The sequence below is a fragment of the Calonectris borealis genome, chromosome 3, assembly GCF_964195595.1.
Source record: "Calonectris borealis chromosome 3, bCalBor7.hap1.2, whole genome shotgun sequence".
Classification (NCBI taxonomy): Eukaryota; Metazoa; Chordata; class Aves; order Procellariiformes; family Procellariidae; genus Calonectris; species Calonectris borealis.
This window is the reverse complement of record NC_134314.1, coordinates 21,148,375-21,292,553: the sequence shown is the minus strand read 5'-3', so window position 1 is coordinate 21,292,553 and position 144,179 is coordinate 21,148,375. Positions and strand designations below refer to the sequence as shown.

Here is a 144,179-nt window from a genome sequence, read left to right as displayed (position 1 = left end):
CCAAGTCAAGAGGAGCAGGCAACTCAAGAAGAGTACAGGGATCTCGTTAGGTTGTGCAGAGAGGGAATTAGAAAGGCAAAAGCCCAGCTAGAACGCAATCTGTTCCAACTGTCATAAGAGACAACAAAAAATGTTTTTACAAATATATTAATGACAAAAAGAGAGCCAAGGAGAATCTCCATCCTATATTGGATGCGGGGGGGGAACATTGCCACCAAAGATGAGGAAAAGGCTGAGGTACTTAATGCCTTCTTTGCCTCAGTCTTAAATATTCAGACCAGTTATTCTCAGGGTATTCAGCCTCCTGAGCTGGAAGACAGGGACGGCGAGCAGGATAAACCCCCCATAATCCAAGAGGAAGCAGTTAACGACCTGCTATGCCACCTGGACGCTCACAAGTCTATGGGGCCGGATGGGATCCAACCAAGAGAACGAGGGAGCGGTTAACGACCTGCTATGCCACCTGGACGCTCACAAGTCTATGGGGCCGGATGGGATCCAACCAAGAGTACGAGGGAGCTGGTGGAGGAGCTTGCCAAGCCACTTTCCATCATTTACCAGCAGTCCTGGTTAACGGGGGAGGTCCCGGATGACTGGAGGCTTGCCAATGTGGCACCCATCTACAAGAAGGGCCAGAAGGAGGATCCAGGGAACTACAGGCCAGTCAGCCTGACCTCAGTGCCGGGGAAGATTATGGAATGGTTCGTCTTGAGGGCGCTCACGAGCCATGTCCGGGACAACCAGGGGATCAGGCTCAGCCAGCACGGGTTCATGGAAGGCAGGTCCTGCTTGACCAACCTGATCTCCTTCTATGACCAGGTGACCCGCCTAGTGGATGAGGGAAAGGCAGTGGATGTGGTCTACTTGGACTTCAGTAAAGCCTTTGACACTGTCTCCCACAGCATTCTCCTAGAGAAGCTGGTGGTTTACGGCCTAGACAGGTACACTCTTTGCTGGGTAAAAAACTGGCTGGACGGCCGAGCCCAGAGAGTTGTGGTCAACAGAGTTAAATCCAGTTGGTGGCCGGTCACGAGCGGTGTTCCCCAGGGCTCAGTGCTGGGGCCAGTCTTGTTCCATATCTTTATCAACGATCTGGGTGAGGGGATGGAGTGCTCCCTCAGTAAGTTTGCAGATGACACCAAGTTGGGAGGGATTGTTGACCTGCTCGAGGGTAGGAAGGCTCTGCAGAGGGACCTGGACAGGCTGGATCGATGGGCTGAGGCCAATTATATGAGATTCAACAAGGCCAAGTGCCGGGTCCTGCACTTCGGCCACAACAACCCCATGCAACGCTACAGGCTTGGGCAAGAGGGGCTGGGAAGCTGCCCAGAGGAAAAGGACCTGGGGGTGCTGATTGACAGCCGGCTGAACATGAGCCGGCAGTGTGCCAGGTGGCCAAGAAGGCCAATGGCATCCTGGCCTGTATCAGAAATAGTGTGGCCAGCAGGAGCAGGGAGGTGATCGTGCCCCTGTACTCGGCGCTGGTGAGGCCGCACCTCGACTCCTGTGTTCAGTTTTGGGCCCCTCACTACAAGAAGGACATGGAGGTGCTGGAGCGTGTCCAGAGGAGGGCAACGAAGCTGGTGAAGGGCCTGGAGCACAAGCCTTATGAGGAGCGGCTGAGGGAACTGGGGTTGTTTAGCCTGGAGAAGAGGAGGCTGAGGGGAGACCTCATCGCGCTCTACAACTACCTGAAAGGAGGTTGTAGCGAGGTGGGTGTTGGTCTCTTCTGCCAAGTAACTAGCGATAGGACAAGAGGAAATGGCCTCAAGTTGCGCCAAGGGAGGTTTAGATTGAACATTAGGAGAAATTTCTTTACTGAAAGAGTGGTCAGGCCTTGGAACAGGCTGCCCAGGGAAGTGGTGGAGTCACCATCCCTGGAAGTATTTAAAAGACGTGTAGATGAGGCCCTTGGGGACATGGTGTAGAGGGCATGGTGGTGTTGGGTTGACGGTTGGACTCGATGATCTTAGAGGTCTTTTCCAACCTGTATGATTCTATGATTCTATAAGAGTGGCTGGAAAGCTGCCTGTCGGATAAGGACCTGGGGGTGCTGGCTGACAGATGGCTGAACATGAGCCAGCAGTGTGCCCAGGTGGCCAAGAAGGCCAACGGCACCCTGGCCTGTATCAGAAATAGTGTGGCCAGCAGGAGTAAGGAAGGGATCGTCCCCCTGTACTCGGCACTGGTGTGGCACCCAGCTTTTGAGATCTAAATTCTGGGACTTACCTGAAAAGTCTCTCCATCAGGACTCAAGCTTTGCTTCAAATGAGGAGGCCAATGATGAAATGCACTTAATTAAGTATACTTAAATCTCTTGAGGAATACCGTGAAAGTTGGTGGGAAGAAGCTTTGAAAGATCATATCCAAATTCCTTACTGTTTTCTGTTTTATTTCTGTTAGTTGGGGTTTTTACGTGTTAGTAAACACAAAAAAAAGAATTTAACATGTACTGGAAAAATAGATAAATATTCAGGCACATTTTGGAGTAACAAATGTTTCCAGGGAAATTTGCAAGGCAGTATGGAAACAAAAATCCTACCTGGCAAGAAGCCAGCTAATAAAAGGACTTTTGCAATGGAAAAGCATGCTAACTCCAGAACATAAAATGACAAAAGCTCTGAAAACATCCTGACTGCTTCATCCCCAGAAAAATTCCCTTCTACATAATGACTACTGTTGCTGTGTGATGATCTTCTCTGCATGTCCCTGTGAAGAACTAGTACTCTAGGGGTTTTTTTTTGCTTTTGATGACTGATCTTCTGTCTCAGCAGCCAGTAGGAGTTTGCCCTTGACTTTTACAGAAGCTGCATCAAGATCCAGAACAAACAGTGACAGCAATTGCTATTTTGAGTTGTATGAATTGGGTGAAAAAAACAAGTATAACTATAAAAGAAGGAGACAATGAAATGAATTTAATGGTAGGGAAGATTCTTTACCTGGGGCACTAAACAATACATTTTGGATTGATACTATAGGTCCGCATTTCTCATATCAAAGCAGAAGCATAAAAATAAAGCTAGTTAGTCCAACTTGGCAAACTTATCTGTTGTTTTAGTGAACAGGCCAAGGATTGACTAGACACTAGATCAGAGCTGGCAAAAATCCTTGTGGTTGTACTGGATTGATTTATGCTCACTGAAGATCTAGTAATACATCATCCTCTAATAAAGTAAGGCATACAGGAGGCAATGTGCTAAAACTTTCGATGGCTTTCTATGTACTGAATCTATATTACTAACAGAAGACTTCAGAATCAATTCTGGCAATATTCAAAAACATCTACTTGCAAAACTTTTGGAGTCAAGCCATTCTGGCAGCAAATATTTGGAATAGATATGAAAGGTATTATCCATGGCAATCTTTTACTGAAGAAAAAAAGATTTCTTGCCAAAAAGTGTGCACAAAAATTTTACTCTGTAGACCAGCAGAAATGCAAGCTCTTTTCATTAGGTGTAAACTCGATTTTAGCAATTAGACATAAAAAGAGAAGAACTTCCAGACTAGCATTACAGTAAATTCAGGGGATTGCTACTGACTGCATCTATGTATAATTTCCGTGAGGTTATTTCTGAGTGAATTTAACATATCTAAAGTTGATCCTAGCATATTTTAGCTCTTCATCCATCATGAAAATATTGTATAATGCCAGAGGAAGTGCTTGCTTCACACAGACTTACTCTTCTGATATCTCTAAGATACTTGCCATTTTCCCATTTAAGCAGGAACATCTGTTATTGTAACTAACACTAGTGTAATTTTGTTAATGTAAATAATAACATGTCCCCTGTGGCTCTAGAATGTACTAATTTCAAAATCCCAGTTGCAGGGCTTCAACTAAAAGTTTCAAACCTGAAATCAAACAGGTAAGAAGAAAAATAGCAGATGGTCAACCATCTGGAAATATGCAGATATCTTTGTTCCACAGCTCTTTAAGCTGTTGCATTATCAGCAAATCTCTGCTGGTAGTTCATAGAATCATAGAATCATACAGGTTGGAAAAGACCTCTAAGATCATCGTGTCCAACCGTCAACCCAACACCACCATGCCCTCTACACCATGTCCCCAAGGGCCTCATCTACACGTCTTTTAAATACTTCCAGGGATGGTGACTCCACCACTTCCCTGGGCAGCCTGTTCCAAGGCCTGACCACTCTTTCAGTAAAGAAATTTCTCCTAATGTTCAATCTAAACCTCCCTTGGCGCAACTTGAGGCCATTTCCTCTTGTCCTATCGCTAGTTACTTGGCAGAAGAGACCAACACCCACCTCGCTACAACCTCCTTTCAGGTAGTTGTAGAGCGCGATGAGGTCTCCCCTCAGCCTCCTCTTCTCCAGGCTAAACAACCCCAGTTCCCTCAGCCGCTCCTCATAAGGCTTGTGCTCCAGGCCCTTCACCAGCTTCGTTGCCCTCCTCTGGACACGCTCCAGCACCTCCATGTCCTTCTTGTAGTGAGGGGCCCAAAACTGAACACAGGAGTCGAGGTGCGGCCTCACCAGCGCCGAGTACAGGGGCACGATCACCTCCCTGCTCCTGCTGGCCACACTATTTCTGATACAGGCCAGGATGCCGTTGGCCTTCTTGGCCACCTGGGCACACTGCCGGCTCATGTTCAGCCGGCTGTCAACCAGCACCCCCAGGTCCTTTTCCTCCGGGCAGCTTTCCAGCCACTCTACCCCAAGCCTGTACTGTTGCCTGGGGTTGTTGTGGCCGAAGTGCAGGACCCGGCACTTGGCCTTGTTGAACCTCATACAGTTGGCCTCGGCCCATCAATCCAGCCTGTCCAGGTCCCTCTGCAGAGCCTTCCTACCCTCGAGCAGATCAACACTCCTGCCCAACTTGGTGTCGTCTGCAAACTTACTGAAGGAGCACTTGATCCCCTCACCCAGATCGTTGATAAAGATATGGAACAAGACTGGCCCCAGCACTGAGCCCTGGGGAACACCGCTCGTGACCGGCCACCAACTGGATTTAACTCCGTTGACCACAACTCTCTGGGCTCGGCTGTCCAGCCAGTTTTTTACCCAGCAAAGAGTGTACCTGTCTAGGCCGTGAGCCGCCAGCTTCTCTAGGAGAATGCTGTGGGAGACAGTGTCAAAGGCCTTACTGAAGTCCAAGTAGACCACATCCACTGCCTTTCCCTCATCCACTAGGCGGGTCACCTGGTCATAGAAGGAGATCAGGTTGGTCAAGCAGGACCTGCCTTCCATGAACCCGTGCTGGCTGGGCCTGATCCCCTGGTTGTCCCGGACATGGCTCGTGAGCACCCTCAAAACCAACCGCTCCATGATCTTCCCCGGCACCGAGGTCAGGCTGACCGGCCTGTAGTTCCCCAGATCCTCCCTCCGGCCCTTCTTGTAGATGGGAGTCACATTGGCGAGCCTCCAGTCGTCTGGGACCTCCCCCGTTAACCAGGACTGCTTGTAAATGATGGAGAGCGGCTCGGCAAGCTCCTCTGCCAGCTCCCTCAGTACCCTTGGGTGGATCCCATCCGGCCCCATAGACTTGTGAACGTCCAGATGGCATAGCAGGTCATTAACTTCATCCTCTTGAATTATGGGGGGTTTATCCTGCTCGTCGTCCATGTCTTCCAGCTCGGGGGCTGACTACCCTGAGGATAACCACTCTGACTACTAACGACTGAGGCAAAGAAGGCGTTGAGTACCTCAGCCTTTTCCTCGTCCTTGGTGGCAACGTTCCCCCCCGCATCCAATAGAAGATGGAGATTCTCCTTGGCTCTCCTTTTGTCATTAACATACTTATAAAAGCATTTTTTGTTGTCTCTCACGACAGTGGCCAGGTTGAGTTCTAGCTGGGCTTTTGCCTTTCTAATTCCCTCTCTGCACGACCTAACGCGATCCCTGTACTCTTCCTGAGTTGCCTGCCCCTTTTTCCACAAGTGATAAACTTTCCTTTTTTCCCTGAGTCCCAGCCAGAGCTCCCCGTTCAGCCAGGCCGGTCGCCTTCCCCGCCCGTTCTTCTTGCGGCACATGGGGACAGCCCGCTCCTGCGCCTTTAAGACTTCCTTCTTGAAGAACGTCCAGCCTTCCTGGACCCCTCTGCCCTTCAGGACTGTCTCCCAAGGGACCCTCTCAACCAGTGTCCTGAGCAGGCCAAAGTCCGCCCGCCGGAAGTCCATGGTAGCGGTTTTGCTGGCCCCCCTCTTTACTTCACCAAGTATCGAGAATTCTACCATTTCATGGTCGCTAAGCCCAAGCCGGCCTCCGACCACCACATCTCCCACCAGTCCTTCTCTGTTCGTGAACAGCAGGTCAAGCGAGGCATCTCCCCTGGTGGGCTCGCTTACCAGCTGCGTCAGGAAGTTATCTTCCACACACTCCAGGAACCTCCTCGACTGTTTCCTCTCTGCCGTGTGGTATTTCCAGCAGACATCCGGAAAGTTGAAGTCCCCCACGAGAACAAGGGCTAGCGACTGGGAGACTCCTGCCAGCCTCTGGTAGAATATTTCATCTGCCTCCTCGTCCTGGCTAGGTGGTCTATAACAGACTCCCAGCAGGATATCTGCCTTGTTGGCCTTCCCCCTCATCCTTACCCACAAGCACTCGACCTCGTCATCACTACCATCGAGCTCTAGACAGTCGAAGCATTCCCTAACATACAGGGCTACTCCACCGCCTCTCCTTCCTCGCCTGTCCCTTCTGAAGAGCTTATAGCCATCCATTGCAGCACTCCAATCGTGCGACTCATCCCACCATGTTTCCGTGATGGCGACTAAGTCATAGCTACCCCGCTGCACAATGGCTTACAGCTCCTCCTGTTTGCCGCCCATGCTGCGTGCATTGGTATAGATGCACTTGAGCTGGGCTGCCGATTTCTCCCCCGACAATGGCGTGCGGTCCCTAGGCTCTTCTCTAGTGAGCCTGGTTTTATCCCCGTCCCCCTTCGAATCTAGTTTAAAGCCCTCTCGATGAGCCCGGCCAACTCACACGCGAGAATCCTTTTCCCCCTGCGAGACAGCTGAACTCCGTCCGTCGCCAGCAGGCCCGGTGCCGTGTAAACCTCCCCGTGGTCAAAGAAGCCAAAATTCTGTCGATGGCACCAGCCCCTGAGCCACGTGTTGATCCGATGAGTTTTCCTGTTCCTTTCGGTGTTCCGCCCTGCCACTAAAGGGATCGAGGAAAACACTACCTGTGCTCCCGATCCTCCCACCAGTCGCCCCAGCGCCCTGAAGTCCCTTTTGATCCCTTCAGGACTTCCCCCTGCAACCTCCTCACTGCCAGCCTGTATAACCAGTAGCGGGTAGTGATCGGAGGCCTGCACGAGACTAGGGAGCTTCCTAGTAATGTCCTTCACCCGGGCCCCAGGGAGGCAGCAGACTTCCCTGTGGGATGGGTCCGGCCGACAAATTGGGCCCTCGGTCCCCCTCAGAAGGGAATCACCAATGACAATTACCCTCCTTTTTTTCTTAGCGGAGGCAGTCGTAATGCGTGGGGCTGGCTGCCTCGCCTCGGGCAACCCCCTGGATGGGCCTTCATCTTCGTCCTCGTTCGTCTGGCCCTCAAGTTCCAGAGCCCCATATCTGTTGTGTAGGGGCAGCTGGGAAGGTTGAGGCGAGGAAGGCCGGCCGGGGGTTCGCCTGGCACCCCGAGCAGGGACCTGTGTCCATCCCCCTCCGTCGCCTGGGTCTCCTCCTTCTGCCTGGTGGCAAGAGGGCAGGGGTTCTTCCGCTTCTTGCGGAGCCTCCGTGTGCTGCCCTTGCCTCAAGGACGGCAGGGTGCGGCTCCACCAATCTATCTCCCTCTCGCACTCCCTGATGCTCCTTAGCCTCTCCACTTCCTCCTTCAGCTCTGCCACCAGGCTGAGCAGATCATCCACCTGGTTGCAGCGCACACAGGCGTTGTCCCTGCTGCCCTCCTGTACAAGGGACAGGCTCAGGCACTCCCTGCAGCCGAAGACCTGGACAGGTGTACGTTTGCGTAGGGGCTCCGTCTGGGTCGCCACGTTTCTCCTGGCGATGGCTTTCGGCCGAGTGGATACCATGGCCAGGTCCTCTTCTGGGAGGGCGACGACCACGAGCTGAGCTAGCCGCTGGAGCCTGGAGGGGGGCTGCGCCCTGCTCGCACGCCCTGCCCTGTGCCAACTGCCGCGCAAACTGCCGCGCCACGCCACGCCCTTCTGACGTGCCACGCCCTGTTTGCCCGCCCTGTTCGCCGCGCTCCGGGTCGCTCGCGCTCCCTGGGGGCTGCTCTTGTACCCGAGGGGGTTTGGCCGCTGTCCCTCCTGGCCCCGCCCACGCTGAGTCAGAGCTGCCGCTCGTCAGGAGCTCGCTCCTCCGGCTCGGGGGAGGGGGGCTGGGGCGCCCTCTCGCTCCCTGCGCTGTTGCCTTCGCGGTTTTTGCCGCGGTTTCGCCGCTTCAGGAAGGGTCCCCCGGCGCGATCCTCCGCTCCGGAGCCCTTCGCCTCGGTGGCTTCGTTGTTCAGTTTCACCAATTTTTCATTTGATTTCATACAATACCCCCACAAATGTTTTTTATATAGATTCTCCTCCCTGTTTTTATGGGACAACTGTTCTTAAATGCCATTTCTTCGATATGTGGAAAAAAAAGTTGAAACAATCTTTTTCACAGATCACAGGGGTTCTTTTCTAATTAACTATTTACTGTGTTCACGTGTTGATTTATACCTAAAGTAACAGAAATGCAACTATGCAAAAATCCTGAAGATAGGAGTAGTCAAAATTGGCCAGTTAGTATTGGCCCACCGTCAGGTTGATTTCTGCTTTACTCCTAAACCAAACCTGTGATTCTCTGCCAAGATTAGAAGTCCGTATGGGAAGTAATTCTTACAATTAATGTAGCCCCTTATCCTTCTGCTTTCCTTAATATCATGCTCTGCTAGACCTACACATATAGAATGCATTTTAAAGCCCAAAGTCACAAAAAGTAGCAGACATACAATATTTAAAATATATGGTCCAGATCTCCAGCTGGTACAAACTTTAACTCACTGCAAATATTGACATAAGAACCCATTTGCAATGTTAGTCGGTTCTACTGTTCTCGTGTCCAAGAACACAGAACTGGATTTTTCAGTTTATTCTCCTCTCACTGGATTGGATGCGTCACGGAGATGGGAAAGCCATTACTTCACACACGAGTGGGACATTCCTGAATGCAGCTGTTTGCACAAGCAAAACTATCTGATGCCCAGTGGGGGTTATGCTAAGGTTCACATTAGACAGAATTATGGAGCCTTACCTGGTGATTCTCCAAGTATATATTCCTACTTATGTTGCTACTATGCAGACAGCTGCTATTCTTGACAGAATAGCATTTTACCTATGCAAGGTGCAGAAAACTCTTCTTGACTTGAGATAGACTGTCTTGTGGAGAAATGTTTTCTAGGCCACAAACATTTGTGGATATAAGGACGTTGATGGCTGGACAGCATTATGATAACACCATAGTATGTTTGTCTGTAGAGGGTTCCTGAGCAAAGGATGGAAAAAAGCGCCTTATGAAATGACATTAAAAATCCTATTAAAAAAAAACTTTAAAAGTCATTGTCCATTGACTTCTGTGGAATTATCACTAGATGATTCTTACTACATCTTTATGTTATGAAAAAGCTTATTGCCACATAGTGTCATTTCCCAGCTTTGAGATTGGTTTTGTAGGTTTTTAAAAATTTCCAAACAGATTTCTTGAGAATGTTATATTTACCAGTATGTGCCTGATTCACAGCCTATTGAGGTGAATGGCAATACTCCCAGTAACATCAGTGTGCATCAGTTCGTAAATTTGTTGAGAATCATTAGAAATTATATCAGGAATCAAAAGGAAATCATACTATTACATTATATGACTTAGAATTTTGGGAAAAATAATGAATGGGAAAGACTGCCTGATTTATGTTAATATGTTATGTTAATAACATGTCAATGAATCCAAATGAGTACAATATATTTTTGACAACTAAAATAATGTGAAACATTCACAAGAATATCTAAACTCTCATACATATTCTCTCAGGCAGATACACTGGCAAATGCCCCTCAATATTCAGGCTCCTCTTTAGTTTAGACTGTTCACATGGACAATCAAAACTTCCATACTCTCAGCCTGAGGCCAAGCAAGGCTTTGCTGGAATCCTTTAGCTGCCAGATGAGCAGAGTCCCAGAACTTTCACAAATTTTTCTTGCATCCTCCTGCAATAAAATGACTGCCAAGGTTAACTGTCAGATACTTGTAAGGAGCAGTAAATCTCACAGTGAGAAAGGTGTTTCCCATTGTTTAGTAAAAAAAAAAATATATCTCATTGGAATATGTGTGAGAGGGAAAGACAAACTGTGCTTTGAAACCTGAGCCTTTTTCAAGACTGAACATCTTGAGTCTTTGCACCAAAAAACATTTGCAAAAAATTAATATGTGAATGGGAGCTAGCAATTCAGTAGCCATTATAGAGTGAATTACAGATCGCAGTCTGAGACTTTCCAGGGCACAGCCAGTTTCATATATTAAGAGAACTAATCTATTAGCTTTATTTCTCCTGGTCTGGCTATGAATATAGCTCACAATTAGTTTACAGTTCCTTTTGGGTGGTTGTTCTGATTTTTCTAAATATCTAAATAAAATTCCTTTCAGCAGTGTTTTCTGGCCAACACCACTCCTGTTCTTGTATATGGAGCACTTCCAAATTGGATTGTTTATGATATTTTCTTACTGCAAGCTAAAATCAGTCAGAAACACCTGTGATTTTTGCATTCTTTCAGCGTCTTGGTATTTATAGGGCAGGATCTGATATTTACACTGTAAAAGCAGTAATCCTACTGGTCCTCTAGGAAAAGAATAAAAAATGTAATCAAAACTGTGGGCAGTACCATTTTTAATCAAGACAAGAATGCAATTAAAATGTACAAAGTCTTGAGGATTGCTCCACAGAGCTAAAAGAAACAATGGAACCTATTGATATTTTCTACACAAGCCTTGTTTCCCCACCCAAGGAATGAGACTGAGTTTCCTGTTCTCTTCCAGTTCAAGTGATGGAGCTTTCAGAAAGTTCTTCTACTTGCCCTCATTTGGCAGAGAAGTGCCCCAGATGAGGCTTTACTTTCTTCCCTAGAAACAGTTTCATATTTCATATTGCCTGTGATCGCTACCCTAGATTAGAGAACATCCATGTTACCTGAACTTAGGTGATAACTATGGCAATGGACAGTGCATGTGTTTATACTCATCTTCCTATTACTTATTGCAACAAGTTGTCAAAAAAAGTAAATATCAAATTTTGCATGAGATTTCATTCAGATTCCTCTCTGTGTTGTCAAACCATCACTTATGGGTACAAAAATAGCTTCCTTCATCTCTGTTTTCACACAACTTTTAGAATATAGATGACAAAACAGAGAAAAAAATAGATATTATTATTTTGACTTAACAACAGCGCTCATAAATAAAAAATAAGGAAGTAGGAAAAATAAAATTGAAAAGCCAAATGAAAAATTATAGGTGCAATACAACTGCCATGAAATCAATAGACAGTTGACTTAATGGGAACACAGCTGAGCTCTAAACCATATAATAAGGAAGCCCAAATAATTAAACAGACTTACTCAGCTTCCCTAAATATGCAAACTGGAACTAGGAGAAATTCTCTTTCTAAACTCATTCTTATGGTAAATATCAGTAGAACATCAACTGTGATCTAGGTTCTGTTTTCTTCCCTACCTGGAGCCGGAAGAGATGTATTGGATATGAAAACAAATCATTCATTCAATGAAATGAATCTAATCAATGATTAGAATCTTAAAATCAGTAGTATATAATCTTTATGGGAATCATTATCTGGCAAAGTAACTCTTTTCACCAAAAATAATCTTAAAGGTTTAAGGATCAATGCTTTAGAAGGTAGAGTACAAGATGGAATATTACTTGCTGAGTTTTCAAAATCTCCAACTTGTTCTATAGAATAGGATGAGCAGCTCTGTGAACATCAGCCCAATGAATCAGGAAAAGAAATTTATTATATGGAGAAATCAATATGAATGAAATGCAAAAATGTGATGCTGAGAGTACTTAAACATCCTTGAAATTTCAGCATGTATTACACGGTAGTTCTCTCATTCAATGGGAGTGTATACCCAAGAAAGTGAAATCCCATTGTGAGAGATAAAGAGGAATTGGCTGTATAAGTAAAAATTAATGGTAGTGTAAGTACAAAAAATAAGTTTGATTACACTTGCTACATCAAGCACAATAATGTCCAAAGTAATAATATATGTAATTAGTGTTTTGAAAGGAGACATTTCCCAAAGCTGAAAAGAATTATGAGTCAAGTCAGCTGGCAGAAAGAATTTAAGCAGAAAAATCATATGGCAATTGGGAATCAATTATGGACATTTTGCTCCATGCCCAGAAAGTCATAATCCTATAAGCAAGAAAGAAATCTGACTAAAAAACCCCCCAACAAACAAAATGAGAAGACACCTATAAAACCAGAGCAATGTCTAGAAAATTGGGAAAAAACGATACTAACAAATATAAATTAGAAGTTGGAAAATGGAACGGAAAGAATACAAAAACTTAATCCCCAACAAGAATAAGGACAACGAGAAAGAACACTTTAGTACATAAGAATTAAAGTTGCACAGGTCTATTATTCTATAGAAATGGTACAGAAAATGCAAAAATGATACAGAAAATGCAAAAAAAGATGGTCAGCATTGTTTGAATGTGGAAGGAAGCACAGTAATGCTTCAGAATGGACAGGCATAATGCCATCAGAATGATAGTTCTAAAAACATAGTCCCATTCTTTGTCTCAGAATTTTAAAATCGAATGAGATTAATCAGTGTCTATTTTTTTCGGTGATTTATCCAACAAAAAATACATTTTTAACTGCAGCATTGATATTTCCCCTCATCCATCACCTTCTCCATCCCTTTGTGTTATTTTTCTCCTATGAATACTTTAATTTTCTACAGAGCTCATCCTTTGCTAGTTGTGTCTCAGGTGTCATCCTAAGTGTCTAAAGCAAAAGGCTTTTGGCTATTTCTGTATTAACAAAACAAGGGAACATTCCTGGGCACTGGAACTTGAACATGTTAAATTCTTAGAACATTCCCTGGCATTGTTTTTCCTGAGCCAACAATTGCTCTATCAAACAATTTCCAGGCATGGCCTGAGTGTTAGTGCAAGCCAGGGACTGATCTTGAGGAATGGCCACCCTGCTTTGGTGGCTAAGACGATAATGGATTCTCTTCCATGCCACTTGGCCTCAGTGCCAGAGGATAGTCCCAGGCACATAGTTTCCTAATTAATATGTAGCCTTTTGCGTCAGTTCAAATAAAGACAGATTCAGAATTAATGTCTCAGATCCTGAGCCAATGTCCTCTCACATTTTTGGCCATAAGTTTTAATTGTTCCCAGAGCAAAGTCACTTTATTTGACTATTCTCAAGCTGTGCTTTGGGTTTAATTATCTTGGTACTATAAAACCCGGTTTTCTGTCCACTTTTCATATTGAGATCCTGATAATATAAGCTTCCTTTAGACAGTTTCATTAGCCATAGCATGCCCCTTTCCTTTGTAAAAACTGGGTTTAGTTCAGAGTAGGCCTTGAATGTTTCTCAGTCATTTTAGTCTGTCTTCCTTTACCCCCCTCCCCAGCTTTGTTAGTTCCCAGCACTGCAAAAAAAATCTAGTAGCTTTCTAAAGGACAGTATGCAAAAACCTTGAAACCTGTAGTTTTCTATTTTGTCTTTCAAACTTAGAATGGTCTAGGCAGGGAGCTGCTGACTTTTTCCTGCTGATGGTTCCCATCTAATGACAGTAGTATAAGTATGAAATGAGCATTTCATGAAATCATGGCACAGTCTACCTGAATAACATTTAAAGTATAATATTAGTGAACCTGAAGTCTGCCTGTCCAAAATCAGTGCCTAAGTTCCCCATTTAGTGGATGGAGATACCTCCCTAAACCAGAAAATGGAGAGTATTTCTGCCCAGCAGACGCACCTTCTGCAGCTCCAGTGGCATTCACCAAACCCATCAGTATCCTAAGACTTTGAGTAATTTAGAAGTCTATGTCTGTCTTTAAAAGTACACAGAGCAAGGACGCAGCCTATCCTTGGCTTTTTCTTGATAGGGCCAAGTAACTGTATTCAGTGGACATCCTTGTCTTTGGTCTAACAAGTTAATGATAGCGAACTCAAGCATGAAAGAAGAAATTTGAGTTCTTGGCTCAATTTTGTTCAGAGAAACCTTTAAGCACACAAACATAGAGTAGCTGGGTGGAAGCTCCTTGCCTTCCATTCTTTTGAAGGCAAAATCCTGAGTGCTGAAGTAAGCCAAAGATTGTGCTGGGAGAGTAATCAAGAAGGCACCACTTTCCTGTGCTGTTGCTCAAGTAATCAGGTGAGACAAAGCAGAGACAGAGATCTGGTGCCTGCTTGCAGGAAAGTTTTATTTGTTTTGTTAATAGCCTAAAATAAAACATATGCACCTTCCAAGAAACAAGATCTGAAAACCTAACTGTCCTAGCACTAGGCACTCGACATTTAGGCATGTCTTCCCTACTCTTTTTTCACACAAAGCTGCTTGAAGACTGAACTGCACAGTGGGCTTGAGTTGAAGTGAATAATATTTTCCTTCACATTCATGACTTATGAATTAAGTAACCGTCTAGTAAAGGAAATTCAATATCTTCGCATTGAAACTGCCTCCTACTTTCTAAATTAGTGCTTTAAGCACCTGGGTATCTTACAAGAAATAAGTGCTATGGATGTCTGTTGAAACATGGACAAAAGCAAACCTCTCTGCAGAACAGCTCCTCTGCAGATGAATGTAAGATGCCTGAAAAGTGTCATGGGAACTTCCAAGCTAAATTAGGATGTGTCTAGTTAATATTGATGCACAGAATTTTAGGACATCTTGAAGTTAAGACTGATAAGATCCCTGTCTGAAACCTAGATGAGTTTTAGGAATTCATATTCTAACTTGGGAAGGAAGAGGGACCTTAGGACTACATCTGTGGTCCTAAGTTAAAAACGTCCAGGAGCTGCCTTTGGCACTGAGGCAACCTGGCATGAAACAGCCAGTGTCATTAATAATAAATGGTTTTACCCCTCCAAAGTGGAGTGGCTTCATCCAAACTGCTTTTCTGGAATGATTATAGCACTGTTTAATTTATTGCTGTTTTAGGTGGAATGGATCTCATCCAAAATTATCACAGTTCCATATCTGAAACGATCTTCAGCAAAGTATTGTATTTTACCAGCTGTTTTCCTCCACAAATGCGTACATTTCTGCTATGTTTCACTGATGGAGTCCATGCTCCTTAACTGGTTCTATGGTTATATGATCAATATTGTTAGAATGAAGAAAATTTACATTACCCGCAGTGCACATCTTTTCCAGTTTTCCAAGAAGCAGTCATCTTAGCACACCTACAACCTTCTATTGCCCTGGATCTTCATTTGCAGCTGTTATTGCTATAAGTGGGAGTTGGATACAGGGATTAAAAACAAGCTATTTCCTTTGGGGACTGATGTTAATACCTCTGTTTAACAACACTGAGTCATCACACTTGCTCCAATGCTGTTCACTTACTGTGTGCTAAACAGAGAAATCCAGATCTTCCTTTCATTCCAGCTCACAACTTTAGCAGAATTTCTTTCTGCCTTAAACACTGCATTTTATTTTGTTTCCAGTGCATGAATTTTGTTAACTTGAATTTACTCTGTGTCATGAGATATTCCCATATGTTTTATGGGCTGTGAAGAGTGACTACATTTTGACAAGATTCAGACATGACATTACTGAAGCCAAATAGCTTAGCTGTTTTCCAAAAAGTATCGGACCTCTGTATGAATAGCAAAATTATCCAGAGGATAGAAAAGATTCAGAGAACTTTTCCTTGATATATAAGTCTTCATGTTTTAAGGTATGAACCAGCTTCCAACTGCTGAAGGAGAAGGAACTTCCCCACAGGTAGTATCTGCCACAGCAGCTTGTTACACCAAGCTGAAACATCTGCTTCCAGCCACTGCTGGACTGAAACACACACACAGTTGTCTGACAATAATTAACATTTTCTGTTGCTTTCACCATTATTAGCATTCTTCACAAACATTTCCCACAATTATTCACAGTTTTAACATAGTGAATTTGCCAGTTTCATACCCATTGTTTATCATCATCTTTCATCCTGTATATTCATACAAATGAATGGATATAAAAAAAGGTGGAAAACAAATTGGTGTATGCATCCAAGTCAGAAAGACAATTATAAAAAATGCATTCAGCCAACAGGGGAAAAAAATAAATCCAGATAAGTTGTGCACACTTTGCAAGTCAAGCAACAGTGGCTGACTTTTGGGTTTCTCTGTTTGACTGCCAAATGAAAAAGTAGCGACTCAAATAGTAAGATATCCAGTCCTGTCAAAACTTGCTAAGAATCCCCTGAAGCTTGAACAGTAAGAATTTCCAGGAAAGATGGAATCCCACCGTATGTTTTCCTCAGAGAGGTCTTACAGCAAAGCAGATTGGATGCATGCATATGATTAATTAGAATGACCTGCCAGAAGTATCCACACCACGATCCAAAAATGAGAGCAGAAAAGATAGCAAAGCTACAAAACAGGCTGTGAAAAAAGTCTGAAGGAAGGCAGAAGTGAATAGGGAGCCAGCAAATTAGCTGTCAGGCCGGAGAATACAAGACAGGAAAAGGAGTAGCTCAACAGGAGACAGAACGTTCAAGGGCTCAAGCTGTCATAATAGAGCAGCTGGAACAGAAGAGCCTTTTCCTATGGTGGCTATTTCTTCACGTTTCTGTTTTATTCTGGGATCTTGGGAGAAAAAATAGACTCTATGTATGCCTTCCTTTTCCTTTGTCCAGAAATTCACTGGAATACGGGGACTCACATGACGTGAATGTCATTTAAGACAAATAAATCAGAAGTTACATCAGCAGAGACACTTGCCAGTGAAGTGCTTTTTAACATGACGTAGCAAGCTGACCATGTTTTGTCCAAGTGTGAACATGCACAGCATTCACCTCGTTTTGAATATCCATTAAAACTGACAGCAGTTAAAAAAAGAGCTCTCCAACAGGAAACAGGCAAAATCGTCCAAAGCTTTGAACACTGTACTGGGAGGAACGAATTTTGTTCCCAGTGAACTGCTGTTCTTTCTCTATCTGTCAAGTTTCTCAGGTCATGGTTGACAGTAATGAAGTGTCATATAAGAAATACACCATAAACTTGATAAAGAGGCTTGATAAAAAAATGCTATTAATTTTAATTAAGGGTGTTTGAATTAAGTAAATGTCAGTTGTTGCCATGGACTTTTGGGTTTTTTCTCAATTAAAAAAAGTAAATATCTTCAGTTACTGGTGCTTCCTACCCTTCTGTTTTCTCTTCTGTCCCTCCATCCCCTAATTAAAAGTGATGTGAAAGCAACATTAAAGAAATTAAAATCTAACATTGTTTTGTTTTGCATGTTGTTTAGAATAAAATAATTTTTGTTGGTAGGTATCTCTGGAGGCCATCTAGTCCAACCCCCTCCTCAAACCAGGGCCAGCTACCAAGCCAGGTCAGGTTGCTCAGAGCCTTGCCAAGTTGAGTTTTGACGGTCTCAAGGATGAAGGTTCCACGGCCTTCTGGGCAACTGCCTCCAGTGTTTAACCACTGTCACAATGAAAATTTTATACTCATATCCAGCCCCACAGGAACACAATTTGTATTCAGCCACAAGTTAGATTGTAAACTACTCACCATTGTCCTTTGAGACTAAAGAGGTCCATCAATTCAGTCCGTAGAACAACAAATCTATAGGAATAATATGTGAGATTGCTTTAAGGCCCTGCTAAAATCAAATGAAACAACATTGGCTGTAGCAAAGAGAGGTCATTTTAGTGCCAGATGAGCCTCAGCAATTTTTCTGCAACATTCTGGATCCAGACCCCTGGCAAGCAGTGAAACTCCCAAGACAGCAGGTCTGGTCAGCAGATAGGTGCTCCCTTTCCCCACAGAAGGCAGTCTCTGACCGCCGTCACCCATCACTTCCTCTTTGTGACACAGGTTCTACCCTCAGACTAGGCACGGCCAGCCACAACACTTCCCCCAAATAGCCTGGAACATTTCTTATGGGAGAGAAATTCTTACTGACCCAGAACAAAATTTTGTCTCTATGAACTCCATGCTTTGCCTTGGAAAAATGATTTTTTCCTTCAGTTTTAAGGAGTGTGACAAAAAGGTTTGAGGACAGGTGAAATTAATTTATTTTTGGACAGGGTGATACAAAAGAAAATACAGAGTGATCAGCTAAGCTTAAAGTTAATCTCTTTATATGACCTTTGCACATGCCAGACACCTAGATACTGCTGTCCCTTCCGGGGACATTTTGAAGTTGGTGATCAGGATTAAGATACTTTGATAATGAGACTGAAGAACTGGGTGAGCAAATAATTACGTGAAAGACACATCCTGAAAGCAATACCTAGAAAAGTATGGAGCTTATAGCCATCATTCCTGAAACTGAAATACAATAAGATTTTTTTTTTAATATATTAATGATCCAGAAATGGATTACAAACGTTTTTCTCATTTAGAAAGAAAAATAATCCCAAGGACTAAAATCTAAGAGTACAACAGTCCTACTCCCATATGTTGAAAGAAAATCTGATTTTTTGCTTCCTTTGCATAAAACATTTCTCTGGGGGAAAAAAGCATGAAAGAGATGTTAAAAGAGTTCAACAAATTCAGTTCAAAATTTGTTAAAATATTGAATGTTAGGGAACACTGGGCATTCCTGGAGTCCTCTACCAAGTGAAGACCTAGATTATAAGAGGTCATTGCACTTGAAGAAAAATTCCCAGTCATTATTTAGACTTTGGCAAGTAACTCAATTGAGCAAAGCTGAGATTGTGTATCCCTCACCAAATGTGTGCAATCATCTTGCACCTTTAAATGCTGCTCACAAGGAAATTCAAGTTACCATTCATTATGGATTTTACTTTCTCTCCATAACAAGGAGAAAGTCCATCACTTAAGACAGCATGTCCTAGGATTTTGGTGAAAATCCCTACCTTTCCCTTTGTAATCTCAGCATCCCATTTTCTCTTTTCAAAACGGGGGGAATTGTGAGAAAATCCTTTGCATTGCACTTATCTGAGGATGAAAACAAGCATTCCCCTCTCAGCAATAGAATTCCTCCTCCTGCTATATTAAGGTCTTAAATTTGCAATGAGGACACATAAGTATCTATCAGCATGACAGGCTAAGTTCCAATTACAGTGTATTCTAATGTGTGCCGTCAACGGAGCCTGAAGAACACTTCAGTTCCCCCTCTATTAAAGGCATAGGGGTTGATTCAGTTTATCAGAGGGATCCAATGCCATTTGAAAGGTCCTAGGATCTCCTGTTTGACACCTTGCTGTTATCTGGTAGGGCACAGGTATCCCCAAGTTCCTGTACACCCTCTGTCATTCTGCTGTGGATGTCTGGGTCAGCCTAGGGCATCTCAGATGGCACTCATGAACCACTGTGCTGATGGGCTGGTTAAGTAAATATTCCTAAAATACTCAGAAATCACACTGAACAATATTTTCTTTGCCTACAGAGGAAGTTTAAGCCCTTAAGATGCCTGTAGATATCTACACTGAAGCATCTAAACGGAGGTGTCTTTAGTACCATCAGTGTCTGGGCTACCGTAATGCAGAGTGACAGATGTGGCACTGCAAACATTACCTGTGGTAATGAGGCATCAGAGACAGTGGCTTTAGCTACCTTCCACTAACAAGAGTGGTTCTAAAAATAGGCTTACAGCAGAATCACTGAGCAATTTGAGAGAAATCATCTGGGGAAGAATACAATGCAATTCAGCAAGAATGAATGTCAAGTTCCGCACATAAGTAAGAGCAATCAGCTGTATAATGACAGGATGAATAATTACGATCTCTGGTGCTACAAAAAAGGGTCTCTGAACTACAGTGAGTCACAAGTTGAAAATGATTCAATGTTAAGCTGCTACAAAAAACAGAACATACCATACTGGGAAAGATAAACAATAGCTTTGTCTGCAAAACACATGAAGTAACTCTTTCGTTGTACTTGTCAGTGGTATGACTCAGGGGGAGTACTGTGTCCATTTTTGGGCAGCGCAGATCAAGAAGAATGTGGGTCAGTCCAGACAAGCAACGAGAACGACTGAAGGTCCTAAAAACATGTCCCATAAGGAAAGATTGAAGGAGTTAAGATTGGGTAATTAGTCCTATATAATAGGGCTGAGGGGACAAAACTTGGCATGACTTAATCTTTTCTGCCTTTAAGAGTAATGAAGAAAACAAGGAGGAGAGAAAGGCACAAGGTCATTTCTGGTGCTGAACCCTGCTAAAGACTTTTGGCCACTATGATTTATTTCTCCCATGCATGTGCATCAGGAGCAGGTTCCATGCAGCCAGTTCGTCCATCACTACTGCTTAGCTCACCCTCATGAGCTAGACTTTTGGCAGAAGGCTCTCTGGAAATGTGGAGCTACTGCCAAATACCAAGGACTGTCCAATCTTGTAACCTTTTTTCCCCTATACTGGGTATCAGCTTCCATTTGTACGAAGAGTGTTTACACAACATAAAGAGCTGCCTGAGTCAGAAACAAGGCAAGCTACACAAATCATTTAGTGAAGAAGCTTGACCATTTCTCTGTTTCTTTAAAGGCAGAATCAGACTGTTAACTACCAGCTGAGGTTTAAATGATGCTGCAGAGTTGTACACAAAATGTACTTCTATTCAAAAAAATAAAAAGAAAAAAGAAATCCATTGATCAAAACCTGATGTCAGGAAGCAGCAAGGGCCAGCTGGTGCTTAAGGGCATGGGAGTCGAAGGTGATCCAGCACAAGCCGTGTCCTTACCAAAGGCGCACAGTCCCACGGGGGCTAAGCATGGTGGGCAGAGCTGTGGGCTGGTAGCAGGGTCCATGAACAGCCCCAGACCCGGATCCACAGTCGATGCCAGGGATCCCATCAGAAGCAGAAGGAGATGGGGCCAGGGAAATGGCTGCAAAGAGACACAGTTGCAAAATAGTTTGGACAGGGATGGAGAGCCCCGGGCTGAGCTGAAATGGGGTCCTGGGCCTACAAGCAGGGATGGGGGAGGCCCAGTGGAGGCTGGGCAGGGCCGGTAAGGTCTGTTGGTGCTCTTAGGGCCCTGGAAAGTTTCAAAGGAACAAAAGATAACATACTTTTGATTTAACATACACCTAACTGATTTTAAGGATATCTGTATTTAAAAATAATTGATTCCACATAGCACTTTTAAGTCCTAAAGATGACAGATAAAATTCAATAAACGCAATGATTTGTTCACTACTATTGAATTCAAATATAGGCAATTCTACCAATAGCAAAACATCAGATATATTTGCTAGTAAATATGGGCTGAAGGAAAGTTTTTTGGTCTTGGCTTAAGCTTGAAGTTTTAAGCTTACCAGAATTACAGTTTGGGTTGGTGGCAGAACCAACCATGCCAAAATTTTTTTTAACAGTTATGTGGTTTTGGCAAAAATGTCATGAAATCTCCTGAGAATTGTTGTTTTTTTGAGAATCTGGCTGCATTTCAAATGGGAAACAGGCTCTTCCAGCTTTGGGATCTTACTGGAAACCATAAGCATAAGAGTGATGTTGAAGCTGGGAATTCAAATGTTTCCCCGCCCTTCTTGGCCACAGATAAGATGAGTTGGATGTGACAACCTAGTTTCAATCCATCTGTTCTTTCAGGCACTATCAGATGCATAGCTCATTTAACTGACAGCAAATTCTCAGAATAATTTGTATTACTTGCATTCTGCAATAGCCTCGGTGATCTCTTCTCCTTCCCCAATTCACCCACAAACACAGACACAGACTTAGCTATTCATCATGTATTCCTCACCTCATTGTACTATGAGACAGCTGTGCTCTCATGCATTGCTTTAGACTATTTGGCTGCAAAAGCTGGCTGGCAATCCTGTACAGCTGTAACCTTGGCCTGCTAACTTTCTAATGAAAGCCATGCCACTGTGGGTACCAAAGGGAAAACAAATACGCTTTTGTCCATGGAAAGTCTGGCAGGGAAGCAGATTCACTTTTGTTTCAGTAGCAAATTTCCTTTGACTGCAGCCCTCCCTCAGTCACTCCTTTGATTTTTTTCACAGTTAGTCAAGTTGACTGAATAGCCAAGGGCAGAAGATGATCTACAGTACTTTGGGCTACAGCTGCCGATTATTCGAAAACAAAGAATCTCTGAACAATTAGCAAAGAAACTCTGCTGAAAGAATTCTTAGAGTACTGCCTTACTGGGAGGTAGTTTCATTCCTCGAACTGGTTTCTTTTTTGTACGCACACACGTTCAATAGAAAAGCCTTGAGCAGTGAGGAATGTCTGGCATTTCTGCTGTCAGTGTGCATGTACATTGGAGTGCGATATTTTTAGAAGCCCATCACGTCCAAGTATGCATGAATACTCACGTAACCTCATCATGCGAACAGCTCACAGAGTCAGGGATGTGAGGGCTTATCAAATTAAGCAAACAACTTGGTTCCTGCTGAGCGTCCGGCAAATATTGAAGATGTGAAGTTTTCCACACAAACACTCACTGCATATTCCAATCCAGGGGCAAAATATGTTGTAAGACTCAAATGGAGAAGTAGGAAAGGTTATGGTAGCTTGGGTATAGCATAGCTCTGCCGTGCAGAACTAAAATTCATTAGCCTGGAGACTGCATGGGGAAAGCTGGACATTCAGTTCATGGTAGACAACCACATGTCTTTTGTAAGTGTATCTAAGTAGTTTCTTTCTTAGGGGAAATTTTTTGTAAATAGGAAATTTCTGCTGGGTCTACTGTAGTGTCCTGACCCATCCCCAGAAATGAAGCCTTATTTCTTCTCTCTTGGCCTGACCATCTGACAAACAGGCTTTAAGTGCCTTCACAGCAGAGGAAAACAGCATCAGCTTTACAAAGACGACCCAGGGAACGTCAGCTTCAGAGAATGTCTAGTTTGTGACATACAGTTATTCACATAAGAAGGTGGACTTCAGACAAAGGGGAAAGTTTGGACTAGAACCTTTCTGGAGCTTTTTAAATTTCCTTTTATTTCCAAAAGAATACCATTTATTACAATACCAAAACCTAGAAAATGTAAGGAAAACATTTAAGAAAATATCCCAATGCTAGGGATAGAGGTTTCACTGGTTGAGCCACAGAACAATTTTACAACAAGCTTCCACTTAAAGTGGGCACTCTTTTAAAGATAGGGTAAGAGTCTCTAAACTGCTGAGTGATTTTAGATCCCTGAAATTTTGTAGGCCAAGCAGAGGACAGTTTAAAGAGCCTTGCATCTTTGCCCTAGCACTGAAACATCCAAAATCACTTGACACGTAAATTATTAGGTGCGCTGAAAAATAAACAGGACCATATTTCACCAGGGTACTTTTGAAAAAAATAATTTTTTTTCAGTAAAATAGAGCAGAAATAAATGGGAACCACGGGTCAAGTATTTTAATTTTTTTTTTCATTAAAGTGCTTAATCAGACTTTAAGTAGCTAATTTAATCACCAAAGCTTGGGCCTAAAGCCATTTGCTGAGTGAAATCCAAGTTTAGAACATAAATACAACATTCCTGCATAATGCAGCTTTGATCTAATGACTAATAACAAGGAAGGATTCTTGTTCTGTTACTCCCAGAACACAAATGAAATGGCCTTTGTGTTAACTTTCTCTAATCTCGATTACATCTGTATGTCTTGTAGGTCTAAGAGGGCAAGACAAAAGTAATTATAATTCTGTTAGCTTAAGGGCAATCTCTGCTTTTGAATCCAGAGATTTTAAAATGGGTTGAAGTGACTTCTTTTCTTTTTTTTTTTTCTTTGTTTTTTTAAGTTTCTTTAAAAAGGGAGAATGAAGAAATGGGAAAAAAATGAGCTAATGAGATGGCCAATGCTAGTTGTTGCTTCCTGTGAACTTGTCTAGAATTCAGAATGCATTTTTCCTTAAGAGAGTAGATAAAGTCTTAAATAAATAAAGATAACATGGTGTCACGCTACTGGAATTGTGCAGGCTCATAGAGCAGCCTGCAAAAACACTGTGGAAGAATATGCTGAATGTCTTTCTAGTCCCTATGGTAACCACTGGAGCAATAAGTTGTTCTGAGGACAACTGGAAAAAAATGCTATGAGAAAAACAGACCCTTCCTGACTACAGCAAGGAAAAGGCATGATCTCTGCAGCCTCCTAGCAATAAAGTACACTGTGATTATAACTTTAAGTATGCAAACAGAGATCCAAGTGTCACAAAGGGGATGAAAAATAAAGAGCTGGCCCAAGGCTCTGTGGTTTTATGATGGGGCTTGAGGTACAGAGGTAATTTTCAGCCTGTAATTAATATTTCCCTGCTACTGCCAAGGCTTCCACAGACCAAACTCTCCTCTTTCAGGGTTCCTAATTGGATATCCTCTGAACAAAGTCCCACGGCTCTAAGTAATACAATGATCACAATAAAATTACCACATAGTAGCAGTTCTCCAAATACTTCCTAAGCACTGTAGGTGGCTCTGCTGCTGTTCCTTCATTTCCTAAATTCTCACTTTCTCCTATGACCATCTCATCTTTTTGCTCAGCATCCAACATCAATCATCTTCAGAGGTGCATCCAAGCCACTGCCAGACATGAGTGGGATTTCCTTACTCCAGGGTAGAAATACCTATTACCGTCATCATAATATATCTGCAGCATTCCCATGGGAGCTCACTAAGCCGAATTTCTTGTCACAGCAATATCTTATGTAAATTTTCACAAGTGAAAAATATGAATTGCTCACAATTGAATGTATAAAAGATCAGCTTGATATACTAAACGTAGCGTATCATGCTGTTTCTGCTGTAGAGATCTCAGAGAGCAGGAAGGAAATGTTCCCGAGGAACATGGGGGAAAGGAAGAGGATCTGGAGCACGAATTTTCAGCAGAGAATTGGAGGAACTAGCTGGGGAAGATGAACACCTGGCATAGTGATTGAAGTTCATAATATGATTTTACATTTGAACATCATATCTGTACCAAACATTTAAAACCATGTATGTTAAATAGAGTTTCTAAAAACATATATCTATACTCCAAAATATATCAAAATGTCACTAGCATACAACAATATATTAACAACTGTAATAATGAACAGTTCATAGCCAGATAAATAATATATCTGATTTTAATCATTGTCTAAATAACTAATTGAATATCCCACAATACTCAAACTAGCAAAATAGTCTTTTCTACCAAACACGATTGCTTAAAAGTATTTTTCTTGCATCTCACTCTAAAGGTCGAAGAGCTCTCTCCTGCAGCTCACCAGAGCAATGACTGCCACTGAAAGGGACCTTTCACGTTATGCCTCTGATCTAGGAAACACTTGCTCTAAATACAAATTTAGAAATTCTTCACCTCATCATTCTCAGCAGCCATTGCCCCTTGAAATATCTCTCTCCCATTACTTGAAAAGGAGGAAGAAAAAATCCAACACATTTAGTTTGTTAAATAGAGAAAATATATTCTTCCTTCCTGTATACTGCTTTCAGAATTTCAACAACAGATGTAACTGAACTACCAAAGCTTCTGAGACCAGAAGGGTTGCAAATTCCCTTCCTCCTGCCCTAGGTAAGGTAAACTGTTGTTTAGGCAGTTTTTGACTGATATCTCCTAGGCAGAAATACATGTACATGTGCTCCACAACACAAACAGAATGAGCTGGACACAGATCCAGGACACATGGAGCCCACTGCATATGTGATGCACAGATTGACCTCTCTGAGCAGAAGTGTACATTTGCAATAGGTCTGGTCCATCCAACACGTGAGCTATCAGTGAACCATATGCACAATACAGTTAATACAGCAGTCCCAATATACATAATGCCCTACTAGCCTCCATTGTAGTAGCTATAGTTAGTGGCTAACATGAGAAAAATTGTCCTCACAGATCCCCATAATCCTCAAATTCCATTCAGGTAAAATTTTCAGGTGAAAAAGAGGACATATCCAGGACATATCCATGTGTATCTGGTAAAGAACTCTACTGCTAGGGAATATTAACAGCATGTACCAATTTGCTCTCCAAATCCAGAAATTGTATTTTTCATCTCTTATATCATATGAGGCAGAAATTTTTAGTTGTTTTTGTAATTGTCACTCTTATCTTGAAGCAGGGAACCCAAACCCCCATATTTAATTTTGCTACATTTATTTACTTGCCAGCACCCCTTCTCTCATTGGAGAACACAAGTCTCAGAAAGGTCATGGCCAACAAACTGTTGGGAGAGCATGCCAGAAGAAGAGAAAGAGCAAGGTCTTTGGATTATGAGACCTCACTGCTAATCAATACAAGGACTGCAAATATTGATACCATCCTGGCCTGGGCACCTGTCGTGGTTTAACCCCAGCCAGCAAAAATAAACGCCACGCAGCCGCTCGATCACCCCCCCCCCGGTGGGATGGGGGAGAGAATTGGGAGGGCACAAGTAGGAAAGCTCCCGGGTTGAGATAAAAACAGTTTAATAATTGAAATAAAACTAAGTAGAACAGTAATAAATAACGATGAGAACAACAACAATAACAGAATACACAAAGCAGGCAATGCACAACACAACCCCTCACCGACCGCCGACCGCGTGTCACGAACAGGGGGCGAGCCCCCCCACACACCTGGTTTTTATACTGAGCATGATGTCCCATGGTATAGAATACCCCATTGGCCAGCTGGGTCCACCACCCCGGCTGTGCTCCCCCCTCCCGGTGCAAGCATCACCCAGCAACAACCAAAGCATCAATGGGCCATCAACGCTCCTTTCACACCGAACCCAAAACACAGCACACACCCCAGGCTACTGGGAAGAAAGTTAACCCTGTCCCAGCTGGAACCAGGACAGCACCCAACTCAGGTATCCAAGTGGAGGGCTGTTTTTCACTCCTGCATGTGCTGAGGGAAAGCCTGAAAGAAGTTGTACAAAGGCAGATTGAAGACCATTGCTCTCCCCCACCACACACTTCCTGGCCAAAAATAGGAGGGGAACTAATGAAGAATATAAATAAGGGAAAAGAAATACAAAAAGACTGAAAAGAGGTTACAATAAAACAGAAATTGGAAACAGGCATAAGTTAAAAACAAGAAACAGTGTAAATAGAGACAGGCTGGCATCAGTTCAAGCTGTGGGACTTAAAATAATTTAGACAGTCACTTTTAAAAAGAAGTAATAAAAATGCCTTGGCTGTATCAACAACTTAAGCCCTACTACACAGTAAAACCTCTGTTTCTCTTTCTTTCTTTTCCCTGTTTTCTTTGTTTTCTCATGCATCTTGTCATTTCCCTCAAGTTCTATCCCCCACAGATAATTTTCCTCACATTCAGAAAGGTATTATTTAGACTACTTAAAAATATATTTTTTAATTCTACTGATAAGCAATGGTATTGTCTGTATCTTTGACAAGGGGTGAAATTTTTAAATACTAAGTTAATACAACACAATTATTTGACATGATCATTTTTACTGTATTATGGCTTAAAATAATAACAAGGCAATTAAAAGTATAGACACTTCTGAATAGGTAAAAGTGCTTAAACATTGTCATCTGTAAAGATGAACAAATAAGAAAAACTAACATATGAAAATGAGGTTACCAAAATAAAATCTTTAAGGCGATTTTTGATGTTTAAATGGGAATAAAATGTTGCTAAAAATTCTTTTAAAAAAACATGAATGATGTTGGCTATGTCCCAGGTAGAAACAAGCTAAAATATCCACCATGAGGTCATAATGATTTCCCAGGACCTCCTTGAAAACGTGAAGTGTGTCACAAGGGGGATTTTCGTGATGAAATAATGTATAAATAGCTTCAATAAAGTAAGCAAGGGAGTTAATTCTGGCAGAAGGGATCTGCTCTGAGTTATTAAGAACTTGCTCTCTCCTCGTGTATCTTTCACTGACAATTTAAATCAATGGATACTACAACTCAAACCACTAGAGAAGAGTAAAACCTGGGACTTGTAACTTATTACCTCATTCCCAATCATAGATCTCGGGCTGCCAGGAACCTCCTCTGTCCCTTTTTGGCTCAGCACAGGACACTGTCCAACCCATCTGTCTACCCCGCTGCCTTCTTACCCCTTTGCACACACATATACACAGAGGAAAATCTAGCTACAGCCAGCTAGTTTAGAAAAGATAATTTGTTCCAAGCTGTTATGTTTCTTTCTCAAGTGAATATCAGATGAATTCATAATTGTGGGAACTCTTGAAACATTTCCAGCTTTACACAACATATTTGTTTTAGGGCTCCGGTGACGTCTGTAATGTGTGGGTCTGCTGAGATTTGGAACAGATGCATTATTTTCCTCAGCCACCTGGAAGAAAGTAAAATATTGAGAAAAGCTGATTTATAAGGACTCCCAGGTGTCCACAAACTGGTCTGGTTAATAAGAGAGAAAATATTTCTGATTTTTTTCAACTGCAAAACAAATGGCTAAACATATAATTGCTGCTTTCTTTCAAGGAAATAAAAATGTCAGGCGACTTGCAAGACTTAAAATTAACACATAGTAGCTTGTCTAGTGCCCTATTTTGGGGAGACATTAAGGATTTGGGAATGTATTTCTCAGACCTGTCCTGCAAACCTGAAACTGAAGAGAGCAAAACCTCAAACCTGTGTTCAATTCAGTGTAAACTAGACAGCTTTAGCAGGAGTTAGAGGAAATTCATGAGGTTGTTTCAAGTTCTTAAATTCTTCTACTGGGGAAAAGACACACTTGAAGTATACACTTGAGGTTGAGAGCAAAAGATCTCTGCAAAAAAAGTGCACAAGTTCAAATGGCAGCCCAGGGAATGGGTTTTTATCCAGACAGAGGGATGTTCAGCTTATTGCAAATGTCCTTGAAATTAACAGGCAAACTACTTCACACATACAAACATCACCAGCCCTATCATTTGCTGAAGTCCTCCTTTGCTTCCGCTCAATATAATGTAATGTTGCAAAATACTTAGTAATCCCTATTCCCTCCTTTGAAAGACAGGCATCTGTCTGTCTGTCTTTAAGCTGAAAAGAGGAACCCTGTGTCCTGCAGCCCTGAGCCTGCAAGCAGACTGAGTGGACTTCATCTACCAACGGCAACTTTGTAGTTGGAGCAGAGCCTCATCAGGGATCAGGAGCACCTGAGGAGATCCTGATAAGCTGCAGAGAGGGCTCACAGGGCTCAATTTGCTGCTCTGCTCACATATGGTCGCATGGCCTCAGAAGGTGGTGGCATGCATAACAAGAAATGCCAAAGTTGGCTCAAGATGGAGCTTCTTTTATTTAGCTGCCATTTCTTAATGACTGTGTATAATGAATCTTCCTATATGCAGAGGCCATGGGTTGCTACAGACCAATCTACAGAACCTGGATATTTAGTGCAAGCCTTTAAAGCACCCCTATAGTGCCTCTCAGTTTTGCCCATGCTATAGCACATATCAAATACCTGTCTCATTTCTTTGTCTCAGATTCCTCTTATTCCTCTGTCTTGGAGTAAATCTTCATGACTATGGTTAAAAGAAAGAGCTTTCAGCCACAAGGCCTCCCATGGACACTCCCCTGGAGGACTGAGGCTGGATGTGCACAGCCATAATGTTCTTCATCATCCAAGTAAACTATGCCAATCTATGGAATTGAGGACTGCAAGAGATGAGCCTGCTGGCTGACTTATCTTTGCCTTTTGCATTGATAAGCTATGAACAACCAAGTTACTGCATTATACTCACAGAATATCAGATTAGCAATTAGGTGAGAAGAGCTGTTTGAGCAATTGACTGATCTTTGCCTTCTCTTTTGTTGATGAAAATTGAAAACACAAATATTTTTGTCTAGCTGACCTTAGTATTTCTCAGGTTGTCAAGGAGAAACTTTTACTTTTAAAAAGTGTTTAAAAATGTCTTCACAGGCTGCCCAGCGCTTTCCCACATTAAGATATACAAGGTATTGCCTGAATTGTTTCCACAAATTGACCTGAAACGTCATCACTGTTAGGTAAATGTTTCTTTACTACTGCTGGGAAATAGGGAGGACATAGTATATACAGCAAAATACACTTGTCGGAGACAAGAGATTTTTGTCCAAGAAATACACATTTCAGCAGCAAATGTAAAAAACAGTTGCCTCACCAAACACCCTAAGCTGCTGGCCTAAAAATGATATATTTGGGTAGATAATGTTCTAAAAGAGGCAACTCTCTGACCAGCTGTGTTTGCAGGCTTTACAACCCTGAATCTACTTCTCCTTTACATGCTACAGCCAAGACATATACACTGGGATTTCCAAAGAACTAGGTTTTAGCTCTATATCTTCCACTGAAATTATTTTTTGCATTTCTTTGGAACTATGAAATTTCAAAGAAAACAATCTGCATCTATCATCAAAAGAATATCAAGTTTAGCTGACATTTTCTTTTGTCTCTGCATTTTAGAGATTGAATGGCAATGATTAAAATATGATTTTGTAACAAATTTTTATGCATCACTAACAAAATCCTTGCATTGTTCTTGTGTGCTGGCCATTGTCTAAGACCAACTCCTTACCACAATCAGTTCATCTCATCTTTGAAATATTGTGACAGGGCAAGTGCTCTGTAAAGGGATCAATATGACAGAATTAGTTGGCACTTCTTAAAAAAATAAACTGAATAAAATGTTCCTTTTTCAAGCCTGCCCTCTGCAAAGTGAGACAGAATATAAAGACATTTAGTTATAATACTAAGAAAATAAAATATGGAATACATGCCTCTCCCCTCACCCCCAAAAATGTAAATGTTCATTATCTAGCAATGTATAATTAGCTACATCTGCAAAACTGCATTGCCGCATTTGAAAATCCCAAAGGTCCTAGTGCAATTTCTAACAGATGTATCACTGCTCTTACACAAAGGGGAATAATGGTTCGATCAGTTCTTCAGCCCAGTAACCACAAGAAATACATCAAGTTATATATCCAACATCTGGTGATGATATCATGTCCCAGTTTGTTTTTCAGCATCTTACATGGACCTAGAACCAGGTCTGGCTGTGAAGCCCAGCAGAGAGTTGCACTACAGTTCACTTCCTATTGCCTTTTCAGAAATGCTATGAAACATTTCATTGAAATGATAACGTATTTATGAAGTCTATTATTTAGTGAACCATTTGTCATCCTTGTATCATGGAAATAATCCAAGTATCAGGTTTACAGGAAATGTCTGCTTATGTTAGACTCAAAATTGCTCTGCTGGGGCTTGTTGACATGCTTGATTCTTCCAACTAAGCCCAACTTGGAGCCAAAGTGGGAGTGAGATGAGCAGACTTGGATAAAAAACTAGTGGGAGTAGAAGGATTAAGATGAAGAGTTAAGGATGCAAGGAGGGGAAAAAGAACAAGTAATCAAGGTGGCAGTGCAGTAGAGAAGGCAAGCTGAAGGGTGCATCAGAGAAGTGACAGCAGGGTTAGATCCAAATAGGGATTGCCAGCTAACATAGGAATTACATCAAACTGTAGCCTTCAAGCAGCTCACATAATTGCCGGTTATCCCAGGCATCATCAGATCCACTGGTTTTTAGATGTCTAAAAATTGCCACCCTTTAAAACTGATTGGCCTAATTGTGCTAACTTTTTGGAAAGTGCTACTTGGAATGAACTGAAACTGTGCAGGTTCTTTCTAACAAAACACTCAAGTTTGCAGATGTGGAGCCTGGCATTGTTTTATTTATTGTCATACAAAGCTTCATCATCCTGATCCCTTGGAGTCAGCTGCATGTCAGCATCACTGCCCTGGCTTACAATCAGCTGTTCTTGCATTTAGCGCAGCCTGGTCTTGGGATAAAGTTGTTCTCAAGTCACTACAGTGACAGTACTACTGCTGCTGTGAATTTTTTCTGCCTTCATTCCATGAACATTTAATACTAGACAACACCTAGTTCTCAGCCTCTTGAGTACTCCTCTGCCACTTTACAAGTCATCAAATTACTGTAAAAGCACTAAAAAAATAAAGTCTCAGTAGAGTTTTAAATTAAGTGTTAGCAAGTAGCTGAAAATTAGCAGTAGCATGCCTATTCTCAGTTATACATGAAGGAAAATGTGAATTCACAGAAGTGATTGTTTTAAAAGGATGGCTAAAGTGTATGCTCAATGCTGTTCCTTGGAACAAGGAATGGTGCTTTGGAATATAAAGTCCAGACAGGGGTGATATTTAATACACAACCTTATTCTCAGGGTGTCCCTTCGGGTTAGTGTAGGTTGCTCACTGTTCAGCATATTCTTTCTCATACCCATTTTCAGTTTCTTAACTCTCATTATGCATTAATTAAGCTTAATATCCAATACTTAGATTTCCGATGTTTTTGCAGAACCTGAGTACCTTAAAGATAAATGTTTATTTAAGGAAGTTCTTCCATTTTAAGACAGCTACTTTTGAATATTTTCAAATTATTAGCCAGCTGGTGTGCTGACTTCTAGATTCCTAGAACCTTCACACTTGCAATTTGGACCTCTTATTTACCCACAGGCCAAAAAGTCACAGTGCCCTGTGACCAATCACTTTGGCCGTAAATAAACATAGATGGACCATAGATGGAGCCTGTTTAATGTCATTAATGATCTGGATGATGGGGCAGATGACACAAAAATGGGAAGAGTGGCTGATACACCAGAGGGTTATGCTGTCATCCAGAGGGACCTCGACAGGCTGGAGAAATGGGCCAACAGGAACCTCATGAAGTTCAACAAGGAGAATTGCAAAGTCCTGCACCTGGGAGGAACAATCCCATGCTGGGGGCCACCCAGCTGGAAAGCAGTGTTGCAGAAGAGGACCTGGGGCTCCTGGTAGACACAAGTTGACCATGAGCCAGGATGCACTGGAGCATCCCTCCTATGAGGAAAGGCTGAGAGAACCAGGACTGTTCAGCCTAGAGAAGAGAGGGCTCGGGGGGATCTTATCAACATCTATAAACACCTGAATGGAGGGTGCAAAGAGGACAGAGCCAGGCTCTTTCCAGTAGTGCCCAGTGACAGCACAAACTGAAACAAGGAGGTTCCCTCTGAACATCAGGAAACACTTTTTTACTGTGAGGGTGACCAAGCACTGGAAGAGGTTGCCCAGATAGGTTGTGGAGTCTCCATCTTTGGAGATATTCAAAAGCCATCTGGACATGGTCCTGAGCAACCGGCTCTAGGTGATCCTGCCTGAGCAGAGGTGGAGCAGAGGTCTCTTCCAATCTCAACAATTCTGTGATTCTGTGAGCAAACACATGATACAATGAGTATGGTTTATACACTAGCATCAGCAGCATATTTTCAGCTTTTCTTTTACTTTGGCAGAATGGAAAGCCGACCTAGGTTGAAGATTTCTGCAGATATGAGTAAATCAATTTTACATTTGTTTAGTCAGATTTGCCTGATCAACTCTCAGGAAAGGAAATTTCATTATTACCTTTAATCTGTAAAGATACTATTTGTATTATAGCATCTAGTGTTTGCAAGCACTACTCAGAGAGTTCAATGTCGAGTGATGTTAGAGACTTCCTCAAAGAGTGGATACTGGATATTCATACTATCGTATAAAATCAAATAATAGCATGATTTTTACATTTAGCAGCTAATGGAGTGATCAAAACCAGAAAAGTTGCTACATTTGAAAAGGCAGGAATACTTGTGATATCAGTCTAATTTGTATGCAAATATTCAAATTAGTTGCTTGAAAGAATACATCTCTTTATCTGACAACCCTCTTCCTCATGCTCCTCTTCCTCTTCCCTCTTCTCCTTAAACAGCAGGTTTAGACCAGCTATCTACATGCAAAGGTCTGTTAATTTTCAAAGACATCCTGTTCCTCAGTGAGAATTAGGGACACATATCTCTCTTGTAAGGTCTTACTGATCGTTTCAATACTTACCTACAGAAATTATTATCCTGTGTTAATAATAAAGTAAACCCTTATTTCTGTGAGGGTTTATATTTTTGCAAAACGACGACAGTATTGTAAAAAGAATTGCCAGTGCTGCACTTTGGGAAGGCCAGTGGGAACTACGACACAGCTAATGCAAATTAGGACACTAATGTTGGTTTTCATTTAGGGATGTCTTACAAAATGCTGTTCTGTAACATGGAAATGGGAACTGTGGAAACCCAGTCATGCAATGTGTGTCACCATTAGAAAAGCATGAGGCTACTAGAAACATGATCTTTCTGATCAAAATCCAAATCTGAAGCAAATTCTAAAAGAACAAGAGGGCAGTGCTTATCCCCTGTGTAACAACAAATTCCTGAGATGCCCAGAGTGATGTCATTGTAAGATTTTTGATGTTGCTATTTTTTGTATCAAAATATTAATGTTTTTACTGAACAGTAATAAAACATCTATGCTGACAATTTTAAAAATAAACAATAAACACACAGACACAAGAGTTACTAATCAGGAACAGTTGTCCTTCCCACAGAATTGGTCTTGCCCACTAAGGCAACTCTTTCTTGTGGACCCTGTAAACATCCCTGAAAAATAGAATACTTGGATTATTTTATGGAAATGTGGAAAAAGCAAACTGTGAAGGTCCAGAGGCGTAAATAAAGGAAAACCTATGTGGTATTTCACCTTTCATGCCAAGAGGGTTTTATCTCACATCTTTCTCTGACCATAATTTTAGTGGTATTTCTTATAAAGCAGACATGTTTAGACAGATTTCCACTCATTTGAAAAATACTGTATATTTTCTGTGTCTACTATTTTACACGGTATTTTCTGTTAACAGCATCTTGATGACTAGAAAGTTGTTCTTCCTAGTAGGGATATATATTAATATAAATTTACTTTTGATGTTACAACATCAAGCAATTAATCGTTGTTCAGAAAATTTCCCATAGTGTAACAAAATCACTGATGATTACCATACGAATGTTAGTAAAAACACCCAGGCAAACGAGGTAAGGAATTTGAAGACTGCCAGAGAGTAAAAGCATATCTAGGAAATGTTTAGTTTTACCTCTGCTCAACTTTTTATAGGGAAATCTCTAACTGAACCTCTTAAATGGAATTAAAGCTGTCAACCCCTTTTGGGGGATGGGAATGAAAATGTAATTCATGCCTATAAAGATATAGGTACCTTCAAGTCAGAAGAATTTGAACTCAGCAGCAGAATCCTACTCTTCATCAGGTGCATTTATGAAAGGGGGCATCTCTATACCTTATCAAAATGCCTGTGATGCAGAACTTGGAAGAAATAAACTCCCTACTGAGAAAGATTGGACATTGCATGGTTGCGGAAGCTCTAATATGTTGAGAAAGTGGAAGCATGTCTCATCTGATCCCATGTCTGCCTGGGAAAACCTAAGGAAGGGAATGATGACAACAGGCTGTGAATTCAATGTTCCAGACAAATTCAGGCCTAAGGTTGTCTGAAATAATAGAAATTCTGATGAAAGATGGGCTTGAAGATTCATCCAACATCTCAGAAAGTTAAACCAATGCAAACAATTCTATCTGCTAGCAGTGCCAACGTGCTTGTGTATGTCTTGTCTGACAACGATGATTTTGAGTTCACTGGGGTTCAGTGAAATTCTGGGATGTTCTATGAATAATTTCAAACTGTATTAACTGATGTTTTTCCTTCAGTTTAATTTTGGGTGAGTAATCTGAGGTTCAAGCGATTTGAGGATTTATTTTTAAGGGTAGAGGCTACCTGACAGGAATTAGATATGCGTAAATATGGTCTCGCTGTTACTAATTCTCCATATACCTAATTCCATGTACATGAAATGAAGGGAGAAAGGACAGAGAATGTCACTTCTAACCCTTAATCTCCCCTGCAAAGCAGCTGGTGGGAAATGACAGGCACCGCAATGGCATTATCAGTCACTCTCAGACCTGGAAAACTTCTATAATAATCAGATCATCTAAGACTCAGCTTCCCCTTCTGGTTAAAAGTTCACAGAGGTGTTGTAAATGGTAGATTTGTCTTCATTTGGTCAACCAAATTCCTATTCAAAATAAAGGCAAAGATAGTAAAAATGAAAAACAAACAGGAAAGGGAAATAACACAGAAGAAGGAACAACAGTAAGCTTTCTCTGAGACACAAAAGACCACCAGTGAGCTTCAGTAGATTTTAAAAGACTTTACAGGGGCCTGCATTATTATGTCTTTTTTACAGATGGGAGACTTAAAAATTGAGAGATTAAATGAATTGCCCAAGCACGCTGAAAGCTAAGAATAAAACCATCCTGTTTCTTATCTTCAAGGCCATCCTGCCTTCAATTAACTGTTCAAAATTCAGCCAGACCATGGCTAAGAGATGCTTTTCCCTCTTTCTGGCTTGGTCCAGAATATTTTTTTAGGATCAAGATGACAAATGGTATCAATGTAGAATCCAGCAACTTTGGAGACAGGAGGGCCACCAGCTCCGTTAGCCACGCATCCTTCCTAACCATCCAGCAGTCCAGATGGTTTCTTTAGACCACTTCTGATAAACAATCTTTACAAACATGTTGCAGCCAAACCCTTTTAAATTACTCATTCAAAACACAACCCATTTTGATGTGTTTAACAGCAAAACCTCCTCCTAAATTCCATTTAACTGCTTGGGCTAATTCACAGCTTGACTGGAAGAGTTGAAAACCATTTTCTCTCTTTCTTATTCTAGCTTGGACAATTAATTCTACCTCTGACATTTACTTAAAAAAAAAAAAGTTTGATTTTAGTTATATCATTTATATAAAACACATAAAATACAGGATATTGTATACAGACTGTAGAGTACTCCCAGACAGCACATTTCCACTTCTCAGTACACAGGTCTATGCTGCCTTCAGGTCAGGGAAACAGAATTGTAATGGAGAATAGAAAAGCCAGTTACTGAAAAGAAACTAAAAATATGGATCAATATGTAAAAAATACTCAAGTTAATATCAGATACTGGGAACAAACTCCTAATCAGGATAATACTGTCATGTTAATATCACTAGCAAAGGAGTATACAATTTAGTAACACATTAATAGCAACTTAGCACCTAAAAAAACCACATTTCAAATACTGCAGATAGTTCTTACACCACGGTATTCCTTTCACAAAGAATGGAACTTTCTAGATACTGATGAATAAATCAGCATAAAAATAAAAGCAGGTATGATGTGTTTAGATGTGCTGCAAGTCTTGCAAATAAGCATTTTATTCTTTATTTATTTTTGTGCACCCTGCACTTAATTTTGTGGAAATTTTACCATGAACTGAACAGATGAATCTCTTCAGTTTACTTCAGGGATTATTCCACACTTTGAAGAATTGAATAGAATTACTCAATGCTCAGTAACGCTTTTTTTCCTCCAAAACTGCATTCTATTTAAACCACCTCAAACAATCTCTTCCTTCCATTTTTCCAAATATTTTCTTCAAAATAACTGTGAATTGTTGTCTTATTTGGTCACTTCACGATGGTAGTTTTAACCTCCCTTATGAAACCAGTCCCTGTGGTACCATAAATGTTGTTTTTCTCTTAGATCCACTCCCTTTGACAGAATACTTTGGATAGAACTTTGGATCCTTTTTTTAGGTGCAGGGTCACCAGTGTCATGTAAGAGAGAGGCATGTGGACTATAGATGTCACTAGATAGGCATAAGAAATATCATATGCATCATAGAAATAAGTACATGTAATCACTACAGTCACAGAAGACTTTAACTCATAATAACATAAAATATTTCATAATTAAAAGAAAACACGTGTAATAAAGGAATACCATATTCAGTGGAAGTTTCCTTCCTGCCTACAGCTGGAAATTCATGTATTCCATAGAGATATTTTAACTAATTGGCTCTCAAGTTTACAAGACAAAAGGGAAGTATGGTTTTTCTGCCTGATTGCCAGAGATTTTATTCAGGGCCTGAGAGAGAAATGTCTTCATGTAAGTCATGATCCTGTGCGTGCTTCCTTGGTGTGCTGTGCCAAGACTGATGTAACAAGCTTTGGGAATCTTCACTGAAGACCAAAATGTGCTAACTGAGATCTGAGATAGCAGCCATCATCCTGACAGTCTGGCAAGCTGCCTAGGAGAATTCGCTATATCTGCTGGGAGAGTTACGGATATTCTCTAAAGAGCAAATGATTTCCTGAAATCTGGCCAAAAACACATAAGTTAGTTTTTACACAGATTTCAATTTTGTTTGTAGCTAGGCACTCACAAGGATGGACCTTGTGTAATAAAAACAACCTAGAAAAAAATTTAAAAATATTTTCTAGGATAACGTCACCAAGGCTTTTATTATAAAATGAGAAACCTGATGGTTTCCTATAAAAGGAATTCCTTTAGTTAAATCCTGTCCTTAAACTGTAGTCACATACTATCCCTAGCAATCTAATTAGCAAAGATTTGTAAGTAAATTGGTTATAAATGTTCCTTGGGATACTTCTGTTTTCAGGAACTGCAACAGTAACTTTTCTGTTTATTCACTTCTGTTGTACTGGGCACATGTGTAAACAAGCAAGAGTCCAGGACACGGGCCTGGGAGGATACAGAGGATAGGATTTCTTCCTGCTAAAAATACATTGTTCATTGCTGCTGTACAGACCTGTAGTAGACATTATTGAAACTGATCTCCTGATCTTGTATCTCAGACACCAAATCCCTTCTCCCTCTTAACGTAGAGAACCCAGAACTACAGGAATATTATTAGATTATTTGGAGTGAAATCCTGGCCCACAAGGGTCGTCCTTCCCAGGACTGACCACGCAGTGTCGATGACAACCACATCTGCTTAGCAGAGACAAGATTCCAGCCCTGTCTTTTATCTCCTGTTAATAGATTTCCATGGGATTTCAGAATGAAAAAAAGCCACCTGGCTGGATGAAGATAGAAACACAAAACAGAAAAATAATGGTCCATTTAGGGAAGCAGTTTCTGCAGCACTTTTGAAAGATCATACCTTATTAAAATCTTAAATCATATGTGCTTAAATTTTTCATAATCCCATAGGAAAATTAAAGAACATGATTTTAAAACAGCTGAAATAAGCTAGCACAGTCATTGCCGTCAACTTTCTTTAGACCAGTCTTAGTGCTATTGTCTTGTTTGCTTTGCAAAAATCTGTGAAAGTGACACTATATCATTTTCTGTAGAGTCTGGGATGAACACTCTAGTTTGTATTGTAGTAATAAGCAGTCAACCACTCAAAGTTTGGTTTACAAAATGAATGTCTAATCATTGTGGTATTTGCATTTTCTTTGTCTATTCCAAAATACCCCTTTTATTTTGACACTTAGAAGTAGTAATTAATAAAAAAAAAAGCATGCAAGCAACTTCTCTGTGTATAAATATTCCAATATTCCAGATAATAAACATTTTGGGTTTGAGGTGCCCATAGTCACATACTACTGCCAATCTGAATGCTTCTAGAAGACAGGTAAGAGGGCTTGCAGTGTTTCTAATGGAGAAGCAAAACCATTATCCGTAATTCTGCACAGAACAGAGAGCTACTCCTTTCTACCCCCTTGCAAACAAGTAATTATCACAAAACCCACCACGACTTGTACTTACCTGCAGTGTTAGTCTCAACAGAGACACCAAGGCTTGAATGAACTCAGGTTTTCATCTGTGTCTGAATAATTTTCCAGAGCTGTGGTGGAGTTCACTGGCACTGAGAAGTTCTCACATCTGCAATCCATGGCTGTTCAGTAGGCCAACAAGGCATTTTATTTTCCAGTGGTGCAAATCCAACACTAAAATATGCAAAATTCCTGACCACAGCTATAGCTTAATGTAGCCCAAACTCTTTAAACTTCTAATATAAACATTTTCCCCAACCATATTTTTCTGCTCTTTCGTAAGTGTGGGCTATTCTTGTTTTAATTTAATTTAAATTAAAGACAGAACTACAGGCTGCAATACAGACAAGCTTGTGGCCTGAAAGGGAAAGGAGAGACAAGATTACCACTAGGAACACACAACATACAAAGTTGGTTGTTACTACAGTGTAAATCCTGACATTCGTATCAAAGCCTCTCTCTCAAAGCTGTTGTACTTGTACATAGTGTATCAAGGGTGAAGCAAACAGTAGCAGATGGGGAAAAAACAACAGCGACTGTCACCAGCCTTTTTCCTTTTGTGAACAGCTTCTCACCACAGAAAAGAAGCAGCAGCTCAGCCTTTCTTTGTTTTTCCTTTACTTTCTTGCTCTCTCAAGTGTGATCAGTCATACTTGGCTGATTTTTGCTAGAAGGAATGTAAGAGAGGGATTCACCTGTAGCTGCATCAGAACTTCTACACCAGATGAAATAATCTGAAACCTTAAGTAAATTATTTTCTCTAATGAAAATTAAAATAATTACAGATAAATCTGGATTGCTTTCTAGACTGAGTTTATCCAATTAGCGTAACACAGTTAAATGCAAAATCATGCATGGGGGAACAAAGAATGTGACTCCTACTTACAAAATTGAGGGCTATAAAATAGTTAAAAGCAGCTTTAGGATCTGGCTAAATATGAATTCTTAGTGTGATTTGGTGAATAAGAGTCATCTTAAACTGTGAATGCGCACCCATAAAACCTTGTAGTTTTTAAAAAAAAAAGTAAGAAGAATGATCTATTTTGCAAATAAAAGTGAAACTAAGGAGCAGTGCAGTAGCTGAATACCTGCACATACACACATAAACTATTGTAGGCTGAAATTCTTTGTGAGAGCAAGTAACCTACTATTACAATTTACATTATGGTGATGCAGAAGTAACATTTTAGAATTTTCCATCAAGACTGCATGTCTTTTTAAGACACTATTCAAACACAAGACAGTGTCTTAATGTAAGAAACACTGGGTGAATTGAGTTTAACAGGTTGTGCAGTGACTTCTCTGGGCTTTAAAAGTCTATTAATCTAAAGCAATAGGTAGGAGCTATGCCCTTTTTTATCATCCCCAATGTGCAAAATCCTTGATCTTAAAAAAGTAAGGTGACATATTTCCTGAATACATCTGATGTTCAAATGGAAAATATTAGCTGCTTGTGAGGTGCGATGTGGGGTAACAATAACGTTCCACCGCAGAAAAGAAGAAAGAACATAAGATGAAGGTTTTAAAATCCACATTAACATTTGCCTGCATCAGAAACTAGCTGCCATTTTCTGACCTCAAGGCAGCTATTGTCTGTTACTGCCTGAATTGATTGTTGATATAAAAGAAAATCCAAATAATACCAAGGCAATCTTCAAATACTCTCAATATAAGAGAGCAGCCTGGCAACATGTAAGGCTGTATACAACCATGCCAAGCTAGTTCAGCTGAAAGAAAACATTTATTCCGCTCCTACAATGTCTCCAGTCTGCTGCATTGCATTCAAGAAGGCCCCTTCTACAAACCTTAATTAAAAAAAAAAGTCTATCTTTTCTGTGACAGCATTTGGGGTTTTAAATAAAAGCATAGGTTACAAAATAACTCAGTTTCACCCAGGAGAGAAAACCCTTGATTAAAGCAGCTGGAGTATTCCTTCAGCATCTGGGATTGTTCTCTATATATGAAAGCTGTCACACTTGCCTCTCCCGTGTAGCAAGAAGATAGCTTTCCACAGCAAGAGTGACTTAGGAAAGAGTGAACCCTCAGCTTGGTGTCTCCTCGCAGAGTTCCTTGGAACTGTGAAACCCATATTATGGAAATTTGTAACAGACAGTGCTGAATCTGGCACCTAAGCACCAGAAAAGGATAGGAACCCCAGTATGCCCCTTTGGCTAACGCTTCTAACTGGCTGACTCCGAACCCTCCTCTGAAGCATCCCATTCAAGCCTCTAACTAAGTCCTTGTTCACCAGCTAGGACCTGCCGTTCTGAGGGGTCAGGCTGATGATTTGCCCCAATAAACTTTTTGGCTTGTAGTCTTGAGTTCATATTTAAGTCCTTTAGCTGTGAAAGCACGGAGGAGGAAAAAAGAAAAGGTGATCTTCATTGAAAGAGAGCCAATGCCTCAGAGTGGAGGCAGGGGACTGCCTGCCTTACTACCGCTCTAGTAGCTGGGCAAATTGATTCCCAGTGCTGGGGACTCTCTATTGCAGTCTAGTATATATGTGTTGCTTTGGTATATTTAATCAGTTCCTATATTTCTAATGAACTGTTGGATTTTGCCTGAAAAAATTCAGAGTACTTGATGAAATCTTTCTCTTTTTTTGCCCCCACCAAAACAAAGCAATAGTTTCTTTTCCTGTCTCAGGACAATTCCTGATTACTTTTTTCCCTCTGGGTACTTTTTTCATGCTAATCTCTATGAAAAGAGACATGAAGCACTTTACTGCGCTGATCCTTGGAATGGCTGCGAGCCAGGTTACAGACAACATCTCATAAAGATGTAAGTAGGTAATGGGATTTATTTTGGCAACACAGCAACATTTTTAAAGCATGTGACTTGTGGGAATGTAAAGTTGTATCACCGAGGGAGGCATCAGACACAAACGTCTTTACTGAATGCAACAATTAGGTTTATTCCTTTATCACAGGAATTGCTGTTCTGTTCCATTTCTGAATCTAAACAGAGATATTCAATTCATAGCTTTTCAGCTAAACACAGCTGGCCAGATCTTCTTGTAACTTAGACATATGTGATCTGTACGCTGCTCCAGCTGTTACCAGGCTGGAATGCTAAAGCACAGCGAAAGGACCATTCATAACACTGCCAGCGGGCAGCAAAGATGTTGAGCAGAAAACAAAAGGAAAAGTATGTTGGAGGTGCAGAGGTTTCCTTGCCATGTCACAGCAGACTAAGTGTGAAAAAAGGAAAGGAAAGGAACAATTGCATGAAACTAAGCAGCCAGGATAATTGCAAAATAACAGTCTGATATTGCTAGGATATCTGCTTTAAAATACGGTATTAGCAGACAACACTGCCTTTTCACGATTCAGTACAATCTCCTGATTAGGTACATCATAATGCAAAGCTGATTAGGACAGTATTAGTATCTACTAATTTATTACATGTTTAGTAATTTATTGGTTCCCATTAGTTTTAATAAGAATAATGTTGTTTCCTTCCGCTGGGAGTCTGACAAACTTTCAGCATGAATGAGATATGTGCATATGGTCATATTGGCATTTTTTGTTGACATATTCTATCTAACAAGCTTTTTGTCACATATCAGTTCTCATTTTTTCTTGTACATAATAAAAATTAGTGTAGTGAATTCTGAAATATACTTCATTGAACCCCACGTTGTAGGTGCGAGAGACCATGAGAGGACAGTAAACAGTCTTTCTTTCTACTAGTAATTTTATAATTGTATTATCCTGTATATGCAAAACATTTAATCTATTTTAACAATATGACAACAGAATAATGCAGAAGTTTTGAGAAAATTAGTCAAACATACCAGCTTTTGATACCTTATTCTAGTTTCCAAACTAAAGCCATGGAAAAGTTCCAACATGTCAAAAAATCTCACTGCAAAGATTACTGATTTGGTAAATACTATAAGAAAAAAGCATGAAGCTAGTAGGGGATTAAAAAGAAAATATAAGGAAAAATATTTTAGATCATATAACAACATACTATGGCAGAAAAATATTATTTTACAAAACCAAGTTACTGTGTATGGGAGGTCATTCCTTATAAAGACAACTTTAATTATACTGCGGCCAAATGATTCTTAGCTGTAATCAACCAAAAGGAATAAAGTCAATTTACTTGGTTTATTTCAAATATAACTGAATCTTTCTCTAAAATATATCAGTATCAGCCAAAGAGTTTTATTCTAAATGTCTAAACTTTGTGGTTGTTTTTTTTTATAACAAATTTCTTGGCAATTAACTGTGTTGAGCTCTGGCTGTTTTTTTGTTTGGACTAACACAAAGTTATTTACTGAAACAAAACCTTTTCTTCAAGTCTCTGCCTGCTTTAGTCTCATGATTAAAAAAAAAAAAAAAGTTGTTGAAATGTAAATATTTGAGTATTATTAGATTAGGCTTAGGAACTTAGGAACTGACTATGTCTATTAAAAGAAGCATGCATTACCCATTTATGTTACTAGAAAAATGTATAACAGTACTTTGCCAAACTAATTTTATCTGAATTTGGAGAAAAAAATAATCTGATTGCCCTAAAATTTTTATAGGATAGTGACTGAATACTACTCATCAACATTTTGGAAGAGCAACAGGGTATTTCAGCAGCCTGCTGGAAAATACATAAATGAACCTGTTGCAGTTCTGCTTTTCTAGATTTGCCTTATGTAATACTCAAAGTCAAACTATAGTGAAGCACAGTCAACTGCAACCTGAAAACGATTCTTAACTCTGCGTCTTGGAGTCTGTCTTTAACTTCTCCCATTTCACTGTAGGGCAACTTAGAATTATATTAATTGCAATGATATTATATCACAAAATACTTTACTGTTGTGAAGTTGTGAAGAAACAGATGAATCTCAGGTGGATCCACCAAAGGAACCGACCCAGTGCCCTAGAGATCCTAACACCTCACCAAAGGATGAGTAAATCTCAGCAGTAATTCATATCCTATGATGGAGGAACGAGATGAGGTAAATAAGAGGATCTCTTTTGCACAGGAGATTCATTTTGAGCTGAGATTGCATGAACCTGGATATCCATTTGTGAAATGATGTGAATAAAGACTGAATGTAGAATCAAGTGCATTGGAAGGCAAGTCATGACAGGACCTATTTGAAGGCATAAGGAAGTGAAGAAACTGTGCAAGAACAGGCTGTATGTAAGTATTATGGAAAAAATGGAAAAAAAATGTTCAGCACTAAAAGTTTTCAAATACACATTTGTGCTAAGAAATAAATGTATTTTAAAATATCCTTTCTGAGTCTACATGTATTTTTTTCCCATCACCTAGAAGAAAACAGTGAATAGATACTTAAATTCTATGTGTCATAATATTAAAGAACCTACTGAATGTACACGATTTATTAGCTCATTATTTAGTTCTCGGAAATGGAGTCTTGATCATGACAATCCTGCATAACATAAGTAATATTGATCTTTGATAAAAGCCTACACACTGGAATCTTCAGCAAATAATCTAAACAATACATGTATCGAGAAGAAATCACTTGGAATTTACCTTGAAATGTGGCCCATTTTATTTTAACTGAAAAGCATTCATTATACAGTGCAAACAGTTCTTTGGTAAATTTACTGATTAAAATAAAAACAACAAAGACCTTGGTTTAGGTAACATTAAAAAAGAAAATAAATATGTAAAATTTGCAACATAGTACAGCAATATTCTCACAGTGGATACTGAGGAAATGGTCATCTAGCCATTGGCCACTGTTTCAGAAATGTTAAAATCAATGCTGATTCTGCAGACACTGCAATAAAACTGAATTAGTACAACCCATGACTGATTACGTTTTAAACTGTGGATAAAGACCTGTTTTTCCTGAATGGTTTATAATCAGATGGATGGCGGAAAATAACTCAATATTACACTTGTTTAAGCATATCCAGACTCCTAAGCCCATTTTATATACCATATGAATAAACAGTGAACAACGAAGAAAACCTCCCACTTTACTCTGGAGGCTGGAGAAAAGGAACAATCAGATATAAGGTACTATTTTATAATGTATAAATGGAAACTCTCTTCTCCTATAAGCGGAAATCTTGAGAAAGTTTATTTAATATAAAATTGGAATAAAAGAATGCAAGTAGTAACCAGTTGGATGTATTACTGCCTTAATTAACTGTTTAGACAGTTAAATTATATTTGGTTTAGCTCCGCAATCCTTCCTCTTTGAGGAATTCCTGCTATAGGTCAATGGAGTTCCATCTGAGTTGGAGTTACAGGACGAGACATGTGGTTTGGACTCTCAACAAAAGTCAACAAAATACCAGAGTATCAAAGAAATACAGGAATGACAACCTCTAGGAACCATATGATACTCAAACATGCTCGCCACACACAATTTCTAAAAGTATTAACATAGAAAATTACATAAGTCAAAACACTGTATATAAAATCAATTAAAATATTCTTAAAAATATAGATTGTAGTTCCATGTGTACCTCTACCACACACTTTTAACACACCACTCACATGTACATATTGCTCCTACCATAGTATGAAACAATTTTCTGTAGTAAGCTTTAACGATACACCGAAGTTTGAATGCGTGTCACGGTATCAGTTTATCAAATTAGATATTATTAATGTTAGTAATCAGAGAAATTATGTGCCAAAATATTATAGTGGAACTCATATTGCTGTGCTAGGTTAGTTATTAGGCAGGTATTTGATCTACCATGTAATAATTTTCAGTCTGTTTGCATAATCTGAAATGTTTAAGATGAGAATGTTTAATTTTGTGCAGATTTCTTTGATACCTAAATCTCTGTTTCCTAAATTTGAACAATAAACTCAGAAGTCAGTGAACTATATAACTAAAGAGCAGCTCTGGTTCCAGTTAGTCCTGACTTAGGACTTAAGGACAGAGCCATAAATTCTAACATGTTAAGTATTCAGGGAGAAAATCAATTCTGAATAAAGACAAAAAAGCTGTAAAATGAGGTATGATAGTTGTCCTTCACTGAATATAATATATCATTCCTGGTCAAAAATATGCAGTTTGTATTCTAAAAAATACACAACTTTGAAATGGTAGAGTAGACATATACTCTATAACGTTAAACATTTATTAAATGGGAAATAAAGTCCATTGGCAGACCATTTTTAACATGAATGATAAAAATATTGAGGTAAAAATATATATGCATTAGATGAAACTGGAAAAAAACCTAAAAAATCTTTTCTTGTCAGAAAAAGTAGTCAATCCACAATTAATCATGATGCTTGATTTTGATTGTTCTTTTTTTCAACAAACAGTGCCACAATATAATCAGGAACATATGTCTATCGACAATATGCACAATGAATCAGTAGGAATCTTTGTATATAAAATGGCATGTGACATCTTTTCACATTTTCGTAACAGGGCCATACAAATACGTGAGAAGATCAAGAGAAGCATGCTTTAAAACTGGACTGGATGATCATGTTACAATAATTGAAAATAAATGAAACAAAAAAAAGTCACCAAGCAATTACATACGTTTTGACAAAAAGGAATATGTTCGTTTTAAGATCAAATGCTACTCTGTCCTGTATGTTTTCGTAGAATGAGGAACACTGTCAATTACATCTATAACATACATTCAGTTGCTTTTTGTATCTTCCAATTACATTTATTTATATTTGCTTACTAATTCTAGCTTTTTTCGTTTGAAAATTTTGATTAATTTTGCTCCTTGAATTAATGAAAGGATGTTGAAAGGTGTCATGTAGTTTTCTTTATTTCCTTGCTGGTCCAGATGCAGAAATGATAGTGTGATTCAAGAGAATTTCCATGCATAGGTGGGTTTGCAAAATCTGGCCCTCTACGGCATTACTTTGGGCACAGTGACCTTGTGTTTTCCTTTTCCCTGCATTTACTAAATAACAACAAAGAGCTAAATATCAAGTCAGACTGGTATTGAAAAGGGATAGTAAACTTTTAATGTTGCTAATTAAAGATAGGAAACAAAGTGTTCATTTTAGAGTAAGTCTTAAGCCCAGACATTTTGGGTACCTAAAACTACCTGACAGTGTTCTTTTAAAGTAGCACCAGTTTGAGTTTGTCTAACCTGAGAAGATTAACACACACAATTAACTTTGACCTGTTTGCTAATTTCCCTTTTGTTAATTTTTGCATTGTGATTACCTTCATGGGCAGAAAATAAAATGATACGTTATGTTATACTGTTACAGCACCATTAGAATGTTGTAAATCTTGATTTATTGCTGTTGTTAAGACTGTAGTTACCTGTTTTTGCCATCAGCAGGCATTGATATGATTTGAGGAGTATGCACCCTAAATTCTGAAAAAGCAGACTTATGGCTTCTTTTTATTAATATTTTGTTCTAAACAGACTGGACAGCAAACTCCTTTAACCTTCACAGGCGCTTCGCAGTCAGCCGGCGGACATGATTCTACAAAACAGGTAATCTGACCAACCTGTGTCAGGAAAAAACGCAACAAAACCAGAACATACTTAGCTACATTTTCCAAACAAGAAATACATTTTTCATATTATTGAAGAACACATTCGCATTCATCGTCTCTAAGATCTTGGCTACTAAGATTAACTTCACATAGTTTATTTCAGCATAAACTGATACTGAAGGCTCTTTGTATTATACCATCTTTAATGGAGCAGTATACCATTTTATCTAATGTTCAGGCATGAAACTCTGGGATACCAAGTACTGAAATATTTCTTTAACTACTTTTTTTAAAATTTCACCATGATAAAAGAAAACGAAAATCTAGCACTAAATTAGATGAGCTGTTATTGATTTTTACGCATTTTAGTAGACTTTTTCAAGAAGTCTCTTACTTGGCAGTTAATTTTGCCAGTACAACTATGTATCAATGAAAATGGAAATATAATAAAAATATATAAAGGCTGGATTGAAAACCGGTGTCAAGGGCAGCGATATCTGAACAATGTAATTTTTTGCACCACATAACTGAAGATCCATAAAAAACCAATTAGCAACTATTACTCAGAAATTAGGAGGCACAAAACTGGAACTGCTGTTTCAGAAGCAGAGCCTAATATAATTTCTATCTCAAAATGGATTTCCACGTACTTACTTTGCATTCACACACAGTACAAGGGTCCCTTTTCCAGGTTTCATTGCTGGAATATGATCTACCCTTTTCATCAGTGCAATCAGTTTTACTGAGGCGTGATTCAAGTTTTTTTATCTGAAAACATTAAAAAAAGTTAGTAAGTGAATCAAAGAAAGGTTTTTATTTGTGCAAGGGATTCTGTCTTTTCTCTTATGCTACATAATCCATGATAAATACTTGTCTGGGTTTTTCTTCTCACTACTAAAAGATTGGAAACAGGTAATACATATGGAAACAGCCTTTCAAAAGAAGATACATCTTTCCTACCATTGGAATACACAACTAGAGCATACAAAGAGAAGCAAACTACGTGTGACATATATGGAAAGACAAATCTAAACTTTCAAAAATGTCTGAATAAAAACAAGATGAAATAAAAAAAAATAAACTTAATTAAAAATGTTTGCTTGGATTTTTGACTAGTCTATTTTTTCCTTAATGATGAAAAAAAGGGGTTATATTATTAGTTTATCTTGCTGATTGTGTGCTTTTGGGAACAGTAATTAGAAAGGCACAATTGTTAACAATCCCTCAGTCTTTTTTACATCCAAAAAAGACAAAAGAACTGACTGAAATGTAGTAAGTTTTAATTTAACACAGCGTTTCCACTATCAAAATGGGAGCATTGACAATGAGCACAACAATGATTAAGTAGTACCATTAAACATGGAATCAAGTTACTGTGCAAATAGATATATGATTAGTATCTATAAATTACATGGGAATGCTGCTCTGGAGGAACTTAATTATTCTAGGCAAATATTTTGGCCTACTTTGGATTTGTCTGTCCTCTATACATTTTTAAAACTGAGTTCCACTATGGCTGAGTTATTCTGAATAAAGAGTTTATTTATGCCACACCGTAAAAGTCTTCTCTAAGTGATCTAGATCTTAACTATGTTTACAGCTGTAGTCTGGCATATTACTTCTTATGAAGTCTACATTTTAATCATCGTTTTACATAGATTCGGATTTCAGATAGGAAAAAAAGGTTTTACTAACTCTACAGACAAATTTTTAGACAAAGACTAATCCCATGTTTACTATACAATGGTTACACAAGGCTTCAGGTTAAAAAGTCAAGGGGGTCTAACTGTAGAATATTTCAGTATAATTTCAAAAGAACATAGAAATAAAGAATAATAACACACCATGTTCTGTGTTGTGTTTTGTTTGAGATACTATGTGGTGGTTTTTGGCTGCAGTAGATGTCTAAATATTAAAAACATAAGAGGACTGATGTTAGGAAAACATTATAAATTAAATCTACCATTAGGAACTATCCATTATAGCACCTTACCTGGTTTCTGAGGCTTGAAATAGTTTTTTGCATTTCCAGAACAAATTCTTTGAAGTCATTCACTGCAGGCATGTTTGTATTTTCATTAGTTGCTGATGTGGCATTACGAAAATATTTACTCTGTTTCACAGAACTGCAACAAATGAATGCCAAGTCAGGGTATTCATCTAACTCACTTTTATTTGGCTAGATATTTTAGAACACTTACCAAAAATGTAAAAGAAGAGCAACCTACAAATGTATAAACTGTATGAACCACAACAGCACACAAGACCCACTGGTGCTGCAGACAGCCTCAGGTCAGGTGAGCTGTGGATTAGTGTTAATATCACCAGCAGCATGGAATTTCTTCTGCTTAGAAAAATAATGTTTGTATTTCATGCAGGGGGACACACCAATTTGTCATCAGTGACACTGTAGAGCATCACCTTAAATTCACCGGGAAATCTCTTGAGCCTCCAATATGAGAGCAGACAAAAGTGAGAATGGCTTAAAAAATGTAACTTCCAAACATGAATTTCACATTTTGCATTTAGATTCATAGTTTCTCCCTCTCTATGTTCATGAGCAAAATGTGTGTTTAAAGAAATATGACTTCAAAAAGGAAAAAGTTGGTTTTCATAAATAAATGAGAAGTACTTTTAGATATGAACATATTCCTGTGTCCCATTTTAACTAACATTTGAAATCAATACTGATTATCGTACACAAAATCTAGAGTCTTTTGTCTATAGTGCTTTCCAGCTGATATCTGATAAGAGATATACAACACTGAGTTGTGTTAATGAAGTCAATCTGTCAGTGGGAAACAGTTATCAAAGGAACTGTCCATAACTAATAATATATTATTTGGCACCACTTAAAAAACATGTCTTCAAAACAATGATAACACTAATTATTAAGTCACTTATTACATGAAGATCCTTGAATCCATACAAATATTTCTATTTTGTTCACATGTCTTCTCCAGAGCTAAGGGATACCCAAAGAATGAACTGGCAAAGAAATCCTCCCTTATATAATAGGGCTCATGATTTATAATCTTCCTGCACAAATTAAAACAGCACTTATTGGCAGGTGTTCAAACTACTTAGTTTCCCATAGCATCTAAATTAAAGAAAAAGAACTCTAAACAACATAACATGCCAAAATTCAAGTAAACCAGCTGCTAAGCTGCTATTGTATAACGAAAAGTTTAATCTTCTCCACCTGCTCAAGTTATTGAAAATGAGAAAGAAAAAAAGGAGAAAAAAGTCTTCTCACCACAAATGCAACTTAAATACAATGAGCATGAGAACTGATGAGAATGTTAAAGGACTGAGGTTGCTTTAGCTTTATTTATGCTATAAACAAAGTATTGTAAATTTATTATTTTGTAGTCCTAGTTAGTAGTTGGACTATTAATTTTTGAGCTTCATTTCTGAAACACAGTCAAACAGCAAGGTAACAAAAACAAGTTGCTTCTCAGATATAAGCATTTACTTTTTTCTTGCTTTCATTTTTATTTAATTTAACCCTTCTAACAGTTTTAGAATTATGGGACTAGCATCTTTAAAAAGTGAATTGCTGTTTTGTAAATTTAAAATCTTCTAACAGTTCACTTGCAAAGACAAACGAAACATCCTTCTTCAAGGATTACTTAAAAGGAGCCTTTCTTTTTCTGTGGTCTATAATTAAGCTTACACTTAGCTACTATCTTCTCTTGTCTAAAATTCTTAACACCTAAAGGCTCTGATACTTCAGGACAGCTTCCTATCAATTAAGTGAAATATAATGGTGGTGTTTCTTCAATGCTGTAACATCTGCATGAGTATTTGAAACTGCTGAAATAAATTTACCTGTCTACATATCTGTCTGGCTGCCAGAGTGGATAGACTCTGCCTGGTAGTCTCAGTCAAGTAGATAATTTTATTTGCTAAAAGAACACATGCTATATGGAAATAGCTATAATTCAAAAGAGTCTCAAATTTGCTCATCATGAAGGATCTTCACAAGAAATGTTTGGTCTGAGGAGAACTCGTTTCATTTCACTAATTCATAGATAAGTTTTGTTTCCCTGGAAATTGCAGGAACCCTGTGCAGTCGATCATTTGTGACTGACATTGTGATTTACTTCCTTGCTAGAGTATTTTGAGGATTAGGGACTTATAAACAACATTGTCTGTAGCGCTCCTGTTCTCCATTCCTGCTCTGAGTATTTTGGTACTGGAAGCAATCCCTATCATTATCAAATTTTTATGCTAGTGTTATCAACACTTGGTTTCCTCCTATTTCTACAGGAGGACCTAGCAGCCCCAAGAAGGAAAGGAGATTAACCTAGTTTGGTTACTGCAGGTACAGTAGGAATGTGGGATTCCAAATCCCCCAGATTATGTTTCATTACTGAGTTTTTTCATGAAAAGCACAGGAAGAACAAAAGCACTAAAATGTATCACTCACAAAGGGTCTTACACAAATTTGAGCTTGAAAAAAGTGGTTTACTGTTAGTAGATATGCAGAAGTGTCAGAACGAAATACATCAATCATAAACTTGAGAAAGCAGACACTGGAAAAAAGCGGTATGTACTTACAAAGAAATCATTCCGTTTCATTCCATTTTAAAAACAAATATTTCTTCATACTTCTTTAAAAAAAAAAAAATCTCACCTTACTGTTTTGGACATTTTCATTTTCTTCAAGGGCTTGTCCTCCTGAAAGCTGTAATCAAGAGAACGTCTTCCCCGAAAGTGATATGAAAACGCATTAAACTGTCCTCTAGTTCTACAGTCTGAAATTAGACAAGAAATTACACATTATAAACTACAGCATAATTCAGCAGTTATAATATTAATATGGTTTTACAGTATCTTCTGAATTGGTAAAGGCAATTCATACATTCAATCTGATCCCTCTGGAATCAGTTTGATGGCAGCTGAATATGTCTTAGCGATACAACATTTAAGCCAGCTGGATGCAGAGAATTTGATTATTCACAGACCAGATTTTTGGTATGAAACAAAGGAATAAAGATTATTTTCACAAATATATCAGTGCTACTTTAAGTATTCTTTTCACTTCTGAAATCTCCACTCTCTTGGCTTTTAATTATTTTCTGCTTTTGGAATGGGGTAGTTACAAACGGAGGAAAACAATGATAGAAAAAACAGCTTGTTGCTTCCTCATCTGTTCCAGGCATTATTATTTGTTATTTTTGGCATTTGAAAGAGAATCTTTAATTAAATCCTGAAGAACATTTGCAGACACATTTACTGGTTGACCAGCCCTATTTCCAAATTTGAGGGATTTGAAGGTATCACCAGTCACTTGGACACTAAGACCCCACTGCAGAGTGAAAATCTCAAGCCTGAGAATAATCATGACAGAAATCTCCTAAGATCCTAAAAGGACGTCTTCACAGGATGAAGTATGTCTTTCCTTCAGTTCACTTTTTTTAGCCTTCCAAACATAGTGAGTATTTGGAAGGAGTCCCATTTAAAAAAGAAAAGGAAAAAAAACAAAAGTGGAACAGCATTTTGGAGAGGAGACAATGAGAAAATAGAAGTTTTCTCATTTCTGTTCACAGAAGCTTTAAAACAAAAAGTTATAATGGGCCAAGCTGCAGTGGGAACCAACAGCATGTTCAACTGTTAGAAGTAAAGAGTCTGCTAAGAAAACAGAAGGGAAAGCTGAAATACAGAATCCCATGGACATATCCCAGCTAAGTGTGGTATTAGCAGAAAGAGCCATGAAAGCAACTGAACAGGGGAAGAAATAATTTTCCCTAATGTTTCTCTTAATTTGCAGCAGAACAAATTTATTCAGAAAGTCCATAACATTTTATAAAGTATTTTTCTGGAATTTAGCAGTAGCTAGATCGAATACTTACAGTATTAACACAAATTATTTCACAAGTTTCAAGTCAAGAGCATCAAACCACTGTTGAACTGAGCAACTTGAGAAACAAATGTAAAGTTGCTCTGTGATTATACAAAAATAAGTATCTTGGACTACTTTTAATTGTATTGGACTTTTACTTAATTAGGCTATTACAATTTCCCTGTTAGGAAAAACTTTGTCCATGGCTTAAAATCAATTAAGATAGAAAAAAGAAGACTGACCAAAAAAAAGTACTGACTGATTTTCAGTTCAAAAACAATACCTACAGATCATTCTTGAACACAATTTATCCACACAATTCTCCTTCCCTTTTCTTTCCTTGCAGCTTGTCCCATTCTTGAGTAAATTTATTACCTTCCTCCTATAACAGCACCACCAAAGAACTAGATGATCTTTACTGCCAACATATTGTTCATTCTTCTTGTGTGTTCTGCTGTTTCTCAGACAATCTTCTTGCTGCCCACTCAGAAACTAAGCTCTTTCAGACGGGAACAGACCGCTGTGTCTGTAAGATGCTTGGCATGAAAGCACTTTTGATCACCCTTAGAAACTTCTATATTTAGTATGGTGAGAAAAGGGCTCACACTCTGAAGGGCCACTGGAGAAAGAACTAGTTTTAGTCAGAGGAACTTTTTTTCTTAAAGCAATCTGTTGCTTAAAGTTTTCCTGAGTCTCACAGAAATTTTAGTTTTTCTTGGAAGCAACTTGTAAAAGATTTCTGCTAGCCTCCTTTGTTTAATAACTGCTAAGGTCATCTCACATAATATAGATTTTTTTTTTTTTGGTACAATAACACAATGGCCCATTGTTTTTTTATTCCTAGGCTGGTTTTTATAAACAAAGGTCTGAAATCCTGGGAAGGTTTTATCACCTTAGACTGGTAAATATGAGAACCATATGTTCAGTGGCAACTTCAAGTACACATGACATTTCTGTAATTTTTAAAGACTCAAATATCTCAACTTGCCAAATGAACAACTCTTGTTCTTGGTTTCAGTTTCAGGTACAAGGAAGATGATTGTCACTGCTGAGAGGTGCAGGACAGAATGCTCTAATCTAGCTTTCAGAAAGCCTAAACCAAGAAGTTTATATCTTCTTTTAAATGAAGAATACCTTAGCAGTTGTGGTAAATGAGAAAAATTAACCTAAACTTCTGCTTTTTTCAGCCTACCTAAAATACCCAAATTAGGTATCCCCAGTCCACTTCATTTTCTGCACAAAAGCTGGATGTTTAAGAGCAACCTAATAATTCTTTTTCCTCTATGGACAATGTTTTCTTCCAGAAGCTAGGTATTGTTACACTGCAAGTGTCAAAATAATCCATTTGTATATTGAAGCCATGTTCACATCTTCAGAAAAACCCTTACTTCCCACAAGGTTTTAAAAATGCACCTATAATATAAATCGGATAGAAAAAACCCTGACATTTAGAAGTGTTGAGCACTCTTAATCAGTCAATCACCTCTCAAAATCTAGGTCAAGGAGAATTAATCTAACAGTAGATTAAACCAAAACAACTTGAGAGACTAAGGGAATGTAAAGAAAAACACATACAGTGTAACTATTGCTTCTATTTGATCATACTTCAGTTTTCTGAGATTTAATGTAGTGAATTAAGTTGCTGTTACTGTAAGCATCTGTATGTAGCTAAGAACTCCTAGTTGTGCCAGTGGGAGCAGTAAAAGGGAGAAGAAACACTGAAAATGTCAAAAGATTTTTTTCAGTAGATGTTTTGACAAAGCAGCTACTTAAAAAATTACACAACATAGGAAAAAGACTCTCCACCCCAAATGAAGTCCTAACTCAAAATAGCTGGTTTTGTTATTGCTAAATAGGTCACATCCCCTCACATTACTCTGCACCTCTTCATATCTTCTGTTGGATAAGACTTTTTAACAGATGATAAATTATATAGCAGCAAAGAATGTAATATTTTGATCTAAAACCCAACAGTAATCTGCTTAGATTGGAACAGATGCATTTTGCATAAACGTTATTTAAACATTTGGACAAAAATAACGGCATAGAAGGTAGAAGATAAAGTGACAAACCAGACTGTCATCTCCCAGCTGACATACTCCGGAATTCTAATAATAAAGATGTTCTCTGTAGTTGACCTCGAAGCTCACAGACTGATGCTACCAAAACTAGAAGACCCAGACATCGCTGGGAAAGCAAATATCCAGATAATTTACAGAACATGGCTATATAAACTGTTAATACATGGCTAGTGATGGCTATGGCTATGGCTATAGCTAAAGACATTTAAAAACATATCATGTCTTCGTGATCTGAATAGGTTTTGCATGGCCTGCAGGAAGATAAAGGAGAACCATCAGGTTCTTGACACCAAACCAAAGCAAATCCAATCTCCCCTGCAGAAAAATTAAACAGGACTAGTTAGAAAGTTTTGCAGATCAAAAACATGCATCTTTTGGAATATAAATACCAAAGATCAGTGAGAAAAAAATTTTCAGACAGACTGAAAATCCATGGAAATTTGGAAAGTAAGGACACTAAGACCTGACCTGCCCATTAGATTGTGAAGTATCAGTGTCTTAGAAAGGCAGGAACAGTCCACAGGGAAGAAGGAAAGGCTCAAACTGCCTAGTTTTGCACAAATCACCAAGACACCTCCATTAGGACACTTTCCTACCCCTGTTTCCTTTACAGTCAATGGACATTGACACAGGAGGAGATTGCAGCCTGAATTGTCCTCTAGAGGCATCTCTTTCTCTATTGCCTGCAGCAGGACTTCAACAGGCTGGGATCTTAGATTTGGCGATTCATTCAGGAGTTTGGGTTTAAACACAATGAATGACAGCATACTGCTTCTCTGTTGCTTTTCACTAGGGGTGGCAACTACTGATGTGAGACCCCTGGTAGCAAAGACAAAGCAATGTCATAGATTAAGTCCCCTTATTTTAAGTTTATGAATTAGAACTGGATTTTACTGATCGTGGATACCTGAAAAAGATAAAATATTATCGGTTTGGATGAAATATAAATAAAAATACTGATTCTCTCAATAAAATTTGTAATCATACAGAAATGCTGGACTATATTAAATGTATTTCTATTCAAAGAAAAAAGGATGTAATCCTCAAAATTACAGACCATGGGACTTTATTTTACTAGCTGGCATAGTCTGAATTGTTATTAAGCTAATAGACACTGTCTTTAAATGTAAATTTAAATGTAAAAAGATACATTTGAATGTAGAAAGCAAAAATAAATATGACATGACAGAAGCAAACCACAAGATCTGTGTAAAGAGAAAACACGTTCAGGCATAAATTGCATCATTTTTGTATTTTGAAGAGTTCTCGGTAAACAATTTCCATTGTCACAAAAGATCTTGCAGTCTCACACTGAGACTGCTGTTAACATTTTAAAATGTTAGTCTTCCACAGCATTTAGTGCTTAGCCCAGTGTTGCTTAGCATTTTCATTGAAGATGAAAGGGCATAATGAGAAGCGGATAATAAGATATAATACTAGAAGTAAAAGCCAGACAATTTTTAACTTGGAATAAAGCACAATGGTGAAAACAAATAGTTGACGGCTTTCTAGAAGCAATGCTTAAATCAGAGAGGTCAGTACAGAAGCAACAGATGGCATTACTGTTGTTCTGGTCTTAAAATGCAGGAATTCATAAATATAGGTCTATCTTACTGGAAGACCATGTATAAACACACTCAGATTAAGAATGTGTTTTAACTCTTCTAATAAAATTCAGTGGGATTTAAACACATTTAATCATATTTTGTATAAGGCTGTTTTCCTGAATTGAACAAAAAAGAACAATATCTGATACAGGAGATACGTTGGTTGCTAACTGAGAACAGTTAAGAAAAATCACCTTCCTAAATCAGTTTATGCTTATGAGGATGATTTGCATCTTGTCTGAGTCACTTCCTCCTGGGTCATTGTTTGACATAAAACAAAAGGCTAAAGAAATTTTTCATTTCGATTTACAAAAAAAAAAAACCGTGAAACTTTTAAAGACTCACAATGGAAAACATTTAAAATTTACATGTTTGGAGTAAAACCATGTTTCCATTTGAGCCAATATGTCCTTGTACCTAATTTCTAGTCTTTTTTTTACATAATTCATCTCACAAAAGTATTTGGCATAACCATAAACAGTATGCTTATATTTGAGGGAAGAGAGGTTTATCATTTCTGTGTTTTGGGTTCAGAACTGAGATACAAAGTCAATAAGAGTAATCATGGAAGCATACACTGAGTACTTTTTAAAAAAAAAAAAAGTCTTTTTTTGCACTAGAGAGCCTGAAAAAAGTACCAAAAGTTTCTTGTTTGGAAAATCTGAAGCTTGGATGCTTTTTGCTCAAATAAAGAGCTGCAGTAAATCTGCAGTAACTCCTCACCATCTCTAATAAGACAAAGAAAGGTAGAAAGTGAATGAAACCAGAAGAAAAAGTTGTGTACCTCAGTGGAGCTCCTTTTTCCCACCATAAACTAGTAATTCTGTTGTATGATTCATTAACTAAAATCTAAAGGTAATCTGTTATTGTTATTATAAAAAGAATAATGCTCTGCTTTATAAGAAATAAATACTAGTTTTACTCAAGAAATCTAAGTAGCAGCTTTTTGTAACTAAGAAGTTTTCTATTCTTCATATGGAAAAGTATTTTGACTTGAACAAAACAGGAAGGGTAACAAAAACAGATGTGTTTTTTCACCAAGCTGAAACAGCTGAACATATGGGTCACTTATTAAACATACATAAAATGCAATGAACAGTATTCTGTATTCTAAATTTTAACTTAGGATAATTTTAATTATAAAATAATCAGAAGTATTTTAAATGTGGAGATTTTTTTTTTCTTTTAAATAATAAACAATAATAAATTCAAATAAACAAAAAACCAGAAGGTATTTAACTTAAAGTAAATACTGTTCCTGAATGTATGCTATGTATGACCCCCACCTCAGAGTAGTGGTGAGGCCCTAGTGCCACAGAATGAAAGAAATTTTTTAAATTAATTGCTTAAACCTGGATTTCCACAGAAAACATCACACCCATTCATCCACTGCAAGAAAGCAGTTCAAGCCATGCAGACTTCATTTTTTCTTCATTAACCTCTGCACAAACTTCAAAAGAGTTCAGCAGAAGGGGATACAGATAGGCAATTTTTAAAAGAACATTAGTTATTTACCCTTTCTTCTGCTTGGCAGTTGTCTAACTGTACTGCATCCAGTAGTACTCTCTGGTAGTGACATTCTTGAATGAAAATACAAGCTAGGCTGTTGAATGGCTGAATACCCTAAAGACTTTCCAAAGATAACATCTGCTCTAGAAGGCTCAGTGATAACATAACATTTAGAGACTCAACACATAATTTCTCAGAACAGCTTTACAATTTTTCCAAATTGGTATAATTAATGTATTTGTGAAACTGTCTGCCAAGCTTCATGAACCATGGCAAAGTGAACTTATCCTGAACTGGTAGAATATGATTTATTTGCTTACGGTAAAGCATTTGAAGAGTGATAATTGATTTTCTCTCAATGCTTCTGGCATATGTCAGGGTTATTTTGAAGAGATTCTGGAAGACTTTGCATTATAATTATAATGTGTCAGCCATATCTAGGATTTTATAAGCTATTATCGTCTATTTGGGAATGGCAAACCTGTTAAAAGTTGTTTAATCTGAATAACCTGAAAAAAAAACACTAGTAAAAATTAGAGTAAGACCTGAACGAAATGATATCTTGATATCTGGGGGAAATTGTACAAGATTTCATTGAACTCTAAAGTATTTATTTCTCCTAGTCTTACACACATAACTGACATTTTGAACCAAGCCTTCCAAGGAAGAATTTTCTTAGACAGTGATTTATTATTTAAAGAGTTGTTTACTGGACAAGGCAATACAGTAGTCAGTTTAAAAGCTAAACTGTACAATATTTTTGAATAGTAACTCTCTATCTACTTTTTTCATTTTTAATGATACCTGAATTTGTTCTCATGGTAAAGTCGCACTAGTTAGAATCCTTCCTCAGTATTTACTCTATCTGTATTAGGTTAAAGGGACATCCTCCATCAGTTTACCCTTTACCTACTGCCTTAAATTCCGAGCTATATCACCAAAGGACTCTCTGTCATCGGGGACAATTATATCTTACCAAAAGAGTTAAATGGACACTAGTGGAAGAGTGTGACCTCTCTCAGAAATACAATCCACTGGTTCTTTATTCACGCATATCTTTTAACAGAATATTGAATAGCCTACTCAGCAGGCATAAACTCAAGAGAATCAGCAGTAGAAAAGATGAAGAACTCGGATCCGGATACCCTTCATCAGCAAATCTACAAGATACTGGTATTGAAAGCTAGGTTTTTACTAGGTAAATGATAAGATTCTAATAACCGTCAACTGATAGTACCATTACCCTCTCTAATATCAGCAAGTTTTTTACAGTTAGTAATTTGTTTGACAGCAATTTCTAGATCATCAGAGTTCCACAGAGAAGTTCCCAAAATTCCTGAATACACTTTTTCAGCCAGGGCATGTCATTTGAGTTTTGTCAAAAGACAATGATAACAACATTGTCAAGGAGATTTCAATAAAGACACGTCATTGTCTTCTGAAGTATTTTGTTGTTGATGCTACTGCAAATCACTCTGCAAATCTGTGTGATCCAGAAGATTCTCTTGGGAAGTGATCTTCTAACTATGTTACAGATGCAGTGAAGTCTGATGTGATGATGGCTAAAGAGAGGCCATGCAGAAAATCTGTATGTGAGATAGAAGCCAACATACATGCTGCAAAGCAACATGGGATTCTCAGTGTCCTGTGCTTCATGCAGCTAAATAAACCCTGTTTCTGGAGAAAAAAAATTATTTCTGAAGAAAACCAAATCACCCCACTGTCCTAAGTTTTGAAGGAGATGGCAATGAACAAGAATATTTATCCACAAAAGGAAGAAAACAGGAAAACAGTTATCTACATCATGCAATGTTCAAATCTATGCTATGTTTAGAATGTGTCTATTTAATATAATGTATGGAATGATCGCTCACTTAACAAAGGTTGTGCTCCAGATTTGAGTTTGTAACATCTTAACAAAAACTGGTCAAATATCTTCTTAAAATAAAATGAACAGACACTAAACAAAGTGCACATTAATACACCCAAATCCACGTGTATACAGACCTTCACAGCAATCTTGCCACATCCTGAGGTCCAGTTTAGGAATGTCTTCACAGCTACTATATCCATGTGGGAATTCAGCCACCTTAAAGACATCATGTTGTACCCTGGTTATGTTGTCACCATTGTCACACAAAACTCTGGCAAGCGATGTCTGCTTGATCTGAGTGAGCTGAGCAGGCATGAACACACCCGGGTTCTCATACCATAACCTGTAATCTCACAGAAAAGATAAGTTTGCTAATGAAAAAACAAAACATGCAGTTTTCCAGAGATATTGCAATACTGTATTCAAAATGAAATTAATTATTCCATAAATCCTGTTCTCAACTTTACATTGTGTCTGAGGGAGTGATCCAGATGTCAAAATGTAAGTGCCTGGTGTCACTTCAACCCTACTTGGTGTCATGCTGAGACTCTGAAAGGGCCTAAGTCTTCAACAAATCCTTTGACTTCTCTTCTAGTCCCATTTCTATGTCTCGGGTATCTTTGGACACCTAAAATGGCACTAGTCTACCAAGTTTAGGGTTCTTATAAGGTAGAGGCTTAAATTACCATAGATTCCTTTCTAAGGCAACTTTCCTATGGGTATGAAGAAATTTTGATAGAATTGCTGAGATTGGAAGCATGGTTAATCTATACCTAGTTTATTATCAAGATAAGTGAGATTGTTTAATTTGCTAAGGAATTTTTTTTTCTGTAAAACTATTTTAATGTCTATACTAATTCAGGGACTTATTAATATATGCTCAGTTAATTCATTATATTGAAGGAGGAAACACTGTGGTTTTGAATAATTTATTTTTCATAAATAAAGGTCTAAAAGCCTGTTATCAATAGAAAATATAAATAATACATTACGATGAAAAGCAAGCTAGCTCTTGTAAAAGAAAACATTTTAAGTTACTGTCCAGGATTTGAAAACATTTTACACTATTCTAGTGTAAAAGAATAAGAATTGCTTACTGTGATATCATTTACATCTCACAAAACTGTAAAGTTATAATTCTATATTGATACCTTTTTCCACCTATTTCAACCAAAAATAAGTAGAAGGCTCTTTAAACTTTATGCAAAATCAATAACAATTTTATACTTAACTTAGAAGAATGGTCAACAAATTTCATTTTACCTACTTTGTATCTTTTTCATAAGGCATTGGACAGTGGCCAATGAATTTCCAAGTACTGGGATCAGAAAAACAGATTCTGAAATTTCCATCTTGACATGAAGTTAGGCTCCCTTCAACATCACCCCTTTTCCCTGCACAGGCACATTTGTTTTGCATGGTGCTGGCAGCTTTGATCCTCTGCCCATTGTAAATGCTTTTCAAAGAAGTGAGAGTTGCTTTCATTATGTCTAATAATATTTTACTATTTGCTGGCATGTTGCTTCAAAATATTTGTATTCTTTGGACAGCAAAATTCCATTTCCTAAATATTCAATGTTTTCCTATATTTTCTAAATGTTGTTTTGAAAAAAAAAAAAAAAGAAGAATAAAAGCTTTTGCTGGAAAAATGCAGACAGACACACACAAAAAAGCAGTATCGTTATCCTGTGTGACACAAATAGGTATTTGTCACCAGCAATCTGGAGCTCATACTGCATATATTTCTCCTTTTACTCCCTCTGCCTCCAGGCATGAGAGTTTTGTTTCACAGCTTAATTTTTAAACAGATTTTATGTAAGAAAGTGGTTTTTAATAAAAGCATACAAAAAGGCTTGTGTTATTGACTACAGAAATAAAAAAGCCTTTATACTATCTTAAGTAGCAATTTTATAACTTACATAAAGCAAATAACATTAGATAAAGTGAATCAAACCCAATTTCCTAATTCTTCTTCTGTTGCCCTTTCACTAGGATGGGACTAATCAGCATAAGTTTTTCTACCCTCATGCCATGCAAAAAACAGGATTCTAGGTCATAAATTATCTTAAAATGAGGGAAATGTTGATTTCCAGATTCTGAACGAGTGTGCTGAAAGTATGCAACGGACATCTGGCTGCTGTAACAACAGCAATGACTATTTTTTTATTTCAGGTACTGTAGAAACTGAAAATGAGAAATTGCTCATAATGTGCATGTAAAGTAATTTAAGAACAATTAACAAATTGTGTTCTTTGGGATAACCTGTCTGCTTTTAACACTCTTTTGCTGCACAGACTGCTTGTACTGAAATATGTATAGAGGTTATATACACAGAGTGATACTTTTCCAACCTATGCTTAAGTAATGGAGATGGTGAAAGTGTCTCAACCACCACAATTCCTTTGCCAATAAAATAATTAAATATCATTGAAAGGAGATGAGTAACATCCACTTTTCAGAAAGGTAAGTGACTTGAATAACTGGTAGAAGGAAATTCAGCATGTGTTGGCTGTGGTGCTTTTTGGACGTCAGTATGACATATTCACCATAAAAAGTAACAGATTTAAAAAATAAATTAATCATACCTTCTAACAATGTTTGAAACCTGTATTCTTCATCTTTTCTTTTCAATTATATATTAAAATCATAAGTGAAAAAAAAATGCAGTTTGATTTGGAAACAAGACATTGCAACTGTTATTAAGCATCCTCAATTTAAAATTACTTTTGGTTTCCATGGTATTTCAATTTACCTGTCTCCATCCCGAATACGCCTAAACTGTGTGCTTAACAGACACATCAAAGTTGGTCCCAGTCGGCTTCCTGGAACTAAGTCTTCTACCATTAGAGCAGGAAATAGGTCTATGTTCAGTGGGGAACCATACAACCTATAAATAAAAAAACACAAATATTTAATATCAAATATTTTACACTTACAAAATAACCAGTATGTGGTAAAACTAAGGGCAAAAGATATGAACAACTCACAGTAAAAATGACAGTGATAGTGCTACATCTTTTGTGAACAACCTGTGGGTGTATGTGCAAGAAATCCTGCAATGTAGATTGTATATGTGAGTAACATCACAGGGGTCTGCAAGTCTACCCCACAATTTCCTTTCTCCTAGTAGCTTTCTTCTGATTTCTTAGAACTGTTTCTTTTTCAATAGCTTCTCTTTCCTGTCCCTCTGTACACTTTTTCTTTTACCGTAGCTGAGATTAATTCTCTGTCTGATTTTGTGTAGATAAGCTAGGGGTGGCAGGTAGCTGAAGACTTATTTTCAAACACTGATGCTCTAAAGAAGAACAGATTACTGGTAGTGAAGGATGTCCACATGAAAATACAGTGAACAATATTCCTGTTTGTTTTAGTGTATGGAATGGATGGAACTGAACATGTAAATACTTGCATGAGACTGGCATTAAAGATGACCTTACATTGAAATAACATTCATATTTAACTGCATTTATAAAAGCAGATATTTCAAATTAATACTTTAATGAACACATACAGTATATATTAACTTCTTATTGTTCACAGAGATGTAGAAGTGGAGAAATTATCTGCATGTCGGAATTTTCTACATCTATTTCCTGGTACGGATGGAAGTTTCTTAAAAAATCCCTTTACCCCTTCCTGAACAAATATTTCCTTCTAGATAAGACATTTAGCTCTGAATTTTGCATGCACATTTAGATAATTGATTGTTTTTCTTCACCTCAGGCTCACCTGCTAAGTTTCTCCCTGATTTCAGGATTCTTAATTTCATTTTTCAGATCTTCAAAAGTCTGAGCTGAAGAAAGATTACAGTAAACTCTAAAATCATGGTAGGGAGGAATTCCATGATCTCTGCCTCTCTGAATATTCATAGCTGCCAGATCTAAAGCCACAGTACGTGCCATGGAGAAGAGTCTTTCTGTTAATTCTGTATTGAGTAATTGTGATGGGACACGCATCTTACCAGCAACACCAAACAATCCCCTTAGAAGTGGATCAATGCCTCCTTCATTTACAATCCGAAATGGAGAGAAGAATGCCTTATGAAGAGGTAGATGGCCTTGTGGAATAGGTTCAAAGTTTTCATCCAGTCGATACAGAAAAGGATTAATGAGTGTGTGACCAAACCTAAAAGCGGCAGTTGCAAACTCATTAGTTATGCCAGAATTAACACTGGGATCATAACCCTTATATTCGCCAAGCATCTTCATGCCTACCTCTCCAAAGATCTTAGGCAGCCAGTGGCTAAATGTTATGTGTTGCATTTCTGCACCAACAATTTTGCGTGTTTCATGATATATTGTGTCACCATCCCAGTGTGGATTGAGTTTCAGTAGCTCTGTGGCAATTCTGTTGTGTTCTCTAAACCACAATGTGTGGATGCTGGTAAGACCCAGCTGTTCATTAGAACGCTGATCACCAGCTAAAAAGCAGGGAATTGGGCTCTCATTTTCATCTTTCATACATTCTGTTGGTGGGCCAGTAGCAAATGGAAGAAGGGGCTTGCCAGATCTCTGTACGATGCCCTGTCTCAGAAGACCCCTTTGACTTGCCAAGTCTCTGATTTCTAGTGCTTCATGGTCCGAACTGCCATACACATTGGACGCATCAATGTATGAAGTCAGCTGGTTGATCTGTTCTCGTGGGTACACAGAATTCATCAGGAGAGATGTCATGCCACTTCCACAAACTGGACTGGAGCGTACGAAAAACATGCAGCGTGCACCATTTCGAACTCTGGGATCATTTGGTGGTATCATGATCGAAAAGCATGGAGGATCATTTGTACAAACTGAACTGCAATGCTGACCATCCGAAAACCTGGCCTCGCTTAGGGCAGCCACGGTGAGGTCAAGGTCGTGGTCAAGAAACTGACCCCACTGCATGAGCATGTGAGTGTACTGGTCATCAGGAGTTATTGTTTCTGTTCCGATCAGAGTAGTTGAAACCAAGCGAGGCATTGGGAGTGCGTAGCCATTAGACAGCCTCTTGGGTTCAATTCCCCGAGGCAAATTAAATCCATTTTCATAGACTGACTTTAACAGACGTTCAAAGGCTGTCAGAGAAGCACCCCACATGGGATGCTGAAGGTTGTTGCATGTTCCATCGTGTGTCCTATACTTCTGGTGGAAGCACATATCTGAGCAGTTGTTCACTCGTCGATGGGCTGTACAGCCTGAAAGATTAGCTATCAGATTCAAGTACTGTGGGGATACAAGGTCATTATAGTGATAACCTGAAACCAGAAGAGAGACAGAGAGAAAATCAAAGACTTCATAGACTCATGGTCCCCATGGATCATGAATTTATTTGAAATGTTATTTTATTATATTGCATTTCCCACCAGATTAAATATCCCTATTGTTTAAAAAGAACAATAATAATCACATATGTCTATTAGAGCACTAGGTCATTTGAACAACAACCACTATTAGGTCAGGAGGGAACTTTGTAAAATGCCAATTCAAGTACAACTTCCACAAAATGTTCACAAAAGGAGCTCATTACTTATTTGGTCACTTAAAAAAGCAGAGATATTTTCAGAAGTAAATGGGAGACAAATGGGTAATTTTTCCCATGTTAGTAAAAGCATTTTAAAAACTATCAATAACATTTACATGAATTTCAAGACTTTATCTTTTAAGACTCGAGATTTCTCTGAACATTACTATTTTGTTTTGCTTTATTACAGCGAAAGTTGCAGAATTTTAAGAAAAAAAAAAATCAACAAAAACCACAAAAGAAAATAACCACAGGCAATATAGCTAAACAGTGGGGTGATCTCTAGGACAAGGGATGTGGAGTAACTCACATTCACATCACCCGGGACTAGTTTCTAAAGAAAACTGGTGTTTGCGTAACGCTTTGCACAGGTTTCCTCTGCAATCCACACCATTCACCTCTGGGACTACAACATACTTATCGCTTTCCTGCATTTTTTCTCTCATAGAAAAATAACATATACGAAATATATACCATAATTCATTAGAATTATGTTTTTATAACTTCAGACTAAGGCTATGTGTTGCATAACTCTGCTGTGGTATGACAGTATGTGGAAGGATTGAAGATCATAAGGCCTCTTAGTACAGTGTAGGGTGACTGCAAATAGCAGAACAGTCAGGCTGCACCTTGTCCATGCTGCCTATTAGGAGTCATTCTAAAAGTGATTTTTTCTTAGAAACATTTGGGCTTCATTTCAGTGAAAAAAATCATTAATCTGGGCTATATCTACATTATCAACTTGTGTAGACGAACAGAAATGTGTCTGTAAAGGGAAATTTCTGATGCTGAGAAAGACATCTCTACTGTATCCATTGTGCCATAGGAGCAGGTTTCCTTCAGAAAAGCTTTACTTTTTTCTCCTGGACTGAATGTGGCCCTGGACCACATTTTTCACTTAATTTGAAAAGAAACCACACTGTTCAAGACCATACCACAACTGACACCAAGGCACAGTAAGTGAGGACAACTGGGAGATTCACTTCAAATGGGCCCTGCTGATCCAAAGCATAGGCACACCTTGAGTGATTAATGGATATACAGTGTGGGTGAGTGAGGTTCCAGGATCCAGGAGAGAGCCCTGGAGGTAGAATATTTGGCAGTGTAGATGTACTTTTAGCTAACTAGGAACCATCATACACCACCATGTTTCTTGATCTGGAAAGCTTGCAGTCAGGAGTAAAACCGAAAAAGCAGAATAAAGGCAGAAGGAAAAAAGGTAATGAATGAGTAGACAGTGGTACTGGGTTCCCACAGGCTCATGGGGTTCCCACCATGATGGTAATCACTCAAGAATATGAACTGAATGCAGTTTTGCAAGAGGTTGGTGCAGGCTAATTGCACACAGTTGGGAAATGTTCCTTTTAGTCCTGAGCTCAGTCCCAGCGTGCCTTCAAAGACACCAACCTTCATCTTTACTCAACACATAAATGTGTGCTAGACACTCTGCTGCGCTCTGCCAATACCTACAATGCAGGGCAATTTCAAATAAACCACCTAAAGCCCCTCTTTGTCTTTGCCTCGAAAGGGACTGGATTGCTCATAGCTGCTCAGCTGGGGCAGGACCTGTGCTCAGTCAGGGGATCTATGTTTTCTCAGCCCCAGGCTACATGTACTCCGAGTGGTTTACAAGTCAAAGCAAAGATATTAGAGACCTAGTGCTCGCGTTAGGCAAAACTAACCTGTTCTTGTAGACATACATAAATTATTTTATGGAATACTCCAGACTAGGAAAAAGAAAAATAAACCACAGAGCAAAACCAGTAAGTGCCACTGGGTAATGCAGCAAAATAACCTCTTTGAGGATATTATTGATAACATATTATAATATGGTAGCTACTAGGGCAGTTTAATTCTAAAACTACACCCAGAAAACATATCTTCTTTATAATAACACTCTTTTTCAAATGATCTTCATTCATCATGGAGTTCTTTCCTTATGATCATTATTCATGCAGTCTCTACAGAAACATTTGTCTGCTGTTGTTATCCTGGTTGCCACCCACATTTCTGAAATCAAGTTGTGAACAAAACTCGACTATGAATGTTTTGGGTGGAATGACCTTCATTACCAATTTAAAATAAAAGGTTCAGCTTCTCTGTTTAGAAGTTCAAGTTGGAGACAATGTCTCATCTATGGATTAGATTCGATGGCTTTCTGAGCAGAGTGGAGGCTGCCAAATGCCAGTCTCAGACCCTTAATTACCCCTCCCATTGTAGGCACTAACTCTAGCTCTGCTTTCTAAAAGGCTGAGCGCTGAGCATTTCCAGTGCTCAGAAGCTGGCTAGCTCAATTCACATAATATTAGCTATATTTTTTTCAAACTGCAAGGAAGATTATTCATAGAGTCATAGAAATATTGATTAGAAGGGATGTCTTACCCAGACCAAGCTCCTGCTTGAAGCAAGGCTGTCTCCAGCACTGGATCAGCTCAGCTTGAAAACCTCCAAAGACTGAGTCTCCTCAGCCTTTCTAGATAAGTTGTTCCAGTGCTACACTGGCCTCCTGGTGAGAAAGTGTTTCCTAACATCCAATCTGAACCTTCCAAGAAGCAATTTGTGGCCATTCCTTTTGTTATGCAGTCTGGCATTGCAGAGGAAAATTTGGCTCCATAGTCTTTCCTTGGGATATTCCAAGATTTTACATTAAAAAAAGTCTCTGAATGTGAAATTGTCAAGTTTCTCAACTGTTCCCAATGCAAAAGTGCTAAATAACACCTTTCATTGGGCTCTGCATTTTGAAATAAAACCAAATAAGGACAAATATAAGTATTAAAATCTGAGCATTAGGCTATTTAAATGAAAACAGATTTATTTTGCTATTCAAGTTTCCCTAAAAAAAAGGTTTCTATGGATTTTGTAGGGCTGAGAAGCAAGCTCTGGTTGTGAACAGAACTTCCAGTATCACAGAAAATTGCTTGATTTTGTGTTCATTAATTTGTATTTGTATGCTTTAATGCCAATTTTTGGTAAACTTTAGGTGACTGAATTTAACTATTACAAATCCTAGTGAAAATTAGCCAAGCAATTCTCACACATCAGATGTCATATATTCCTAGTATTACATTCAATATACTTGCATATGCATCTAATCAGAGAACCAAATTAAAACGGGTTGCTTTTATAAAACACAAGCCTTCAAAGAATTTTGAATAAGTTTTTGTGGTAAACTATTAATCGTAAATTATTTACTCAGCTCTAATAATGAGTAACAAGCTTCTTTTACTAGCAAATGTTACAGTACTCGACAGAGCTTGCAGTCTTTGGTCTAATAAATACTTGCCCAGCTCATGGTCAGAGTTAAATTTTTCGGAAGTTCAATAAATACTCAATTATAAACATCAAAAAGAATATAATAAATAAAAATATTTCCTCTAGATTTTCAGTGTAGATTTTGGCTATGTCTCAAGTCTCAAAAGCTCTCCTAAAACTCGATCATTATTTCCAAATGCTTCAGTCCTATCCACACACATATCTACACGCATTAGTTGTATATGCTCCAGCTGGACTTCATGAATTTGAACTTAGACTTCAATAACTAAAAGGTAGAAATATTAAACCTTGCATTTTTCTGCTATTTAAAAAAGCAGCAAAAACTGTATTTCTCATTACATCAGATCAGTGTTAAAGGAAATGATTAGCTTAGTTTGATACGCACTTATAGACTAAGTGGCAAATAATTCTTTGAATACTTTTGTGGTACATGCAGAAACCTTGGTTTGTAAAGTATACAAATCCTTCTTGTTATATCATCTTTTCTCCTTGCCAAGGCACGCCGGCACTAAATGGTTTTACTTAAAGAAACATGAACAAAATACTGATTATTTTTAACACAAAACAGAAAAGTCTGTTCTGCTTTGAAACAATCGTCCTAATGAATTAACACACAGGGAATTAACAAACAGGACGCATTATGCATTTCCATTATACCAAATTTGACCAGTAGAAGAATCTGAACATGAATTTTTCCCTAATATGTCAACATGAGGAAAAATAAAAACAGCCTACTCGGAGAGCTCAACCAAACTGAGTTACACCATAATGTAGCAATGTGCAAACCAAGGACTGAATTGGGCCAACACATATATTTGGTAAAGTTTTGCAAAGTCAAATACTCCACTGATTTCAATGTAATGGTTCTGCAGTTGGGACCCAGACTCAGAAAATAAACGTCTATTGAAGTATAATGACTTAAGAAGGCAAATACTCTTCAACACACAAAAATAAGGAAAGAATACTGACTTGTTCCATTCAGGTCAACCATTAGACCATCTTGTACATGATCTTGAATAAGCTGTAATGTCCTTTCAAATATTTCCCCAGCTCTTGCTTGCTCAACAGTGTATGGATCCCTTGGGTATCGAAATAAGGCTAGCAAATCATTTGGAGAACGAGGACGACTGATAGATAATTTGAAAAAAGCAGTAAGTGTACACAGGAGTTACAAAATAACAATACTACATAAATCATGTAAACGTTCAGCAACATGATTAGTACATACCTTGGTTACTCATCTCAAAATGGAAGGCAAACAAAAAAAAAATATATTTAATAAAATAATAAAACATTAAACATTTATCAGCAATTAAACATTTAGTAGCCTTTTAATATACATTATCTCAGCAGAAAAACTGCTGCAGCAAATAGAGATCTCAACAGGAGTGTTTAAACAATAGGAATCCTTACATGTTAAACTGTTAGTATTCCCAGAACTAACCAGATGTTAACAATATCATTTAAATAATAAAATGGCTTCTTGCTTAATAAATGTTCCATTATTTCTAGTATATACAAAATTAATTTTGACTTCTCAATATAAAAAAAAGAACGCGATACCTGTCAAACAGATGCGTACGTGTTGAATTTATTGCTCTGTCAACAGTCGCAATTGCTTCCACAATTGATGTTTGTACAAAAGGATCTCCATTTCGGCTGACATTAGGGACTACAGAAAGAGGAATTCACATGTTATTGCAAAAATGGCCACACACAAAAAGATACTTCTGTAAAACAGAGTCTAGACACGACATCATTTCAGTTGTACAAAGTAAACCCCTGTTCTTTAAGCATTGGATCGTCCAAATATAAAATTCTTAACCATTTTGGAATTCTATCAAAGCATATTACAGTAGTGCAAAATTCATTTAAAACAGAAGTTAATGTAAGTTTAAAAGTCAGCTTGCTTATAATTCTAAAACAAAATAAAGTTAAGATAAATGCATACAGTGTTTAACTATCCATTAATTAGTCCTACAATTTAAAGTAAAAATGACAAAAGAAAAAATGAATTATTATTATTAAGGTTTTTTTTCTGGTGTAGTGTATTACCAGTTTTCAGGTGATTATATCCTATGACCTATATCCATTGAAATCAATGCAAGTATTCCCTTTTATTTCAATTAGTACTGAATTAGTACTGAATTCAATGTAAGATTTTAAAGGGTTTACAGGAATGTGTTACAAGTGGAAAATATTGACAGACTTAGTTTGCCTTTTAAAACACATGCATCACATACATTTAAAGAGATTTCACAAAAAAATGAATAAAACACAAAAAAACCAAAATTTAAAAAAACCCACAGAATTTTATATATTCCCAAATAGCTACAGTAAATTAACATTGCTCCTCTCCTGAGCTTAGTCAAGGAAGCAACACACATTAATTTTAAAGAGCTATAAATATTGTATTTATGTTGATCACTACTTTGGTTTCTACTTTAAAATTATCTAGCTTTTTAATACTATGTTAAAAATCACATGCTTAAAAACTATTTAAGAATTCTGCATAATACTGGAAACTCACTAATGCATAGGCCTATTCATCTGCCTTTTTATACAGTACTCAGTTGCAGCTGGATGTTTGTACAATGTATCTAGGGCTAATAATCTTCCTTTCAGTCTAAACTAAGAACTACCAGATCCAGGGGCAACAGCTAACAATTTCCAGAGTGTGTTTAGATTGGAGAAGTCACACAGGAAGAAGGGTAAAGTAGGAAAAAAGTCCAAAGCAAACACACTGGAATAAAATCAGCAGATGTACAAAATCAGCTGACATAAAAACAGTTGTTTGCAAGCTTTTCATGACTTTTTTTTTCTTTTTTAGGCAGTATGTCATTAATCCCTCATAACTGGCAGCTTAGGCTGTGTCTATGTGAGTTTTGGAGTCTAGACCAGGGTAATCAAACTTAACCATCTCTACTGTCAAATAAAACAGTCCCTGGCACTCTACAGCTGTAGCTGAAGCCCCTTTCTCTGCCCTGAGGTCAGCTGCCTTGGGCTGCTGACAATATGCTCCCAACATCCAAAACGAGGTGACCCTTTCCACAGTGCCTAATGGCAATAGTCCCTGATCTGTCCTAATTACCAACTGTCCTCCTTGCTTGACAGCTTCATTTTCATAGCAACCATACAGAAACATTATCAGATAAGCCTCTTATTTTAAGGAGAAATACCATTTACAGGTTTGCTACCCTCATTTTAGTTGTTTCAGAGAGTGCTTGTGTGCCATGAACCATCTTAACACTGCAACATTACAGATCGTAAAAATCTGGTGGCTGGTTACCTTCCCTAGTGCTGCCTACGATAGACATAATCTTGGTGTTCACTTTAGATACGTGTTTTGCAGAGCTACGTTTCCAATTAATAGTGCACGTGGGCTGAATCATAAACCTTGGTCAGATGTTAATTATACTGTACTTTATTTTTGTTTAGACTATTTGCTGCCAGTAGTTCTCTTTTTAAACTGATAAATATTAAAAGTAAAGCTTCCTGCAAGCCTTTTTTTTTGGGGGGGAAGGGGGAAGAAAAATGGCAATTTTTTTAAGCAACGAAAACTTATACCACACACATCCTGCCTTACACTTAATCCAGAGACTTTCACAAAACAACAGAAAAGGGCAGAAGAAAATGGCAAAAGAAAAGCATCTTTAAAACATTATCAAACATGGCCAGCAAAACCTGCCCCCCAACTTCTACACACTTGCCTTTATTCTGTCTCAATGTTAAGAAAAGATTTTTATGCATTAGGAACATTCATAAAACATTAACTTTGTTTGAAAGAAATGTTGACATGCAAGTTTTTAGGCATTTCTGGCTACGCCATTATTAATACTATCCAGCTAGCAAGTATCCAGTGCTTATAATCTGTTCACTTGTCCTCCTTGCTTCTCTGACAGCTTCATTTTTATAGCAAACATAGAGAAACAGTGTCTGATATCCCACTAGTTTTAAGGAGAAACATCATTTACAGTTTCAGACTGAATGCAAATTAATCAAGGGTAGTTTCATTAATTTTAGGTTTATTAACGCTACAGTTTACAAGAAAAATAACCACATTACAATTAAATACTGCACATCAGCTAGCACCAAGTTTTGTAGTTTGCTAATTTCAGCAGATGAGAATGAGCAGTTGACACCTGCACTAAGTGAATGAAACTGGTTTCCATTGGGGTTATGTTCAATTCATGGTTTCATCATTCAGAGCTCTTATTGATTTGAGATCTGGCTAGTCTTTATTTTTTTTTTAAAAAAAAAACCAACAAACTTTTTTCTATGCATCTCCAGAGTAACCAAGATAAACTGATTTTTATGGACTTTCTTTCATTCACAGACTTCATATTTGTAGATGAAACCTTACTGAATGATTCGCAGCCCTGCAAGTTTTCTTTCAGAAATCATCTTTACAGATTGAAGAAACATTATTTTTGATAGCGAAAGGGATAGATTGATGGTCTACTGAAAGCAACTTAAGCCAAGGAACATCACAGTTTTATTGATACCATGTGATTGACATGATAGTAATCAATATTTTAGAAAAATCATTGATATATATTTATGAATTTAGTAAACAAAATACAGAACATCAGACATAACACTGGGAAACAATATCCAATATGTTAAAAAAATCACTGCTCAATACTCATTTTTCAATGATACAAAAATATTGTGTCATATTTTCTACTGGAAGACAAAAAATCACACAGTTTCCTTAATATTTTCCATCAAAATGAGTCTGACAAATCAGCAGTTTTACTCAATAAGTCAGAAAAGCATTAGGGTCAATCTGTGTAACAAAGTTATTTCCTTAGCCTCTTTGGCTGCTTTATTACCTATTATTATGTATTAATAATTGATAACTATTATTTGCCATTATTACTTTCAAATAATTAGAATAAGCTCAAATATTCTCCTTTTCTCCTTTAGCTTCTTAAGATCATTATTACTTTCCTGAATTCTTTCACAATGGTTGCAGCCTAATTTTCAACCAAGTGCTGTAAGTGTCCCTTTAAAGATACCATAGGACTTTTTGTCAAGATTAGACTCCGTATTCGACTAGCAAATTCTAATAGGTCCAAATAATATCTCAAGAGGAAAGTAGTATGACTAACTGGAGCCCAAAGCATTGTTTGTTTTGAAGCTTAACTCCTAAAGACATTTTGGTTGACATATTTCCATCTTACATCTGTGCAGATAGTTGCCTGAATTAAATGAAAAAAAAAAAAAAAGAGATTATGGGAGAAAATGAAAAATATGAATAAAAGAAAGAATTTAACATTTGATTAACTTTTTTGCATCTTACAAATTAAGCAATTAGACTAAAACTAATCATCTAACTCATACCTCTGATTCAAATACCTTACCGTTAACACTAAGCACCATACTAACAGAGGAGTATCCTATGGTATTCCGGGCAACACATTCATATCGACCTTCATCAGCTGTTCCAACATCGCGAATGGTAAGAAATCCCTCTGGACTAACATGAAATTTTCCACTCTCAGTTACCTGTACTCCATCCTGCAGCAAAGCACAATGTTTAGTTATGCTAAACACTCTTTGTTTTCAAACCTGAATTTTTGTCTTCTTTTATTTTTACATTTTATTTCATATTTCTATTTTGTATGCCAAGATAATAGTCAAATAGATTTAGATAAACATATAAAAAACACACACATTGTTATGTTGACAGGAGGACTTGCATTACTTCTAAATTGTACAGTGTATTTATTTACTTTTAAAAGTACTCATTATTATAAATCAAAGTATAGCTATAGGTCCTCACCACATAAAATTTAAGATCCAAAAATAAGATAACACCTCTTGAGAACATATACATTCGATTTTACTCAAAATTAACCAACTAAAAAAGATCTCAAGAGCTTTATATGTATCAATTCTTCATGTGCTGTGCTTTTGGACGCTATTTAAGTACATTAAAGTACATTTTCTAATGCTTACTAATTGAAGAGCAGAAGGTAATCAGGAAAATGGAAGATCAATATTAGCAACCCATTAATTCACCGGTAACTCTGCTAATAACTCTAACTAATAGTTTGACATAACCATTATTGCATCAATGGAAATCAAAGCCACAGAGAGGTTACCAAAGAGTTACCAAAACATGTCCTGGTTGAAGTGTCAACCTAACAGTGTCAAAAGGCTCAGCAATACAGTATTTTTTATTGCTTTATAACTATAATATCATTGAAAGTGTGAATATTAATAGGATATTCGGACAGAACTGTCACTAAAATACACAGGCCTTTTAAGGCCTACATTATGAATTTTAACTGGTCTGTATACTGATTTGCACAACCATATATATATTTTTTATGTATATAAAATTCAGGTTTGGTATCCATATACATGCTCTGTATTAAAGAATATTTGCTGATCGAACTTCAGGTAATGTTTTCAGACACTAGAGCAAGTAATAATGTGACAATGTGCACTGTAAATAGCTAGTTATGAAGAGATGGAAAGGCTACTGCCTATCTGCAACAACCAAACAAATATCTAGTACCTTATTCCATGTAATTACTGGCTCCGGCTCTCCTTGAGCGCTGCACGGGATCTGCACGTTTGTGCCAACCTCCACTGTCATGTCACTGGGAACACTAGCAAATACAGGAGTCACTAAAAAGCAAATGATACATTGACAAGGTATGAAATACAACTTGTGCAAAAGATGATCTAAATAGAGGTCAGCACTCTCTATTTTTTTCAGTTACCCAACATTTCTTAATCTATATCCCTATTCTCTCTGCAAGTTTTTAGTTGCTCATAAGTTTGTCTTAGAGATAAAATTCCTTATTCCTGATGTCTGCTTCAGGCTGATTTTTAAGTAGTCTTAACTTCTAACAAAACAGGCTAGTAGTTGCCAAAAACACTTAAGTTCCATAAATTAAAAGCTCTGAAAAAAATTTCTGTGAAAAGCTAAATCCGAACAAAGTCACCAGAATGAATATCCCATCAACTTCTGCCAATTTTTTAAAGTTTTAATTTTTTAAATATTTCTCAAACGATAAAAGCAAAACTTTCCACAACACATTCAACCGTGACTCCCCCAGCCCGACTGGGACAGGGTGCTGAGGTGCTAAGCCTTCACAGACCTCCTACCCCCCCTGACAGCAATGAGCCCTACACCTTAAAACATCAAAAAATCACCTTCAATTTTGAGGACACAGGGTACACAGTTACCTAAACCCAGTGTGAAGAAAATCAATGTATTTTTTAATCCTAATTTCCTTCAAATCTGGATTGACATCCAACACTCAGATATCATCATAAGAATCACATACAAGATTATGAAGACATTAAAAATTGTATTTCTGCTGTAACATATCAGTATTTTTGGGGGACTGGGAGGGGGCTGTGCTTTTACAGAGAACTATATGGCCAGCATACATTTATACTACCAACCAAATCTGGCGCTGGTGTTAAACTGTTTGTACGCAAATGGCTATCAAGGACCAGAAACCATTTCAAATAAGGCATCCAGAGACAGGCATCTAGCACTGGGAGGTAAGAGAGTCTGGCTCTGTGGATGTGAGCCGTGTCATGCCAACAAACAGACCTGGACCATTAATCTCTATTCATTAATACAGATTTAGCCACAGTGACTAGGCATTCCTCAGACGAACAGTCCTTTTGTTAGAAGCCCAGAAGAAAAAGTTTTATCTTCTTGCACAATTGAAAATAGCATTGCAATGAATGTATGGAGAGCTCCAATTTCAGGCTGCATATGCAGCCTTCAATCTTGTATTTACTACCTTTTGGTGACTGGATTTTGCAACCTGAGTTACACAAAAATAATTTTATTAAACTTTACTCAACTTTTTAAAATTGAGTTTTCTTTTATGGAATTTTAGTCAACAATTTTATATAACTGAAAAAAAAATCTCGATTTTGACAAATCAATCTCCCGGTACTACTCTTAACTAAGAAAAATCAGTGGAATTTTTTCTGAGAAACATCTAAACTCAGGAAGACATTTGAGCCCCTTTCACTAAAATACTGTTTAAAATGAGGTCACTAACAAGAAATGCTTTGAATTAAATGTTTAATCTCCTTGAATTTAGTTAAACACCAAAGTAACTAAATTATAAATATTAATATGATTCTAATTAATCCTAGAAGTATCTTATTTAGAATTTACTTGAAGAAAAGCACAAGAAAAATGGAGTGGGTTTTTTTTTCCTCTGTCAACTTATTTTAAGTATAAGGAATGACTTTTCGTCGTGAAGGTCATTCTGCTGTTTTAAAATAAAGCGTTCTGTCTCTGGACATCAAAACATTATGTTAATAACACTACTTAGTTAATAGCATAGGAATAGCATTATAAGAAACTAGTCTTTTCACAAAACAAAATACTTTCCCAAGCATAGGAATACTGTCATCCACAAAGCAAACCTCCATTCTTTATAAAAAAGAGTAGATCAGATAAACCTCTTTCCCAGAAGACAGACTGTTCTAAAGGAATGATACTATGTACAAATACTTGTAAGTATCCATACATGTTATTTATTAAAAACCACCTGGAATCTAAAAATAGGTACTCTCAGAAATAATGATCAGAAATGTGAAATGTTAGCAATACCCTGAACAGCAAGTTTTCTAAACAACAAAAGATAAAGATATAGCCTCATTCTAACAAGCTTTTATCAAAAAACCCCATGTTTAGTTGTAAGCTTATGTAGTCTCCAAATGACTTTGAACAAAGTCTGTCAGGGCACACTGTCCCACATGCTCAATTTATAAAAACTAATAAAACACCTTATAATTCAAAACCAGCAACTTAGAATCATTGTAAAATGCAGCAAAAGTCCTGAAGAAAAGCCAAGCATTATTCAAGCTCTTTTTCAAAAGCTTTTTTAATTTTAAACAAATTCTAAACTACTTCATACTAACATTTTGTGTCATCAAAAATAATTAATTCTCAATCTTACACTTTAGGAAAAAAAATAAATCAAACACAGTACTCTGTATTTAAGTGTAAGCTTAAATGTTGTTTTTTTTTTTCCCAGCAGCTTGTATATGGAGAACATACCCCTAGGCTGTACAGTCAGGTATACAACAATTCGTTGAGATCCGATAATGTTGACAGCTTGGCATTCATACTGTCCCTGGTCATGCAGAGCAACTCTGGAAATCCTTAGGGTTCCAGAGGATAGAACTAAGTGTCTTCTGTCAACAGACAATTGGCCTCCTGAAACACAGAGCAACAGCATTTGCTATTTATATCAGTGCAGAACAAAGTCCCTTTGTGTCAGAAAAAGGGAAATCCAGAAGATTTTAAATTTGATAAAACATTGGAAAAAATTAAAGTCTTTTAAAAAAAAAGTTTGAAGCCTTTACTTCTCAGAAGATAAACACGCAAAGCAAACAAAACATACATATGCATACAATCATAATCCTGACCTCTTCTCTGTTTGTGGTAGAAATAAATATTTTCATTTAAGGAGCACGATAAAGCATCCGAATGAGAAGGCATCATCAGAAGAACACCAACAGATATTACTGTTCATTTCATATTATTGCCATGTGTGTAAGACACAATTCATCTCATCTGCCTAGGCCATCTAGAGAATCCATAGAAAAATACATACAGCACTGAAAAAATGGAATATAATAAAAATGAAATAAAAGGCACATCAGTGTCTGTACCCTATTCTTCCTTTCTGGACATTTCATTCGATTGGAGCAATCTTGGTAGAGGGAGAAACATGGACAGTATCAGCATCAAAATGATCAAGAGTTGTTAAAAATCTGCTTTATCTACTATAATTTAGAATTTCCTAAGAGTTGTTTCGCCTGCTAAAGCTTTTGATTTAACTGGAATACTTACTTACTGATAAAACATCCGCTACAGTATTTCTTCCCGCTGGATTTGGCTTAATGCCTTTACAGCCACAACCTGATAAAACAGTCAGCAGAGTGCACCCCAGGGTTCCTGTCAACCCACATTAAGTGACAGAAATGCAGTTATACTGATGCCCGTTACAGGTTGGACTGTTCTGGTTTCTGAAGAGAGCACATTCCACCTAATTTCAGATCTCCAGTTAATGAGTCATCTCCATTTCTTCTGCAGTAAACTGGCAGTGATAGGTATTGCCACATGTGATTTGTCTCATATTTCTTAAACATTTATTATTAGGAAGCTATTATGGAGACATATATTTTAGTGACTCTCTTTTTACTGAATCAAGAAAAATGCTTGGGCAGCTGGCTTCTGTGGGACACCTTGCCTTTTCTAGCCAAAGCAGAAAGAGGTGAGCCCTGTTGCCTTCAGAGACTGAAGCATCTAAACGAATACGTGCAATTCCTTTCAATGCATGAGTGATTCCAAAATGACACCTAAACTATTCTAGTAAAAATAAAAGTAAAAACGGAACATGCTTACCTCCTTTAGTCCAGGCAATAACAGGCTGGGGATAGCCTTGTGCTTCACAAGGGAAGTCAACAGTTTGTCCCTCAATCACTGTTTTGTCTTGAGGAGTGACAGTAAACTGAGGTAGAGCTACAGAAGAGAAAATAAACTGGTTAAAAAAAAAACAACTGAAAAATGCACAAATGTCTGAAATTATGTACTGTTTCCTGTGTGACTTGAATAGCTCATATTGGTGGGAAAAGAGATGTTAATGGGATTCTTTTATATTGTGACTGCTATAGGGCAGAGAGTTAGGGCAGCCACTTGTGCAACAGGAACATCTCTCTCACTGGCCCTGTCAGTGAAGGCCTCTGGGATCTACTGCAATAGATCCAAAATAAGAGGTACGGTAAGACTTGTAGAATCACACACACAGTGTTCCCTGGATTAAAAATATCTTCTTCTCTTTCTCTCAAAAAATCCTCAGCTAAATTGTGAAGAAAATGCAATGTAGTCAAAACCATCCTGAGCTGCTTGTTTTCTTCTTTACACAAAAGGAAAGCAATGAGTGGAGTGTGTCCCAATTTCTGCAGTAACATGATGGCATTATCAGCATGAGAAGTAATCTGTTCAGCTCTCAAAACACAATCATCCATTGGTGAATAACAAATGAAGAAATCACATGGACAAGTTGTTTTGTATAGCTTTAAAAATTGAACTCATTAACAAAGCATTTGCAACCTAAACTGTTCGCCAACTAGAGATCTTAACATAAGAACAGAAACAAACTTAAATGTAAAGGTTACTCAAAATGTTTTGCAATTCAAAGTTCCAGCATGAAAACATTTGCAAAAAATATTCTCCATATATATAGGAGGGCTTTTGATATATTGTTCTCGAAATGTATATATATAATATTATTATATATAATATTATGTATATTATTTATATATATTATTTATATTATATATATTATATATTATATTCATACTATTGACATACAATACCAAAATTATTGCGATCACAATAAGTTAGAGTACTTTGACTTTTGTTTTGCAGAAAAGCTATACTAACGCCTCAGCTGGCAGAGTGATAGTTTCCATGAAACTCAGCAGAAAATGTTCCCACATTCACCGAAGTGTCTACAAAAGAAAGGCAGCACAGGTCTGTACTTGAAACTCCATTTCTAGTACTCCAGACACAAACTCTAACCTCTAGAATTGCTGCCTGTTGCAGAAAAAATGTAATCCCCCACAAAATTTGACACTGCATGTTTATTCCTACAAGCAAACAAAATATAATAAGAAATAAACATTTCAAAACATCAGTGATTAACTTCTGAGAATAATCAATGAAACTCAACTTTCAGAGAATTAGAATATAATATGTTACTCTGAGTGAAACGTATAGCAACTTCCCTATGGACTACACTAGAATAGTATAAGTAAAAGAAAAAACTTACAATTTTAGTTCGGCTCAGACAATTCAGAAAAAAGACAAAAATCACACAATTTAAAGTAATATACTCTTCCTAATATGTTTTTCAGCATGTCAGTCCTAGTTTAACATTACTCACCTTGGACTATGATGTACGCAGTCGCATGGATGTTATCTATGCTGTTAGTTGCAAAACAGGTATACTCGCCACTGTCCTCCTGCTTCACATTTTGTATGTAAAGTCCTCCTGATGGAGTTATTGTGACACGAGGGTCACTTGGTAAAGGGGTTCTGTCACCTTTGGTCCAGGTAATTCGCGGCTGAGGGTGCCCGGTTGCGCTGCACTCCAAGGTAACACTCTCTCCAACTAGCACTTCGGTATTTTGCGGGTGAATCACAAAACTTGGCCGGGCTGGGAGAGAAGAGCAATGCCTAAATATGACTTTCAGCTCACATAGCACTAATTTAGCTGAATATTGCAATAGTTTGGGGAAGCTGGGGGTTTTTTAATAGCTCTGTTCCAACATACTTCTAATCTTGGTGCCTCATTTTAAGCCGAATCTAGCTGCAGACATTTATAAATATCAATAGATAAAAATAAAAGCTCATATAATTGCACTGATGTTTTTTCTTAACTCCCATCAAAACAATTTTCAAACATTTCCTTCTCATTTGATGATCTTTATAAAGGTCCATTCAGAGGCATAGAAATTGAGACCCAGAAAATTGCCCGAAGTGCACAAAAAGACAAAACTGATTAAGCTACACTTTAGTAACTTTTCCCAAGTAGATATGTGCTTTGCAGTGACGTTTTACCTGATGCTGAGTGTCAAAACAAAATTTTCTCACAGCAAAGTTTGGAATTTAAAAACACTACAGTCCTGGACAGGAATTTAATGTTTGCAAACATGAAGCACTGGCTAGGCAGAGATTCAGGCTAAAAAGCTCCTGAGCAAGGATGGCTGCACAGGGTGTGCCAAAGCTTTCATGAGTGGCCTGTTCAGAAGCTTGTGGTTTTCAGGTATCCAGAGAGAACATTATTGCACTGAGCAACATCGCAATGCAACAGTCTCTTTTCCTAAACCTTCTACAAACAGCCTACACGGCTATCATCAGAATTGCATACTACGATAAAGATATTAATTAACTGGCTGATTTTTTGTTCTAGGGATATTATAACTTCATGATCTAGTTCTTAAGATGCCCAAGCACAAGTAATCTACATGTCAAGAACATAAAAAAGCCAAAGGATCTTATTTTTAGCAATCTTATTATCAAAACAATTCTCTGTCTGAATGCAAAATTGAGACTTGATGTTCTTTACCTGGTGACTCAAAGTATCTAAGAGTAACTTCCTGAGTTTTCACTTCTCCAGCCACATTTTTTGCCATGCACTGGTAAATGCCTTGGTCTGTTTCTTGAGTATTCTGAATCATTAATGTGCCATCATCTAGCAAGTTTAGACGGGAATCTTCTTTCATACTGAGCTCATTACTGTGAAGAAAAGAATCTGCTGGAGTTAAACCTTTAAATCACAAGCACAGAAAACTGCCAAATAAAACCCAAAATATATTACCCAAAATAACTTGGGGAAAAAAAAGTTTTACTCTGTTAAGTAAAATAATAGAACTTTTAGTTTTCTCCTAAAGAGAAGAGGAAGAGGAAAAACAAAAAATTAACCAATTTTGCTTATGCAAGTATTACATCTTCAAAACTAAAAGCCAAAATTTTTTTAGGAGTAAAAGCTTACAGGGAAAAAAGTTAACAAAATACACATATCTGGTCTCATTTTCTTTTAAGGCTGTTCTAACTAGCAAATCAATTTAAAATGTTTCTGCTGGAAGTATACAACATAAGTTCAACACTCAAGATACTTTCTACTAGGAGAGGGGTTAGTTGCTATAAAACCATCTTTGTGCCAAGCTCTGTCTGGATTGCTCGAGGAGCACTAATGATAATTTGCATAATTATAATTTATACTGGCTTGAAACATAAGTTAAGATCAGATCTTCAGGCTGTGTCATGGATACATTTCTGTGATATTAACTAAGAACAGTTAGGGGTTTTTATTAAAGGAACTGTTTCTCACTCCATCCCTCACTCCATGATGAAGAAAGCACAGACGAGGGATGGGATCTCACGCCCTATGTACAAAACCCAGCCTGACTGCTGATTTATTCAACATACCGCTCAACAGGTCAATGGCTTTTGACTGAAATCTTGCCATATTCAACTACCTTGCAAAGAGCTTTGCTCTCATTCATGCAGCCAGGAAACAAGCCAGAGTCAATAATCCCATACCCCAAGCTCAAATTTCTTCTTAAAACTCTTTCATATGTGTATTCTGAATACATGTTTTCTTTGTTTATTATAAAAAGTACATGAGCCAAAGAAAATTTTAATGAAATAATTATACCATCCAAGTTCAAGGCTCTGACTTGACATACTCCATAAACGCTGTACCCTTGCTGCACATGGGGTTCTCACTGACATCAGCACAAAGCTACAGAACTCTAGGACTCTACGTTGTTTCATTTTATCAGCAACTAACAACCTAAAATGGTTCATTTGCTAATATAAAATGTGAGAGAATATATTTTCCAGATCAGGTTCTCCATTTCTATAAGAGCATTATTAAGCCACAGTCTGATTCATCTAGTGGTAAACTCGCAATTCATGTGTCCATCGTAAATTCATATCAGTTTAAGGGGGAGCGACATGCTGCCACGTGGCTGGTTCAGTCGTGCTGTGCCTGGTGCTGCTGGAGGGATCCAGGCACTGGGCAGAGCTCGAGCAGCCACTCTGCAGCGGGCTGGCCCTTGGGCTGCTGAAAGACACATGTCCTTTATAGGTCCTTCCCTTCATCCCCTAAGCAGTGAGGAGAAGCAATGGAGCGGGCTGCCCAGAGAGCTTGTGCTACCTCCAACCTTGGAGGCTTTTAAGACCCAACTGGATACCTGGCCTCCATGTACTGGTCTGGGGAGCCTGGAAATTATATATCTCTCCTCTCCTGGAATGGAGCTACACCTCAGAGGAAAGCTGCCTCCAAGGAGCTGGGGCTCAAGGAAGACCTCCTCTGAAACCTAACTCTTATCCAGCTGGAGTCCTTTAAAAAAGTAGCTTTTGCTCTGCCTTAAAATGTAATGCAAACAGACCTGCACAGAGTATGCAAACACTAGCTAAACCCACAAACTGCACATGCAACATGTCCATATTGGATTGCCTGATACTTACATATAAATGATTTACAGTTTTACAGGTGTGAGCAACTTTGCAGGTATAACTACAGTTGAAAATTTTACCAATAATATTATAGTCATAAATTAATATTTTCTAAAGTTATCAGCTCTTAAGTGTTTAGAATTACTAATAAAACAGGTATGGGCCATTATTACTTCATATACTTCTTTCAATTATAGTATGTTTCTGCTGTAACTATTCCATATACTAGCACGTAATGCGTGTGGACATGCACCCAGAAATGTACACACACCCAGACAAACATACATACATCAAGAGTCTCTCTTCCTCTTTTAAACTTACTTGTTTCGAAGCCAGATAATTTCTGGTTTAGGATTGCCTTCAGCTCTGCAAGTGAAGTACACTGTATTCCCTGAGGTAACATCCACATCCTGAGGCTCTGATGTAATTCTTGGCCTCTCTGTATCAATAATAAAATGTATAAGGAACTCTTACTTGTTTTAAAACTACTAAAGAATGGTAAATAAAAAATTTTCCATACGCCTTGTAGAAAAATATTTTTCACAAATGTTTTAACTTAAAACATTTATATGCTTAATCAGGATTAAATGCACTTTTCCCTATGCAAAAGTGACTGCGGGCTTTCTGACCTCCTCCATTGTTCCTTAGGACCTTTTAGCAGACTGGAAATGGATTGTGCAAATTTGTATCAGGTTCTAAAGTAGCTGCTTTATTTATTTGAACAGAGGCTGAATTTGCTTATGAAGGAAAAACTTCAAAGTAGCAAGCACAAGTGCCATTTAAAATAACTTCCTCTAGATAAGTATCAGTGCTTAACCTGCCTCCTACAGAATAATTTGTCCAGCTTGCTTCCTGCAGTTTCCATATTCAGGCTCCTTAGATGTGCAGAGAGCTGGTAGGATGCCATGTGAATTATTCTTGCACCAAATCCCCTTTTTACTATCTTTTACAAGAACCTTGTAGACGCTTATGGTCATAATTCTCATGATCAGAATTATATCCAATACATAACCAAAAGGACAATTTACTTATTTTATATCTTGGCCTCGTCACGTGGCTGGGCTGGCAAATGCCCATAGCTTGATGAGAAATCTGTATTTTGATTTTGGAACAGAAGAGGTGCGGGGCCGAGCACTGGGGTGCCCACAGGGCCAAGTCTTTGCACACTTAAGCCAAAGGAATACAGACGAACCAAAGGATTATAATAAAAGTGATTATCCATTAATCCTTCAGTGACAGAGGATTTCAGTGGCTGTGCAGGGCACTCCGTGTAAGTATAGCTGAGCAAAAAAGAAATCCAGTGGCCCGACCCCGATTCCAATAATATTAACAAGACTTTTAACAATAAGGTCGGTGAAATCAGGAGCAATTCTGTACAGTTTCTTTCTTCCCTTTCCCTTGTACAGTATTAACAATATTAACAATAAATAATAAACAATAAATAAATAAACAATATTAATGTAATACCAGAGACCCTAGTTGACAATCCTTTTATGATTAAAACTGAAATATAAAAAGGAAAAATAAACTCTTTCCGGATAATCACATTTAGTTCCTCAAGGAGAAATTTCAAACATGGCTATATTTGTGTCATTAAAGATATGCTGAGGGGTAAAAGCAATCAGATCTGTGGGAAGCAGACAAAAACTGGGAAGGAACACAGGGAGATTTCTGGAAATAACCAATATTGACCAGAGGTGGTCAGTGTTATTGAAGAGAACAGAACAACAAATTCTAACAAAACAAAAAAAAAACAGTTTAGGTACATTTAACATGTTAAAGAAGCCTGCAGGAAGTGGCAAACCCACCACAGTTAAGTTCTTCTGGTGTTATCGTGGCCACTGATCTTCCCTGGATCCTTCGTGGATACTCACAGGTAGCTGCTGCTTGAGCATTACCCGACTCTGCGTACGTCTTCAACAGCTCTGCCAGCCACAGGATTTCACAGTCACAGTGAAGAGCGTTTGAATCCAAACGCCTGCACAAAACAAGAAGCAGCCACATCACCTGTTAGCAAGCTCCGACTATTTTGTTAGGATCAAAATGGTTCTGCAATACCAGCAGTGCCTTTATCTGTGAATACAGGCAAGGGGCAATATGGAATACAGGTGACAGTTACTTGCTTATATGCATTCTGGTAGTCTTTGTTACAAAAATGCATATTATTTTTACTGCATGGGTAGGACTGTGTTCAACATAGCAAGCATCTAAACAACATTTCTCTTTTAACCCCAGCATTCAGTGAATAAATCAGGTTTTATTTAGATGTTATACAAACTTTGCTTAAATAAGGAACTTATACCATTCTCCCCACATTTTTTTCTGTTTAATACTTATTACTGTAGTAACTTGTAACAGCTTAGTAACAGCTAACCTAACATTTTTACAACTTCCCATTTTGCTGATCAGGCAACTGAGACAAAGACCCACAATTTTATTTAAGCATTAAGCTCTCGTTGAGTTCAGTGGGTCAGTAACACCTGCTTATTGCAGATAACAAGAACCCATAAATTCTGTTGACTTTCTTTCCAGTAGTGGAGGGCCTTGTTACTATGTGGAGCACTGCACTTTCTAGTGGAGGGCCCCGTAGGAAAAAAAAACATTAAGTACAGAGATCTGTACCATTAAATATATCTATATATAAATTGGAAATAAAGTTGCATGGCAAAGCAACCTCAGTTTGGTATATCTTTGGGCGTCATAAAATTTTGATCATTTTGTCTTTTAATATTTTTTTTCAACCTCTTGCACAAATGCCCAGATATTTTTTCTTCCCTGCTCTCCCATGAAAAACAGGCAAGAACAAGCAAAACTATTTTACAAGCTACTGTACAAATGTCTCCCAGTATATCAGATGTTATTGGTAGAATTTAAATCCGGAACAGGAAAGTCACAATGTGACCTTTAGGGATAAGCTGTCCCAGGTCAGAAGACACCAGGTCAGTCTATCCCCATGTCCTGTTCCACTAATAGCCACTATTAAAACTCCCCTTTACCTAGGTATTATGCGAAGAAGAATCTCTTTCTGTTTGCTTGAACTCCACAGGACTTTAAGGGAGGTACAAGTGAAGCAGCTACTATAGAAGGTGCATTCATCATCAAAATTCACTTTATTCCGTCTTTTGCCCACAGTTAAAAGTATGGTTTCACAACTGTCCTAAACCAGCAGTGCCGCAGGACCATCTTCTTGTTATGCCCCTTGCGATCTCTTTTCCCAGTAGAGCTGGAGCTGTGACTTGCGGCACGGCGCACCCTCAGAAGTCCTCCCGGAAAGGGGGGTATGCATGCATGACTGCCTTTCTCAAAACAGCAGCCTTGGATAATTTAAAGAATGTTTATCCTGTATCAGTGAAGATCCAAAGTGAGGGATAGAAAACCCTCTGAAAGTCACCTTACTATGGTACTTTTATTGAGTTCAAGTTTTCAAATGCTACTGAGGGACTAAGCCTCTAATTTTCAAGTTAATGGCATTTCAAGAAGAACTGGCTTCTGGAGTTGCTTTTGAAAGTAAAACTTATATTTTTAAACCACCAAGCACCTTTTTATAACCATGTTTTTATCATCAGGTAAGGACAAGTAAAACACTTAAAAGAAAATACCAAAATAATCAAATATTGAAAGAGATTATAGAAGGATCACCCAGTAAGACATAAACAAGAGGGGGGAAAAAAAAGCCAAAACCCAAAAAAAACCCAAAGAAGGATCCGCGTATATTATTTAGTCTACAAAACAAGACTGTATGATTACAAATAATTCCAAGACAGGAAACAAAGGGATTTAGTCAGTCACTAAAGACGGTAGAATATGAAGCAATGGTCTCAATCTATGTACGTAAACAACAGGAGCACAGCTTAGGAAAAATTATTTAATATTTAAAACAATTACACAATGAAAGGCATTTGCAAGGAAGATAAACACTGCAAGATGAGATACAGTATAATTAGATTATTTAAACTTTCTTTAGTTCAATAATAATTCAATTTACTTACAGTCTCTTCATAGATTCTAAGTGACTAAATGTTCCAGGAATCAAATGAGCTATTCTGTTGTTATGCAAAAATCTGTTAAAAAGCACAAAAACAGGCATGTAATAATTCAGATTTTGAGACATACTCATTTCATTTACATTCTTCTGAAAGTCCTTTAAGAGAAAGTAATTTTACAAAATAAAAAAAAAAAAAAAGAACCTTTTTCAGCAATTCATTGGCTGCTATTTTTTAAGTGGCCTCCAAGGTGTGTCCATATGGGGAAAAAGAAGCCATAAAAAGACAAAGTAACCAAAAGGAAGGGAGTTCATAAGCATTCAAATAGGAAAGTAAAAAAAAAAAAAGTCATAATATACATCTTCTACTTCTTCATTCATAACATTTATTTTAGGCCAAACATGGATCACAGCTCTTTGGGAAATAGTTTTGCAATAGAAAAATATACCACAGGCGATGCTCACTTCTGCATGCCTCTAAGGTCAGCCTGACCAAAGTGTTCTTGGCAAAGACTATGTAGTAGTTACAATAAAAAATTTACATTAAAAATAATCTGTGGGAATGATAAAAATATTATTTTCCAGTTTCAAGCATTTGATTTACTTCAAACAAAGAAGCAAGCTGACTTCTGAATCTTACCCCAAGAAAAACAAACTTACAGCCTTTCAAGTTTTGGAAGATGAGTAAAGGATTCAGGTTCCAACGTTTCTATTTGATTAAAGTGCAGATACCTGAAAATAGGTTAAACAAAAAGAAAAATACTGAAACAGTTTTCTTAATGAAGTTGAAATATTATAATGCATTTGTTATTTTTTACACACTGTTTACACATCTAAATGGTGATAGTGATGTAGCGGCTTAACTTTCTTCTGTTATCATCTGAATCTTGTACTTGAATCTGAGAAATACAAGACGTGACAAACAGGGTTTGCAGACCGCTATATAGCATGCGTGTCTGCGTCTGCGTGTCTGTACATATATGTGCAAAAAAAAATTGTTTTAAAACCATTACTTTGGAGATACTACTTTGAACGCTCTTTTGCCAAGTCTAATTTTCATTAGTATGCATACTTGAATAAGTATATATGGAAAAAAGAAAATTATGATTTTTTACAGGAAAATGTTGCAGGTTGTTTAGAAAACATTTACAGTTTCCAATAGAATAACATTTTTAGTGGGCAACTGTTTTCATTGCTATCCCATTGAGTGAAAATTTCAAAAGATGCCGAGAAGTAACCTGGTCTAGTCCATGAATACTGGCATTTAAAGGTATGAATGCTCTCAAAAGCTCAAAAGCCAAACTAATTCATAATACAAAACCAAGTTTGACTGAACTGCTTTTAGACAAAGGGCTTCCCAGCAATTGGTGTACAATTAACCACCACAGCTGTGCTCTGTTTGATGCCCTGTTGATGCTTATGTAAGCTATTAACATCACGCAGCAACAAATATTACATAGCTGTTAAAAACTGAAAAAGTTTATATATAGAAATCACTGTGGGCTGAAGAACAAAAAAGCCCAGCATTTAAAAACAAAGAGAAAATCTCAGACCCCAAAATCTCCTGAAAAATCAATCCTTCAGCATGAAAAGCAAAAGGACATGGGAACTCCCTTGTGCTGAAACACCGCGCGTGCTCTACTCCCTGATCTGAGCCGAACGGTCGCCGCGGAGAGAGGAAAGCGGGAACAAGCGGCGATGACGGCAGAGAGCTGTTGCAGCGAGCCCTGGAAGGCGCGTGCGGCGGGGAAGCCAGGCACGTGCCTGGCAGTCTCCCAGATCCCCCGCCAGCAGCAGCACAGCCCGAGCGCGAGCCAGCAAGCGATGCCAGGGAGCAATGAATGGGGACCACAGAAAAAGCCAATAAATCAGCAGGATGTGATCAGGCACATCGGAGTGTCAAGTCTGCTTACTGCCAGTGCAATGCGTGGCCACAAATTGTAGTGAGCAGAGAGTATGATCCTGTTTGCATAAGGAAACAAGAAGTGCGTAATCACGCTGTGCCTGCCAGTCTTCATCTCCCTTTTGAAAATACAGGCCAATTTCATCTAAATTAGAAAGACAGACATCTCAAAGGCAGATACTTCCTGCAAGGTTCATTTGAATCTCCAGTAGAGAGAAGAGAGACCTCAGGCAGGTCCAGCCCTGAGGAAGGACCGGCAGAACGGGGCCAGTATCTGTCCTGCAAGCCGGGCCCGGCCATGAGGTGGGCAGGCACAGCTTGCCAGGAGCCAGAGCTCTGCTCGCCCACCTCCCCAGCATCAGCAGCATTTGGGAGGGGGCAAGGCAAACTGGGGATCACTGCAGTGAAAGAGGACGAAGGGAAAAAACAGACACAACTATAGGGTTTGTTACTTCTTCTGAAGCAGCTTTGATTTTGGAAAAAATTACATACACTACTTGTGCAGCCAACAGGGATTTTTTCCTTTTTAACTTTGCTAATGTTACTTGCATTTTTATGATTCACAAGTACCTTGCAAACGTATCTCCTTATCTTCCCAATAAAATAATCTTCTGTACTTCTTTGGCATTGACAAGGCAAGATTTGTAGGTACAAGTAGTACCTCTTACTAAAACAACAAATAATGTTGGTAAAAGCAGGCACATTGAGGCACACAACCCCTTCTTCAGGTCCATGGATCAGAGGTGAGATTAGCAGAGAGAAAAAGAAGGGACACCTCTCTCATGGTTTAAGTGATGTACACATCATTAAACTCAAAGCAACAGCTCATAACTGCTGTTTAGTATTCAAAACTGTGTAAAGAATACTTTATGTGCCTGAAAACTCATCTTGTTTTTCCAACCAAATTAATCAATCTAATTAAAACAGTACTTCTGTTATAAACCTTGCCTTGTTTACAACCTCAAATCATCACAGATAAAACTACAATAATTCAGTCACTGAAGCACATTATAACAGTTAACTTTACTTGATCAGAAATCAGGCTGCCTAAAGTAGCTCAAAAAAATCAAATCATCAAGTCCAACTAGAAAACACTCCTAACTGCTTCATATGACAAGTTACTTGGGTTTTGTAGGTGTTTGCTTAAATTATGACCTCAAAAAAGTCCTGAGCAACTTGTCAGGCAATTTATGAACAGAACAAGGTGTTAAATATGTGGACAAAGTAATTAGCAACAAGTGTAATTCTAAAAAAATAGATGCAGAAACCAGATTGCATTGCAAGTCTACAATAAAAAGAATAAAAAATGCTCGGCTTTACAACCTACATTTTAATCACATTTTATCACTTAGGTTTATCACTTACATTCTTTTTTTCTTAATGTTTTTTTTAAGGATTTTTAATATTTTAATTAATATGAGAATTTCTTGGACTCGAAATTCACTTTAAAGGTAATCATATTCAGGAAATAATCTCACACTGACATGTCTTTATAGACATCCTTTATGTTCAGAGTATAAAACACTCTGAAAAATAGTAATATGATGTAATGAATTTGATATTAAAAAGACTTTCATGATGGAAATTTAAAGCAAAAGCATGCAAGAGTGATTTTTAAATACCCCTGTGTCTTCCTTTTTTAATTCTTAATTCACTATCAAGGATGAAACAGAAGGAAAGGAAATACTTAAAGGAAAAAAAAAAGTCCAAACCAAACACAACTAGAGGAAGATAAAGATTTGACCAAATAAGCATGGTACAGATTTTCTCTTTGTTATTATTAATCTTGGAGGATGAACATTTACAGTAAAATTCAGCCCCAGTGGCATTTTTCACAGCACTAAATTTAGAATTATCTCTTCTGTAGCATAATATTTTTGTAGAGGATTACCTTTATCATATATGTCAATTGTTCATTTCTAATAGTATCTCCACATCTTTGGGGACGTACTTAAAATCCATTAGTTGAGTATAATCTATGTTCTGAATATTTAAATAGCATGTTTGCCATTTTGTTTATTTGAAAGAGAACGAACAAACGTATTTTTCCCACATTTATCAAAGAGTTTTCCCTGCCCAGGGGCTTGACAAGAAGTAACAGGCTTAAACCACAAGGAAGGATATTTAAATAAGATGTTACAGTAACGATATAAAATATTGGAACAGGATACTTAAGAGGATTATGGAATCCTCTCTTTAAATATTTTTAAAATAAGGCTAGATAAATATCTGTTTCCAGCCATCTAGGTTTGTTGTCCCTAGCTGATCTTATATTAGAATAATAAGGATGTACTTCTCAAGGCCCTTTTTATACCTTTTGGGTTAGTTCGTTTGTTTATTAATTAATTCTCTTTCATTATTCCTTACCATAGGTATTTTTAGCAGCAATGAGACTTTAATGAGGCTCCACTGTGTTAAATGTGCATAACTGCTCACATACGGTTATGCAAAAACCAGGAACTCGTTGTAATACAGAACTTAAAAAAAATCATAGCAACATTTCAAAGCTACTGAAAGTTGAATTGAATAAAATGAATATAACAAGCTGCATCACTATATGTAAGATAATGTTTTTATCTATTAATTTCCCCCAAAACATGTACATGTGTACACAAACTACAGCATAACTCTAATAACAGCTTATAAAGAGCAAATTTAGTATGTTAATATGAAAGTTAAAAGAAAATGCATAATTAGTATTCCACTAAGATTAGGTAAACAGATTTAAATAATTCCATTAGCATTTGGGGATCCCACTAGTTAAGGACTGCAGAGAACACTTTTTGTCCCTCTTTTTGATACATACAGCTCTTAAGCTGAGATCTCAATAAATATAGTAGATATTTGGAAGAAAAGCAACGTAGACACATCTGGAAATAGACTGCATTTAGAGCTTGATCTTGGGATCCAGATTCAGCAAACTCGTGACCTCCCAAAGCCAGGTATTTGTGACGTTTCAGGTGGGGTTCAGTTGTCTAAGCACAGACATATAGAGGCAGCTTTCGTTGCCTTTCGAGTGCTCTGCCTTCTGGCTGCTGCTTCGAAAAAATGCAAGTTTCCTGCAGCTTTTTGTCGCATTTGCCAGACCCAAACATATGTCTTGCAGATTTAACAGGGTCTAAACTGGTACTGAGAGGCTACTTTTCATCAGTTGACTTTCTCCCTTCATGACTGAAGAGTTAGGTGACGAAATATGTATGGCTAAGTGTGTTTGAGCATCTAAAACTGCCAAGTTTTTTCAGAATTTACTCCAGCACAAGCAAGTTTCAAGATCTGATTCAAAGATCTTATTCCCTTGGCAGAAGTTTCTGAAGAAAAAGGTATTTCTACTACATCAGCAGCTAAGAATTCTGCTGCAGAGGTTCAAAAAGGATCCTGCCAGCCGCAGTAAATATTGGGTTTTTTCTTCCCTTATACATGCAACAGGCCTCCTAAATCAAACTATATTTACAGTTTCTCTCAAAGAACAACAATAACAAAAAAAAAAAACCCACAGAAAAGTGTTTGCTTTGCTGCTTTTAAAAAAAAGCAACTATCAGTTTCATTCTGCTTCATTGGAATAGCGGAAATTACTATGAATCAAATCTTTCCCTGAGATGGGGACCACAGCATCTATTTCTGAGAACTCTGCTGAGCACTGAGAAGAGCATTTGGCGGAGTCAACACATCCAGCAGCAAAATGTATTCGGATAACTTGAGGCCATAGAAGCCTCAAATGCAGAAACATCGACTGAGTAGCCTATACAGTCCCAAACTGAAGTTAGAGGACGTGGGAACTTGTTCACAAAGACTAACTTTTGTCTTGTGAACAGAGTCTTTCTCCAAAGATAATGTGATAAAACAGTCCCTGTAGAGTCAGAACCTATTTTTATGCTAAAGATGCATAAACGACAAATTTCTCATAAACTCTCATAAACTACAAATCTCAATGAATACCCTCCATTAAATTTATTTCCAGGCCGGCCACTGGCTTCCTGTGCTCCCATTTTCCCACCTGGCGAGCCTTCTTTTTAAGATCTGCCCAGGAGGGACAACCAGGGGATCTCCGGGACAACCAGGGGATCAGGCCCAGCCAGCACAGGTTCATGGAAGGCAGGTCCTGCTTGACCAACCTGATCTCCTTCTATGATCAGGTGACCCGCCTCGTGGATGAGGGAAAGGCTGTGGATGTGGTCTACCTGGACTTCAGTAAAGCCTCTGACACTGTCTCCCACAGCATTCTCCTAGAGAAGCTGGTGGCTTACGGCCTAGACAGGTGCACTCTTTGCTGGGTAAAAAACTGGCTGGACGGCCGAGCCCAGAGAGTTGTGGTCAACGGAGTTAAATCCAGTTGGTTGCCGGTCACGAGCGGTGTTCCCCAGGGCTCAGTACTGGGGCCGGTCCTGTTCAATATCTTTATCAACGATCTGGGTGAGGGGATGGAGTGCTCCCTCAGTAAGTTTGCAGACCACACCAAGTTGGGCGGGAGTGTTGATCTGCTGGAGGGTAGGAAGGCTCTGCAGAGGGACCTGGACAGGCTGGATCGATGGGCCGAGGCCAACTGTATGAGGTTCAACAAGGCCAAGTGCCGGGTCCTGCACTTCGGCCACAACAACCCCAGGCAACGCTACAGGCTTGGGGAAGAATGGCTGGAAAGCTGCCCGGAGGAAAAGGACCTGGGGGTGCTGGTTGACAGCCGGCTGAACATGAGCCGGCAGTGTGCCCAGGTGGCCAAGAAGGCCAACGGCATCCTGGCCTGTATCAGAAATAGTGTGGCCAGCAGGAGTAAGGAGGTGATCGTGCCCCTGTACTCGGCACTGGTGAGGCCGCACCTCGAATCCTGTGTTCAGTTTTGGGCCCCTCGCTACAAGAAGGACATGGAGGTGCTGGAGCGTGTCCAGAGGAGGGCAACGAAGCTGGTGAAGGGTCTGGAGCACAAGTCTTATGAGGAGCGGCTGAGGGAACTGGGGTTGTTTAGTCTGGAGAAGAGGAGGCTGAGGGGAGACCTCATGGCGCTCTACAACTACCTGAAAGGAGGTTGTAGCGAGGTGGGTGTTGGTCTCTTCTGCCAAGTAACTAGTGATAGGACGAGAGGAAATGGCCTCAAGTTGCGCCAAGGGAGGTTTAGTTTGGACATTAGGAAAAATTTCTTTACTGAAAGAGTGGTCAAGCCTTGGAAGAGGCTGCCCAGGGATGTGGTTGAGTCACCATCCCTGGAAGTATTTAAAAGACATGTAGATGAGGCGCTTAGGAACATGGTGTAGTGGGTATGATGGTGTTGCGTTGACTGTTGGACTCGATGACCTTAGAGGTCTTTTCCAACCTTAATGATTCTATGATTCTAAAAGAAGTGAGCTTTCTGACGTGCACCCAGCAGGGCAGCAACTCTCCCCGGCAGCTCACCAGACCAGCCGTAGGCGCTGCTTGCGCCAACCGATGCCATGACACAAGGGCAGTCACTGAGCAGTGACTGCGCCAGGCTCCGTTTCCATATGTCCCAGCTAGAGGTGTGACTCAAACCTTGTTTAAACCTTAATTTCATACAGAATAATGTTGATGTCTCAAGTTAGAGCTTAAGCTGATACAGTGTGATATCACTGCAGGCAGAGAGACTTAACTGCAACTTAGCAGAAAAGTACATTCAGAAGGTGTTAATATTCCAAAGTGATTTATGTTTTTCAGTCATAACAGATCAACAGGAAATAGCGCAAAAGAAAAAAGGATAACTGCTGCCACTGGCAGTATATCAGGCCCGTGGCATGTGGAAGAATATTATTTTGGAATAATTAGTAATTCAATAAATGGGCCTCAATATTTAAAGTTCTACACAGAAAATAAGAAATGTTATTAGCATGCAAGTAAGCCCTACCAGTTGCTGTCAATATGCTGCAGTAATCATTTCTAGAGTAGGAAGAAGAGGAAGAGAAAGGCATTAAGGAAACAAATGACATATTTATATATGTTTTATAATTATCACTTTTGTTTTGTATAGAAGCTCTTCCTTCAAAAGGCATCTATTGCCCTTTAAAATGAGCTTGTATGATTTTGTACCCATCTGAAAGGTCATTTTATTTCAGATACACACTGTGTCCACTAATATCTACTAGAGGTTTAGAGTAACAAGGGAACTGGTACATATCATAGAAAATTTGTAATACACTGATAACTGTCAGGAGTTTCAAAATTTATGTTGGTTTAGAAGAAAGATGTTCAGCCCCCAAAATTTATATGCTACAAACCTCATTGGTCTAGCACTGTTATTTGGCAGTCAAACTGTGAAATAGCTATGCATTTATAGCTCTTTCTGTTTTTCTAAGCATTACCACAATGAATGTATAGCAATGCTTTCTGATTATAAAACAAAATATAGTTAAAATTAATGGAATCAATACAATCAGTTTTTGCCATGCTAATGACTGCATTTTTCATTCTTTTTAAATAGAAATTATTCTTCAGTCATTATACAGGAAAAGGAGTATGATTTTAATCAATCTTTCTAGAAGACATTACTGAAACATCTACATTACAAACAATGAACTTTCTTATTTTTAAAACATCTGTATATGGCAGTGATTGACACATATCAGTAATAGTAAGGTTTTCATTTTAAAATCTCTTCCTGTTTTAAAATATAACAAAACTGGGTTAAACTTCAAGAGACTAATTCAGCTTTAGTTATGCGGGCATAAAACAAAGTAACTGCTGCAGTCAAAGGAATTGCAATGCCATAAAACCTACAGAAATGAAATCGGAATCTCTCTCTAAGCAATACACATTAGTTTCCAACATTTTCCACAATAATGCTGCTTCTTTGTCAAAGCTATGTAACAATGTACAGGGACACTGGGAATGCAAATCACGAATAAAAGACAAACATAGAAATGAGGAATTTGACACAGAGATCGATTTTGTTTTTCCACATGCAAATGATTATAGGGCTCTCTGCCTAACAACCCAGGGAGTGCAGACATGCAGAGCATGCAGGCAGGATGTACGGATCAAGGCGTGCACTTTTCCTCTGCAGGGGAACCATGGAGATGACAGCACAGAAGAGAAAAGGCACTTACAGTTGTTCTAGAGAGGCAAGTCCTTTAAATGCTTGCCTGTCAATTGACTGGATTTCATTCTTGTACAAATAGCTGAAACAAGAAACAATCAGTAATATTAGTACACAAACAAGAGCTACATGAAGGTGGAAAAGAAGAATTAAGTTGACACATGAAGACGGTTTTTCAACTACATATTAGAAAAAAAATACAAAACAAAAACTAAACACATACACATCAAAATACTTTGTCATTGAGATTTCATCCCAAATGTTTGCCAGAAAAGACAATATTCTGGGGCCTTGTAGGCCCTGAGGCTGTCACCCAGATGGTTTGGGCTTCCCAGTGCTCACTGTTATTACTTACTGTTTCTTTGCCCCTCAGTTTCTTGATGGGCTTGTCAAAAGTCAAAATAAATTCAACTTAATGAGACAGAACTGCATCAGAAGTGCCTTTACCAGAACACACTGGGGATGCCATTGGCCTCTTTCTTTCTTTAAAATATCTCATCTGCATACTGGTACAAATATTCAAATTATGATGGGATTAGTCTTTTTACTGGACTTGGAGAACAAACAGTAAGAATTTCTGTACCTCCACCTGTGTCACCTTTTGAATATTTACAAATAAATACAAGTTAGAATGTTGGTATTGCATCCATAAAACAGCATTGTATATTTGTTTTGTCACTGTGTAAAAGATGGACATTAGGTCCCCATTGATACTCTATAATATAAACAGAATAAACATATGCAGAGTACCAGTATGTTCACATGTGCTGTCTGTACCTTTTCCACAGAATAAAAATAAATCAGGATGGATCAGTGTATGTGCTCACTCATGTTCATCATGCTTTTAACAGTAAGGATGGTTTAGTGAGAGGATGTTGGAGAAAAATCACACAGTTTAGCTGATGACTGCAGTTTCTGCATGGAGGCAGCAAATGAAGATACTGTTGGGGTTCAGTGTCAGTCACTCTCTGTTTGTGTTAGGTTAGGAACAGGTTCGCAGTAAGAACTTCCTCACAATTATTTGACAAACGTTTTGAAACTCAGTTAATCAGGCATGGATTTCTATGAAAAAGGGATGAGGAGACTTTGGACCACGGCTTTATTAGCAGGCATTTTATTAGTAGTGGTTTTGGCTTTTCTATTATTACAGTTTTCAGTAACTTACTGGAAATATTGCAAACTTCTTTTGATGCAACAGATAAAATACTGGCTCTGCTGGAGTTGGTGGCAGTTTTTACGCTGACTTGACAAAGGGCAACATTTTGCAATAGGCCCTAATAAGGAAAAAAGTTGTAGACGTCTGATGTTCACCTCATGACAACTTTGGGGGACAATATGGAGTAGTATCTTTCCCTTGAGTCTAAATTTAGTTTTCCAATGTATTGCTTGCTGAGATTCCAACACATGAATATATAGAGACTCAGGTGTGCTTAATTAACATAGACATCCATCTGAACAAAAAGCAGAGTTCCTCCAATAACAGAATAACTAATAACCAAAAATGTGTGAGGTTTTTTAAATGCTCAAAATTCTGGACAAATTAAACTGGAAAAAAAAACTGTCATGTGAAATGACTGTAAAAACTTTAAAAATAATTCAAAAGAGAGAGAATAGGTGTATTACACTTATTTTGGATGTGAAATTGGTTTCTATTCTATTTACAAAAAATATAATTTCACAGGTATTCAAATATTTGTTTTGACTCAGATTTGTCAACTCATTTGAGGATCATAGTCATTACAATTTTTTCTCTCCTTAATTTTCCTCTCTGTATGATATTAAATTCCTATCTTATTTTCCAGTGAGAATTTTAAATGCAATATTTCTTCTCATTCCTTAGAAAATTTCAAAGACTGAACAGCCAAAGTGTTATTTACCTTTCTTAATACACTCCACTTGGCAGTTTGGAAATTCCTCTTATTCCTCTGAGTTCTGATCAGTGGGCTAAGATGCTTTTAATAGTTGACCTCAGTTAAGTATGTCTTGCGGATATTTGAAGAATTTTATTCAAGAAGTTTGAATTAATCCAATTAAAAAAAAAAAGTTTTACCAGAATCACTGATGTAACTTTTATTTACTTTCTGCAGACAAAGTAAGGCAGAGTGAAGAACAAGGGCAGTTTAGGGGAAGACCGGGATAATGACTTTGTAGTTTTGCAGACTTTTACCACCATATTGCAGGGAAGGGAGTAGCCTTTCATGTCCACTTTTGGAGCTCTCACCAAGCCACTGTGGTAGGACTTTATTTGGGATTCAACTTTAAACTACAACTTTTTCTATGTTGATCAGAAAACCCTCAAGCTGCAGGACACTCAACTGACCTCAGTCCATCATGTCCCTCCTCCAGAGAGACCCCAGCAACCCAAGGCTACAAAAACATATGTCCTATGGCAGATGTATTAACCACACTTCCATTTAGTTGTGTAGATGTTTCCCTGAGAATATTAACAGAAAGATTAAAAAAAAATACTCATCTAATGAAGAGAGAGATGACAGAATACAAAATACAACTAAGTAGCAGTCACAAAAAATATTTGTGTCTTTCTGAAATGCTACTTTGCCTAACAAGTGAAACTTTGCAAAAACTGCACTAGAAAAAAATCTCAAAATTTATCCCAGTCACATTAGCAGAAAACTGATTTAAAGTATAATTAGGGACAAAGTAATTCATCATTTGATTTACCCAAAAGCTCATTTACACAACTGAACCATTAGACTTTTTCAAAGGATGAATAAACAGTGGATTAAGATGACAAGGGATATATTCTATTAAGACATAAAATTATTTTCTGGCAATTACTACTAACTGTTTTCAGAACAGTTAAAAAAAAAAAAAAAAAGCTCTTTCCAGCAATGCAAGCAAGGCTGATAGAGGCCAGAGGTACCGGTCATATACTTGGGAAATGAACAAAAAAATAGGTAACCACTTATCAGAAAATTAGAAAAAAGTAGTTTTAATTTAAAAGTTTGATAGATCCCCTATGAGGATAATTTTTGGTTTTTATGGACTGTATTACAAGTCATGTGATTTAAGGAAAATAAGATCCAGATATATTTGTTTGGAACAACAGAAAAAAAATGTTCAAAGTAATGGCAATATCAGGCAGTGTAGAGTAAAACCTGTCAAGTAAATAAATATAGTAGAGAGAGATTTATACAGAAACATTAAAGAGACGGTGGAATCAGCAACATGAATTGCAAAGAAATGAGATCCGGAATCACAGGAGGTATTCAAAGCAAGAAGTAACATGACCATGACAGCAACAGTGGCAGAAAACACAGAAGGAAACATGACCTAATCCCATTTCTGGAAAGGTGAGGTGAGCAGCTCTGCACATTGGCAAACCTACAACATATCTTCTACCACTCTTACTTCATTCACCAAATGCAAAACAAATCTTGCATGTTTCCTTTTAGTATTTCCAGAACTGATACATTTCATACATTCTTAATTTCCTTTTATCATCTGCTTATTGCACTGTTGCCATGTCTGATTACTCACCTCTCCATTTCTTACTAAATGAACATGTCTCAGTGTTGTTGCCAAAGTAATTTTCATTCTCCATTTTTATTTCCTTCACTTCCTTCACACTCGCTTCTAGTTTACTGCTCTATAAATATCAAGCACCTTCTCTTTATCTGGAAAGCTCTTTGTAATCGCTAATCTATATTTTATATTTTTCCATATCTCCTCCCTAAATTCTTTCTTTTTATCTTAACCTCATTTTTTCCACTGCTGATTCCAAATCTTCTAATATCCTACATGTTAAAACTGTAATATGTCTCTATTTTCAGTTCCCAATTATCTTCTGTCTTGGAGAATAAACTGTTGAGTTTCAGGATCAGGAAGGATTATCCTACCAAGTTTCCACAGATCTGCCTGCATCTATATTATAAGGCTGGGAAGCTTTTCTTTCTCATCTTTCTGTACTACCACCTCTAGTCAGTAAACTGAATAACTCAAAGGAATACAATTAAAAATATTCAGTGTACCATATACATCATGTATACATATACACAGACATCTTGTATCAGGAGCAACAAATTACAAACAAGTTAGCAATTATTTTGCTCATATGAAGACAACTTTTTAAGTTTATTTTAGACAGGACTGTTTACATTATCCTTTGCACAAGGGGGAACATAAGACTAAAAAAATTACACAGAATCACTGAAGTGCAGAAAGAAACTATATTATGGATGGGGTCCAAGCTACTAATGCCTTTTTGATCCTTATTAAAGAACCATATTGCCAACACTAAGGTTTATGAAATAAGACAGACAGGCAGAAAGGCAGAAAGGCAGAAGGAAAAAGTATTCTCTTGGTTTCATAGCAAAACAATAATAATGACATCTATTTCTTTCCAACTTTTAGTATATGAATTCAAAGACAAATTATTACCACAAATAGCACAGCAAGATCACACAAAACTGTTTATAGAACCGTCAAAATTTCAATTACATAAAGAACAAGAAAACAAATAATCCTAAAAAATAAGATCCAAAAATCATGTGTGCATAATTTTCTTTTTACCAGGTAAGGACCAGTTTTTACAATGATGAATATTTTTAATGCACAGAATATTGAGAAAATATTATTACTCTGTCAAAATTTGTTTTCCAGACAGACAATTCTGAAAACATATATATCTCATAAAACTCTAAGCTCAATTTCAGAAACAAACAGTACAAAGAAGCATTTGAAAATCCCAGGGCTTCTTTGAGACTTGCTGGAAAAAGTTTTGTCTAAAAGACTAAAAACTGCAGCGGAGATACAGGAATGGGCTTTGATGTCTCTCTCTCAGACATTGCCTTTTTTTTTTTTTAATACTGGATTATGTTGTACACTTAGATATTTTATATATAACTATGTATTTATAAGCATTTTTATACATACTTACATAATTATATTTACTAATAGTTGTATATTTTATACTTATATATACTTACGTTTCGCTAAATCAAAACCACTGCGAAATGACAGGTTTTCTAAAATTACTCAGTGTATTATACATTTTCAGAACCATCTGCAATCCAGTACTTCAGTTCTCATAAGAACACAAATAGCATCATGGACTAATGATCTCATTTTACGAAATAGGACAATACAAGTTAGGTTTGCAAATATCCATAGGATCAGGCCATTCAAAGCCTCAAATATTCCAAATGATTTGGCTATATAATATTAAATTCTGAACAATATTTTTTACTTTTAATAAATAATGTAGTTTCCATCCCCCTAATTTCTACTTCAGTTCATTCTATTGGGAAGAAGTAGCCCGTTTTGTTTCCTTTGTTCCATAGAATATACTTAGCATGTACTTACTCAGCTAACATTTTCACAGCTGAACTGTATTTATTTGATACATTTGAGCCTTCTGTATTGATATCTGACCGGTACCAGCATTTTTATAACTTTAAAGCTGTACAGTTTAAGGCTAAACATTTATATCACAGCCATTGAAATAGGCAAAAAGATCTTAAAGTTTATTTTAGCAAAATGGGGGATGGCTTTAAAGAAGAGCTCGCTGCAGTTGAATGAACTACCACATTGAATTTTATATTCAAATTTTCTAGGCAACAAGAGGAAAAGGAAGAGATCTTCCCCTCAATCATATAGATATAGATAAACATTACTACATGTATATGAAAACAAACAAATCATAGTTCAGTTATCTCTTTTCACTCTTCTACTGAACTGAACAGAGCGCATAGTTGAGTTTTATCTCAGGTATACTACAGCTAGGCAAAGGCAAGCATGTGAAAATAAAGAACTAATAAGAACCAAGTAGTATTTCTGCACAGTTGCTGACTATGGAAAAAAGCTTAGCCATCCTGAATTGGTAGAGCTTACATACTGCACTACCAGATCCACCATACAAACACATCTTGTAACAAATACAATCATCATGGACTTTAATAATTCATTAAGGATAGTCTGTTCAGTATTCTTTTTCCTCCAGTTGTATATAGTTTAAACAATTTTTATTACTGAAAGACAATACACATAAAAATGAGACCATAAAATGTAATCTAACACAGCGTGGAAAACCGGGTAATGCGTCTGCGCAAATTTACGTGATTTTTATTTTCCTCCCTTCTCCTACCTCCTTAGAGCTATTCAGGCTGAATGCTTGAAAACTAGATGGAAAATTAAGTTTCTGAATTGTTTCCAAAACAATGAAATCTCAAAGTGACCATTTTTTTCTGTACAGCACTAAAGCAATGATCAATACTCCAAGACAATAGAGTAAAACTTTTCTACATGACACTACAAAAGGTGGGCTCCGGAGACTGGAGTTGAGAATCCATGACAACTTACTATTCAACTTAAGTCTTTTTTTCAGATAAAAATAACAAATTTTTTATGCCTTTTGTTTATTCGGCTAATTAATACACTCGGCATGTTTGTTAAAAATGGGAGGAGTTATTCTTAAAATATACAGGTTGCCTGAAGACACAGACCTTACAGCCAATCATATAAGTACCTTTCTATTTTGTGTTTAACTTGATTTTTCTCTTACAAATTTATACTGCATCCAGTGAACAATCTAAGAGTAGTTAAAAATCTTATACAAGTTACAAGCATCTGTAAACACAAATCTCAGACTAGCTGCTTTTAAACCACTTTTCAAAACAGAAACTTTAAAAGTACTTGTATGAAGGTTTCAGTGAACCTTTGAAGAGGTGACCTCCTGAACCTTTAAACATATCCCTTTTCAAATTATCTTTTAAGTTGCATATAGTAAACTGCAACTAGTAAGTCCTTTAAAATCTACTGCCTACAGATATCAGTCTTATATTAGCAAATCTCAAAGCATCTACTTAGAGAACAAAGATTCACAGTTGCCCCCACCCCATAAATTCATTTCACAAATTTTAAAAGCAGTTTATCTCCTGAGATAGTGAGTCAGATTAAAACAATCTCAGATTAAAACACTTTCCCATTGAAGAAGTTCAATTACATACTGATGCAAAAAACGACATTCATTTAACTTACAGATATTTCAGATTTTCAAGGTCTTCAAATGCCCCACTAGGTATTCTTTTAATTTGATTGTTGTTTAGAAGCCTATAAAGAGAAATAAACAGCTGTTTATTTTAACATACATGAACAGTAGGGAAAAAAACGTGTAACAGCAGGTGTAAGTGTAACATTAAGAGGAAAACTTAAAAAAATAACAAAACAAAAAGCTTTTTCCCTAACAGTAACTGTTAGAAGAAAAAAAATGATGTGCTTACAGCTGTTCAGTCACTACCTTCCAGAAGAAAACTAAAAATATTAGACAGAAATAAAAAATAAAAAAAATCTAAAAACTGAAATTATGTGGCTTTTCGTAGGTATCTGAGATGAAGATGAAGCAAAAAAAAATCCTGATCCCAAGTCAATACAGAGGGTTGAAATTGATAAAATTAACATTAACAAGGATTTGTCATTAACAGGTGCATTGAAGTGATGTTTCCTAGGTGTTTCTTAGTGATACTCCAGGCCCTTTACATCATACAGGAACACAACTGTCTGTATTCACAAATTTGCACTCATCTCTCATGCAGTGATTTTATGAAGAGAAGAGAATCCAAACTTAATGAATCCTGTCTTTATTTGGGACTTGTGGATCTCAGATCAGTGATTTGAACAGTTAAAACTTGAGGCTGGATATCTGACAGAAATTGTAATTCAAAACTCGGGAGCAACTGTAAACAGAGGTATGATCAAAGGTGACTGGGAGTAGAGATAGCTAGTAAAAACATTTTGGTAGCACAGATTTGAACAATATACTTTTTGGGCAAAGTCCTATCATTTCTTCTGGTATGGATATACAGTACAAGATGTCTCAATACATTTTTCGTTATGTGCTTGCAGGATAAATAGATAGTAACGATCCAAAGCTCACTGATATCACTGTATTCTATTTCAGTTCACGCACTACTTGTGTTCTAGAAAACAGTCAAATTTGCAATCATAAATTACGTACATTTAAAAGTAAGAACAACTGTCCATCGTAATTCCTCTTCATGTCTGCTAATATAGTAGAGAAGAGAAACATGCATGCATCTGTTCAAAAGTGATGTTTGAAGGAATGACAAAGGAGATACTAAGTTAAAACTGTAATACACATACTATTGGCATCATGAGTTTGTAAAAAGTCTTTTAGAAAACATGGACTTCTCTTCACAAACATATATGGTAACAGAGACCTCTGTAAAAGGAATCTTTGTAGGAACAAAACCTTCCAACTTCTGGCAGTCCTGGCAAGCACATTAGAATAGGAACGTTCAAAACATTACAGTTTGTCAAATATTTTGTAACTGCAACATATTTGTACATTTGAACATTTGCCTTTGAACAGCTTTGTTGTAACTCCATGATTTATTCCACCAAAGTAATTTAGCACAATTTGGAAAAAATTATATTAAAGGTCTGTATTTTTCATATTTCTAATTAAAGAATGTTCATAAAACATTAGGATGTAAATAATTTCCTTTTTTATTTTAATAGACATATACCTGGTTTTGCTTTTCAATACTTTGGGCCTAAACCTCATTCTCTCACCTGTGTAAATACCACAGCTGAAATTTGTGAGACTACTTACCTGTGACAAGTGAGCAAATTTGGCACATTATCAAATCAATCATATTGAATCAAAAGAGGAAAGGGCCTTAGCGTTGAAAAAGAACTTACAGTGTGTTCAGGTTTTTAAGCCGTCTAAACTCTCCAGGCTGGATTTCTTTAATCCTATTGAATCTTAGGTCTCTGTGGAATAAAGAAAAAGAAACATGTTATAAAAAAATCTACATTTTTTTTCATATGAAAAACTGAACTAAGTACAAGTCTTTTGTGATCACCATGCCCAGCCTCTGTCCATAAATATAGCTTTTGACCAAAGGAGAAGGCAAAACAAATCCAAACACTGTTTGACAAGTTTAAGTGGAGAATTGACCAAATCCAGCCTCAGCAGTCAATGCTGAAGGTTCTATCTAAGTTGAACATGTGGTCATGAAAGATGTTCTTTTCCGCAGTGACACACCTTGTAATGGGATGTTGAATTGTATTTCACTAAATTGAACTGTCTTCATATTTTAAAAGTTGCTTGTAAATAGTACAGTGAAACAGATACAGAAAAACTAGGAAGACTGTGATCACACTTATTGCGCTGTCCTTCCTAGAACACACACTTACCAATTGCTTTCAAAAAGTAGGGCATAAACATGTCATAACTTCAATCTTAGCACCAAAACCACTCCTAATTAAAACATAAACAGGTAATATGTTATCAAGAAGTCTCTCTGGAATTTGATATTTAGTCAAAGGAAATACAGAAAACCAGACAAAAAGTCAGCTGCATACTAATCCCATATAACCCCACTGGGTGAGGTTGTAGTAATGGGGGGACGTTGCCTGAAGTCTTTTGCAAAGTACACACTTAAGCATCACTCCTCATGAATCAGCCCATCAGGGATTATTCAGCTCTGGAATAATGGCCCCAGAAGGACTTTTTCTACATAAGTGTTTTAGGATGTGGCCTACTGTTCATTGTAAGGAAAGGATTAGACATGTGGTTTTGTTTGCATTACACTCCACCAAAATATTTGATCAGTGACTGGAATAAATGAGGGATGCAAACTGCTATCCCTTATTTAGATGTGTAGTTAAACTGCCTGTAGACACGCAGGACAGCCTCCTTACTCAACTCCCAGCTGAAGTTAGGATTTCCAGATTTAGAAGCACAAATTGTCATAGCTTGAATTTGTCTCTTACAAAAGCACCTTCTTTAGTTATAGATGAACAGCGTTATGTTTTGTTCATCACTCGCTCAAGAAATACTCACTTATCACACATGAAACACACACGTCCCGGATGAGAAAGAGATGCTGCCTATGAGTCACTGAATCTCAGGTGCCAAGTTTTTCTAAACAAGCATTGAATGTTGTAGCATGCACTGAGAGAAGCAGATCCCTCCGTAAGCATCACTGGACATGAATGCCACTCTACTGTGAGCTTTTTCTAAATTATCTGAAAGGTTATTGTGTTTCAAGGAAGCATTTTAATTTTGATTAAAATAATCAAAAGTGCAAAAATCCAACATTCATGAATGGAATATTGAAAACTGAGTATTTTTCAAAAGCCTCAAAATACCACTACAACTAGCAATATTTAGCTCCTAAACAACATGGGACTTCTCAAATTGATTTTTTTTTAAAGTTCCACAATTAAAAATAAATCTTTACCCAAAGTAGGCACAGACAGAATGCAGAATGTCTTTTTAGATATAAAAGAATATACGTTCCTCCATATGAAAAGCAAGCCTATTCCCTACAGTGAAGCAAAGCTGATAAATACGAAACTTTCATGAATGCAATGAAGGATCCAGTCCTCTGAATCAGCATCAAAATGAGCACCCTTTTTATGTGTCAAATCCATTCTGCAGTAACTCACTAGGATAACTAGGTATTAGCAACACCAGTCAAAATAATTTATATTTTACTATCGCTGCATATAGTGATATTTTATCCCTACTCCTGACACTATTGCCCTTCTCATATGAAGTTCTTAAGACTAAATAATACATCATGTTCAAAATCCTACCCATTCATTTTCATTCTGCATAAAGGTATTAAAAAAGAGCTGTAATAAAACACAGCACCCAAATTTTTTCTAGAGCCCAGTACATTTGGTATCTGTAAATAAAATGTTTCATCGAAAGCTATGAGTACAACAATACATTTTTATAAAGATTAATTACATATTCTGTTTAAAGTTAGCACTACAATTACATTAAAATTGGAGAAAAAACAATGTTAATCTTACTAAAAAGTAGGATTACGATTTTGGTACATTCCTTCAAAAGGAAGCTCTTTCTCCAAAGGAAGTAACACTTCTAAGTGTTAACTCAAAGTTTTTTCATTAATTTTTCAGCACAAAATCCCCCAAAATAAAGAGTGAGGCAGATCACAAATGCTGCTCAAAATAAAGAACACACAACCTCTTTTGTTCTCTAAATTAATATAATTATACTTCATGAGATATTTCTTGTACACAGGAGATAAAAGTTGCTAAGTCATAAGCACTGTAGATTTCTCAAGAAAAAATTCTGTCAAACTGTCTTAATTTCCTTATATAACAGGATAATAAGCCAAGTGGATAAAGGAAATAGAGTATACATTGCATACATTAGTTTAAGGGGTTTGATACAGGCCATTCACATAAACAAACCAGAGAAATACTGTTTAGAGGAAGTCTCTGTAAATCAAGTGTTCAACTGGTAGGAAAAAGAGGCTAAGCAAAGACTAGTTACTGAACTGAAAGGTTGTACCACGTAGAATTGGGCAGAAATCTGCCATAAGGTATTAAATATTTTAAGACAAGGTTGGTAGAGGAAAACATAAGCTTATGAAGTTTGCAGATGTTGGCAAATTTGGAGTGGCTGCAAATATTCTGAAAGATTTTTGAGATTAGAAACAAGCCTGAAGTTATAAATCCCTGAGAAGTGGAAATAATTAACTGAACAGCAAGGAGATGGGGAAGAACCAGAAAGCCACCAGTTCTTTCAAAGCCAATTAAGGCTTCAGTAGATGACGAAAAAAAAATTTGAAAAGCCTCAGTCACCACTGCCATACCAGTGTAGAAAAAAAAAAACATTCCATACTAAACAGGAGCACCATTTCGCAGGCTTGAAATGTCATCCTCCCATGGTACGGACCCCATGTCCAGCTTATGAGAACCGACCGCATTTCAGGGGACAGAAGAGCTCAGAGCAAAAGCATAACAGCAACCGGAGCGCAGAGAAACATCCCCTTGGAGAATGGATGGCAGGAATGAGGGCTGTGTTAGACCGAAAAATGAGTATTGGTAGCTCAAGCGAGGCCATTACGATCCAGATCTTCAAAGACATTTTGTGTTGCTGAAATAGCATGCGGTTAATTAGCATGATGAGGTTTCTTGTCCCTTTTTTTTCAGACTAGTTCCTGCCCAACCATGCTGCCACATGACCTTCTACTCACAAAAGCCTGTTCGCTCTCCATTCATTTCTCTTTCACCTTTTTCATTGTCCCCCATTTTGCTCTTACAAACTGGCTGCATCCCGGCTGTACGCTGTGCTTTGGGGCTCAGCGAGCCTGACTTCCACCGACCGGCCAGACTGCACCAAAAGGTTAAAACAGCAGGCTGAGTGAGTCCACCCCAGTTGCTGACTGTCATTTTTCCCCTTCCTAATCTCTAAATAATAAATGAAACAATCAATAAAAACTATGCAAACACCTATGATGATGATGGCATGGGATTTTAGGGTAATATAATAACTTTTACATAATAATCCAAACCTAAATGTCATGCACTCAGTTTTTCAAATAAAGATCTCATACACGTAACTCCTAATTCAGATTGTTTCCTTTATTATGTGTTTCACAGTGAAAACATGTATTCCTTAAAATTATACCTAGACAACACAGTAACACTTTTAAGGAAGAGTATGCTACTGCTGTTTTCTTGTATTGAATTCTCTTAGCTTGTGGTCCTGTACCTAAGCATCTTCTTTCAGAGAAATTTTGCCTGACTTCCCAAAAACTTTGCTAGCAGTGTTATCTCTTAGCTCTCATTCTCAAACACAGCCATGTGTATATGTAAAAAAAGAAGAGTCATTATAAAGAGACTGAACTTTCCCTTCTACATAAAGCCCTAAAACTTGTCTTTCTGTCAGTTCACAGAAATATCCTCAGTACTAATGGTTACTATTTTCGTCCTCTTGCAACCCTCCACTGCTTAACTATTGAAGTTGTAAAAATACACTTCAGCCATACAGACTTCCACAGAAGCTAAGCCCATCATTTTGAAGCATTACGTCTCCCCTGAATAACACAAACAAAACAACATGTCGACGATGCCTAGTAAACTGAATACTCTCAGGATTATTTTCCTGGCCCCGCGTCATCTGCTCTGTGCAAATTCATGAAGCGCGACCAGGAAACGTTCGGCAGAGCGCGAGGCTGCGTGGGCCAAGAACGTGCCAGGGAGCACGCTGACAATTTAGCACATGGACGCCCCTGAGAGTCGCATTCCAGCGCCTGGGAACGATCGGGGTCCCACAGCACCGCGAACAGCCGTGGGTCAGGAAGCGTGCCAAGCAGTACGCAGCAAACGGTGCGCATACACAGTTGCTTAGCAGGCTCCCTATGCGCCATTATGTGAACGAGGTTTTATGTAGCTCTGTAAGATATAGATGTATGGCATATAAATAAATATAATATTCATATGCTTTCTTTTCTGTGGCAAAGCAAATGAGAGCTATGCTGCAGACACTTTTTGTCTGGATGAAAATAAATTCTGTTCCTGATAAAATCTTTATTTGAACTAACTGTGTCCATTAGTCTCCCCCCCTTAAACTGCCCATTCTTAACAGTAAACTATTTCCAACTTAGCATTGAAAATTAACTTTTAACAATACTTTTATCTAATTAAACACAGTGAAAACTTCTAAATATATAAATATTAAAAAACATCATGCAGCTGTTGCTGTCCTGTACAGCCCAATGCTCCCGTGGCAGCTCCTGGCACTCCAGAACGCCCTATTTAAAGTTTGCATTGGCAGTGTGCAGTAATGAAAACCGTGGGTTCCTGTTAACACATCCTGATGGGCAAGACAACATTTGGGCACATAAATTCATTGCAGGTTTACTAAAAATATTTTATAAAATAAATAAAGCAATAAATACTAAAAGGCATTATAAATGTTTGGAGTATGAACATCACAAAGGATATACAGCGAACTATACAGGTTTCTATTATATTCAACTTAAACATCAAGCAACTTAAAAGAAAAGTCAATTAAAGAAGTTTCATATCACGCTCAGTTTGAAATACAGGAATCCCTCTTGGAGAACGGACTGTTTTTCTCAGAACAAACTATGCACTGAAATTAAAACTGAAACTTTACAGTAAGTACAGTTTTCATTTATTCTTTTGTTTTTCTAATTATTGCAAAACAACATATGGGGAGGAGAATTAAAAACTGCAAACTAGTTAATCTTTGCCTTTAAAAAAGAGAGAGCAATTTAATAGATTCGTAGATGTATTAGATTCAACAGTTTAAATTAATAATCTAAGTTAAAGAATGACCTTTGTATTTATCATTTGTTTAGCTCTCTTCAGATGTTTTAATAAGGTAGGAATTGTCATAACTGGATCACTTTGCCACTGGCAAATTCAAAAGAACAAAACAAAAACATTAATTTTTTCTAAACATTGAAGATTAATTACTCCCCAGCAGAAATAACCTATACCATAAATGCCAAACTACTATGTTTCTCAACACAGAACAAAAGATCTGCAAATGCCAGCAAGACTACATTGCTTATGTCTACTTTATTCTTATTCTTTTTTTATTCAAGGTCATCCCAGCAGGAAATGAAAAACAGCCATCAGCATAGTAAAAACATTCAAACAGAGCAGAGCATGAAAATTGCACAAAAGAGGTTATATAATCAAGTCAGTGCAGTAACTGGATGGTGTCAATGGCACTTTAATGCTGCTTTAACTACTGCCCTGTAAAAAAATGTGTCACTTTGTTGAACAAACAAAGAGAAGGCCACCACTTTAAAAAAATAACACCAAACCCCACTTTCAGCTATAGCACTACTTAAAGTAATCCTCACTGCTAGCAGCATAACATTTTCTAGAATATCAGAGGAACCAAGATTTTTTTTTTTCTGCCTAGTTTTAATATTTAACCCTAGTGATTCTTTTACAAACAAAATTACATCGTTCTCCTTTTTCTTGGCAATTCATTTTCTGGATGAATTCTTCCCCAGTCTAATTACTAGATACAATATATGATTTTCCCTAATTTACATTGAGAGATTTTTATTATCTGTACATCAGCACTCAGCACATAAAATAAAGCCACTGCATTTTTTGATAGGAAACTAAAACATAATTCTTACATAGTGGGTATCATAGTCAATAATACTTAGTATACCTTAATTTTAGTAACAAAAGTAAATGGTAGGATCACAAAAATATTGAAATCTGTAGAACAGGATGCAGAACATTTGGCAGGACTCATCTTGATCATAAAATCATGCTTACGAAAATATAAAGAATTAAATCTGGATGATCTACCAATTATCCAATTAAAATAATACCCGATTTGCACAAATATGTAAAATGTGTTGAAAGGGACTCTGAGTTTATAAGTCTTAAAAAATATATCAGGTACAGCTTCGGTGAATGGAGAGCTTATGATACAGCCTTCTCCAAGAGCTAAGGATTTGTTTTAACTAACAATTATTTTGCTATTAGAGTTGAAAGGAAAACATTTAAATGTGAACTCAATGAAAAGCAATACAGTATTGTCTTACTAAGTCTGTAGATCCCTCTGCTGCCCTTGTTGCCAAATTTTCCAACAAGTTATGCAGTGCCATTAATAGGACTCAAGTGGGATTTGCTGGTTCAAAGTTTTAGGCACGTAGGCTTAAATGTCAAGAATTATACACGGAAATTTTACTCTGGCATGATCATGGCTCTTTGTCTCATCCACCTTCAGTGTCTTCCAAAATCCATCACTACAGAAACACTATATTTTGAAATTAGAAATTTTATTTTATAGTTGTTTCTAATTCTCATGCTACCTTAAAAAAAAACCTACAACAACAACAAAACAAAACCAAAACACACAACCAAAAAACCTTCTTTTTAATAGTATGGGTAGAATTCAAAGAGATGTAATGTTATTTCTGCAGTCTGAAGAAATAACAAGAAAAGATGAAACATGCCTTTATTCTTCTCAGGAGGATCTATTTCTAAAACCAAACAATGAAAAGGCTGTTGACAGCCATATGATTCATTACTGATTATTTTTGACAGAAATATCCTTGGGAGAGGGCTGTTTTCTTGTCCTGCATTTGTGCCGTGCTCAATAAAATAGGGCATGATAGCTGTGCATGAGCGCTGTGTTAACAGAAATACATGATGGTTAAAGTCTTGGATCAAGCACAGAGTGAACTGATGGCTGGCACAGTCTGTATTGTAAAGAGCTACTGATACATTGAAATATATTTAGAGGATTAGCGACAGTTGGAGATGCAACCTCCTCTTAGTTTCTTTCTCAATATTTATTGTTTCAACTGTACTTTTCAATCAAAAAAAAAAGTTTCTTCTCTATAATAGGCTAAAGAAGACACCAAAAAGAGAAGCTGACTAGTTTATGGCATACCATGAACCACTGAAACACATGCGGTAACAGTTTCTTTTGGTTTTGTACTTAATATGAATTACTACTGTGCAAAACCCCACAGAAATACTGCTTCTATGCTATAGTCACAAATTAGTCTTTTTCCCCCCCTAACTACCATTTTGCAAAATAAATAATGTTTCTGCACTTCTCTGTCTCACAGGGATGCTTAAGTTTAAATTCTGTATCCATGAAATATTGATATTCTCAGAGGAAAGAACTGAAAGCCAGAAAAAACCATTATCATCCCCTGACCTCCCACACAGTGATGGAGTCACACAATGGTAGAGAAGTACCTGACTTAAGGAAATTATTCCTGTCAGAGCTGAACCATCCCTTTGAGAAAAATATAAAACTGTGATTCAAAAGATCATGAATCAAGAAAAACCTAACTACCCATTCTGGTAGTTAACTATATTCACTGCTAAAAGTGGGATAGTCTAACCCTGCGTCCAGCTTGAGTGTGCTTATCTTCAAACAGCTGTAAGTGAGGAGTAGCATTGACTATATTTCTTAAAATAGGTCCAGAGGTATTAAGCACTGAAGTTCATACATGAATTTTTTTTTGCAGCAGTTCTTAAAGACTAATTAAAAAAAAAATCCTAAAACACCAAATATGGGTGGGCAGGAAAATATACTCACAATTCTTTGTTACAAGGATTTTTCTGATTCCGTTCTACCGCGGATTAGTTCCTTCTTTCCTGTCAGGAAAACGGATGCAGGTGCAATGCAAGCAAATGAGTGTGCATATTCATAAAAGAAAATACGCAGCGATACAGAAGAGTCACCTGCATTTTGCCGGAGTGCTAGAGGTCAAATCATTTCTTAAGCCTCCTTCTAGCTCTGACACATCAGCCTCTCTCCCACAGGAGTACCCAGCTGGGTACCCCCCGCATTGGGTGAGTATCAGCAGAGAGCTGAGGGCTACGAGCTCTCAGCAACAGAAGATCCTACAGGTGAAAACAGGGATGTGAGTGAGGGCTAGGAAAGAAGTAACAGACTGGGCAGGTAAACTAATATACTAATATAGAAATGTGATTTCCCCATCAGTGGAGTTTTGGGGCCTTTTCTTTCCTCAGGGCAGGAAGCCTCACTGATGCAGTGCATGTGAGCTTGCATTATATTTATTATACCAATAAATAACATCCAGCATCTACAATGCCAGTGACCTTACTAAAGAATGCCCATTTTGTCTCCTTCAATTCAAAAAGAAGTCTTGCAATACAAGATCAGCATCAAGCCAAAGGATGTGGAAAATTGAAGGAATTACTGCATCTAAAAATAACATCTAAATTTGATTCAAAAGCCTTTATTCATTGTAAATCTATGCATCATTCTTCCCTCTCTACTAGGTGCATTTTATCGGAACGTATTTCCAACTATTATGTACTTTCCAGTTATTTCCAATATAGAGATTGACGTATTAGATTCAAACAGACTCAGAGGTGTTGTTAGAATTTGTCTGGATATTTGTTCTTACAGAATGCCAAGGACATTTTACTGTTAATATGAAAAGCGCTATTGGCTTGCCCAAGGAGTAAAAACAAAAATTCAGGTACTCTATCACTTGGCTGCAGACCGGCTTCCTGGTTTCAGACAAAGTGACGGCTCTTCCTTCCACTTTATGGAAAATCCCAGGTCACCTCACTGAAAAGGCTGCAGCTCTTGGAATCATATTTTCTGCTTCCTGAGGTTAACGACAGGCTGCCAGAGCAGATAAGTTAGCTATTTTCTTGCTCTGCCTCCAGCTCCTCCTGCTCCTGGCAAAGCAAACTCAGAACAAGAACTGGGAGTGACAGGGCTACATTAGGATTCCTCTGATATTTATCTCCTCGTTCCTCAGCAGTGCAGACAGCCTCAGCACAGGCATCTGTGCGTTCCTGTCTCCTGGGAGAAGAGAAGCTGCTTTCTGCCTACAAAGAGCAAGGGAAGCAGCTACTAGAAGACATTCAACCTTAAAGTACCCAGCTGAATGACTTTCAGGGAAGGGAATCTCTGGGAACAGAGATTATTCCTTCCTTTTTCTTCTTGCTATGTCCATCCTAACATCAATATCAAAATTATAAATAAAAAACAATTAAAGCAATTTACTACTCATTTCCAACTCCTGCTTCCTATTCCTTAAAGAACAAGTTATCCTACAGAATACATCAAGAGAATAAATAAAAGATTAATAATAAATATTATGCTTTATACATTTTTATCATATGCCATAACTTGAATTAGTCAACACCCATCTCATTTTACGTCACACTGCAAAAGTATAACTGAACTAAATAAAATGCCTACAACTTCTTTCCCTGCACATTTCTTTTCTTCTTTCTCTACCTAAAGTAAATATAGATTGACTAGATTAAAAAAATTTGGAAAATTGGATTGCTGCAAATTATAGATGTGTCTGAAATTTCCAAATAAGTGTTACTAGTCTTGTGTGTGTTTGTTAGTTATTTTAAATTCCAGTGGGCTCAGGAGATCACATCTATTTTGCTTTAAGTCACACACTCTCTTCCTAGCAGTTCTAATATTGGCAATATTAAGTCAACAATTAATTAGAAAGCACTTTTTAATATCTCTGTAATTACTTCATCACATTAACAAAGTACTAAAAATACCAAAAAGAAGCATGAAACTCGTTTAGACAGAAAATGTTTTTACACACTTACATGTTGTTACTAAGGCCAAAAAGTTCATTTCTGAGTATAAGTGAAGACAATTCTGTACTACTTCAGTCTTCACAGTTTAATGCCATTTTTAAAGCTATAATTCAATATGATTTTTCCATTTTGAACATGTTTCAACTTACATCCTTGTTTTCATCACCCCTTATTGGTTACAAGCTAGCTATCGCTCAGGCCATATAAATACCATTTGGACCACGTGGAGACCAATAACACATCATAGCTAACATGGACTCTCAAGGGGTCTCTCCCAGAGTTCAAAAGGAAGGAAAAATGCTTTCAACCACATGCATATGCAACAAAAGGGGAAAAGTTAAAACATTTGATTAGTCTTGCAAAAGTAGAATGAAAAGAAGGTATTAGAAATATCTCTAAGCTAAACACATACTTGCATTTTAGGAAAATCAGGTGTTTTAAAATATCCACATGATAAATACCTAGCATGACAACTCAATAGATGGGAGATTAATTAAAAATTAATTCGGGAAAGTCAAAATTGTAAACGTTGCCAAAGAAAGACATTGCTTTTGCTGCTGGGCGGGAGCAGCAGGCCCGGGGACGCGCGGAGCAGGGGGCAGGTGGCTCTCGCTTCCCCGTCAAGGAGGGAATTCGGAAGGGGACTTTTTCTGCAAGGGGATCTCAGCAGGGGCATTTACAGCTCTCCGTGTGCACAGAACCTGGCCCCTCAAGTTGTATCACAAACTTAGCTGATTTTTAAGGTATTCCCTGAGGGCAGACCTATTTCCTAAGAAAGCAAGCGGCCGCAGGGGCCAGTTAACAGCTTCCCTCAGGAGAGAGTTCCTCTCCTCCTGCAGCTTGCCAGGCCACCTTTTCACCGGGGCTAACGCGAGTGGCCATGGGCATCACAGGCCACAAAATCAGGGAAATGATTCAGAGTGAAACCAATTTTTTTTGCCTTGTTTATATTTCAGCTAACTCCAAGAACTGACTGAGAAGACCAAGGGCAGGAACGAGCCAACTACTGTTGGCACCCAGTCGCCAAAAGAAACGCAAGTACCACTCACAGGGTGTTTCTGGGTTGCGTTTTTTTAACCGCAAAGGGGCACAATCTCTATTTTGTAAATTAAAACAGAAAATTGAAACAAAACAAGTAGGTACATACTAGCATTAATATACTAAATAGACCAGCTACTTAAATACATTAGACTTACTATTTTCTTTTAATATACAGTATAGTCACCCCAAAAAAAGAAGTTTGAGTACTACCTGCAGCCAAAAATTTAAAAAAAAAAAGAAAAAAAAAAGAGTTTCAATAAGCAGATATATCTACTAATTACTTTTCAGCTTTGAATAATAGATTCTTAGAATGTTTCTACTACCCAAAAATACATATTTACATGTCTTGGAAATGTGCAAACTACTAGTACTCTTCTTGACTAAGAACACTGCTATCTATATGGCTTAAAAGCCAGTGAAAAAATTATTTCCCACAAATACTATTCACCAAATTTTAAGTTCACCTGAAAAAAAATCCTCTGGACCCATAGCTAATCTATCATTGCTGAAGAATTACAAATATACCCTCTGATCCAGAAGCATACAAATGCCAATTTATGGCTGGGATTTCCACAAATACTTAAGACACCTTAAGTAGAATTTAAGAGGCTGAAGAGTGCAAGCCACAAACCCAGCACTTAACTTCTTAAGCGCATAAATTTCTACTGGTAAAGTTTTCTCAGGCATCAGATGTTGTGCGACTACAGTAGTGTCATGGCTGAAATCTCTCCTGAGAGATTATACACTTGCTCTGGTCTCTGGAGGGACAAATCCTTCCCATGTCCAAATTATAGGGCTAAAGATAAAGCTGAGCTGAATGGACATTTTATTTCCCACCCACTGAAACTTTGTCACTATGCAGTTAAAAACAACGGATTTACGGAACGAAAGAGACACCAACCAACAGAAAAAAGCACAAATTTTAAATCCACAAAGGCATCCAACAACTTTTTCAAATCCTGATGCTATCGCAAATTTCTTACATGTGGGTCCAGATCTTAAAAAGAATTTATTTTATGGGCATCTACCATCATGTCCAATTATCTCCAAAGTTCAAAGTTAAAAAATAAAATAAATTAATTCCACCCCAATCATCACTTTGTTTTAAAAGCAATTTTTTGTTTATACTGTCCAGAAGATTGGCTCCTGAAAAATGAAATAACTCTTCAGAGAAATAAGGATATTTGCAAAGCAAAGTCAACCTCCAAAAGCCAATAAGTAAATAAAAGATATTTTAATATTTAAGGATCCTATAAATGCAAATTCTATTTCAGATAATAGACTAAGATGTATTTATTATTAGAGACTAATGTTGAGATATATATTTTTTCTGATTTTCAGGAAAAGAGTTTGGGAAGGTAGTTATGGAAAAAAAAAGAAAAAAAAACAACAAAAAACAACCAGGATACAAATTCTGTCATAAACAATGTCTGACAAGCAAGACAGCTACTTGCTCTATGCTAATGCTATTAAAAAACAATTCTTCATGGATATGCACAGAAGAAAAGTGAATGGAAGGTAATGGAAAACTGCTACCTGAAGAATCTGGGTTGCGCAGATATTTGTCTAAAAGACAAAACTAGTTTGAATTCAACTTGATATTGTTGAATGGTGAGTGCCAAACGTCAACTAGTTCTTATTTCTTTTTTTGATGAATAAGGGATTATAAACACATGCCATGGAGTTACAAAACTGACCTACATAATACACCTGAGTACTTGAGTGTGTGGGCTGTACACAAGTTATTTACCTACCTCTTATATCTGTTCTCTAAGTGTTGTTCACATTACAAGTTCATTGAAAATGGAAAACTTCCCCTGTACTATCTAAGGTGTTTGGCATACCCACACATTTCTTCAAAAGATAGTTATATCTTACACCTATTGACAGATAGATATCTTTTATACAGATATGACCAGTTGTTCTGGTTCCAGCTGGGACAGAATCAACTTTCTTCCCAGTAGCTTGGGGGTGTGCTGTGTTTTGGGTTTGGTATGAGAGGAGCGTTGATGGCCCATTGATGCTTTGGTTGTTGCTGGGCTGTGCTTGCACCGGGGAGACTTTTGATTTCTCTTTTCGGCCTCCCATGCCCTGCCACGTGCAGGGCATGCTGGGGTGGGGGAGAGGGGGAGGGCACAGCCGGGGTGGTTGACCCAGCTGGCCAATGGAGTATTGGGGTATTCTGTACCATGTGACATCACGCTCAGTATAAAAAACGGGGGGGGGGGGGGGGGGGGGGAGCGGCTCACCCCCTGTTCGTGACACACGCTCAGCGGTCGGTGAGCAGTTGCATTGTACATCGCCTGCTTTGTATATTCTGTTATTGTTGTTGTTCTCATTGTTACTATTACTGTTCTACTTCATTTTATTTCAATTATTAAACTGTTTTTATCTCTCAACCCGGGAGTTTTCCTACTTGTGCCCTCCCGATTCTCGCCCCCATTCCACCGGAGGGGGGGGTGAGCGAGCGGCTGCGTGGGGTTTATTTGCTGGCTGGGGTTAAACCACGATACCAGTATAAAGAGTGACACTGATTGCTGGTTAATATTTTTTTATTATAAATCTTGTTTTCTGCCACTCAAATTACTTTGCCAAATTGTTCAGTTGGAAATCTCCAATGAATATTGTGTCTCAGACTATTTTTACGTTTTAGACAATATTTCTTCTGTTTCCACTACTTTTATGTAATTCTTCACATGCAAGATGTATCCAAGATGTATAAGGAAAATAGATGTTAAAAAGTAATGTTAAAAAGAAAACATATACTCCAGAAAGAACATGAACTTGACACAGTATAAAACATCTCAGAAAATACTCGTGTCATATGGGAAGATTAGAAAATTTTCTGGCTGAGTTTTCAAAACTGTCATTTACTGAGTCAAGATGTTTCGGCATGTATCAAAATTTTAGAAATTTCAAGCGATTTAGCTTATTGATAGACCACTCAGGAAAAAGAACAGTCTGAGTTTTAAAAATTGCTTTAAATAAAGTATAGCAGATGTTCTATACTAAGAAAGGTCTCTACAGACCTTTAATAATTGCCTGGTAGCAATTATTTACACTCCTGACAGCTATGTCTCCAATCTACACATAAAACATGCTTTATCTATACATATAAGTCTAACTAGTGAACACTTTAGCTGATTCTACCCCCTACATAGGTGCTATTACACTTACTTAAGCTTTGTCCAGGCCAATAAAATTAAATCAGAAAGTTAATGACTTAAATCTGGCCAGAGCAAACCACCTACTCACACAATCAAATTGCTCTCACTGGCTCTTGCACCCCTGCTGCAGCTCTGCAGCTCTTCCTGCCCGATGAAAGTCTGTCCTTTCTCTTTAAAGCACTTTAAATCAAACGCCTGGGCCTTTTTTACTGGAGACTGAGAATCACAGAATCATAGAATCATTAAGGTTGGAAAAGACCTCTAAGATCATCGAGTCCAACCATCAACCCAACACCACCATGCCCACTAAACCATGTCCCTAAGCGCCACATCTACACGTCTTTTAAATACTTCCAGGGATGGTGACTCAACCACTTCCCTGGGCAGCCTCTTCCAAGGCTTGACCACTCTTTCAGTAAAGAAATTTCTCCTAATGTCCAGTCTAAACCTCCCTTGGCGCAACTTGAGGCCATTTCCTCTCGTCCTATCGCTAGTTACTTGGGAGAACTTCCCAAGTTCTTCTTGGGAAGAACTACCTTTCAGGTAGTTGTAGAGCACGATAAGGTCTCCCCTCAGCCTCCTCTTCTCCAGGCTAAACAGTCCCAGTTCCCTCAGCCACTCCTCATAAGACTTGTGCTCCAGACCCTTCACCAGCTTCATTGCCCTTCTCTGGACACGCTCCAGCACCTCCATGTCTTTCTTGTAGTGAGGGGCCCAAAACTGAACACAGGATTCGAGGTGCGGCCTCACCAGTGCCGAGTACAAGGGCACGATCACCTCCCTGCTCCTGCTGGCCACACTATTTCTGATACAGACCAGGATGCCGTTGGCCTTCTTGGCCACCTGGGCACACTGCCGGCTCATGTTCAGCCGGCTGTCAACCAGCACCCCCAGGTCCTTTTCCTCCGGGCAGCTTTCCAGCCACTCTTCCCCAAGCCTGTAGCGTTGCCTGGGGTTGTTGTGGCCCAAGTGCAGGACCCGGCACTTGGCCTTGTTGAACCTCATACAGTTGGGCTCGGCCCATCGATCCAGCCTGTCCAGGTCCCTCTGCAGAGCCTTCCTACCCTCCAGCAGATCAACACTCCCGCCCAACTTGGTGTCATCTGCAAACTTACTGAGGGAGCACTCGATCCCCTCGTCCAGATCATTGATAAAGATATTGAACAGGACTGGCCCCAGTACTGAGTCCTGGGGAACACCGCTCGTGACTGGCGCTCGTGAACGCCGCCAACTGGATTTAACTCCGTTCACCACAACTCTCTGGGCTCAGCCGTCCAGCCAGTGTTTTACCCAGCGAAGAGTGCACCTGTCTAAGCCGTGAGCCACCAGCTTCTCTAGGAGAATGCTGTGGGAGGCAGTGTCAAAGGCTTTACTGAAGTCCAGATAGACCACATCCACTGCCTTTCCCTCATCCACTAGGCGGGTCACCTGGTCATAGAAGGAGAGCAGGTTGGTCAAGCAGGACCTGCCTTCCATGAACCTGTGCTGGCTGGGCCTGATCCCCTGGTTGTCCTGCACTTGACCTTATCATCACAATCATTGAGCTCTATACAATCAAAACACTCCCTAACATACAGAGGCACCCCACCGCCTTGCGTTCCCTGCCTGTCCCTTCTGAAGAGCTTATAGCCATCCATTGCTGCACTCCAGTCATGAGAGTCATCCCACCATGTTTCTGTGATGGTGACTAAGTCATAGCTATCCTGCTGCACAATGGCTTCCAGCTCCTCCTGTTTGCCGCCCATGCTGCGTGCATTGGTGTAGATGCACTTGAGCTGGGCTATCGATTTCGCCGCCAACATTGGCGTGCCATCCCTAGGCTCATCTCTAGTGAGCCTGGTTTTATCCCCTTCCCCCCCTTCCTAACAGAGAATGTTACCTAAGTCAAAGATCTGAATTTTATGATTCAGTTTATGTCTTTTAAAAATAACTTAAAGTACTCCCACCTCTCAAATTTCTCAGAGAATTTATCAAAATGTCATCAAACCAAAACTTTTTTCTTGAACCCAAACTAGTTATTATCCCTAAGAATGACAAAATATCCCTTAAAAAGCATCCTGCTTTGATAGACAGCCTCCCAGCAGCAAATCAATCGCTATGTATTTTTTATATACATATGCCACACCATCACACTGCTGCTCCAGTTTTTTACATTATCTTAGCAGACAATGTAATGTGTCATTTATTTGTATTTATTTTAAGTTTTGGATGGCTCACTAGAGTTATCTGTGCACCAGACCACACACTGCCCCACATATTTTCCAAAATGTTTTTGAAAAATTGGAAAAAAAATGTTTCCTCACCCACCATTAAAATATTGTAAGACTTTGATTCAGACACTCTTTAAAGATTTGAATATTGATGACAGATTTAATCTATCATGAAATTTATCTGATTATCACGATGATCAGTCATTAAATAGAAGCCACCATGAGATATCAAAGAGTGAGATTTTATATCGAAGTGGCCAACCAAAACTATGTAAAAACAAAATATTTACCTTCTGTAGAGCACGGTGGACCTTGAACAGAGGCTATAAGCCTCTGAATTTAACTGTTTTGAGAAATCTGCACTGAATTCCATGCTGTCCCAGCTATGATGCTCATAATGTCTGGAGATAAGTCAAAGCAAGCATGGACTTGCTTATTCTATATTTTTTCTCTTACGAAGGAAACCAGCAGCCTTATGGTTAACAAAAGGCTATTAAATCCATCAGTCTGGCTAACACAATGCAAATAACTTGACACTTAGCAGTCACCATCCTGCTTACCAAAAACAGTCATAAGTTAAGGTAATGCTGTGTACAAAGTAATATTCTTTTCCTTTTTCAGACCAGCCAGGCAATGAGCAGACTGTTGTAATAAGTGATTTAAGGGGAAAGAATGCTGAAAGAAAATGTTTCCGAAAGATCCAGGGAGTGGCAATTGGAAAGAGAATAAAAGATCTGAAAGTCCGAGCAACAAAAGATCACAACAAAAAAGGGAGCAATGTCACAGTCACTAAAACTAATTTTGGAGTTAAATACGTATGCTCATTGTTCTGCTTAGTAAAACTTAGAAAACAACTGAGAAAAAACTCTGAGAAAAGAGAACACTACATTGCACAAACATCATTCTACATTCATCATTCATCATTCATTTCATTCTACAAACTTTCACAAGGTTCAAGAAGCCATGCCAGGCACTGCACAAACTCTTCAACATCCTAATCTTTGTAAATACAGATTAAACAAAAAGATGTGAAACTGAGAGCCCACACCGGTGTCTCCTTTATGTGCCTTTCTCAAGAAGTCTGAGAATCTTTGTTATTTGCAATAAATTAAACATTCATTCAATTTTCTTTTTAAAAGAATCACTTGACTGTCATTAGCAACAGTAATAATTCCATACCAAAAAGAAATTTGGCAGTCTGATAAGCAAAGGAACGAAAAGGAAATATTTGAGTCATTCCATTCCAGCTTAGCCAGCTCTCATTGCACCATCTCTTTGGATTGTCTTGAAACTCTGCCCATGTTTGCAATAATGAAGCCTGTAAAGCTATTTTTGTTTTTGTTTTGTTTTTTTTAATCAAATCCAAATGGAACAAATGATAAAGACAATTTGGCATAGTTGTTTCCATTTTACTGTATATACACACAAACACACACATACACACAATCTGTATAGCATGTGTGTGTGTGTATATATATATATACAGACATACAAACAAGTATTTAAAATATTAACTTATTTTTATACATAAACTTCTCCAGAAACACAAGCAACTACAAATATTTAGCTTGTGTAATATAGATTTTAAATGTCACCTTTATAAATGGACCTTTTCTGTAAGTGTAGTCTTAGCCTATAAGGCTGTGAACAATTTGGCTTGCTGGAAAGAGACTCAGCAAATGTCCAAGCCCAGGAAAAACCAGAAGCCTAGGGACTACTCGTGTATACAAAGCTAAGCATAAGTTCACATTTGCAAGATGAGATCTAGAGTGTACAAAATATTTGATTACAAAATAATATATATGAAGTGAGGAAAAATACTGTAAACAAACTACAATAAGCTTTGAAAGTCTCAGAAATATGAATCCAAAAAAGAAATAATTGAAAAAACACCATTTTGAGAGATGAATCACGTTGGGGGATGAAAATTTACAGTTCGTTTTTGAATTGTTCAAAATAGAATTGGGGCCTGAAAACATTAATCTAGCATTTTCATTTTACCCATTATACACAGTAAAATATTCCTGTAAAAGGACATTTTGTAATTCAAAAAATGAAATATTATGCAATTTTACACATCACACATTATTTCTCTTCTTCTTTTGTTATTTTCTGAATAGTTGTCTGTTATTTTTTCACGTCATAATAGCAATAGCAATTTCTTCTATTATATTATGTTGTTTTCTTTCCACAGCTTCCTCCTATCTTTACCCCGAGCTCTGTTCTCTTCTTTACTGGCTGTACTTTCTATGCTGCTTTTCTGCTAGACTTTCAACCTGTTAATTTAAACTTAGTTTACTTACAAGCCAATCCATAAGCACATGTGGGCAGCCTAACATTTATTTAGTATCTAAATGACCAAGTTTTCTGCTGGCTAATGATGTTCCCATCTCATATGTTAATGAGCTCTGACCTCACCAGGGAGAGAAGTTAGTAAGAGCTACTCAGAAAAATGGAGGATGTTGGAATATTTATTAGTCATCTTTTTCTCTTAGGCATGTGTTTACCACAATGTTAGACAAGACACTCACCCCTCTACTTGTGTCTCAGATCCAGACCCTCCTGATGTTATTTTTTCACCAGTCTTCTTTGGGAAACAGTATATTTACTCATGTCCAAACAACCATTTCTTACTCTTTCCAGTGAGTAATCCCATGTTTGCTACTCAAAAATTTCTTATGCAATGTCCCTCATGCCCCTAAATTCCCCAAAGTAATGATGTAAATTGATATAACTTGTCACTTTTAATTTTGCTGTTGTTTGGGAAAACTGAGTAACAGCAGAGGCACTGAAGCTATCTGCCAGCAGAATCAGGAAGACACAAAAATGTTTAAAACTCTGATTTTCAACTAGGGGCCTGGACAACAATACCAAGCAATCCACTGATCTATATTATCTTCATGGCTTTCTAAAACATTTCAGTAGAACAAACGAAAAAATCTTGTGCTGACCACAGTCCAAACTCCCAAAGCTTTGAAACAGCTAGAAAGCAAATATCCTACACAGTCCAGATGAGCACATAAAGAGATGTTGGTAGTAAATGGTGAATTTTCATAGTCAGAGAAGTCACCAGTTTCACAGAAAGCTGTGCTGGGTTCTGCGTTGTTCAATTTATTCATAAGTGGAAGAGGGATGAACAACAGAGACAATAGTTTTGGTTATGATATTTATCTATTTTAACAAAATCTGACTAGGAAGAACAGCAGAAGGACCTGTCAACAGTCCATGAATGGCTATTAAAATGCAGACCTAATGCATATTAGTACAAAGTAATGTATATGGAGAAAACCAAACTTTACAAATAAAATGGTGGGCCTAGAACTGATTATTACTGCTTACAGACAAGATCTTAAGCTACCCTTGATAATTCCATGAAAACAACAGTTCAAGAAAAGGAAATATGATATTGGGAATTATTAGGAAAGGAACAGAAAATAAAACAAGAAAACATCCTAGTGTTGCTCTAGTTAGCCCACATACCAGATCTGTCCATGCAAATAGTGGGGAAACATAATTCCCTCACCTCAAAACACAGCAGAATGGGGAAAGAGCAATTCAGGTGATGAGAGGTTAAGAACACCGATCTTTCAGTGAGAAGACTCCTCAACTTTAAAAAGAAATGAATGGAGAAGCTTCGGATCAAAGGTCATAAAATCATGGATGGCATTGAGGTGATAGAAAGGGATTGAGTATTCCCTGTCTTTTCAACAGAAGGAATGGGGGGCACCAAGTGAAGCTAGCAACTTGCAGGCTTCAAACAAAAGAGAGCAATTTACACCATATAGTTTGTGTGGTACTCCTTGTCACCAAAAGTCATCAGTGTAAGTAACCGCTAAATCAGTTGAAAAAAAGAGGTTAAACAATTTGTGGAGGAGAAATCCAACAAGATTTACATATAATACGGAAATAATATTTAGCTCAGAAAATCCCTAAGCTACAAATTATTATAGGGATGAACCACTATATGCTGCTCTATGCTGTCTGCTTGTTTATAAGCTGCACTTTCAGTCACCCTCAGAGAACAGATATTAGGTCAAATGGATCTTTGGTTTTACTCATTACGGACATATTTATGTAAATAAATACATATTTAGCATTTTAACACTCAAATGTTAAGTACTTACTGGTCAAAAATGCATCTTAGTAAAAAAGATGAAAACCAGAAATTTTATTTATTAACTGTAAATAAGACAATGTATTCCTCTGATGACAGCGTGTCAAATATACAGTAAGATACTTGCAGGAAACAATGGGTATGATTTTGCTCCACATGTTTTCCCTTTCGTCCCAAAGAATTTGATGAGGGTTAACTTGCTGCTGAGATGACAAAAATACTTCCCCACTAGTGGATCTAGTGACTTGCAGATATGTTCTTGAAACGAAGAACGTTTGGGCCTTCTGCTGCATCCTTCAGCAGCTTTGCCTAATCACTCCCAGTAAATGCCAAACACTCCATCAATGTTGTGCCCTTCTGCCCCCTGCTAACCACCAAGCGCATTCTGCAAGCTCTGCAACTGTCTCCTTAACACATTCATGCCTTGGTCCTGGCTTGTTCCATCAGTAGTACAGACAGATTGCCCAGGAATTACTTCAGCTGGGTTCACATCCTACACACCCTCCAAAATCGCTTTGCTGGAGAGGTTTGGTATCTTTTGCACTATCCATTCGATTTGTTGGTACTCAGAGAATAAGACTTAATGGAGGAGAAATACTCTCCTTTTAGCAACAAACATACTCTAAGTTACTTTCTGTATTGTGTATGACTTCTTAGCCTGATTTTTGCAAGTAGTTTCTTTCTATCGAAAATACTACAAAAACATTCTCTTCTGAAAAATATTTTAAGCTTTTGTTTAGACGAATAAATATCAACATCTACACACAGATGTTTAAACTCCTTTTATCATCAACAGAAGACTAGTCAATACACTCCTGCTGGAGAAGGCTGGAGAATGAATAAACTGCCCAAACAGTAGCAGCTTAATTCAGTTGTCTGAACAGCAGTGCCTGCTCTTGGCTTAGATGTCCTAGGCTATCTGAGACATCTGTTGGGAGCAAGCCGGTATGACAGAGGCCCAATAGGAGAACTGTGTTCTTTTTCAAGAGGCAGCTGGAGGCTAGAAATTATTTCCTCAAGGGAATTCAAATGGCGCTAGATACTATGGTTAGCAAATGCAGGTGTCCCCTTTCGGGTGAGCTGAGTCCCACTCCAGGCACTACGGACTGTATTGGCTAAGTCGCTACTCACTAGAAGGGAAGCTCAGACACCAAACACGGCTGTAGACTCCTGAGTATAGAGACCTAAATGCAGGTGTTTTAATCTCAAATTGAATTCTGCACTTGGTCATAAAATTTCCATGACCTAAGATAATTTTTATTGAAATAATCTTATGCTTTCGCCCTGTTTTGTGTAATTCAAGCAAATCGTCACTGGCATCTAATGCAGTTTGTTGCCCAGCCAAGAGTCTGTCAAGGTCTGTGTTGGTATTCAGTTATTCTAAACACTTCAAGTAAACCTTCAGTATCTGTTCTTCTTTTTTGAACAGTAAGTATATACAAATCTCTGTGTCTTAACTAAAGTCTTATACCAGTGTCGTATCTCTTGACTTCCTCCTATATGTAAATTGATGCTCAGCAGTGAAGTCATTGAGCTTACTCACAGTCCAGATTTGAGACTACAATCCTTTGTCCTTCACAGTGTCGAGGTGTATTTATTTGCTGTCTTAATTGCTTAATCTACTGGAATTTTTCTAAAAAAGTTTCAAAGATCTGATTGGAAGCAAGCATCCTGCATTTTTCAGATGAGAATGGGCTGGTGGTTTGCTGACTGATAATGCATCATTTGCAAACAGCAGATCTGCAGATAGCATGTACCCTTCTGCTATGATAGCCCAGAGACTCCTGCACTGACAGAATTCCTACATATCACCCATTTCTTTTCCCTAAATGCCTCTGTTAAGAGGCATAATGTTATCACAAATCAACACTGAAATCCAAAATGTCATTATGTTTCCACTACCCCTATCTCTTTGGTAATTCACGTACACTCCAAACAGATGTGTGATTTGTGTAATTCAGGGGTTTTTTTTTAAATTGTATTAAGATAGATGCTCTTGAAAAGCACCAGTAATGCTTTTCACTGGCATTGTGAGTGTACATTAACTTCCACAGAAATTCTCATGGAGCTATGAAAAAAATGTAAGTACTTCTTACACAGCTGTCTAGAAACTCACCATAGAATTAAACAACTAACGCTTCCCCTTTCCCTTTGGGTGGATTCTTGACATTTACACTACAAACCAGAAATTAAAATAGATAAATAAATGAAAAGGTATGCACTGTAAACTATCCAATTTTTAGAATATGTTGGAATCATGTAAACAAAAGCAGTAATAAGCAACACTCAGACTGTTGCCTTCAATTTAATTTCAGTGACTACCTTCAAAAGCTACTCACCTGGAATGACTGCAATTTAAAAAGTCCTATTAAGGGCTGATCACTTAAAATTATACTCGCGTGTTGAAAAGATGTTTTATTCATAACAGACATGCAGGAGAGCCAAGGTAATAATTGCCCATAGCAAATATTATGACGAGTGACTTATTTCAAAATAATTTTTTCTCCTCAATAATTTGCATGCCATTCTTCGTGCACATCAAGTCCACTTCCTTTTGTGATAATTATTTTTTGTCAATTTTTACCTTTTCTGCTTACAACAGAACATTAGTTTCTATTCTTGTTCAGTCTTTAAGACCCAACTGCAGTGAATGCAATTATGCTTGTACAGCTAGCAAAAAATGAGAGGGCATCCAGGTGCTGCCAAGAAAAACTTTGAACAAGTTTTAGTATTGGTCTGGCTATGTGTAACTAGTCCTGTAGACAGGTTTGGATTTTGGTCATGTTTAGGCAAGATACAAATAGTAACATATTGCATCGATACTCAAAGGACCCCTGTCAGAATTACAAACACCATGAACCAGAAATGGTTGTAAAACACAGAAATCCCTTAAATAAAGGTAAGATAGAATACAATTTAGGGAAGAGAGGATAGTACCTTATCCAGAATTTTACATTCCTCAACTGTTTAAATGGTCTAATATAAATATGTTTCAGCAATTTCCATGAATACATGAGCACTCTATATTTATTCAGAGATGAAAGGAAACTTCCAGGACTGTACTTAAGGCATGAAGTGGTTTTTGCAAACCGCTTTGGAGGTGGGTCTCCATTCTTAAGGGAAGCCAGCACAGGACCTGCTGACTGGGATGCCGGCCCCAGTCCTACAGAGTCTGGGCAATAATCTCATCTTGGGTGAAACCGCGTGCTCACGCAAGGCATCACGAGCACTTTCGAAGCTGGCAGAATCCACCGTGCAGAAGAAATCTAAGCTGTGGATCCCAGCCTGCAGCAGGGAAGGGGGAAGTGCCAGAAAGTGGGGGAAGCAGGAGAGAGTGAGAAAATGTACAGCCAGAAGTAGCACTGGCAAGGTCAGCAACTAGTAATGTTATGAACAGTTTTCAAAAGAGAGCCTGAGATTAGGAGTGGACATTTTTGATATGTGGGGAAAAACATTTGGCTGCACTGTTGGTCTGGGCCCCATGCTGTTTTAATCCATATAACAAATTAAATGTGAAGTAGAGCAAAGTCAACTCAGCTTCCAAAATGGGACAGTTTTCAGAACAAGTGCTCAGCAAAAACCAATACAATTATATACTTATTAATGACGAAAAGCTTATGGTGATGGTTTTTTACAAAATTACTTTGCATGGTCAATCTGTGTCCTAAGGAAGAAATAAAACAGGCAAGAATGGGGAATTTTCCAATGCCAGTAAAAATGGGCTTAACCCATCAGTAACACACTTTGCAGGATTTTGTAAGTACATGTTTTAAAGTGGAAGGCATTCAATTGAAATTAACTCATTATTTCTAATTATCTACCTATCAACACCACTACTAAAGAAAATACATTTAATATACAGGCTCCACAGGAAAGACAAACTGTGAGAGTCAAACCAGAGATGAAATAAATAACTGCTTCTTATTTTCATGCTTAAAAAAGAAACTATTCTTGAGGGTAGAAAGCCCTCTGTGGGTGATGGGCTACCTCCATGAAGCATAACACTGCTGGGCAGAACTGCAGTGCTACGTAGCAGTAAGGTAAAAATGAGTGGTAAACCATCTGGTAATTCAATGAGTACCTCAGACATGTAATAATTATTTTGAAAGTACATCCCACAGCTAAAGGTAGGCAATTCATATACAATAGGTAAGCTATTTATGTATAATTGGTACCTTCAAACTACTGATTACTGAATAAATTGTACCATTGCTCTTTATCCCAGAGATTCATATTGCCTGACTATCTTCTGGCCCATCTCCTCCCCATTCACAGCCATTCAGCAGAACCGTAGCAGAAAGAATAATTGTGCATTTACAGATGTAGTATTACTTATTTTATTTATAACTGTCCCCTAGTCGGTTGGTGAAAAAGGAGAATACCCATTACCAGATGACAAGTAAGGCCACCATTATGTTTTGAAGAATGCTGGTCATCCACAGGTGTATTTTGAGAATTACTGTTATTTGTCAAGCTGAAAAAATGTTTTTAACTTCTTTTTCATTACTTCTGTTGCATTGCAGCTTGCATTATACCAGAATGATAATTCAGATTTGGGATACTAGACGATTTGATATTTTAGTGGGGTTAGACGAATATAATGCTTGCATTGTTCACACATTCTCCTCTGACTCACTGCAAGATTATAAATACCCACCGTAAGGGGAGCTCCACCCTGGCTAGGTTTAATCTAATACTTTCTGCTGTTGCAGGCCCTTCTACCTTTAACATGAAACCAAGCCACTAAGACTTGACTCCATACTCTAAAGATTTTCTTCTTTTTTTTTTTTAACATTTAAGATGATTCACACAACTAGCTTTACACAGTTTCCTGTAATCTCAAGGCAAAAGGTGTTCTGTAAATGTACTTTGTTTCAAATGTAAGAAACATTAACCACCCACTTCCTGTATTGTTCCCTAAAAGGTTTACAAGTACTGCAGGACTAATCCCATTCTGCCAAAAGGCTGTGCTTCTTGCCAAAGAGGGACTCAGTTAATGTTAAATAACTGTACTCTTCACATTAAATAATACTTGGAAGCTGAAACACACCAAGGCTTTATAGATCCCTTTTGAAAATATCTGACAAAGTCACAAGTCAATTTATTACAGGAGGCCCCGCAGAAAATTCCCAGGGCCAAGCTCTGCTCAGCTTCCATGGCTGCGTGTGTGTAAGAGAAGGACAGGGCTGGTGCCAAAAGCTTTCTGAGCCGAAGTAACATATAAGCAGGTCAGCAGAACAAATCCGTTCCTCACAGTAAGCCTCGAAACAAAATAGCGTGTGATGTTCGTTTAGAACGTTGCATTTATTACAGGCAAATATGGCTGGAAAGGTAACCGTTTCAGTAAAATCAATGCAAATTAAATACATGTGAATAATTGCCAATACTGACTTTTTTTACCAACACAATCCCACTCAAAACAGTGACCAGACCCTATAGGGAATGGCTGGACACCTCAACAGACACAGTAGTGTCTGAATTAAAAAACAGGACATTAAATAATGTCCACGAGTCTCTACAAGAACTTAAACCGGGTTAGTTTTCAGTAAGCCCAGGGTCTGGGTCCCGGTTGGCTCACACACCCCCACCATGTCTCAGAACTGAATAGAAAGTGCTACATATATCCCTGCCGATTCTCCTGCCAACTGAATATGCTTTTAAGCAGAATACGAAGGAAGCAGCAAAATCGTTCTCGGGACGATTAAGCTGAAGACACAATGCCCGCAGGTTAACCAGAATATCCACCTCTAACCGCCCCCGCAAAACCCGGGCACCGGCCAGACCCCACCCGCCCCCCGCGCTGCCCACGCCGGGCAGGAGCGCGCCGGGGCACCGCCACCCCGCGACCGGCCACGGGGCGCGGGCAGCAGGGCCGGGGAGCGGCGAGCCGAGCCCAGCCCAGCCCGGCCGAGCCGCGGGCAGCCCCGCGCCGCCCCGCCGCCGCTCACCGAGGAGCGCCGCCGGCAGCGGGGGGCGCCCGGGGCCGCCCGGGCAGAGCCACCGCCGCGGGTCCAGCTCCCCTCCCCCGACCGCAGACAAAGGGCTGAGGCTCCACCGCCACCCAAAGTGCCTCCCACCCCAGGTATCCCCTCCTCCTCCTCTGCCCTCCCTCCGCCTCTCTCCCTGCCCGCCGAGCCGCCGCTCGCCCCGCCGAGCCGCCGGCGCGGCAGCCCCTACCCGGCTACTCACAGGATGGTGGTCTGAGGGGACACGGCGGGGACGCTCTCCAGCATCAGATGCATGCAGCGCACCGTGGTGCGGAAGCAGAGGCAGCGGCTGGGGCACCACACGCTCCCGCGCTGCTGCGGCGGCGGCGGCGGCGGCGGGGGCTGCGCGGCCGCGGGGGGGGCGAGCCCCCCGCTGCGGAGCAGCAGCAGGAGCAGGAGGCAGAGACCGGGGGCGGCCGCCGCTTCGCGCCGGGCCATGCTGCAGGGCGCGGGGCAGCAGGAGGAGGAGGAGGAGGAGGAGAGGGGCTCCGGCAGGTCCGCGTCGCGCCCGCTCCGCTCCCCGGCCGCGGCTGCCGCTCTGGTCGGCGGCGGGGCGATCCCGTCCCCCCGCGCAGGCTGGAGGAGGGGACGGCGGTGGGCCCGCCCCGGCCGGCGGCGGGCTGGGCGGCCGCCCCGCAGCGGGGGCTCCGCGCCGCCCTGCGCACGCACCGCGGGCAGCGCCGCTCCGCGCCCGGGGCCGAGGGGCCCGGCCGTGGGCCCCGGGCTGCTGCTCCCCGGCTCTCGCCTCCATCCCCGGGAAGGGAGGGGGCGAAGGTATCCCCGAGACGGACGACTGCGTGCAGCCCGGGAAAGGAGAGAAGCAAGGGAAAATGAAGGGAAGTGAGAGGGGTGGAGAAGAGAAAAGAAAGGGAAAGAAAAAGGAAGCGAGAGGAGACAGAAAGCAAAGAGAAGAGATGAGGGAAAAAAGAGAAGGGAAAGAGAAACCCTTATGAGAAGAAGCAAGTTCAACAAACTAAGTCCCGTTTCTGCCCTGGTCTGAGAGACTCAGATGCACAACCCTTGGACTACTTCCTCTTAGTGCTGCAACTTATACTGCTGAACCAGGAAAATCTGTCGGATTTGCCCCGAATCGCATTCCGCTGATGTTCTTAGGTAGGTGTGTACACTGGCAAGGAGGTGTAAGAGGACCACCAGAACGTAACTGTACTTACAAGAATAATGGTTGCAGCCTTAACTCCCATGCTCTCAACAGTTTCTCAAAACAAATCTTGCGTGAGAACACAAAACTAGATTACCTTTGAGATTTCTAACATTGCCCTAAATAGGTTGTTCTTGTCTGGTGTCAGGTCCAAAGTAGATCGATACCTTTTCTCCAATCCTCTCCAAGCTTTGACTATCCCAGGTGAAAACATCGGAATGTCATTTCTATGATGACAATAACAGTGATCACAACTAACCTATTAAGTGTAACAACAACATATTCTGTTACAAATGATGGGTGTCAGCACCCACAGTTCCACTCCAGAAATAAGCCGTGGCACTTCTGCGGGGTTGCCTGCATGCCTTTTTCTTCAAGGAACAATATAGAGGCCATTCTTGCCTACAGCTTAACTATAGTAATTCTTACTCTGAATCTCACTGTGAAAACTTGGTTTTAGCACATGAGCCAGGGCATGAATTTTTTTTGTTTTTTTAACGCCAAGTCAAACACCTCATGTAGGAAATCAGCGCCTGGAAGTGTGCTACGAGTGCTGGAAATCACTGATGGGCCCAGAATCAAAATATGCTGAGATGAGTCATTATGTGTAACTTACTTTCTGCAGAAGTACTATTTGACTATGTTTTTCCTGAGTCACTGTGTTGCTCTTCTCTAAAGCACGAGACCTGACTGCTTATGTCTTCAAAAGGACTTAGCTAATAGAAGCATAGAAGTGTTTTTCTTGTTCTAAGGAGTCCTGAGTCCTTTAAAGCATCCTCCAGTGAGCTGCAGGCTGGCTAACAGGGAGCCTGGAGAGGCTTGTGAGAGTTTACAGAAGAAGCAGGTTAAAATGTGCATCACCTCAATGTCGATTCAGCAAGCAGCTGCTGTGTATCACCTCCTCTGCATTTGTAATCAGTGTTGGGATATATGCATGTCTTAATCTGAAATTATATTCGTTTCCTAGTCCAGGAAAAGCTCGGGCACTTTTGACCTGCGAAGTGCAAGTGTTGGCACAAGTAAGTTTTTGTCCCGGAAATGCCACTCACAGTAGAGCATCTTGGTGGTTGTAAATCTGTCATCCTGCAGTGCCCGTACTAAAAGCAGCAAAACATCTGAAGTTAGATAATTAAACACAGTAATATAGAAATATCACTACATTGGGATATTCATAGCATTTAGGGAAATATTATGACAGTTTATTTTGTGGCATTTTGGTGCTTTATGATGATTATTTTCAAAAATAAAGTACATAGAATTAATCATGTTTTCTATAGGAAATTAAAATTGTTATGAAAAGTTTAGCGTTTGGGGACTTGCTAGACTATTGTAATATGCATTGGAAGTAACTATGCTATACATATGTAATTCTGAGAGCAAGATTAAAAGTGCATAGATATTTTCACTCTAATTAGGCAATTTAGCCTTAACATGCTATATAGCATTCTTGCCATTTACTTTAGGTTACATGTAACCTCCAGGCTCTTGGTTAATATATTAGTAATGCCTCATAAGTCATTTAAGTTAGACTTTTTTTCATGCCCTGTGGAATCTGGTAGAGTATGAGATGGCGTGCAATTAGCTCAGCACTGGATGCTGGATAGAATATTGATGCTTCTAATTAAAATATAATGCAGATCAACTTGACATTCATTGAGATGCTGAAGCAGCAGTCAGTTCCTTCCTTGTCAGTGCACTGATTAAAGAGTCAAGGCTACATTTTCTGAGGCCAAGAACTGCATTTTGTTTTCAGTCTATAAAATGTTAGTTTGGCAGGGAAGAGAAGAGAGAAATATGGGTAGATTGAAAAGTCTTCATACAGGTGAATAAGAAGATCCAAAAAAGCTTTCAAGAGATTTTCTCCAGTAGTAAAGGGGGAGTTTAAAAAGGCGCTTAGAAAGTGGGTTAAAAAGGAAATCCATTTTACTTAAAGCTGCATAGGAAATGTATTTACGTTATTATGTGTTGTAAGTTAAGCAAACTTTTGGAAGTCTTCACAGTTTCTTCACTGTTCTTCACAAACTTTCTGGAATAAGAGAGTTTCATCCCCAGATTATGATTTATTCTTTGAACTAAATAAAGTAGGAAACTTGTGGAAAAATGTCTTTTATTAAGTAACTGAAGACTATTTCAATGCAGTTGCACAAGGGAGAAGGCAAATTTCTGGTGTTTTTTATTGTTTGATTTTACAACCTCAGAATCTTTCCTGTTTCTTTTTTTTCATCCACAAACAGTATTTGTATAATAAAATAACAGGAGTAAGAAGTTTGTTGTGAGCAAACTTAAGCCACAAACTATTCAAGGCTACTATAGCTGAAATAAATGAGAAACAGTTCAGTGACTTCAGTAAGAAGAAAATCAGGCCCAAAGGCTTCTTCTGTGTGGTCATTTATGGTATTCATGAAACTGTAGTTTTTAAAGATTGGAGAAAAACTTCTGCTGTGGATTTAATTTAACCCTCTGTCTTCTGGTCCTTGCATGTTTTTGGTGCTGAAAATAAAGACATCACCCCATAATTATACTTTTCAATAATGCTGGCATTCTTTTTGGCTTCTGACACCTCTGTTATGATTTAAAATTGCAGTTGTCTTTTTTTTCTGGTTTACCTACATTTTATTTTCTTTTATAAAATGCACTGCAGAAAAACTGTATAATGATTTTAATATTGATTACACGCTATTCTAAATTGGTGGCAGGGAGGTTTCTGATAAATAAGACTTCCAAATGGTTTTGATGTATCTTTGTATTCTTAGCCAGTTTTCATAGAAGAATTTTTATAAAATGTGCAGGGTCGTTTTTGTTGACTCTGCATATAAATATCCATGGGAAATTTGTCTTCTGTTTCCAATTTCTCTAGTTGAGTTGACCTAACAAAAAAATAAGATATTTACGCTGGAAATGAGAGATCTTTCTGTCTGAATGCTAGTAGAAGTGCTTACCTTATAGCTAGATATAGTGTAAATCTCCATTTGCTTTTAAAAGTTTCCTACTTACCTCCCAGATTTTTGTCAAATGCTGCCACTTGCTGGTTTTATTCCATACCAGTAATTTAGTTTTGTAGCTTTTGCTTTGGTGAATAATAAAAAAAAACTTTCTAAAAGATCAAATAGTTAACACTTTTATCTTTTGTTTTCCAAAAAATTCAGATATAAGAAATATAAGCTCAAATCCTCTTCAGTTTAGTTTATATCTCCATGTTAACATTCTGTCTCCGGATATAAAATGAAACATTCAAGACATTTTAATATGTCTTTGGATACCTGACAATGGAAACACTTTGCATTGACTTTGGCAGACACAGAGTCATGACCTAGCTTATTGTTGAGGACCGTTTTGGTTAACAATAACAGTAACAGTTAAGAGGAACAAATCATCAAAATAACTGATAAAAAAGCACAATAAAAGCATATATTTGAAGTGGTTTTATTATAATATACCAGCACAGGCTTAAACACATCTGATCTTTAATCTTCTAAAGGCAGAAGCAAAACTCAGACTGGTTTTGAAAGCATATAATGGTGCTTTTTATTTCTATTACATACGCAAAGCGAATATCATGGGGTAGCTGGATGGCATGTCAACAAATGTGCTAAACTCAGGGTATCAGCCAAGTGAATTATTTAAATTCATAAATGCTTGTTCACAAACTTTTCTCAACTATCCAGAAAGTTTATGCTATACTCAGATACATACTTTTTAAAATACGGCATGCTTCTTCATAGATCAGCCAGAGGCAATGTAACTTCTTCTCTGACCATGGGCATTCAAGAGTTCATAACACAGAATCATAGAATCATAGAAAAACTTCGGTTGGAAAAGACCTTTAAGATCATTGAGTCCAGCAAAGAAGATTGAGGATGTTGTCAGATTCAGATATCCTTCTTCCTCTCAGTTGGGAAAGTGATGTTGTTGATGTCTTTAAAAGCTGCCATTCTCCTTTCCTGAATATAATATGAATTTCTGGGGAAAATTACTCCTTCACTGATTACATTATGAGAAGGGTTCCTTCCAAGTTCAAACAGGAGTGTACCATTCTCTGGAACATGCTAGGGTGTATTTAATTGCCTCATGTTTTGTAGATCATCTGAATATGCATTGTTAGTTTCTTATATAACAAGAAATTTCTGGGACAGGTTGTATATAAACGGCAAAAAAACCAAAGGTTCTCTACCAAAGTATCTTTGAGTCTTCGCCTCAGCCAGACTAGCTGGTGCTAGTGTATGTGTCCAAGGAAAGATGCTTACCATATCTTAAATCAGCCAGTATAACTTATATTTGCCAGATATTTCTGGTTTTTTTGAACAGTGTGTTTTTATGTGTCCTCCCTTTCAAAGAGAGGGTTTGTTGGGTGTAGCTATAGGAGATGGACCTTGCTAACCCATTATCTGATATTTAAGGAAATGCCCGTGAGCTTTGTTTTTTACTAACTGTGCAATATGGATCTATGAGATCTATTTGCTTTATTTTTTTTTGATCGCACACAACTATCACAGATGACAGTGGGGCTAAAATACTTATTAATCTGCATTGGCTAGTGAAGTCAGGCTTGAAAAGTAGATAACACAACAGGATAACCCTCTTTTTATCCTAGCATTTTAAACAATATCCTAGGGGAAAAAAAAAAAAGAAAAATAATATTAAGCCTTGCTTTGGCAAGCTGCTTAAAACATAGGAAACCATAGGTCCTTGCTCAATAGCCAGCCGACGTACCTAGTGAAAGAGTTGGCCTGTAATGGTAAAGGAAAATAAGAAGACTCCCCTGAAGAGACTTGCCCCAAGGAAAATGTGCTCGAATCAACAAGCTCCTGGTTTCCCAGAGAGTAATTTTCCTTAATATCAGCATAACGGGAAATTGGGTGTTATTAGTTTAATCCCTTGCCTACACTGAGGAAATACCTCACCCAGAAGAGATTCCAGGCTATTATTTGTACTACAGATGTGCCTGGAGGCCTCAGCCAGGATCAGAGCCGCCCAGCCACATGTTTTACAGACGTAAATAAAAACTGGTGCCTTCTCTGAAGGCAGACAAATGCAATAGGACTGTGCCCATTTCCCAGATGGATACCGCCAGGGCCCTGGGTGCCCTGAGCCCGGGTGCCTGGGTTCTGGGGTGCAATGCCAGCCTGGGAAGAGCAGAGCCGGTCCCCGAGGAGAGGGAGCTGCTGCAGGGAAAGCCAGGCCCCCCTGCAAGGGCAAACAGCCCTACTTTTAAGCTAACTGCCATTTCCAGCCTGGCTTCAGCTCAGCCCCGTCCCCACGGCCCTGCCCTGCCATCCCAGGGCTGTGTCTGACCCCAGTACCCCCAGTGGGCCTGATCCCAATCCATGTTCAACATCCTGACCCAGCCTTGGCTCATCCCAGTCGCCAGGGAGGTGCCTGATGCGCAGGGCTGGGGCTGCCCCAGTGCCCCCCAGCTGTCCTGCTCCTGGCTGGGGAGTGGGACAGGCCCTGGCTGCCCGGCCCTGCCCTGCTGCCCCAGGGAGTCCCTGCCACTCCTGGCCAAAGGGATACCAACTACTAGGTAGGATCCTAGAGGTAGTGTTGAACGAAGCCTGTTGAACTCTCCAGAGCAGTGTAAATGTTTTCTGTTCTTACTTTAAAAGAATGAGCATCATCAGGAGAAACATAGTCAGCAGATCAAGGGAAGCTGCTTTCCTCCTCAGCTGGTGCAAGTGAGGTCCAGCCTGGAAGGGCACATCCCATTCTGGGCTCTCCAGATCAAAGGGGATGATGAGAAACTGGAAGGAGGACCACGAAAATGCCCAAGGGCCTTGAGAACATGACTTATGAGCATACACTGTGGGATCTGGGCTTGTTTCATCTGGTGAGATGGGGGCAAGGTTGTGATCCAACAGCAACCTATGACACCTTGAAGAGAAACTACAAAAACTGATAAAGTGAAACAATTCTTTGCTGTGGCAGATGATATATACAGCAAGGTGCAATGGTTGTAAATTGTGACTTGAAAAGTTTAGGTTGGATATCATGTAAAAATATTTTTCAGCAGGATGGTAGTGCGGCACGGGCACGGGTTACACAGAAATGCTGGGAATCCTCCTTCTGAGAGATTCTCAAGATTCGATCAGACAAAGCCATGGCTGATATGAAATAGTGCTGGCAATAGTCCTTGTCTGAGCAGGAGGCTGGCCAAGAAGCCTTCAGACATCCCCTCCAGCCAACATCTCTGTGGTTTTGTCATCAGCTGACTTGCCCGTTGGAAATGCCCATCTCGCTGTTAACAATAGCGTGAGCCTAGGTGACTAGCTTAGGCAAGATGCCTCACAAGCCTAAAAGGTGAGTCATTAGCAGTATTACACAATCTGGGACAGGAATGGTCTGCTCCAGTCATCATCGCCTTAGCTTGCAGTGAAATGCAACAGTTCTTGTGGAGCAAAATCAACTTACCATAGTTTGATTAGAGTAAGAGTTAAACAGAGGTCTTTGAAAAACCAGAAGTAACGTGATACTTTAACAGGACATTGAGAAGAAAATTTTTTTTTTCCCCCACATAGATTTTTGTGTTTAAAAATAATAAACCGGAAAGATACAGTTCATCAAACTTTCAGGTCAGATACCAAAGTACACTAAGAGGCAAGCTAGGTTGTCTGAGATTTGGGCTATCAACAGACCTCCCTCAACTCATCCATGTTTTCCTGGCTGATCAAAGTCAATAGGACTGTTCAACTAGGGTGGGCTAGCTCAGTCCTGTTCTCACCCTCAGGGTAGTTTTGATGTCCTCTAATTGCTCCCTGGATTGCCTAATTCCTGTTTGATCTTCCTCCTTTAGTCACCTTTGATGTTTTGTTGTTGTTTGTTGTAACAAATCTGGTTAGGATTAAGTCATTTTAGACAGTGAGACATTCCTGCGAAGGGGAATACAGACAAATAAGTACTAAAAAGAGAACAAAACAAAAATGTGTTTTTTGCTCCAGGTGGTCAACCCTGAGTTACAGTAGCAGTGAAATCAGGGTTCTTGATTTGTAACTCAGGTTATTGTATCATGAACAAAATGTAATGTCCACCATCTATGCTCTCTTCCTATTGGCCCTTGAATTTTAGAATAACTCATGAGAGAGCAAAACAGCCTTTCCAGATGCAAGGCTTAGATAAGAGTAAAACAGAGCCTGCTTAAGAAACAAATGGAGAAAAAAAACACTACTAAACCCTGTAGCAATACCAGTCCCTTTTGCATGCAAATCAAGGTAATGTACAATTCTCTTCAGTTGCACAGACAGTAATTATATTCTCAGTGATCCTTGCAGTACATCCTCCACTGTCCTCCACTAATCATTCTGTCCTACACTCATCCACAAAATGGACATTTGGTTGGTTTGCTCTTCTTTGTTTCTTTTTGCATAGCCTGTGGAAACCAAAATCATGCCCATCCAGTTCTGACTGGAAATAATGATATCTTTAAAATATGGCTGGGTTACATGAGTTAAGGTTCTATTATTTATCCTTATCATATAGTCTGAAACTTTAGTTAGTTGGAAGAATTTTAGAAAATTAGCAAATTTTACTTTTTTTTCTGTTTTTCTTTGTTTTTCTTTCATTGTTAGTTCTCATTCTATTCTCCTCACCATCTCTTTTTTCCTAGCAGAACAACAACAGCTAAAAAAAGCTGTCAGGAAGTAATGAGGGTGAGGGAGAAAGGTTTTTTTAAAAAAACTTTTTTTGTTTGTTTTATCAAAAAAGCAAATATTTTAAAAAATCCAGTGCAATTAAAATGTTCCATACATTTGAAATGTTTTGTAGTAAAGATATATCATATTCCAATCTGAAACTTTAATTCATGTCTTCTCTCCCCACTGAAAAAAAGAAAATATTTTGTATGTAAATGTAAATATGCACCAAATGTCTCTTACCTGACAAATATATATTGAACCAGTAGCAAAATGGTATATTATAATTTGCACAGTATTTTTTCAATTGTCTTGAAATCTAATTGCATTGAAATTCAATTAGCTAAAGTCTAATTGAGAATTTTGTGGAGAAACAAACAGACAAGAAAAGACCTTGTCCTCTTTAAAAGGAATCTATTAGCAAATCGACAGTTGACTGGCATTTCAGTACAAAATACTAGCCCTTAAAATAAAAAAATAACTCTCAGTATCATTTGTAAGATCATCATGAACAAAATACTTTTAGTATTTTAGATTGTAACTTTTGCAGAGGCACCAGAATTAAAAGGACACAGTCATTAATTCTTCATTTCAGATTTTCTTTTTCATCCTTCTTCTTAATGTTTTCTCTGCCCTTTCTCTCCAAGGCACAAAGTTTTTAGGTCTTAGATTTAGAAACCAAAACATTAGAAGGTGCTTGAGTGATTCCCAATTCCATTTTCTATTTTTGAGTCATGGTGTTCATTTTATTTGATTGTTATAAATTTGTGTAATTAAAACAATATCGAGGAAGGTGAAACCCAGTGGCATAGAAGCAGAAGGGTTGCTCCCTTGTGGGGCCTGGAGGAGCTAGCAGTTCAGAGAGTCACAGCAGAGAAGGTTCAAAGAGCTTCCTGGGACCAAGAGGCCTAAGCAAGGGCTGAGTCAGTGACTCAGAAAGTCATTGGAAGTAAGGACATGCTTGTGAGGGGCACATGGGGACATCTGTACAATCTTTTTTATTTCTCTTCTGGCTGCTCTGAGCCTTCCCTGTTTAAAACATAAAACTCCTACTTTTGTTCAAAACCTGTCTTTTTGTGTTTGAAATCTTTTGGGTCTTCTTTGGAGAGCTTATTGTGAGGAGAACACCTAGGCAGATCCTCTTCAAAGCCAGCTCAGGACCTTGTCACACTTGCATTTTGAAGTCCTGCTCATTACAGTCGTAGTTTCTCTTGACTTCAGTGAGGTTTTGAGGGACTGCACTTGCAACATTTAAAACAGATCATTTAATAGATGAGTATTAATAATAACAGGTAGCATATATATTTTACCTTTTATCTATGGATTTGTTTGTAATCAGCATTTAACTATGCTATCAGATTCCTTAGGAAATAGTGGGTGAATTCAAATTGCAGTTTGAAAAATCAAGGTTTAGCCAGGACTTTCAAACTGAAGCATGTAAGAACAATAATTTTCCAGGGTGCTGAGCACCTCTGTTCAGACAGCTTCTGATCATGTGTACACAAGATGCACCATGCGATGGTTTGCATGATCCCTATCTATAGATAAGATCACGTCACGTGCAATGCTGGCAGCCTCACCTGAATCAGCATGTCCGATTAGAGGCACAACCTTTGCCATGAATATTGCTCTTGCTTCTTGCTTATTTACCCACCTACCCTGAAAAAGATTCTGGTTTTATGCCAGTCAGTTCAAAACGGCTTATAATTATACACGGTCATATAAGTTATGACTACAATAACTTAGCAGTTCAGCTGATCATGCAATATCTGTTTTTAGACATACCACAATTTTGCTCTTAATTTTAAATATTTTGCATCAGCTGTCCTACAGTAAATGCAATTGCTTAAAAAGATCACTCCTTTGTTTCCCATGGAATGAATTGTTCTTCCAGACAGTGTATTCCAGACTTGCCTCCTGGGATCGAAGTTCAGCTTAAGTTATTTTCAGAAATTGTGCTCACACATATTCTGATAACCATAGATGGTGAAAACGAGAAAGGGTGGAATAACTGGAAGTGAAATTCAAAAGATTAAAACCTTTTTTTTTTTTTAAGAAAGTAGCATATAACTAAGGAAGTGAGAATAAGAAAAATTGACACCTGACAGAAATAAGTTTCTCCTGAACAGGCTTGAATTAGTTAAATTTGCTGCTATTACTGTTGACATGCTAGTTTCCTGGGTGGAGCAGCAAAAATAGATTTTACTGTGAACATGTCTTTTTGCAGTGTACTGAAAGTGTTAGTGAAATGTGAGCTAAAAGCTAAAGTTCCTTCTTGGTCCAAGAAGCAAAGGCCCTCCTGATCCTTTTCTTCGGAAACATGGAGTTTTGGGATATCAGCATTTTTAATCACAGGAGATTAACTCTAAAAAT

The 144,179-nt window shown here is 38.3% G+C and overlaps 1 protein-coding gene across 1 annotated transcript; it reads right to left on the bottom strand.

Moving 5' to 3' along the window:
• Window positions 1-46,617: 46,617 nt before the first annotated feature.
• On the bottom strand, window positions 46,618-133,547 carry PXDN (peroxidasin). The gene is made up of 23 exons (XM_075145142.1): window positions 133,228-133,547; window positions 106,310-106,381; window positions 104,627-104,698; window positions 97,638-97,709; window positions 89,349-89,420; window positions 88,696-88,767; window positions 86,515-86,684; window positions 85,028-85,145; window positions 82,809-82,978; window positions 81,624-81,896; window positions 80,081-80,197; window positions 78,728-78,886; window positions 76,202-76,314; window positions 75,039-75,195; window positions 71,236-71,344; window positions 70,642-70,799; window positions 64,630-66,133; window positions 63,653-63,787; window positions 61,035-61,243; window positions 52,622-52,742; window positions 49,976-50,108; window positions 48,637-48,750; window positions 46,618-47,994 (listed from the first exon to the last, which is right to left on the bottom strand). Exons 1-23 carry the CDS (start codon window positions 133,461-133,463, stop codon window positions 47,872-47,874), a joined length of 4,479 nt encoding a protein of 1,492 aa, XP_075001243.1. The 5' UTR covers window positions 133,464-133,547; the 3' UTR covers window positions 46,618-47,871.
• Between the last annotated feature and the right edge of the window lie 10,632 nt (window positions 133,548-144,179).

What these genes read in the sequence shown, in the direction of transcription:
- PXDN (XM_075145142.1), bottom strand. Translation starts at nt 133,463, where the DNA reads ATGGCCCGGCGCGAAGCGGCGGCCGCCCCCGGTCTCTGCCTCCTGCTC. An exon ending in CTTGAAAATCTGAAATATCT is followed by an intron (nt 97,710 to 104,626) that starts GTAAGTTAAATG and finishes TTCTTGTTTCAG; the next exon opens with CTATTTGTACAAGAATGAAA. An exon ending in GTACTGTGTGTGAATGCAAA is followed by an intron (nt 47,995 to 48,636) that starts GTAAGTACGTGG and finishes TTCCTGACACAG; the next exon opens with GTTGGTCAGATTACCTGTTT.